We start from the raw sequence: 144,179 nt of genomic DNA, 5'->3' as shown, positions 1-144,179 counted from the left end.
TGCTACTCTACATGAAATGATGTCTAAACTAGAGTTGCAAATATTTTAATCTCATAAAAACATTTAATGAGATTTAATTACATTTTCAAAAAGATACTTCATATTCTACTATATGTAGATAATTTTAATTCAAAATTTATATATTTTATGACTTTATTTGATTTTTAATGTTAATTATTTTGACTAATTTAGAAGGAAATATCCTTTTTTAAAGATTTATTTTACCAGGATATAATAGTTGTACAGGGGATACAATGTGGTATTTACATATGTGTTTACAATATTTCTTAGTTAGATTTACCCTTTCCATTGTTCTCTGTCTTCCTCCCTCTTCTCCTACTTAGAACAGTTTCAACAGATTTCATCCTTCTGTTTTTATATATGAATACAAAATATATCCATCATATTCACCTTCATTCTTTACACACTCCCCCCATTCCCACTTGTCCCCACCCCGGGAGAGATCCAATTTGCCCTCCTGCGCTTCATTGTTTTTGAGTGTATATTGATATCCCAGAAGTTCACCTTGGCACTTCAGGTCTATATATGTTGTGCTTTAATTGAAATACCTCTCCTTTACTTACTCTTTCTCTAACACCATGCTCCCCTAGTATTCAATAGCTTACAGTGCAACACATTATACTATATTCATATATAGATGGGTTTCAATATTTTCCATTCTCTGACATTTTTCTTTCCCTTTCCCCCCTCCTGTGGTACCCTCAGACAGACTATTAATACAATCTTGTTCTCTCTCTCAGTATATTTATGTATGTGTGTGTGTAAATATATACATGATCATATATATTTATATGTACATTTAATTTATAGGTCTAGGTTCCACATATGAAAGAAAATGACCTTTGGCTTTTTGAGCCTGGCTTACCTTGCTTAACATGATTTCCATTCACTTGCCAGCAAATGACAATTTCATTCTTACTTAAGACTGAATAAAACTCTATTGTGTATATATACACCAGATTTCCTTAATTCATGCATCAGTTGTGGGGCATCTTGGCTGTTTCCAAAACTTGAGTATTATGAACAGTGCTGCAATAAACATGGGTGTGCAGGTGGTTCACCTAAGTTTCTGTTCAAACTAATAAAAACAAAGAAACAACATTCTCATCAAATCTATAATATTGAATTGAGCAATGAAGTTTTTTCAAGTTCAACTTTTTTTGTTTTGTTTTGTCTTTTGGAAACAGGGTCGCACTGTATAATCCAGGTTGGCCTCAAATTCAGGATCTTCCTGCCTCAGCTTCCTCAGGGCTAGGGTTATAAGTGTGGGCCCCTACACACAGCTGCAAACTCATTTGCTAATAAAAAAAGAAATAACTCTTGATTAACAAAAGTTATTTATATCATTACCCACAACCGACAAGTCAAGTTCTGATCTGTTCATTAGAAGATGATAAAGTTAAAAGAATGAACTGACAACTTGGGTTAGGAAAATGATTCCTCTGGAGATCCCTGTTTTTACTGGGTGGTGATCCTAGAAAATGGTTGTCAATACCTTCTGATTTCATTATCTGTCTCTAGTAAAATATGACACAGTTTAAACTAGTGACACACTATTCAACACATTTCTCTAAAATGGAGGAAGAAATCAGAGTAATTAGTTAACATACAAAGTGTGTGTTTAAGACTGAATGTTTGTTAATTGCTGCTATGAGTTTAAAATTTTATAATTAATAGTCAAGTTTTTGACCAATAGATCAAAATGGTCAGATTTTCAATAAAAATTTAAAAGACAAAACAACAAAATACAGTTTCATTTGTACACAAAACAGAAGCCACTACTAGAAATATAACAAAGGTTTAATTAAAAAAATGGCTACTGTTTAGTGGAGATAGGTAAATACTGCTGTAGAACATTGGCATGATATGTCTCAAAAGAACAATAAAACATACTTGCCTAAATGCAGCCATGTAAAAAAATGCTTCCCAGTAACCAATAGCACAATATTTGCAGAAGATAAACATGTATTTTCAAGTTCAGTGAAAATGATTTCAAACTGTGATGTTGGAAGAGCCAAACATGTATAATGGGTGAAAAATGATGAAAGAAATTAGTGCTATACAAATTGAAAAATTTAATGAAAGATTATTAAATATGAGTTAAAGTGTGACAGAAAGAAAAATCTTACATGAAAATGTAAAAGCTAAATATTGCTCAATTCAATTAATGTGTCAGGGAAAGAGTCAAATTTAACAAGTAGTATTTATTGTATGTGTTTTTGAGTTTCCAGAATAAGAGAAAGAATTCAAAATTAAACTATTTTATTAGTTTCATGCTTATTAAAACCACATTGTTTTTTGTCTCATACAAAGTATTGAAGGAAAAATAATTTTCCATTTTAGGCAAAGATTGTTTACTACATGATAGAAATTGATTTTATTTTATTTTATCTATCTATCTATTTATTTATTTATTTTGTGGTACTGCCTTTGCACTCAGGGCTTCACACTTGCTAAGCAGGGCTCTACTGCTTAAGCCATGCCTCCAGCTCTTTTTACTCTGGTTATTTTTTAGATAGGGTCTTGATTTTTGCCCATACTAGCCTGGGCTGTGATCTTATTTTAAGCACCCCCACTATCACTGGGAAGATAGGAACATGCCACCACAGCCAACTTTATCTGTTGAAATGGGGTCTCACAAACCATTTTGCTCTGGTTTGCTTAGAACTGCAGTCCTCCTCATCTCAACCTCCTGCATAACTGGCATGACAGGTGTACATTATTGCTCCTAACTGGGGAGCAGTTGGTTGAAATGGGGTCTAATGAACTTTTTTGCCCAGGCTGTCCTTGAACCATGGTCCTACTGATCTCAGTCTCCCAAGTAGCTAGGATGACAGGTGTGACCCACCAGTGCCCAGCTGACATTTTGATAAAGGAAAAGGTCATAATCTGGCCATATATGCTACATAGTTAGACTTTATGATGAGGAGACGTGGTCTTTACCATGTTTATGGTGATAATATTCTTTTCCACAATTTAAAAATTGTATTTGATGTTGTCTGACCACAATATAACCACTCTTGGACGCTGAATAGAAATAGCTGTTATATGCTATGGACATACTTCTATTTGTTTCTAAAATATTTAGATACCTTGTAAGACTGTGATTGGGCTCATATCTGTCTGTTCTCTCTCTCTCTTTCTCTCTTTCTCTTTCTCTCTCTCTCTTTCTCTCTTACACATACACATTTACTCAGAACCCTGAATTTTATTAAATGTTACCAAACTATTTGAAAACATTACCTTATAGATCCCCAAACTTAAAGATGGCTTGTTTTTCACTGTACTATGTTCATCATGTCAGACATTCAGAACATAGTAGGCACTAAATGCATATTCATTTGCACTTGAACAAACTATGTATCCTCATGCCTCAATGATTGCGAATCTTCAAATCTGTACCCTTCTACTAGAAAGTTACTGTCTTTGGTCTTTAGGAGAATTTTTGAAATCTTTCCCTTAACTATTGGGTATTTTTTCTTCACTATTTCCACCATACTTTGGTCATCACCTATTAAACCTGTTAGGCTCTCTGAAATAATGCTAACTTATAAGCATAATATGAATGCTAGCTACTCTTGTTGTTGAAGAATATATAATCCTAATGCTATCCAAAGGATTGTAGTCAATGATAAAAAAAGATGAAATTCATAGAAATACTACTAAATTTTGATTATGTTAACAGAAAATAGAAAATTGGACAAAACACCAATTGTACTTATAAATGGAACTTCAAAACTCTAAATATAGTACTAGCAAATTAATTCCAGTATATTAAAACAAACAGAAATTATTACAATGTATGGTTTCTTTCTTTTTTTTTTTTATTTTAAACTCAGGGCTTCTCACTTGCAAAGTAGGCTCTTTACCACTTAAGTCACACCTCCAGACCAATATAGTTTATTCTAGGAAGGTTGGGAAGGCCTCATATTCACAATTATAATTAAGCTAATCAATGAATTAAAGGAGCACATCCTTATGAATATGTAAGAAATATATAAAAGAATCTGATCAAATTTAGGTTCCATTCTTCATTTTTAAATCTGAAATTGAAAGAAATGAATAAAATGTAAACTAGATTAATTTCATAAAACAATTATTCTAAATAGTGAGACTCTGTTTTCTAAACTTAAGAACAAGACAGGGAATCTTCCTGTTGCTATTATTTTCAGCTCACCTGCAACAATGTCCATTGCTCTCCATATTTTATTTGTATTATTAGCACTTAAAAGTACATGACATCATGTGTATTTTGGTTATTCTTTCTAGTTTCTTATCTGCATCAAATCCTCCAGTATGTACAGGAATTTTTTCATTAATTTTTTTACTAAGATATATTCATCGTATGGGGGGATTCATTGTGACAACTCCAAATAGGCTTATATTGTACATTGTTAAAATCACCCCCACCGTCTCTCCCCCTCAACCCCCTGCTTTCCCCACTTAAAACCATTGTAAGAGGTTTCTTTGTTCTATTACATGTAAGTATATGAAGTCTATCAACCATACTCCTTCACCTTAATTTCCTTCATTCTCTCACATCCCCTCACACAAGCACTCCCCCCACCACATACACTATACCTATTTTCCAGTCCTGTCTTTCATTATTAATAGCTAAGTGGATGTTCAAAAGGGTTTCTCAACATATCCCTGGTGTGAATACATTTTGGTCTGTTCAGCCCCTTCCATTGCTCTCTCACCCCTTCCCTCCCATCCCCCACTTTTCAACAGCTTTTAATACATATACTTCTATCCTCTACCTTCACATATGACATGTTTTATGAATCGTTGATGTTCTAACATTCTCTTTTACTTTCCCTTCTTCCCTGAGTTCCACAGAGTAGTTCCGCTATAATCAACATGCTCTACATATGAGTTTGCATATGATCTGTTTGTTTTTATGTAAATGTTTATCTTTTGAAACTATCTTCCGCACATGACAGAAAGCATGTGTCCTTTGTCCTTCTGAGCTTGGCTTACTTCACTTAACATGAAGGAAAATTGTATCCATTTACCTTCAAACCACATCATTATTCCTTACGGCTGAGTAAAACTCTATTTTGTGTATATATACCATATTTTCTTGATCCATTAATCAGTTGTAGGGCATCTGGGTTGGTTCTATAGCTTGGCTATTAGTGCTGCGATGAACATCGGTATTTAAGTGTCTCTAGTATATCCTAAACTACATATATGTCCAGGATCTGTAGAACTGGATCATGTGACACTTTTATCTTTAGCTTTTTGAGGAATATCTATATTGCTTTCCATAATGATTGTACTAAATTGCATTCCCATTAATACTGTATAAGGGTTTCTGTTTTGCCACATCCTTGCTAGCATTTGTTATTGTTTTTGCTCTTGAATATGGTCATTCTAACTGTGGTGAGATGAAATCTTTTTTAATTTGCATCTCTTTTATAGCCAGGGAACTTGAACACTTCATGTATTTATTGGCCAATGGTACCTCTTCCCTTGAAAATTTCCTATTTAATTCATGAGGCTATTTCTTCATTGGAATGTTGGTTTTTTTAGGGGTTGAGTTTTTTGAGTTCCCTGTAGATTCTGAATATTAGTCCCTTATTGGATGAATAGCTGGCAAAGATTTTCTCCCATTTTATGGACAGTCTCTTAAGTCTAGTGACTGCTTCTTTTGCTGTTCAGAAGCTTTTTAGTTTGATGCAGTTCCATTTGTTCATACTTTTTCTCTTAGATGTTGAGCCTTTTCAGTTCTATTTAGGAAATTGTTCCCTATGCCTATATACTTCAATGTATTTCCTACTACTTCCTGTAGTTGTTTCAAAGTTTCAGGCCTTATATTAAAGTCTTTGATTCACTCTGAGTTGATATTAGTACAAGGTGAGAGAAACTGGGATCTATTTTCAGTCTTCTACATTTGGATATTCAGTTTTCCCAGCAACATCTGCTGAAGAGGCTATCCTTTCTCCGTCATATGTTTTAGGCTCTTTTGTTAAAGATTAGTTGGCTGTAGCTTCATGGGTTTATGTCTTTGTCTTCTATTCTAATCTATTGGTCTTCATGCCTGTTTTTCTGCCAATACCATGTTTTGTTTTTGTTTTTTTTTGTTGTTGTTGTTATGGCTTTATAGTATAATTTGAAGTTGGGAATTGTGACACCTCCAGCATTGGACATTTTGCTCAGAATTGCTTTGGCTATTCAAGGTGTTTTATGTTTTTTAGGATTAATTTTTTTAATCTCTGTGAAGAATATCATTGGGATTTTAATAAGGATTGCAGTGAACATGTAGACTGCTTTTGGTAGTATAGTCAGTCTTTCTGTGTTGATTCTGTCAATCCATGAGCATGGGAGATCTTTCCATCTCTGTAGTCTTCATCAATCTCTTTATTCAGTGGTTTGTAGTTCTCATAGGGGTCATTTACATCCTTTGTTAAGTTTATTCCTAGGTATTTGATTTTTTTTGAGGCTATTGTAAGTGGAAATGTTTTCCTATATTCTTTCTCAATTTGTTCATTGTTGGTGCATAGAAAGGCTACTGATTTTTCTAAGATGATTTTTTATCAACTTACAAAAATGAAATGGTTTCAGTTTTTCCCCATTAAGTATGATCTTGGCTATAGGTTTGTCATATACGGTTTTTATAATGTTGAGGTACTTTCCTTTTATTCCTAGCTTTCTTAGAGCTTTTACAATGAAGTGGTGTTGAATCTTATCAAAGGCTTTTTCTGCATCTATTGAGATGATCAAGTGGTTTTTGTCTTTGCTTCTATTAATGTGCTATATTACATTTATTGTTTTGCATATGCTAAACCATCCCTGCATCCCTGGGATAAAGCTGACTTGGTCTTGGTGAATGATATTTCTGATATGTTGTTGGATTCAGTTTGCCATTATTTTATTGAGGATTTTTGCATCAATATTCATTAAACAGATTGGCTTGTAGTTCTCCTTTTTGGATGTGTCTTTGTCCAAAGGATGAGTATAATGCTGGCTTCATAGAATGAGTTAGGCAGTGTTTCTTCCCTTTCTATTTCATGGAAAAGTTTAAGGAGTGTTGGTATTAGTTCTTCTTTGAAGGTCTAGTAGAATTCAGCTGAGAATCTGTCAGGTCCTGGACTTTTCTTTTTTTGGGAGACTATTACTGCTTCAATTTCATTACATGTTATAAATCTGTTCAGGTGGTTAATATCCTCTTAGTTCTTATTCCTATGGCTCTGTAGTATAGTTTGAAGTCAGGTATTGTGATATCTCCACCATTGCTCTTTTTGTACAGTATTACCTTGGGTATTTGCAGTTTTTTATGTTTCCAAATGAACTTTATGATAGACTTTTTCAATCTCTGTGATGAATAGCATTGGAATTTTGATTGGAATTGCATTGAACATGTAGATTGCTTTTGGTAGTACAGCCATTTTTACTATGTTGATTCTGCCAATCCATGGGCATGGGAGATCTTTCCATCTTCTATAGTCTTTATCAGTATCTTTCTTCAGTGGTTTGTAGTTCTCCTTGTAGAGGTTATTTATGTCCTTCATTAAGTTTACTCCTAGGTATTTGTTTTTTTTGAAGCTATTGTAAATGAAATTGCTCTCTTATATTCTTTCTCAGTTTGTTCATTGTTGGTGTATAGAAAGGCTACTGATTTTTGTAAGTTGATTTTTTATCCTGCTACATTGCTGAAACTGTTTATGATGTCTAGAAGTTCTTGGGTGGAAATTTTGGGATCTTTGAGGTATAGGATCATGTCATCTGCAAATAGACATACTTTGAATATTTCTTTATTTGTATTCCTTTTATTTTTTTTCTTGCCTTATTGCTCTGGCTAGGAATTCCAGGAGAGTGTTGAATAGGGGTGGGGAGAGTGGGCATCCTTGTCTCCTTCCTGAGTTTAGAGGGAATGCTTTCAGGTTTTCCCCATTAAGTACAATGTTGGCTATAGGTTTGTCATATATAGCCTTTATCATGTTGAGGTACATTCCTTCTATTCCTAGTTTTCTTAGAGCTTTTAAAGTGAAGTGGTGCTGAATCTTTTCAAAGGTTTTTTTCTGCATAAAAATAACATGGTATTGGCACAAAAACAGATTTGAAGACCAGTGGAACAGAATAGAGGACCTGGATATGAATCCACACAGCTATGCCCAACTTATTTTTGACAAAGGCACCAAAAACATACAATGGAGGAAAGACAGCCTCTTCAACAAATGTTGCTGGGAAAAGTAGCTATCTACCTGCAGAAAACTGAAACTAGATCCATGCTTGTCACCCTGTACTAGTATTAACTCAATGTGGGTTAAGGACCTTAATATCAGACATGAAATCTTACAGTTAGTACATGAAAGAGCAGGGAATACCCTGGAAACAATAGGTATAGGCAAGGACTTCCTAAGTAGAACTCCAGCAGCTCAGCAACTAAGAGAAAGGATGGACAAGTGAACTACATGAAATTAAAAATCTTCTGCCTAACAAAAGAAATGATCTTTAAATTGAAGAGACTACCACAGAGTGGGAGAAAAATCTTTGCTAGCTAACATAAGACAAAGGACTGATAACCAGACTATGCAGAGAGGTCAAAAACTGAATTACCCCAAAATCAATGGACCAATAAAGAAGTGGGTAACTGAACTAAACAGAACTTTTTCAAAGGAAGAAATCCAAATACCAAAGACACATGAAAAAATGTTCACCGTCCTGCCCATAAAGGAAATGCAAATCAAATATTTTTATTATTTCTCTCCTTCTGCTTGTTTTGAATTTGCTTGTTCATGTTTTTCTATGAGTTTGATATGTAGCATTAGGTCATTTATTTGAGATCTTTCTGTCCTTTTAATATATGCACTCATGCTTATAAACTTTCCTCTTAGGACTGCCTTGGCTGTGTCCATAGGTTCTGGTAGGTCGTGTTTTCATTTTCATTAGCTTCCAGGAACCTTTTGATTTCCTTTCTTATTTCTCTATGACCCACTGATCATTAAGCAATGTCTTATTCAGCCTCCAATTATGCACATATTTTCTGCTGTTGTTTTTGTTGTTGCTTTAATTCAGTCTGATCAGATAGAATGCAGGGGGTTATTTCTATTTTCTTATGTTCACTGAGCTTGCTTTGTGCCCTAAGATATGATCTATTTTGGAGAAAGTTCTATGGGTGGCTGAGAAGAATGCATATTGTGCTGTTCCTGGATGAAATATTCTGTAGACCTCAGTTAGGTCCATTTGATTTATGGTGTCATTTAGTTCTAGGATTTCTTTGTTGATTTTTTTTTGTTTGGATGACCTATCTATTGGTGATAGAGGGGTATTAAAGTTTACCACTATTACTGTAAACTTTGCTGTATGCTTACTATTTACTGTAAACTATTACTGTATGCTTTTAAGTCCATGCAATTCTCTCTCTCTCTTTTTTTTGCATCTTTATTGGGTTTTAGAATGAATGTGATGTTGGCTTCATAAATAAGTTTCTATATTCTGGAAACATTTGAGGAGTACTGGTATTAGCTCTTCTGTAAATGGTAGAATTCAGATGTGGATCCATCAGGTGCTGGGCTTTTCTTTACAGGGAGGATCTTTATTACTGCTTCAATCTCATTGCTTATTTTAAGTCAATTTAGGTGGTTAACATTTCTTCTTTGTTTAGTTTTGGTTGGTTGTATGCATCAAGAAATTTATCCATTTCATTTAGATTTTCCAGTTTACTTGAACAAAAGTTTTCAAAGTATTCTGTAATAATTCTCTGTATCTTGTTAGTATTTGTTGTTATGTCCTTTTTTTCATCTTTGATTTTATTAATTTCAGTCTTTTCCCTCCTCTGTTTTATGTTGGCTAAGAATTTGCTGATCTTGTTAATCTTTTCAAAGAGGCAATATTTTATTTCATTGATTCTTTGTATACTTCTTTTTGGTCTCAATGTCATTGATCTTGGCCCTGATCTTTCTTATTTCTCTTTGTCTGCTAGTTTTGGGTTTGGCTTGTTCTTGTTTTTCTAGAAGCTTAAGGTGAATTATTGGATTGTTTATTTGAGAAGTTCCTGCTTTTTTTCTTTTTAATGTACCACTTGTAGCTATAAACTTTCCCTTTAGCATGGTCTTTGCTGTGTCCCAGATTCTGGTAGGTTGTATTTTCATTTTCATTAGATTCTAGGAAATTTTTTATTTCCTCCCTTATTTCTATGGTCACCCATGGATCATTCAGCAGTGTGTTTTTCAGTCTCCATGTATTTGAGTATTTTCCGTGGTTTCTTTTGGTGTTGAGTTCTAGTTTTATTCTGTTGTGATCTGATATGATACACGGGGTTACTTCAAATTTTTAAAAATTTGTTGAGACTTGCTTTGTGTCCTAAAATGTAATCTACTTTGGAGAAAGAGTATGAAAAATGGGTTGGAAGAGACAAAATTACTTCTTTATTTTGATGACTGCATATATTAAGAAAACCTAAGGACCTGAACTAAGAATAAATAAACACTACTGAGTTAATGAGCAATTTGGCAAGTCATCGGATTCTTTCCCCTAGGTCCTTGAATCCAGAGGCCAATTTTAATCTCCACAGTGGCAGATGCAACTAGAGTGGAGCCACTCTGCTAATAGTGCTCTAAATAGTTGTCCATGGGCCCTTGCCCCTGGTTTTGTGAGTTTTTCTCATTCTTGTTTCTAAATTCTATGAATTCAGCCATGAATTTCCTTTTAATCCAGCTTAATTGAATCTAAATAAACTTTTGTCACTTGATATCAACAGATGATATCCTAGAATAGTAAGTAAAAATGGTTTTTATTCTTCAATTTAAACACCAATAAAATAGATTCATCCCTGGTGAGTGATCCAAAAAGCACAGGGAAAGCACAAAAATAAAACAAAAAATAAAAAAGAGCATGGCTGCAAAAAATAGCTTCTATATTAGTATATAATTGACTGGAATTCTTAGAGCAACAGGTGTTCTGGTTAATTTAATTTTTATAAATTGACAAACAAAAAAGCACCCAACACTTGAGAAAAATCATTATGAAATGTCTTTCATCATTTAATTATTTTAATAAGCAATGCAAGGAGCATAATATAGTGTTTCTTAGTTCATTCCAGCTTTTTGTTTTCATCTTACCACATTCTGACCATCTCTGAATGTTGTTAAAACATTATTCTATTTTTAATCTACATTTTTATGAATTGCCTTTTGTGTTCTTATTACTGAAGTATAGTATTTTTTAAAAAGTCACTTATTACAAGCACTTTATTAAAGTCATTAATTCTCTTGGCAATCTTCCCATTGTTTGTTGTTTGTCTTTTAATTCTCTGTTTTATTTAAATAAGAGTTTTTTTAAAAAATACTTTTGCATAGTCAAATGTGTAGATACATTGTGTGGTGATTTTTTTCATTTCCTTTAATCTTTAAATATTTCTGATTATGCACATAATCTGCCACACCTTTATTCTGGTCTTGAATTTCTTTCATATTTTGACATTAAATTTTGATACATTTAGAATCTATTTGACTTGGGGGGTCAGTTTGTGGTTCTAAATTGATTATTTTAAAATATATGTATACTTTATAGATCAAGTCTTCCATTTATGATACAGAGTATTGTCCTTTTTATACTTTATTTTTTATCATTGTTGTACATTGTGGTATAAAATTTTTTATATCATAGTAGAATTCACCCCCTCCATCATTCTCCTTTATCCCCCACCCTCCCATTCCTGGAATAGTTTCAACAGGTCTCATTTTTCCACTTTGAATACACGTTTATAGAATATTTCCACCATTTTCACTTTCCAGCCCTCTTTCCTTGCATCCTACCCCATCCCACTGGTACCCACCCCCGAGATAAGACCTGTTTTACCTTTGTGTTCTCTGTTTTTGTAAAACAAAATTACATTTTGTTTATTTATGATAGCTATACAGGGGGTTTCATTGTTACATTTCCAAGTACATTAATATTATAACCTTAATTGGTTTGTCTTCTCTATCTTTCTCCTTTCTACCTTAGTTCCCTTCTAATAATGATTTCAACAAGTTTAAAAAGTCTATATTCATACTTGTATAGGAAGTATATCCACCGTATTCATCTTATTAAGGTCATTCTTTTACCCTCCCTGTCCAGAATATGATATCCCCTTAGCATAACCTGCTTTTCATAATATTGTTTGTATTTGCATTGGGTCTATATAGTACATACAAGAGAAAACATGTGACCTTTAGTTTTCTGAGCCTGGCTAACTTCACTTAGGATGATGTTCCATCCATTTACCTACAAAAAAACAAAATTTCATTCTACCTTATGGTTGAATAAAATTCCATTGTATATAATTACCATATTTTCTTAATCCAGTAATCAGTAATGGGATCTTGGCTGTTTCCATAGCTTAACTATTGTGAATAATGCTGTAATAAACATGGATGTGCAGGTGCCTATATTGTAACTTGATTACATTCCTTTGGGTGTATTCCCAGGAGTGGTATTGCCAGATCATATGGCAGTTCTATTTGCAGTTTTTTGAGGAGCCTCCATACTGTTTTCTATAGTGGTTGTACTAATTTACATTCCTACCAACAGTGTATAAGTGTTCCTTTTTCCCCAACATTCTTGCCAACTCTTGTTGTTGTTTGCCTTGTTTTGATAGCCATTTTAACAGGAATGAGGCACATGAAGTAATGCTCACCATCCCTGGCCATAAAGGAAATGGAAGTCAATATCACATTAAAACTCCACCTCACCCTTCTTAGAGTATTGTCTTGATCACGTGTTAAATTAAAGTATCCTGGCTGAAATGCTTATTTATGGTTGCTTGTTCTTTTTCATTGATTTGCCCACATATTCCTGCATCTATAAATCACTGTGTTTTAATCTCTTCTTGTTCATTTACCTTTCCAAATAAAATTTAGCATTGTTTCTGCATGCCTGCTGTCAAAAGTAAATAAGTCACTGTCATGTTTTGGTTAAAATGGAATTGAAATTACCAATTGGAGGAAAGGGGTGGACATTTCATAACATTTACTTTAACATGTATACATCATAAGGTATTCCCAGGTATAAGAAGTTGAATAAAATATAATCCCTGGCACTGAGAAACTCATTGTCAATAAACTTTGCTAATTGTTAAGAGAAAAGCATCCTTTTGGGTACTGAGAAGATAGACTAATAGCTTGGTCTAAATGGGGGTCTTGAAAATCTGGAACAGATGGTGATTGAGTTGACCAGTTACTTAAATGTAAATGTTCCTCAAGTCAATTTTGGGGCTTAAAAACAGAATCAATCTGAAGTAGAATAATTTTAGGTAATGAGTTGAATAACTGATAAATTACAATACTTCAAAATAAAATTAACCTTGGTTTTTAGTATGAAAATAAAAAATGAACATATCACTCAGTCCCTATATATTTAAATACCAGAAAAGGAAGGACAGGCATTATGGCTCACACCTGTAATTCCAGCTACTCAGGAGATTGAGATTGGGTAAGTTAGACCCCATCTCAACAAATAACCCAGGTATGGTGCCACATGCATGTGATTCCAACTACTGGAAGATGTAGGTAGGATGATACTACCTTGTGCAAAACCTTGAGACCCTATCTGAAAAATAATGTAAAGCCAAAAAGGGTTAAGGGATGTGGCTCAAGTAGTAGATTGCATGCCTTCCAAGCTTGAGACTGTGAGTTCAAACACCAGTACTTCCAAATAAATAAGTAAATAAATGCCAGAAAAGGTAGCTTGTAACTTAAACAAAATTGTATATATACACATGCCTTCCCTTCACCATCCTTTAGTGACAATAAAAAATATGAACTTACCTTTTGGGATACAATAGTTTTAGAAAATATAAACACAAAGTAGAAATAAAATCACAATTATGCCACCCAAATGTAAATCTTACAATAGCGTACCACATTAGTGTCTGTGTCTTTTGCATCTCTATCTGTATCTCTATTTATGGCATTATTCAGGTGAAAGTAAATATACTATTTACTAGCTTGATTTCCCACTTGAGAAGTCATCTCCATGTTTTTCTTCAAAATTAAGATTAATACCTACCCAGGATTCAGTTATCCAAATGTGTTATGGAAGTCTTCATATTGAAATTGCTATAATTCTTCATCATTGACTGCTGTCTTACCTTGATCACATTTTACCAGAAAGCCCTGAAAGAAAGTTCAAAATCATTATGAGCAATGTAACATTTCAGGTGGCCATTCTAGCCTCTCCTATAGGCACATATCTGTACAAACAGGTCTACTAGGCCTTGTCATGTGTTATGCCCTGATTTGTACTTTGACGTTTAATTTTTCTTATTTCCATATACAGAGAGATTAATCTACCTTAACTATCATCATTTGGATGTTTCTACCACCCAGTTATTTGTTTGCACAAATGTCTAACTGTCTGTATGTTCACACTTAGCTTCCAATTTCTGATTGGACAATGAACTACCAAAGATGAAAAACTTTGCCTTCCTTAGCATAATTCTCATACAGACATGATTACCTGATTTATGGCAAAGTGTCCACTGAATTTCTGTATGGAAATTATGGTCAACAAGACAAAATGGAAAAGGTATAGGTGATAGGGAATAGTATTTCATTCATCTTCTTCCCTAATTTTTTTTCTTATTATTTGGAAAACCACAAAAATGATGTTTTTGGTGGGGCTGGGATTGTACCCAGGCCTTCATACATGCTAAGCAGGTGTGTTACCTCTGAGCTACATTCCTATTCTCCAGAAAGAGAATTTTATTCCTACTCTTTTCCTCTGCCAGGTATAAAATAGGAAATTAGGACAAAATGAGAGATGAAACTATAACAAATGATTTCAACTTAGAGTAATTGGAGAGACTAATCTTCACCTGTTCTGTATTTTTGAATTCTTCAGGAGTTGTGGTACTCACTGAGAGTGAGCTATAAAGGTATTCTAAGACAGAGTAAAATTCTCAGGGTAAATTAGGTTTTAATTACTAACAGTTACATATTTGTTAAGAAAGATATTCTTAAACTTGTAGGTTATACTTTCTGCCTAATATATTCTCTCATCTCTTCTCCCCACTTCAGGAAAACCTCTCATCTTTTGTTTTGTTTTGAGCCACAGATCATCATAATTCTCTCTCTCTCTCTCTGTTTATCTCCCATTCCTCTTCTTTATCCCCATGAGAACTCACTGTAAAATGTCCAAGAGATGTCTAATTTTTATATATTTATATATTATAAACAAATATATATGAAAAAAAATTAGAAAAAAAAAGATATTCTTACATGTCCCAATAAACACAGTTGTTAATTTTTATTAGTTTCTAGGTTCTACAGTTTCTCAAAGTAGTTGTATTTTGTCTGTAGAATAAAAATCTTTAAAATAAAAAGCTTTAATGTGAAGTTTAGATAATGCATATATCTAACAGAATCATAAAATCAAATGAAGTAAAAATAATTATTGCAATTGATATTGAGACAGTAATATGGCGCCTTTCAAGAACTTTTAAAATGGTTTCCTTGGTACATTATGTGGTATGGAATACAGTAGTGCACATGAAGTTGTATTTTATTCTGGGAGAAACATGCAAAATATGATGACATCCGAAGGAATCCCAGCCAAATATTACTGTCCATTAAAAAAAAAAACCTTACTAGTGCTAGTGTCTCCCTGTGATTTAAAGCCACAAACAACTTTTTGGAAAGTTGACTTTGCATGTAAATCATGCATAGGAAGAAAATGTACTAGTCAAATAGAGAAAAGTATCTGGTGCCTTGGATAATCTAAATTACTCATTGTAAATTACTAAGTTCATGCTGTGGTTCATGAGTTCTAGAAGTATATGGCAGAATATTAGATTCTTTTTAATTAAGTAAACTGATACATCAAAATTCTTAGACTGTAAATATGAAAGATTAGAACCTGGGTTACAATATTGGCTATCTTATTTGGCCCCTTGTTGACCACAGTATGGGCACAGAATAGATAATACATCCCTTAACCCTAATAACATCACCACCAACATCAATATCACCACCAAACTTCATTTTCAAATATTTTCTTGAGAAATAAACATGGTTTTGGTCAAGTTTGCCAGAGTTTTTGTGACAACTAGGCCAGGTGAAACCCTGTTGGAGTTTAGGACATATCAAAAATCTACAAACAGTAAATGCATAAAATTAATTTTTAGCCTTTGCCTTCTTACGACCAATAGCAACAGAAAATATAGTGAAGTTAAATCCCCTCTAATGTCTCTAAGGTATCCCCAGACTTTTGTACCAAGAATAGATACATTAATTATTTCAACCACCACTTAATATATAAAGGGAATTAAGAGAAAAATCAAAGAAAAGCATGTGCCACGCACAGTGACTTACACTTATAACCCCAGTACTTGAGAGGCAGAGTCAGGAGGATCATGATTCCAGGTTAGCCTTTGGGGGAAAAAAGTTACCAAGACCCTATCTATCTCAAAGAACAAGCTGGTTATGATTATAGTGGTTCATGATTGTACACCCAGTTATGTTGAAGGCAAAGATAGTAGGATTGTGGTCCAACACCGGCCAAGGCAAAAGTTCAAGACCTTACCTGAAAATGCAAAAAGGGTTGGGAGTGTGGCTCAAGTTGTTGAATTCTTGCCTAGCAAGCCCAAAGCCCCAGTTAAAAACTCATTACTTCCAAAGTGAACAAGAAAAGGAGCAGAAAAAGTAATAGGAGATGGAACCTAGAGGGTATGATGAAAGGAAGTCATGGAGGAGTAGAGATTTCATGGCACTAGCTAAATTTGGAATACCAGTTGTTTTACATACATTCTCTCATTTCTTTTTCTTTGTGTCTCTATCCATTTGTCTTTCTGTCTCTCTGTCTCTCACACATATATAAACACACTGCAAATTTCACATTTAAGTAAAAAAAAACTATGTGTGAAAGAAATGATATCAAACATTGAAGACCACTGAAGGACAATAGTAGTCGTTCAAACTCAATCACATGTCATTGACTTTGGGAAAGAAAACTAAAATGAAGCAAATGTATAGTAGTGTTAGACTTGAGTTTATGAAAGTAAAACAGTGAATTTATTAACCTTTACACACATAACAGGCTGGAAGAAATTTTTCAAGATAATTGTTAGAACAAATTTATTCTTTGATGGAACTTAGCTCTGTTGGAGGCAAAAAGTGCTGCAGTACACATAACAGATGAATGTACTTTTTTGTAACTTTTTTATGAAATAAGATTGTGAATGTGAAATAAAAGATGACTTATTGAAAAGATAGAGCAATGTCTGTAACAGAATAAGAGGCAAACTAAGGAATTACTTTTTATTTTTTGGCAGTATTGGGGCTTGAACTCAGGGCCTTGTTCTTTCTAGGCAGGTGCTTTACCACTTCAGCTATATCATATCCCCAGCCATTTTCTTTCTTGAATAGGATCTCATGTTTTTTGCCCAGGGTCTCAAACTGCAATCCTCCTTATGCCTCCTTTGCAACTGGGATTATAGGTATGAGCCACTACAGTTGATTTATTTGTTGAGTTGGGGCTCCACTATTTTTAATAGTGGCACAATATCAAACCACAATCTTCCCCATCTCCACCTTCAGAATAGCTGGGATTATGGGTGTGTACCATCATGTCCAGCTTCTTTTCAATTCTTTAACAAACGAATAGCTTAGGTAAGATACCATACTTATGTTTCTTTTTTTATTCTTATATCTAAATAATGTTTATGGTCAATTGAGCTATCTGCTTTTCAGATCCCTGTCTAATATGACCTCTAAAAACTCCTTTCCATGTTTACATCATCTGAATCTTTGTATTCTAAATCCTTGACTCACATGTGCTGATGGGATGCTGTCTACTGTGGTAACTTCATTATTTTTAATAAAATAGGTTAGTTGGACTCTCTCAGTTTAATGAAGTATTAAGTAAAAATACATCCCACCTATATGACACATGTGAAAATCAAATGCACATCTAACACTTATTGAGTGATATTTGCACAGGGACGCTAATGGATGAAGACAGGGCAGAGTGGCAATGGGATACCCAGTTATTATAGTAGTCATTTTTAGCCATTTTCTCAGTAAAAGCAGTGCTCTGTGCTTCCTAAATTAGAAACACATTTTCACGAGTCATCTCAATTTAGTGTTCTATTTCTGTGATTATGTAGATATGTTTCAGGTAGCTGAAGCTTAGAAAGGTTGAGTAACCTGAACAACTTTATGAAAACTAGGCATGCAAAGCTAACATTGGAATAACATCTACTGAACTGAACTAATGAGAAAATAATGAACTATTCTCATATTTATTCCTCAGTTTACATAAAAATTGAGTTCATTTTGAAGACAATAAGAAAAATACATGAAAAAACTGAGGTGAGAAAATTAAAAAGAAAAGTTCACTGGACTCTCAGTCTTTATTCTGGCATCTGATCAAACCAACTCTATGACAGAAGCAATGTATATATTTACCAAACTCTTTATTCTCTGTCTCCTTTGAACAAGTTCAATTATATCCCTAAGTGTCCTCAACTCCCCTCAGTAGATAGGTCCATATGACTAAGTTCCAGTCAGTTCTATGAGAAATTTGAAATGATGTACAATGTTTCTACAATAGTAGAAAACATTGAAAGTTAGAGACCAGATGAAATCAAGAGATAATCAAACTTTAGATTTGTAAAAGAGACACAGAATCTTAACATTGGGTGGTAGGCAACCCGGTAGGGAAGGAGGAGAATCACCATCAGTGGGGCTTTAAACAAAAGAGAAAAGGAAATTCTCAGTGTTTCCAAAGGAACACAATCTGGTACTCTGCAAAAATGTAGTTTAAAATGGAGATCTGCAATTTGTGCAGCAAGCAGACCCCCAGGAAGGGGACACCTGCACTCCCAAATTTGTTCATTGCTGCTACGATAGGGAACCATTTTAAGCCATTAAACTTTTTGGGCAGGAGGAATATAAGCTCCTGCATTTTTGTATCTCCAAACTTCACAGATCTCCTCATTTCATGGCTAAATGAATGAGCACTTTGAGAATCAGTGTTGGTCCAGAAAACTGTTTGTGACTTGGACATGGACACAGAGACACAAGCCTACCTGGTGGGAAGTGCAGGCCATGCTGTAGAGGGTAGAAGAAAGTGCATCCATATGGAAACTGTGGACCAGTCTTAGATGAGGCGTGAGACCAGTTGTGTGTGATTATAAGTCTAGGGGAGTTTAGCACAGAGACAAAGAGATCAACATGGACAGGGCAAGCAAAGTCACTCCATGCTAATGTCTCATCCCCAACCTCAGGACTTTCTACCCTTGGGTTCCCAGAGATATTTGATGAAAATGCATCCACTGCTCAGACATTTCCATACCCAAGTATACACTGGAAGAACCTCTGGTGTGAGGGGACATCCAACTGGAAGTCCTTGGACTCAGCTGGCAGAGGCAGCTTAATGGCATCTCCTAGAATCATGAAGTTACTGGGCCTGCACACAGAGATCATTGGCAGAATTTCAGCTCAGCAGTGGTCATAGCAGCATTCAGCAAAGTGGAAATGGCAGGGTGAGGTTCAGCCTCCAAACAGCCCTTCCTGGTCTGCTTGTTTGAAATGCTGAGGAGAAAATGAGTTGCTACTCCTTCATCACTGCACACCACATAAACAAGACTGGCAAAAAACAAAGTATCCCCACCCCATCATCTCTTTAGCAAGGAAGAAATATTGGCTGGTCTTAATTTTTTTGGTTGTTTTGTTTTATTTTGGTTTTCCTCACAAATATTTCTCACACATTCGTACCATATACTATTCATGTCTTTTGTATCTTGCCTAATTCCTCTTTTTTCCATTCCCTGTCCGTTGTTGTTTATTATGCAATCATTAATAATTTTTTCCTTTACTAATTTTTAAGTTCCTAGATTATGCTATAAATATCATAGATACTTTCTTTTCTGTTTTTATTGGGGGTATAGTTTCCAATTTTAAAACTATAGCTAAATATCTGGTTTGTTGTTGTTGTTATTGCAGTCTGCTGTTTCTCCTCTGTGTGGTGATGAGGATTGAGACTTCAAAAGAAGGTTGCACTAAGAGGACCCCATATAAAAATCACAAAAGATATTCATTCAAGCAGAATGGAACAAATATCAACAAAGAAAAATAAGAAATATGAAAAGGAAAGGCAATGTGATTTCTCCTAAGTTTGTAATTCTTCAATAATCAATTGCAATGATTGACATGCCAGAAAATCCAAAAGTCTAATTTAAAAAATGATCAAATACCTCAGGTAGGAAACAACTAAGCCAGATAACAAAGTAAAGAAGTCAGTTGAAGACGAGGAGAAACCAATGAAATGAAAAGTCTAAAAAAATCATAGAAATCTTGGAAATGAAAAGCTCAATAAATCAAATAAAATGCTCAGTGGAAAGTATCATACACATGTTTAAATCAAGCAGAAGAAAGAATATCATGGATTAAAGACAAGTTTGCAAAGTTTGACATTCATAAATAATGAAAAGGAAATAAGCAATTTTGACTATAACTTTCAAGAAATCTGGTACATGATTAAGAGACCATACATAAGAAACATTAGAAAAACTCTACCTCAAAACTCCTAGACACCATAAACAGCTTCAGCAATGTAGCAGGACACAAAATCAACCTACAAAAATCAGTAGCCTTTCTGTACACCAACAATGAACAAATTGAGAAAGAATATAGGAAAACAATTCCAATTACAATAGCCTCAAAAAACAAAATCAAATACCCAGGAGTAAACTTAACAAAAGATGTGAATGACCTCTAGAAGGAGAATAACAAACCTCTCAAGAAAGAGAATGAGGAAGACTACAGAAGGTGGAAAGATCTCCCATGCTCATGGATTGGTAGAATCAACACAGTAAAAATGGCTATACTACCAAAAGCAGTCTACATGTTTACTGCAATTCCCATCAAAATCCCAATGACATTCATCACAGAGATTGAAAAAATCTACCCTAAAGTTCTTTTGGAAACACAAGAGAACATAAATAGCCAAGGCAATACTCAGCAAAAAAGAGCAATGCTGGAGGTATCACAAGACCCAACTTCAAACTATATTGCAGAGCCATAGCAATAAAAACAGCATGGTACTAGCACAAAAACAGATACAAAGACCAGTGGAACAGAATAGAGGACCCAGATATGCATCCACACAGCTATGCCCACCTTATTTTTGACAAAGGCACCAAAAACATACAATGGAGAAAAGACAGCCTCTTCAACAAATGTTGCTAGGAAAAGTAGCTATCTACCTGCAGAAAACTGAAACTAGATCCATGCTTATCACCCTGTACCAGTATTAATTCAAAGTGAATTAAGGACCTTAATATCAGACCCGAAACTCTGAAGTTAGTAAAGGAAAGATCAGGGAATACTCTGGAAGCAATAGATATAGGGAAAGAATTCTTCAGTAGAACTCCAGCAACCCAGCAACTAAGAAAAAGGATGGACAAATGGGACTACATGAAATTAAAAAGCTTCTGCACAACAAAAGAAATGGTCTCTAAACTGAAGAGACCACCCACACAGTGGGAGAAAATATTCACTGGCTACATATCAGATAAAGGACTGATAACAAGAATATATAGGGAGCTCAAAAACTAAACTCCCCCAAAATCAATGAACCAAAAAAGAAGTGGACAACTAAACTAAACAGAACTTTTTCAAAGGAAGAAATGCAAATGGCCAGAAAACAGGAAAAATGTTCACCATCCCTGACCATAAAGGAAATGCAAATCAAAACTACACTAAGATTCCACCTCACTCCTGTCAGAATTGCTGTCATCAAAAACACCACCAACAACAAATGTTAACAAGGCTGTGGGGAAAAAGGAATCCTCATACACAGCTGGTAGGAATGTAAGCTAGTACAACCACTTTGGAAAGCAATATGGACGATTCTTAAAAATCTAAACACAGATCTGCCATATGATCCAGCAATACCACTCCTAGGGATATACCCAAAGGTATGTGACTCAGGTTATTCCAAATGAACCTGCACATCCATGTTTATTGCAGCACTATTCACAATAGCCAAGTTACAGAAATAGCCAAGATGTCCTGCTACTGACAAATGGATTAAGAAAATGTGGTATTTATATACAATGGAATTTTACTCAGACACAAAGAATGAAATTTTGTCATCCACAAGTAAAAGGATGGAGCTGGAGAACATCATCTTAAGCAAAGTTAGCCAGGCTCAGAAGACCAAAAATCATATGTTCTCCCTCATATACAGATTACAGACCTAAAACAAATGCAGTAATATTATTGGACATAGATCACACACTAAGGGGAGAATGCATATAGTAGGAATAGGGAAAGGAAAGGCAACCTAAAATTTGAAAGTGTTTGATATGCCCACAGCAGAGGAGTTTATAAAGTAATCTTAAACTGGCAGAGGTCACTATGGGAAGGTGACCAGGAAGTAGTGAAGAGGTCTGGTAGAGATAAACCAATGTGGGTTGCAATACACATGTGCATAGAAGCAATGCTAGGAATCTCTCTGTATAGATATCTTTATCTCAAGCTAGGAAAAATGCTATGTCTTTCTTATTATCTCTTGTTTTCTCTTCAACAAAATTGGAGAAGAAGGCAGAACAAGTTCTGCCTGGAAATGAGAAGGTAAGGGGAGTGGAGGAGGGAAGGGGGCCAGTGGGGAGAGATGGCCCCAACAATGTATTCACATATGAATATATGTGTAAACAATTAACAACAACAACAAAAAGAAACATTGGTACGGAAAAAGGAGCTAAAATGTAAACTACAGGTACAGAAAACCTATGCAATGAAATTATAGCAGAAAATATACAATATCTCAAAGAACATATGGAATCCATGCATAGGAGGCATTTAGAACCCCAAATAGACATGACAATAAAAGAAACTGTCTATGACACATTATAGTTAAAGTGTCAAGAATACAGAAGAAAGAATATCAAAAGCTGCAAGTGAGAAGTACCAAGTTCCTTATAAAGGCAAACTCATCAGAATTGCCTCAGACCTCTCAGCAGAAACCCTAAAAGCCAGAATAGCATGGAATGATATATTTCAAACCCTGAGAGTAAATACCTGCTAACCCAGAATACTATAACTGGTAAAGTTATCCTTTAAAATCAAAATAAAGACCTTGCAAGATAAAAACAAACTTACTTAATTAATGACTACTAAGCCAACACTGCAGAAGATACTTAAAGAATCTTACACAGATATGAAAAAGAATGTCAGTCACAATCAAGAGAACTCATGAATAAAAATAAAACATAAGAATCATAGTTAGCCAACAAGAATTATCCAAAAAATTAAACATTATTAGCTCCATAAACCAGCAAACCTTTCAGATTAATAAGTAAGAAAGGAAAGAACAGAGTACAAAAATCAATTAGGAAAACTAAATCAACAAAATTACAGGAATTTGCATATAACTCTCAATAAGAAAATTAAGCATAAATTGTCTTAACTCTTGAATTAAAAGACACAGACTGACTGGATTGAAAAATAAGATCTAAATCTGTTGTCTGCAAGAAACACATCTTATTGGCAAAGACACACAATGACCAAGGTGAAAGTACAGAAAATGATACATAAAGCAAATGAAATCTGAAAGGAAGCATGAATAGCGATATTCATATCTGAGAAAACAGACTTCAAGCCATAATTACTCAGAAGAGATAACATCATGACCTAAGAATAAAGGGAACAATTAATCAAGAAAATATAATGATGGCAATTATATGTACACAAAAGTTTGCTGTACCTTATTTCTTTTTCTTTTCTTTTTTTTTAAGTTTTAACAAGGATTTATTTTATTATACCAGCATAAAGAAGGGAGAAGTTTCAGGGAGGGAAAGAAAGAGAGACAAACATTTCCCGTTCCCCACATGGGAAATGAGAGCAAAGACTTTGGCACATCCTATTTTATAAGACAAATACCCCTGGACATTAAAGGACAGATAGGACTGGATACAATAACAGAAGAAGATTTTAATACCTTACTCTTACCAATTGCTGAATCATCCAGATAAAAAATAACAAACTTGAGAGTTATGCTGAAACATAGATCAAATGCACTTAACAGTTATCTATAGAATTTTCCATTTAACAACTACAGAATATATGCTTCTCAGTGGCCCATGGAATATTCTCCAAAATAGATCACACTTTAGGCCACAAAACAAGTATTGACACACACAAAATGTTGAAACAATTTCTTGCATCTTATCAGTTCATACTGAAATAGAACTAGAAATAAACAGCAACACAAATACTAGAAAACTTATAAACACATGGAGATTCAACAACATGATTTTGCATGATCAGTAGATCATTGAAGATATCAGGGATAAAGTTTAAAAATTTCTAGCATCAAATGAAAATGAAAACACAATCTTTGCTGTGGGATACAGCTAACACAGTTCTGTCAAGAAAGTTTACAGCTCTGAGTACCTAAATTAAAAAAAAAATTGAAGATATATAAAAAAAAATGGCCTAATTGTGTACCTCATGGTCTTAGAAAGACAAGAACAAGTCAAATCCAAAATTAGTAAAAGGAAATAGCAAACCTCAGAGCTGAAATTAATGAATGGAAATCATAAGAATACAAAGGATCAATGAAACAAAGACTTGATTAGAAAAGTGAACAAGATCAATGTACTCTAAGCCAATCTATTCCCCAATAAGAGAGAAGACATAAATAAACAGAATCAGAGGTGAAAAAGGAGATTTTACAACAGATATCCCTAAAATCAGCAAGATCATTAGGAAATATTTTGAAAAATTATACTACCAATAATTTGGAAAATGCAGAAGAAATGGATAAATTTCTAGACACATACAATTTACCAAAATTGAATCAAGACAACATAAAATCCTATTCAGGTAAATAACAAACAATAAGAGTGAAGCAGTAATAAAGATTCTACCAGCAAAACAAATCCTGGAACCAGACAGATTCACTACCCCAACTCAGTGGTAGTGGGAGCCTTTAAAACTCTCCTATCACCAATATATAGGGCATCCAGACAAAAAAAATCAACAAAAGAATTGTACAATTGAATGATACCATAGATTTAATGGTTCTGACTGACCTCTACAGAATATTCCATCTTGCAACAGCACAATATACATTCTTTTCAGAAGCCCATGGAACTTTCTCCAAAATAGACCATATCTTAGGACACAGAGCAAGTCTCAGCAAATATAAGAAAATTGAAATAACCCCCTGCATACTGTCTGACCACAACACAATAAAACTAGAACTCAATAATAAAAGAAGCAGCAGAAAATACTCAAACAATTGGAGGCTTAACCCCACATTGCTCAATGATCATAGAAGAAATAAGAGGGGAAATTAAAGAGTTACGGAATTTAGAAAATGAAAACAAAACCTATTAGAATGTATGGGACACAGCAAAGGAAGTCGTAGAGGGAAGTTTATAGCCATGAGTGCATACATTAAAAACACAGAAAGATCTCGAATAAATAACTTAATTATGCATCTCAAACTTCTGAAAAGGAACAAGCTAAACCCAAAATAAGCAGAAGGAGAGAAATAATAAAAATAAGGGCCAAAGTCAATGAGATAGAGACCAAAAAAAAAAATACAAAGAATCAAAGAAACCAAAAGCTGGCTCTTTGAAAAAATAAACAAGATTGACAAACCCCTAGTAAATCTGACTAAAATGAGAGGCGGGCAAAGACCCAAATTAATTAAATCAGAAAGTGAAAAGGGGGAGATAACTAAAAACATCAAGGAAATACAGGGAATCATCAGGGACTACTTTGAAAACATATATTCAAATAAATTAGAAAATCTGGAAGAAATGGACAAATTTCAAGATACATATGACCATCCAAAATTGAACCAAGAGAGTATAAATCACCTAAACAGATCTATAACAATAAAGAGTCTCCCAAAAAAGAAAAGTCCAGGACCTGACAGATTCTCTGCTGAATTTTACAAGATCTTTAAAGAAGAACTACAGCACTACTTAAACTTTTCCACAAAACAAAAAGGGAAAGAACACTGTCGAACTCATTCTTTGAAGCCAATATTATACTCACCCCAAAACTGGGAAAAGGACACAACAAAAAGAGAGAATTGCAGGCCAATCTTTTTAATGAATATATAGATGCAAAAATCCTGAATAAAATAATGGCAAACTGAATTCAACAGGAAATCAAAAAGATCATATACCATGACCAAGTCGGCTTCACCCCAGGGATGCAGGGATGGTTCAACATTGGCAAATGTAGCATTAGGTCATTTATTTGAGATCTTTCTGTCCTTTTAATATATGCACTCATGGCTATATACTTTCTTCTTAGGACTTCCTTTGCTGTGTCTCATAGGTTCTGGTAGGTCATGTTTTCATTTTCATTAACTTCTAGGAACTTTTTAACTTCCTCTTTTATTTTATTGATGACCCACTGATCATTGTGTTGTTCAGCTTCCAATTATTTGTGTATTTTCTGCTGTTGTTTTTGTTGTTGACTTCTAGTTTTAATGCATTGCAATCAGATAGAATGCAGGGGATTGTTTCTATTTTCTTATATTTGCTGAGGCTTGCTTTGTGTCCTAAGATATGATCAATATTGGAGAAAGTTCCATGGGCTGCTGAGAAGAATGTATATTGTGTGAATGTTGGATGAAATATTCTGTAGACCTCAGTTAGGTCTATTTGATCTATGGTGTGGTATTTTTCTAGAATTTCTATATTGATTTTTTGTTTGGATGCTTTCCCAATCTAGGGGTTCAGGTTGTCAAAGGAGAAGAGAAGGAAAGGAAAAAAAAAATCAACATGGGAAACGAGGGTTTTCCTGGGGCTGAACCCGCCTTGCTGGCTGTACAGTGGGTCACAGCTGCTAGGTGCAATTAAAGAATGGTTTGTGATTCAGTCTTTGAATATTTTCCTGCACCTAGTTTAATGGAAGTTATTATTTTGGCTAGAAGAAGTCAGAAGTACCCAAGTGTGGCTCCAACGTCTCAGGGAGGTTTTGGAGTCAGGGAGCCTAGGCTACCTGCTTCCATACCCTAGTCACCATCTTGGATCTTCTGTCTTATTCTTAAAAGACCAGAGAAACTTGATAAAAAAAACTCCTTAACACCATAAACAGCTTCAGGAATGTAGCAGGATAGAAAATAAATCTATAAAAATTAGTAGCCTTTCTATACACCAACAGTGAACAGATTAAGAAGGAATAGAGCAAAACAATTCCATTTATAATAGCCTCAGAAAATTCAAATACCTAGGAATAAACTTAACAAAGTATGTGAATGACCTCTACAAGGAAAACTGAAACCACTGAAGAAGGAAATTGAAAAAAACTACAGAAGATGGGAAGATCTCCCATGGTCATGTATTGGTAGACTCAACATAGTAAAAGTTGCTGTAATTCCCAAAGCAATCTATATGTTGAATGCAATTCCCAACAAAATCCCAATGGCATTCATCATAGAGACTGAAAAATCAACCCTAAAGTTCATTTGGAAACAGAAAAATGGCAAATAGCCAAGGCAATACTGAGCAAAAAGAGTAATGTTGGAAGTATCACAATATCTGACTTGAAACTATACTACAGAGCCATAGCAATAAACACGTTACTGGCACAAAAACAGATAAGAAGACCAGTGGAACAGAATAAAATAGAAGATCCAAATACAAATTCATGCAGCTATACCCACCTAATTTTTGACAAAGGCACCAAAAACATGAATGTAGAAAAGACAGCCTCTTCAACAAATGTTGCAGGGAAATCTGGATATCTGCCTGCAGTAAACTGAAATTAGATCCATGTTTGTCACTCTGTACAAGTATCAACTTAAAGTGGATTAGGGACCTTAATATCAGGTGTGAAACTTTGAAGCTCATAAAAGAAAGACCTGGGAATGTACTGGACACAATAGGCATAGACAGTGACTTCCTCAGTAGGACTCAATTGGCTCAGCAGCTAAGAGACAGGATATACAAATAAGACTACATGAAATTAAAAATCTTTGGCACAATAAAATAAATGGTTATCAAATTGAAGAGGCTGCCCACAGAATGGGAGAAAAACTTTGTCAGCTATACATCAGACAAGGGACTGATAAGCACAATATACAGGGAGCTCAAAAAACCAAACACCCCAAAATCGGTGTCCCAATGAAGAAATGGGCAAATGAACTGAACAGAGCCTTCCCAAAGGAAGAAGTCCAAATTAGTAAAACACACAGGAAAAAATGCTCACCATTCCTTTCCATAAAGGAAATACAAATCAAAACTAAAATAAGATTCCACCTAATTCCTGTTAAAATATCTACCATTAAGAACACAAACAACAAAAAATGTTGGTGAGGATATGGGGAAAAGGAACCCTCAAACATGCCAGTGGGAATGTAAGCTAGTAGAATCACTGTGGAAACCAGTCTGGAGGCTCCTCAAAAAAACTACAAATAGATCTGTCATACGACCTAGCAATACCACTCATAGGGATATACCTGAAGGAATATGAGCCAGGTTACAACAAAGGCACCTGCACACCCATGTTTACTGCAGCATTATTCAAAATAGCTAAGCTGTTGAAATAGCCAAGATGCCCCACTACTGATGAATGGATTAAGAAAATATGGTGTTTATATACAATGGAATTTTACTCAGTCCAAAGAAGAATGAAATTTTGCCCTTTGCAGATAAATGGATGGAACTGGAGAACATCACCTTAATTGAAGTTAGCCAGGCTTGAAGGCCAAAAATTGCATGTTCTCTCTCACATGTGGAATCTAGACCTAACATTAATGCAGCAATATTATGAAACATGGGTCATATTGACGGGAGGTCACATATGGGAGGGGCAGGTTAAAAGAAGGAATCTAAGTGCTTGACTATGGTTGATATACTCTGTACACAAGAATGAATATAGAAATCTTAAACTGGATGAAATCAGCATAAGAAAAGAACTAAGGTAGACTGAAGAAAATTAGGGAAGATAAAGCAGTTGGGGTTAAGGTACTTATATACAGGGAAATATCACAAATAGACTCCCTGAGTAGCTACTTTTATCTCAAATAATCAAAAATGTCATGTTTTTCTTTTTCTCTTATTTCTTCTACAAAGTCAGAGAACAGGAGGGTAGAATAGGTCCTGTCAAGGGTAGGGAAGGAGAGTTGGTACCAGTGGGAGGAGGGAGGTGGCAGGGAAAGGGGGTAGGATGGTGAATATGGTGCCAAAAATGTATACACATGATATAAATACAAACATGATACCTGTTGAAAATATTTCAGAAATTGGGGTTGGGGGTGGGGATAAAGGAGAGCGATGGAGGGGGTGAATTCAAGTATGATATATTTGATACATTGTAAGAACCTTTGCAAATGTCCCAACAATAAAGGGGAAAAAAATCCTAAAATTCAGATGGAACCACACAAGACTCCAAATAGCCAAAGCAATCATGAGCAGTAACAGTTGTTATCACAATATCTGACATCAAGCTATACTACAGAGCCATAGTATCACAAAGCTTGGTAATGGCACAAAAACAGACACGTAGACCAGTAGAATTGAATAGAGGATCCACAAATAAACCCACTCAGCTACAGTCATCTGATTCTTAACAAAGGTTCCAAAATTACAGCCTGAAAAAAAGAGACGTTTTTAAACAAATGTGCTGGGGAAAGTGCTTATTTACATATAAAAGATACAAACTAGATCCTGTCTCTTACCCTATGCAAAAATCAATTCAAAATGGATTGAAGACCATTTTAAAGTACTAGGGGAAAACTCTTCAAAATCCAGGCACTACAATGCTTTTCTGAATAGGACTCCAATAGTTTGAGAAATAACAGCAATAATTGAAACTTTTTAAGACTTCTGCATAGGAAAAGAAACAATTAATATGGTACAGATACAGATTACAGAATGGAAGAAAATCTTTGTCAGATGTTCATCCAGGAGGGAATTAATATCCAGAATGAAGAGCTCAAAAAATTAAACAACAAAGAAACATTAATCCAATCAGTAAATAGGCAAATGGATCAAACAGGCACTTTTCAAATGAATGAATCTAAATGGCCAATAGACAATGAAAAAATATTTAATATTTCAGCTATCAGTGAAATGCAAATCAAAATTTTTGATGGAAAGATGGAAACATGCTGAGATTCCACTTTATTCCAGTAAAAATGCCTATCATTAATAAAACAGACAAAAAGACAAAACACTCCAAATATTAGTGACAATGTGGGAAAAAGGAGCCCTTATACATTCCATAGTCCAGCCACTATGGAAACCAATATGAACAATCCCCAAATATTAAAAATAGAATTTCCTTATGGTCCATCTATACCACTCCTGTGTAGATGCGCTAAATAATCAAAATCATGTTTAATGCAATTCCCATCAAAATTCCAATGACATTCATTAAAGAGATTGAAAAATCTACTGTGAAATTTATATGGAAACACAAGAGGCCACGAATAGCCAAGGCAATACTCAGTCAAAAGAACAATGCAGGAGGTATCACAATACCTGACTTCAAACTATATTACAAAGCAATAACAATAAAAACAGCATGGTACTGGCACAAAAACAGTCATGAAGACCAGTGGAACAGAATAGAGGACCCAGATATGAAGCCACACAACTATAACCAACTTGTCTTTGACAAAGGAGCTAAAAATATACAATGGAGAAATAGCAGCCTCTTCAACAAAAACTGCTGGGAAAACTGGTTAGCAGTCTGCAAAAAACTGAAACTAGATCCATGTATATCACCCTATACCAATATTAACTCAAAATGAATCAAGGATCTTAATATCAGACCCCAAACCCTAAGGGTGGTACAGGAAAGAGTAGGAAATACTTTGGAATTAATAGGTGTAGGCAAGAACTTTCTCAATGGAACCCCAGCAGCACAGCAACTAAGAGACATCATAGATAAATGGGACCTCATAAAACTAAAAAGCTTTTGCTCAACAAAAGAAATGGTCTCTAAACTGAAGAGACAACCCACAGAGTGGGAGAAAATATTTGCCAGCTACACATCAGACAAAGGACTGATAACCAGAATATATAGGGAATTCAAAAAACTAAATTCTCCCAAAACTAATGAACCAATAAAGAAATGGGCAAGTGAACTAAACAGAACTTTCTCAAAAGAAGAAATTCAAATGGCAAAAAAAACACATGAAAAAATGCTCACCATCTCTAGCAATAAAGGAAATGCAAATTAAAACCACACTAAGATTCCACCTCACCCCTGTTAGAATAGCCATCATTAGCAACACCACCAACAACATGTGTTGGTGAGGATGCGGGGAAAAAGGAACCCTCTTACACTGTTGGTGGGAATGTAAACTAATACAACCACTCTGGAAAAAAATTTGGAGGCTACTTAAAAAGCTAAACATTGATCTACCATATGATCCAGCAATACCATTCTTGAGGATATACCCAAAAGACTGTGACACAGGTTACTCCAGAGGCACCTGCACACCCATGTTTATTGTGGCACAATTCACAAAAGCCAAGTTATGGAAACAGCCAAGATGCCCCACCACTGACAAATGGATTAAGAAAATGTGGTATCTATACACAATGGAATTTTATGCAGCCATGAAGAAGAACGAAATGTTTTCATTCACTGGTAAATGGATGGAACTGGAGAACATCATTCTGAGTGAGGTTAGCCTGGCCCAAAAGACCAAAAATCGTATGATCTGTCTCATATGTGGACATTAGATCAAGGGCAAACACAACAAGGGGATTGGACTTTGAGCACATGATAAAAGCGAGAGCACACAAGGGAGGGGTGAGCATAGGTAAGACACCTAAAAAATTAGCTAGCATTGTTGCCCTTAACTCAGAGAAACTAAAGCAGATACCTTAAAAGCAACTGAAGCCAATAGGAAAAGGGGACCAGGAACTAGAGAAAAGGTGAGATCAAAAAGAATTAACCTAGAAGGTAACACACATGCACAGGAAATTAATGTGAGTCAACTCCCTGTATAGCTATCCTTATCTCAACCAGCAAAAACCCTTGTTCCTTCCTATTATTGCTTATACTCTCTCTTCAACAAAATTAGAGATAAGGGCAAAATAGTTTCTGCTGGGTATTGTGGGGCGGGGGAGAGGAAGGGGGTGGAGTGGGTGGTAAGGGAGGGGGTGGGGGCAGTGAGGAGAAATGACCCAAGCCTTGTATGCACATATGAATAATAAAACAATAAAAAATAAGAAAATGTATTTATACACAATGGAATACTACTCAGCCATGAAGAAGAATGAAATCTTTTCATTTGCAGGTAAATGGATGGAACTGGAGAACATCATCCTGAGCGAGTTTAGCCAGGCCCAGAGGACCAAAAATCATATGTTCTCCCTCATATGCGGACTTTAGATCAAGGGCAAACACAACAAGGGGATTGGACTTTGATCAAATGATGAGGCGAGAGTACACAAGGGAGGTATGAAGATAGGCAAGAAACCCCCAAAAAACAAGATAGCATTTCATGTCCTCAATGCAAAGGAAATAATGCAGACAATTTAAAGCGATAGAGACCAATAGGAGAAAGGGACCGGGAATTAGAGAAAAGGTTAGTTCGAGAAGAATTAATTTAGAATGTAACACATATGTACAGGAAAGCAATGCGAGTAAACTCCCTGTATATCTATCCTTATCTCAACCAGCAAAATCCCTTGGTCCTTCCTATTATTGGTTATAATGTCTCTTCAACAAAATTAGAGATAAGGGCAAAATAGTTTCTGACTGGTAGTAAGGGGGTGGGGGGAGAGGGAGAGGGAGGAGAAAGGGAGGGGGTGAGGGTAAGGGGGGAGAAATGTCCCAAACATTGTATGCACATATGAATAAAAGAAATACAAAAAAAGACTATATAGTCCAAGAAAAGACAGAAAAATTTTCAATGAAAAAAAATAAAATAAATATGTGCTATGTAACTATAATTTCAAATATGGTATAAGATAATGGAAGACATTTTTATGGTTTATTTATTATCTGAGTTTTGAAAAGGGAGCTTTTCTTTCAAAAGAACACACTGATTTTCCAATTTTTATTAAGTGATATATATACTTATATGTTTTTATATACATATTACTGTAAGTTAAAATATGACTTAAGCATAGACTTTGGAGTCATAGGGATTCCTTAAATGGATTCGTGTGAGAAATACTTCATTGAACAATTTAAATAAAGTTCATCCTAAATGCCTATTTGATTGTGTCCTAGGATGATCTGATACATTAATAACCAATTCTAGTCACTTAGAAAGGGTAGGTTGGATAATTTATCCACTAAAAATTAAGGTAAAGGACTTCCAACGTAGATTAAGTAATTTAATACCACATTATTATTTTATTATATTCAAAACACTTCGTGTATTTTTGCTAGATTCATTTTGTTAAGAAATTTGACCTTCACGATTACTAAAACAAATTTCTGCAAATGAGCTAAACTGATTCTCTCAAGTTTCAATCTATATGTGTATTCTTCTAGGCCAAAGGTATTAGCACATATAATTATTAGATTCTAGTTTATATTTCAAGTTGCCACAAATAGAAGCTAAATAAAACCAAAATAATGTCATTATATGATAAAGAAAGAAGCACAATTCATAATGTTTTAATTTTACACTTGTTCAGTGTCTCTAAAATACACTTATTTATTTGGTATTTGGTTAGTTATATTTGTTCTTCACAATTTCCTTTTATATATATTTGTGCCTGTGGAGGAATTTCAAATTACATATGCTCCAAGTTTTGGAGAAGAATGAGATGAAAAATAAAGAACTGAGTTGTGCATAGCATGAAACTCTTAATCTCTTAGTTAACTGCAAACACTTTTTAGCTCAATGATTTTGAAATCCACTTGCAAGATTACTGTGCAATAGTTATATTCATATAGGGTAAATTAGCTACTGCCCATTTTATAGATCCATCAAATACTTGCACAATGCTAGTTACAGCAAGCTCATCTCATAAGGATATGTTTACAATAAGAAATTCAGTTGTAGAGACTCATTTGCTGTTTCAACATTATTTCTTCACAGTGGATATAGTTTTACAATATATTCCTATGTACATGTTGCATAGTATTTTCTACTGGAATGTGTAACTAGATCCCAAGGTATAGCGTTCCAGAAATTTGGATGTATGCCTCAAACATCTGGAGCTATGTGGAACATACAGCTGTGTTTATCTCAATGATTACACATTTACATGCATACAATACACTTAAATGTATAATATTTTATATATGGGAGAATATTCAAACAAATGCATTTGCTTCAGTTACTTGAATATGGATTTGAAAAAGGATTCAAATAAAGACACTCACCACTTTTATTTAAATCTTAGAGCACTTATTTATATACTGTACTTATTAATATACAATCATAACTTTCTTTTCAGACTAAAGTAAAATATTTTAAAAAGATTAAAGAAACCTAATGGGGACCATAAGTCATACAAATCAAGAATGTTTTAAATAGATTTACCCATAGTTAGCAAGCTTTCAGATTTTAGAAATTTAGCAGGACAATAAAATACAATCATTTGCAACTAGAATATGTTTCTTTTATTCCAACAACTTTATCACAATATGGTGGGCACTTTTAACTGAATCTGTAAGCACGTGTCTAGAGGTATTTTTTCTTAGTATTACTGCATAATAAATAAAATAAAAATAAAATAAGAGAAACACTTCTTGGTTTTGGCTTAACAATAAGGGGGGGGGGAGTTTCACTATTTTAAAGCCAGACACACATAAAACCTGGGTAACAGTGTTAATATAATCTCATTTAATACTACCTTTACATCTGGGAGAGGAGCTGAAGACCAGAAAATGATTTAGAAGGACAGAAAATACAATTATAAAAGACAAGGAGTGTAGGTTAAGGGAATAAAATAGAGTGGGTGAGGTTGTTCAAAGTACACAATATGTATTTACGGAATTATCGCAATGAATTCCATTGTACTATTAATGTATGTTAATATAAAATAAAATATTTCTATATAAAAATTACATTTTGGATTCAATTCCTGACCATGACATTCTGAGAGATTTCTGAGAACCTTCTGCTTAGTCTATTTATACTTCTCTCTCTCTTTTTGTTGTTTTCTATTTTCTTATGAGCTTTTTAAAGAAAAAGATATAATGGGCAAGCTAGAGAAAGGTGACTTACACTTCAGCAAGAGAAAAATAGCACTGGAAGTTGAATAATTTCGTGAAGGAGTTTTAAATTCCGTTCGCCACACTAAGAAAATGACTGCAGACACTTAGATTTGTTGAATGATTTAATAAACCTAACCTCGCCTAGTCTGCATTTCATTGTTCACAGCTATGGATCATAATAACATCTCTCAGCGGGTTTTTATCAGGACTATAAAAACATGATGTAGAAAGCATTCAATTGTCAAATGCGTTGCAAATAATAACATCTTTTCTTTCCTGTTTTGTAGATGTGAAAACTAAGTACCCGAAAAAGACTCCAAACCTCAGTTATTGGTCATATATCAAGCAATCACCTTTCCTAAACTGATTATTCTGTAAAAGGTTTTCCTTTTCTTTCTTTTTTCTCTTTTGCTGCTTGAATCTGCAATCAATGCATTTCTTTTTTTAAAGACAGCTCATACTTCTCCCTAGGTCTGTTCACCTGAGATGTGAATTTTGGAGAGTGTTTGTGTGTGTGTGTGTGTGTGTGTGCGCGCGTTAGCTGGGAAAAGTGCAATGACTGAAGTAACTTAAAAAAATTTTTTTTGCGTTTTTTATATTTGTAAAACAAGCCACAGTCCCTACTTGAATTTCCACGGCTGCCTTGTGAAGGTTCAGAGTTCGTTAAATGGAAAATAAGGCAATGCAGGACACGTATATGCGTCCAGCGCCCACGCAGAGGCGGGAGAGAGATCATCCAATCAGAAAACAGACTACGAACTGGTCCCGCCCACATGGTCCTAGCCCCGCCTCCTGCCGTACCGCCCTGTGGAAGTAGGATGTGCTGCTTGCGCGTCCCGCCCCTGCCTCTGAGTGACAGGACCGTGGACAGCAACATTCTTCCGGGACACGAAGTTTGTCGGCCCTAGCCTTGGCTGAGCTGAGGTGTGTGTTTCTGGTGAGGGCGAGGAGGCGGGGGATCCCGTTTCAGAAAGCTCGGGGTCGGGGACTGAAAACTGGCGTACCTCCTTAAGCGAGTCTCAAAGCGTTCAGGAGACTGTCGTTCCACCCCCGCCCCGAAGCGGGACTTGGGCGGGTTGGGCGGAGGGAGGCTCTGCTAGAACAACCCGGCGTTTGGGGAACTTAGTAGGTAGATAATTAGTCACCAAGGACTCCTTCCCAAGGAGAGAGACGCTCCGAATAGGAATTGGGGGGTAGCGGGCGCTGGGCTGTGCGTATGGTGGGCGTGGCCCCACGGTTGCTAAGGAACACGCGGTTCCCGCCCTGCCAGCGTGTCTCGCTCGGGCTCTGGGTCCTGGAAACGTTAGTCCCGCCCACCTCCCAAGGCCTTTCCCTGGGCTGGGGATTTGTTCCCTTGTGCTGTCAGTTAAGCCAGGGCCCTTTATTTCACTGCTCTAGGTTCTGCAGGTCTCACTCAGGCCTCCCTGTGTTTTCCCTTTTCACTCCTTTCTTTTCCCCCTTATTAATAAATCTGCAGATCAACATATTTGCATATAAGAGTGGCTTTATTGATGGTGATGGTGGGGGAGGGCTACTTTTTATTGTGCTTGGTGAATCTTGAACCCACAAGATTTTGGCCGCCAAGTGGATGACTAGGAAAAGGGGGCTCCTAGAGATCTTCCACTTGGAGTCTTTTTCCTTGATGCGGTTAACTTCCTCAGGAAGTTGAGGGAATTCATTACTGAAAGGGATTCAGTATATGATCTTACATGAGCTGCCTTGCAGTAGCTGCTAGGGAGAAGTGTGCTAAAACTTATAAGGCCCTTCTCCCTCTCTCCCTCCCTTCACTCCTTCCCCCCTTCCCTCTCTCCTTCGTTTCCTCCCTCCCTCCTTCCATTCTTCCCTTCCTCTCCTCGCTCACTTTCTCCTTCCTCCTTTCTCAGTCCGCTTTCCCCTCCCTTCCTCCCTCTTTTTTCCTTCCTTCCTTCCATCGCTTAGGTCCATTTCAACTATAAGATGACAAGACAGATAACCATTTCAGATCTTTAATTTGCTCATATCTTTTGGCTCTGTATGATTCAACAGAACAAACATTCCAGAGAAAAAGCACAAAGGAGCTGAAAGTCTGCTTTTACTTCGTGTGCCAGGTTTCCAGTGTTGTGCTCAGGAAGGAAGCTTGTACTGCTAGCACTGAGATTTTGGCCAGTCAGGAAACTGGCAGGGTTAGTTGTCCTTGGGCAAGAACCCTCATAACCCTTTCCCATCTATGAAGTGGGGATACTAGTATGTGCCCCTCCTAATAAAGGAGGAATAATTGATTTGAAAGTATAATTAAAATAGTGATCTGCACAGGTGCAAAGTATTATTGATTGATTTCATTTTTAATCTATTTTTACATGATCTGAATTTGTAAAATTCTTGTGATTTTTCTCTGTTTAGGTGGTTCAGAATCAAGGAAGAAACCCCATTCGTCTATCAAGTATTTATTCTTTGTTGATGCTGCTTAGATAGCTCCTGGAATGTTTTGTGTAATACTTTCCCCCCTTAACATCACTAGCTTTTTTTCAAGTACATGTATAGCCTGAAAGGATTGGGAAACATTAATTTCAAATCCAACGGTTTAGTTTTCATTATTTTCTTTGTTCAGGTTATCAATAGAAGTAGACATCAATTGTACATGTAATATGGTATCATTGGATACTACATTTATAATAAACATAAGAACAAATAGAAATACCTTTTATTTCTTTAGCACTTAAAATTCAATCTAAACTTTTAGTGTATGACTCTTCCTTGCTCAATTCTTCATTTCTGGTAGAGAAACAGGAATAGACAGGATGTATTAGGAGAACATTATAATGGATTTAGAGATTTTAGGGGCTTAAAAATAGATCTTTTCATCCCATCTTGACTTTGTAAACAGGCATTTAGAGTTTACAACATCAGGTTTGTTATTAACAATTATTTGGGGATAGTTCTTTAGATAGGACACCAAAAATGAATAGTAGTACTCTAGTACTTCCTATCCCTTTTCATCTCTCGCTTCCTTTTCCAGAGCTTAGACTTTAATCACCTGAGAGAAAAAGTCAGGCTTTAAAATAGATACATTTACCCATAATTACTGCTTAGTATGGTCTACTGCAACTCTGCTCTTTGGAGTAATATAGATCAGTGGATTTCAGTCACTGATCAGATAATTCTGTGGGAAAGTGTGAATAAGCAGTAGAATCTTAGGACAGGACTAGTAACCTAATACTCTAATTTTCCATTATGAGTGATACTTCTTGGTTATTTGAAATATTTTTGAATTACTATAACTTCTTTAAGTAGCTGCTGTTGGCTTTTGGGACCCTGAAGCTCAGAAATGCTAAATACTGGGTAATGCAGAGATCCACTGGCTTGATGAAAGATTTCTTCTCTCATTCCATTGCCACATTGAGAAAGAATGAGAATTACTGCTCCAATGGAAGGTCCTCCATGAAGAAACATGTAGCGAGGTCATGTTTCTGCCAGTTTTTGTTCATATGTGTTCATGGTTTTGATAGCAATAGATTTGACTTTGTGAAAGTCTTAAGAATACTGCTTACAATAGTTTTAAAATATTTTTTCAGAATAGCTAAGATGATACTAATAGACTGTAGTGATATATATTTTATCATATTTGATGTCCTCAGGTAATTTTGTTAGCTGAGCAGATAAGGATAATATAGTTCTAAAAGTAATTCTTTTTCCTACTTACTACATATATTTTATCTTTCTAATATAGTAGAAATATTAAGTGTTCTTGCAGCAATGGAATATGATGAGTATATATTTTTCTGAAAAAGAATGGTTTCTTACCTCATAATTTTAAATGTTGACAACAATAACCAGATAAATACTCTGCACTCAGAGGTTTAACAAACTTTTGTTAAGTCAGAGGGTAAAGACAATTTCATAAATGTGGGATTCTTGTTAACTGCTTAAAAGCCACCTAACATGAAGAATGGCAGCAGGAATAAAGTAGCTTAGTTTTTCTGTAGAATTATGTAATGCCATAGTTGTAAGAATAGCACACAAATTAGACTGAACTACTTAAAATTTTAACAGAGATAAAGGAAAGATGACAAGAGAAAGAATATTTATCTTAGACTCAAATCTGTTTGTAGGGTTTAGAATAATTAATTATATGGATACCCATGGCAGTGTCTTAATTTTGGATGAAAAGTTTTAGACTTGGCTCCAGACATCCTTTAATGGGTTTTTAAAACATTTCCAATAAATCAAAAGTTCCTTATTTGTAGAAAGGGTTGTGGATTTCAGGTTTTCTACCATTTCTTTGAACAACATACTTGAGCATGTAATATACATTCCCATTATTCACAGTGACTCATTATTAACATGACTTAGTCTATTTGGGCAGGGGCATATAGACTTTTTTGTTTAATGGACGGAACCAGTTTCTAATTCTGTTTGTTCTTGTGTTCCTAGGGGGGTCCAGTCTGTATCTAATTTCCTTTTTTCAACATCTGTCTCTGCTAAACATTTGTGAAAAATATTAGATCTGCAGAAATAATCTATACAGTTTTTAAATGCTAAAATATTCTGGACAAATGTAGCATGTGAAAACAAATCAAGTGGAACCAAACACTCCACAAAATCAAGGCAGGGAAAATTAGATGAAGACTCAGAAGCACCCCTGTGAAAATCTAAAAGGAGTTTTCAGCTGAAGAACATTTTGGATACTAACACATTCCAGAATCCATGGTATCTACAGATAGGAGAATTCCATTTAAAAGGACAGTAGGAAGGTTATAAAACAGATAAAAAAAGATTACAAACTAAGATGAGAAATACTCATTTTTTATATTCTTGCTATAACACATTGCCACAAATTTAGTGGATTAAAAACAACATAATTTTATTATTTAACAATTCTGTGGTTCAGAAGTCTGACGTAGATCATGTTGAGCCAATATCATGTTGTCAGCTGTGTTGCATTCCTTTATGTAGCCCTGAGGAGACAATCTCAGTTTCCTTTTCTAGTTTTTATTTTTTTTTCTTTTATTCATATGTGCATACAATGTTTGGGTCATTTCTCCCTCCTTCCCCCCAGTCCTCTCCCTTACCCTCTGCCCCCTCTCTCTCCACCCCTACACCCTCACTACCAGGCAAAAACTATTTTGCCCTTATCTCTAGTTTTGTTGAAGAGAGAGTATAAGCAAAAATAGGAAGGATCAAGGGTTTTTGCTAGTTGAGATAAAGATAGCTATACAGGGAATTGACTCACATTGCTTTCCTGTACATGTATGTAACCTTCTAAATTAATTCTTCTTGAACTAACCTTTTCTCTAGTTCCTGGTCCCCTTCTCCTATCAGCCTCTGTCGCTTTAAAGTATCTGCATTAGTTTCTCTGCATTGAGGGCAACAAATGCTATCTAGTTTTTTGGGTGTCTTACCTATCCTCATACCTCCCTTTGTGCTCTTGCTTCATCATGTGATCAAAGTCCAGTCCCCTTGTTGTGTTTACCCTTGATCTAATGTCCGCATATGAAGGAGAACATATGATTTTTGGTCTTTTGGGCCAGGCTAACCTCACTCAGAATGATGTTCTCCAATTCCATCCATTTACCAGCGAATGGTAAGATTTCATTCTTCTTTGTGGCTGCATAAAATTCCATTGTGTATAAATACCACATTTTCTTAATCCATTCGTCAGTAGTGGGGCATCTTGGCTGTTTCCATATCTTGGCTATTGTGAATAGTGCTGCAATAAACATGGTTGTGTCTTTGCTTCTGTTAATGTGGTGTATTACATTTATTGAATTTTGTATGTTGAACCACACCTGCATTCTTGGGATGAAGCCTACTTGGTCATGGTGAATGATCTTTTTCATGTGTTGTCAAATTTGGTTTGCCATTATTTTATTGAGGATTTTTGCATCAATGTTCATTAAGGAGATTGACCAGTAGTTCTCCTTTTTGGAGGTATCTTTGCCTGGTTTTGGGATAAGTGTAATATTGGCTTCATAAAATGTGTTAGGCAGTTTTCCTTCCCTTTCTTTTTCGTGGAACAATTTAAGGAGGGTTGGTGTTAGTTCTTCTTTAAAGGTCTGATAGAATTCAGCAGAGAATCCATCAGGTCCTGGACTTTTCTTTTTTGGGAGACTCTTGATTGCTGCTTTAATTTCATTTTGTATTATAAATCTATTCAGGTGATTAATGTCCTCTTGGTTCAGTTTTGGATAATCATATGTATCTAGAAATCTGTCCATTTCTTCAAGATTTTCAAATTTATTTGAATATAGGTTCTCAAAGTAGTCTCTGATGATTTCCTGGACTTCCATGGTGTTTGTTGTTATCTCCCATTTTGCATTCCTGATTTTACTGATTTGGGTTTTTTCTCTCCTCATTTTAGTCAGGTTTGCCAGGGGTCTATCGATCTTGTTTATTTTTTCAAAGAACCAACTTTTTGTTTCATTAATTCTTTGTATGGTTTTTTTGGTTTCTATTTCATTGATTTCAGCTCTTATTTTTATTATTTCTCTCCTTCTATATTTGTTTTAGGATTTTCTTGTTCTTGTTTTTCTAGGAGTTTGAGATGTATCATTAGGTCATTGATTTGAGATCTTTCAGTCTTTTTAATATATGCACTCATGGCTATAAACTTTCATCTCAGGACTGCCTTTGCTGTGTCCCATAAGTTCCGGTAGGTTGTGTTTTCATTTTCATTGACTTCCAGGAACCTTTTAATTTCCTCAATGACCCATTGTTCATTAAGCAATGAGTTATTCAGTTTCCAGCTGTTTGCATGTTTTTTTTCTTTATTTTTGTTGTTGAGTTCTAGTTTTATTGAATTGTGATCAGATAGAATGCATGGTATAATTTCTGTTTTCTTATATTTGCTGAGGCTTGCTTTGTGCCCTAGGATATGATCTATTTTGGAGAAGGTTCCGTGGGCTGCTGAGAAGAATGTATATTGTGTAGAAGTTGGATGAAATGTTCCGTAGACATCAACTAGGTCCATTTGATCTAAGGTAAGTTTTAGATCTAGGTTTTCTTTATTGATTTTTTGTTTGGATGACCTATCTATTGATGATAGTGGGGTGTTAAAGTCTCCCACAACCACTGTGTTGGAGTTAATATGTGGTTTTAGGTCCTTCAGGGTATGTTTGATGAAATTGGGTGCATTGACATTGGGTGCATATAGGTTGATAATTGTTATTTCCTTTTGGTCTATTTCCCCTTTTATTAGTATGGAATGTCCTTCTTTATCTCGTTTGATCAATGTAGGTTTGAAGTCTACTTTGTCCGAGATAAGTATTGCTACTCCTGCCTGTTTTCGGGGGCCATTGGCTTGGCAAATCTTCTTCCAGCCTTTCATCCTAAGCCTATGCTTATTTCTATTGATGAGATAGGTCACCTGTAAGCAACAAATTGTTGGATCTTCCTTTGTAATCCAGTTCGTCAAATGGTGCCTTTTGATGGGGGGAATTAAGTCCATTAACATTAAGTATTAGTACTGATAGGTATGTGGTGATTTCTGCCATTTAGTTGTCTTAGTTGTTTGAGGGTTTGATTGTGTGTACCTAAATCGATGTCACTCTCTACATTCTTGCCTTTTCTTTTCCTGTAGTTTGGTACTGTCTGCCTTTTCATGGTTATTTTGGGTTTCACTTTCTGTGTGCAGAATCCCTTGAAGAAGCTTTGGTAGTGGTGGCTTTGTGGTCATGTATTGTTTTAGTTTCTGCTTATCATGGAAGACTTTTATTGCTGCATCTATTTTGAATGATAGTTTTGCTGGGTAAAGTATCCTAGGGTTGAATTTATTTTCATTCAGTGCCTGGAAGACCTCACCTCAAGCTCTTCTTGCTTTTAATGTTTCTGTTGAGAAGTCTGCGGTGATTTTTGATAGGTTTACCTTTGTATGTTATTGGTTTTTTCTCTCTTACAGCCTTCAATATTCTTTTTCTAGTCTCTGTACTTGTTGTTTTAATGATGATATGTTGTGGGGTAGTTCTATTTTGGTCAGGTCTGTTTGGAGTTCTTGAGGCTTCCTGTACCTGTATGGGCATAATTTTCTCCAGATTTGGGAAATTTTTGTTATTATTTTATTGGCTATATTACGCATTCTCTTTGCTTGCACCTCTTCTCCTTCTTCGATGCCAATGATTCTCATGTTTCGTCTTTTGATGGAGTCGGTTAGTTCCTGCATTTTCTTTTCACAGGTCTTGAGTTTTTAATAGTTCTTTGGTTTTTCCTTTAATTACCATTTCATCTTTGAGTTCTCAGATTCTGTCTTCTCCTTATTCTAGTCTGCTGGATAGGCCTTCCATTTTGTTTTGCATTTCTGTTTCATTCTTTTTTCTGAGGTTTTCCATATCCTGAGTCGTTTCCTCTTTAATATTGTTTGTTTTCATCCTGAGTTCATTTATCTTTATTTATTGTGTTCTTTGTTTTGCTTTGGTGTTTATACAGTGGTTCTATGGTTTCTTTTATTTGTTCTTGTGCTTTCTCAAATTCTCTATTTTTGTTGTCTTGGAATTTCTTGAGTGTCTCCTGTACATTTTGGTTGACCATATCCAGTATCCTCTCTATAAAATTCTCATTGATTACTTGTAGGATTGCTTCTTTCAGTGTGTTCTTGTGGGTTTCATTGAGTTCTTTGGCATAGTTTATCTTTGTTTTGTTGGAGTCTGGATGTGGGTATCTGTTTTCTTCATTTCCCTCTGGTTCATACTAATTTAGTATTGGGGGGAAAATGGTTTCCCTCTTTTTTCCATTTTCCCATCATTGTCCTTGCTGTTGTTAGTGTCCCTGTACTGTGTGTAATTCAGTATTGTCCAGCTTGTAATAATAACTATGGTGATATCTAGAATGGAAGGGTGAGAGGAGAGTGAAAGCAAAGAACGTAAAGAAAAGGGAAACAAAACCAACAACCAAACAAAACCAAAAAAAAACAACAACAAAAAAACAGAGCCAAAGAAATAAACCAGGAGAGGAGAGATAGTGTACTAATCAACGGTAAGCTAACCAGGCATTAGAGAGACAGAGAGGATAAAAAAAAAAACCCAAGTTCAAATTCAATGAAGTTTCATTCTTAATAATTTTGGTGTTAGTCCTTCAGTCTCCAGTCCTGGTGTTGTGTCTGAGAAGTAGTTCTGTAGTTGTCTCATCAAAGGGGAAAAAACAAAACAAAACAAAAATATCCCAAGTTCAAATGCAATACAGTTTCAGGTAGTCATTCAGCATCCAGTCCTAGTTCTGTCGTTGTCTCATCAAAGGAAGAGAAAAAAAAAAGAGTCTGGAGGTAGCTTTGTGAATGTCTCTCTGAGGCTGTGGCTCACCTGCCACCTACTGTCAGCCAGCTGCTGCTGCAGACTTTATTTATCGCAGATCTCAGGAATGAGCTTTACACCCACCTAGCCCCCGCAGTCTTTGTTTATTTAGAGTTCTCCTGGATGCATGCCCCTTTTGTTTTCTCCAGTATACAGCCCTACCTGCCTGTTGCAATTGCAGTCTTTTTTTATTTAGTTTGCATGGGTAGTGCCCCTCCCCCAGTCTCCGGTGGAGTGTGCCACACTTTAGTCACTGTTACAAGCTTTCCCCTCTCCAAGCACACTGGGGGAGGTGGCACCACTCCCACCTTCTCTGGCCAGCTTGTTTATTTACAGTTCACTTGAGGGAGTGCCCTCCCCCACTCTCCACAGCTCAGGGCACCCCACTCTCTTTGCTATGTGTTTTTTTTTTTTCCAGCTGCTTGTTTATTATTCAGTTTTTTTCTCTTTTTTCCCTGGGTGGGGGTCAGTCTGTCCAGGGGGCTATGCTGATTTGTTCCAGGGTTGTCTGTGGGAGTACTGTGTGCTGCTTAGCTTACCTGGTGGTCTGCTTTTCCCAAGCAGGTTAGGAGCTGGTGTCTGGTGGCCCAGGAACCCTCCTGGTTTCTCCGTTTAATGTGGAGTGGGGATGCTATGCATGGGTTTGGGGTGTGGAGGTGTCGGATTTTTCCTCTTCTTGGTGGTTTTTACTGCAAGGTGTATCTCCAGCATCTCTCCAAGATTTTACTTTAGGAAGCATGCTTTCTGCTTCCTCCCTCTAGTCGCCATCTTGGTATCTCCCCTTTTCTAGTTTTTAGAGGCTGCCCACATTCCTTGGTTTATGGACTGCTTTTTCCATCTTCTATGCAGATATATTACATCTCTCTGTTCTTTTGTAGTCTCATCTCCTTTTGATCACAGTGGAGAAAGGTCATCCATTTTTAAAGACACATTCAGATCATCTAGGTTACTCTTCCTGTTTTGAGGTACTTTTTAAAGCATGCACCCAGGTCCCTTTGCTCACAGTGTACTTACTTATAGGTTCCAAGAATTGTACATCTTAGGGTCAGGAGAGTATTACTCTATCTACCATGATAACATTAAAATATTCGTATGTGAGACAGTAAAAAACAGAATTGGTATTGTTGTAGAAATAAGTGTGTAGTTCAAGTGGTAGAACAAAGCCTAGCAAACTCAAGTTTCTGAGTTCCAACCTCAGTACCATCCAAAAAAAAAAAAAAAAAAGAATGAAGTCCACTATATAGATATTTAGACTTTCTGAAGATGAGACAAATACATAGATATCTTTTCCTGGAAAAGAGAGTAGTACATCTGACATCTGAAAGACAAATAATAAGCAAAAAGATAATAGGAAATAAAACTTTTCTCAAGCTAAAAAAGACACATGAATGTGGGAAGAACTTGTTTTATTTAAGCATGATAACTTGAAGAAACAAAATATCACAAAACTTTCAAATTTTAATGATAAAGACAAAATTATTTCACATGGAAAGAAAAAAAGAAAGCCTGGTATTGTCAGGAAGTAAAAGTTAGGCTTGTTTCAGACTTGTTTTCCATATTATCAAATGCTAGAAGGCAACAGAGAAACATTTTTGAAATTTAAAAATTATTCCCATGCATTTTTCATTTCAGGTGTGTGGGCAACAGAAAATCACTTTGACTTATTTAAGGAACTCTAAACTGCCTTCTGTTTTCTTTTGGGGAAATAAACACTAAGGTAGCAGTTCATAATGTAACCATTATAAATCACTCTCGATCCCTTCTGCCTCCATCCCTTTAAGCCACCAGTAATCTGTTTTCTGTCTTTATTGATCTTTTTCCATTGAAGGCATTCATATAAAGAGAGCAATAGGCATGCCTATGATCCCAGCTGTTTGGGAGGTGGAAGTAGGAGGGTTGTGAGTTTGAGGCCAACCTTGATAAAGTTAGTGAAACCCAATCTGAAAAGCAAAATACAAACAAAAGCTTTGAGTGGGTCAAGTGGCAGAGTGCTTTATTAGCATATGGAAGGCCCTGAGTTCAATATCAAGTGGCAGAGTGAGAGAGAGGAGGGAGGGAGAGAAAAAGGAAGAGAGAGACAGAGAGAGAGAGAGGAAGAGGGAAGGAGAGGGAGAGGGAGAAACAAACAATAGGAATGATGCATTCAGATGGATGTGATGACTGGCATAATGTTTTCTAGGATCATTCATGTTGTAATGTCAACATTTCATTCTATTCTATGTCTGAATAGTATTCCATTATATGAGTATACCAAATCCTGTTTATCTGTGTGGATATTTTCATTTCTCTTGGGTATATACTTAGGATTAGGGTTGCTGACCATATGATTAACTCTAGGTTTGGCTTTTTGGGGAACTGGTAAATCATTTTCCCAGATATGACTGTACCATCTATTTTCTCATCAGCAATGTATGAAGGTTCCTCATTTCCACATGGTCTTGTTTGCCTTTTGGTATAGTTACCCTGATGGAAGTACAAGTGATTGCTCATTGTAGTTTTTGTTTTAATTTCCTTCAAATGACTAATGATCTTGAGCATCTTTTCTGGACTTCTTGGCAATTTATTTATCTTCTTTGGAAAAATGTCTGTTCCAATACACTGCTCATTTAAAGTTGAATTTTTTTTATTGTTGATTCATGAGAGTTCTTCATATATTCTGGGTATAAGCCTCTTATTATGTTTGTGATTTATAAGTATTTCACCATTATGTTCTTTGAAGCATAATTTTTTTTTTATTTAATGAAATTTAATTTATGTATTTTGTATTTTATTGCTTGTGTTTTTGGTGTTGGACCTAAGAAACTTATGTAAATCAAAATCACAAAATTTTAATCTTAGATATTTTTCTTAGTGTTCTGTAGTTTTAGCTTTTACATTTAGGTCTTTGATTCATTTTGGGTTAATTTTTGCTTGTGGTGTGAACTAAGGGTGAAACTTTATTATTTTGAAGCACTATTTGTCTAAAAAAACTGTATTTTTTACAGTATAACTTTTTCATGATACAGGGGTTTGAACTTAAGAACTCACACTTGCTAAGCAGGTGCTCTACCACTTGAGCCACAACCATAGTCCTTTTTGGTCTGGTTATTTTTGAGATAGAGTCTCACTTTTTGCCTTACTGGTCTGGACCACAATCTTCCTACTTAAGCCTCCCACCTAGCTGGAATGACGGGTGTGTGCCACCACATCAGCTTTTATTAGTTGAGATGGGGGTCTTAAGAACTTTTTGCCCAGGCTGGCATCATATGGCAATCCTCCTGATTTCCACCTCCTGAGAAGTTAGGATAATAGGCTTGAGCCAACCTACCTGGCCTCACATTATGATTTTTAACTTAGATTATTGTCAGTATTTAGGAATGACTGAAAACGGGTGATATGGTGGTACATAACTGTAATCCTAAATTTTTGGGAGGTGGAGGCAGGAAGAAAATGAGTTTGAGGCCTGCCCAGGCAAAGTTAGTGAGACCCTATCTCAAAAGAGAAAAAGAAGAGAGAGAGAGAGAGAGAGAGAGAGAGAGAGAGAGAGAGAGAGAGAGAGAGAGAGAGAGAGAGAAGAAAAGAAGAGGAAGAAGAAGAAGAAGGAGGAGGAGGGAGAGGGGGGAGGGAGAAGAGGAGGAAGAGGAGACAGAGGAAGTGTCCTAAAAATTGCAAGCTATTTTTAATCATCTTATTAGAATTAGCAAAATTGTTATTCTCAAATATTTGGTGTAAAATTTTGAGTTGGTATATTATTAGCAATTTGGAAGCATTTAAATTTGGTATTTTTATCCTTGTGAGGGCAAGTGCAGTATAAAAGTAGAGATAATTCAGTGTTTGCCACATAATAGGTATGTGGTAAACATTCATTGAATGAAAATAAATAAATCAGGTTTTACTTGATTATTGCTCCTTGTTAATTTTAATGAGTATTCAGAAAGTCATGTATACTTAAGAGTTTATGATTGAATAAATGCAATTTTTTAATAAGCCAATCCTATACAAATTGAAATATCAGAAAATAATTTGAAATTAGTCTCTTTACATTCACTTGACTCTAGAATACAGTGGAAGCATCTCCAATACTTTTCAGATAATCTTTTGGAACATTAAAGGTAAATTTCTTTGATAGAGTTTTTCTATAAAAGAAATTCTTGGAGCCCTTATTATGAAATTTTGCCTTGTGAAAATGAGACATAAAATACAATATTTTTGAAGTATTATCTGGTAATAGAACCTTTAAAAAAATTTTTTAGATTAATAGGTAACAGAGCTAGCAAACCAAGAACCTTTGTAAATGCTTACTGTGATTCCATTTTGTAGACAATTAGGGAACTGGAGACCATCCATTTACTGTTTCCATGTGCTTTTAATTACAGTAAAGTGACCAAGAATATTATTTTTTTGGTGTCTGGAATTGAATTTACCAGGAATGGAAGTACAGCTCACTCAGTAAAGACCTTGATTTTGAAAACATCTCACCCCTGGCAGCTCTCCAGAGTCAAACTTGGCAGCATCAAGGACACAACACAAGGTGCGTTTATTTGACTTAACATTTGGCAAGTGGTGTTTTGATTTGTGGTTTGTTTCCTTTCAGTTTGTTTTTCATGTTTTGAGTTCTTTGCTTCTGGCAATGAACCTTAGTTTTGAACATAGTTCTTTCGTAGGGAAGGCACTATTACGATGAGGAAATGTTTTTACTTGTATTTATTTTGTGGTATTTGGGCAATCGAAGTAAACCAAGCAAAATTCGTAGAGCTGTAAAGTATTTATCTGATCTTTTTGTTAAATCATTTTGCGTTATCATCTACTGATTTGTTGTTATTTTATACTTAGTCTCTTGATATTTGGTACATTATTATACTTTGCTACATTTCAGTATTTTGGTAATTACATTTTGGCTTTATCAGTGTTACTGCATAGTAATTAGTGAACAAAAAAATCAGTTTGTCAGCATTTTTAATATTTCTTAAGTGATACATCCACGCTCCACATGTATTGTGAAGAGACGAAATATGACATAAACAGAAAGATTATGGGCTCCTGTTATTTTTCTGATCTCATATTCTACTATCCTTTCTCACTCTCCACTATACTTTGAACACTTCAGTGGCTCTCCATTTCACTCAAGGTAAAAGCTAAAGCACTTAAGCTGACCTTCATGTCTCTACAGGACCTGCCCTCTTGTTTTCTCTCTAATTTCACATCTATTCTCATCATCATTTACTTATTGCAGGAACACTGACTCCCTTGTTTTTCTTTGAACATGCCTGCCATTTTCTCATTTCAGTGTTTTTATACTTGCTATTCCCTCCCTTGAATTGCTCTTTCCCTTGACATCTGCTTTTCTGATTTCCTTATTTTCCTTTCCATCTGTATTAAAAGAATGTTTGTCCCCTTTTAAATGGCCCACCCTCCAATATTCAATAGTTCTTTCCCTGCTTTGAGCATTTATTATTATTCAATAAGCAATGTGTTTTATACTTGTTTTTCTTGGATATTGTCATTATTTCTCACAAGAATATAGCATGTGAGGGCAGCGACTTTTGTTTGCTGTGTTTTCATTCTATCTCTACCAACTAGAGTAGTCTCTGGATCTTGATGAATGAAATGTAAGAATGAACAATTAATTCAATAAGCATTTTGAAAGCACTTATAATGAGTTAGATACTACACAGTTCCTTCAGGAGTACAATGTAATATGAGAAACATAATTACTAGCCATTTACTATAGTAAAATTATTATTTTTAAATAATAAGAGTATTACTAGAATGTTATAATCATTGATTTAAATCGTACTGTATTGTGCTCATGAAAGGTTTTGTGAAAAAAATAATCCTCTGTATCAGGTAGAATAGTTTAGGTTATGCTATAGGAAGAAAAAACCCTCTAATTTTGATGTCATGAAGCAACAAATGTTTATTTCTTAGTTAGGCTGTATGCCTAAAGGGATTGGTAGGAATGCTCAGGGGCCCAAGATATCAAAAACATTGTCAAAATGTACTTCTTTAATGCAGCAGTGGGGAAGAAGACTAGCTTATTATCTACTGGCATTTAGAATTTTCCTGGTCAGTGTAAATTGGACTTTGAAGTACAATACTGTCTTCTACCCAGTGAGGGAGGAAAATTGGAAGATTTGAATCAAATTAATAACTTTCATATATTTCTATTGTTTTAAAAGAAGAGTATTAGAGACCCAGGTAAAGAAGCTTAAAAGCATTTTCCCAAAAAAATGAACAACTTGAGCAAGGATAGTAAGCTGCTATGTAGTATTATAATTTCAGGGAACTGCGTTTCATTCAAAATAGTTGGAACACTTCTGTGTGGGGGATAAAGATAGGTAGAAAGATTGCGGACAAAACATGAGTCAGATTATGCCAAACTGTGGAGTAAGAACTTCATCCTAAATGACATAGGCAAACATGAATGTTATAACCTATTTTAGTGGAATTTCTTGACTAAGTTTTAAGTGTGAGAGATTATTCTAGAAGAGGTGTGAGGATGGATTTGAGGCAAGGAACACTGGAGACAGTGAAATAAATTATGATGCTAATTCAGTAATGGGATCAAGGCCCCAGGTGGAGGCATTGACAGGGAAGATAGAAAGGAGGGGTAACAAAAAATAGAACGATGTGTAATTTGGGCACAATGGAAACCTTGACAGGAGGGAGCATGCTTCTTACCCTGAGATCAAAGTAGAGGTACTGTTGTAGATAGTGTTTGTGTCTGAGGATGTATATATAGATTTGTGTGTATTGGTGTGGAAGAATGAGCTAGAGAAAGCTTGCAGAGTGAGTGATTTTTATCCAATTTTTACCCATATTTTCTTTGCGACTTGGGAAAAAACCCATGTGCCCAGATTAGAACTAAGATAGATGGGGGATTTGAGAACTGTGCAAGTTGGAATGTCTTCAGAATAAATCTGAAGGTACTGCAGGCTTTGCTCATAGGTTTTGCTTGGCAGTTTTTAGGTGCTTATATAAAAAAAAAAACTCCAATCATACATTTTGCTAAAAAATTGCTTTGAGAAACTCAGGGCTTTTTTTCTTTAGATTGTTTGGAATTCAGCAATAATTTGAGGATACATCCTTACCAGAATTTTGTGTACACTGTTTCCATTAGAGGGGTTCATGATCTATGCCTAACCCTTGTACAAGAATCTTGGTTAATGTGATAATAATATCCCATCCATTTCATAATAGAGGAAATTTTTCTGAAACTTGTTAAGTAATTATTCAGTGCTTTTATTGAATCATTTTTATAATAGCCTTTTATTATTTATTTATTTATTTATTATTTCTTTTATTCATATGTGCATACAATGTTTGGGACACTTCTCCCCCCTTCCCCCCACCCTCTCCTTCTCCCTCTCCCTCTCCCTCTCCTTCTTCCCCCCTACCCCCTTGCTACCAGGCAGAAACTATTTTGCCCTTATCTCTAGTTTTGTTGAAGAGAGAGTATAAGCAATAATAGGAAGGACCAAGGGTTTTTGCTAGTTGAGATAAAGATAGCTATACAGGGAGTTGACTCGCATTGATTTCCTGTACATGTGTGTTACCTTCTATATTAATTCTTCTCAAACTAACCTTTTCTCTAGTTCCTGGTCCCCTTCTCCTATTGCTTTTATTGAAAGTTTTTAAAGAAGTTGTAGGTTCATAGAAAAATGGAGTATAGAGATTTCCTTTATACCTTCTGCCATTACCACCATCTCCACCAGAGTAATAAATTTGTTACAACTAATGAATCTACATTGATATGTTATCACCAAAATTTATAGCTTACTTTCAGGTTCACTGTTGGCATTGTATATTCTGTGTGTTTGGACCATGTATAAAGATATGTATCCACCATTCTATTATCATATAGAACATTTCCACAGCTCTCTAAGTCTTCTGTGTTCTGTCTGTTTCTCTCTCCCCTGCTTCCCTGCTGTTTTTACTCTCCCCATAGTTTTGCTTTTTACAGAATGTTGTATAATTGGACTTATACAGTGTGTAGCCTTTTTAGACTGGCTTGTTTCACTTAGTAACTATATTTTTAAGTTTCTGCCATGTTATTATTGATTTGCTAGCACTTTTTTTTAGCATGGAATTATATTCCATTATCTGTATGTACCATTACCTGTTTATCCATTCACTTATTGAATAATATCTTGCTTGATTTCAAGTTTTGGCAATTATGAATAAAGTTGCTATAAATATCTATGTACAGGTTTTTGTGTGGACATAAATTTTCACCTCCTTTGGGTAAATACCAAAGAAAATGATTGGTGGTTCATAATATAAGAATATAATTGGTTTTATTAGGAACTGTAAAACTATCTTCCAAAATGGCTATATGGTTTTGTATTCCTGCCAGCAATAAATGAGAGTTCCTATTGCTTCACATCCTTGCCAGCATTTGTTGTTGTCAGTGTTCTGTTATAAAAGCATGAAGTAATAGCTCATTATTGTTTTAATTCGCATTTCCCTGATGGAATTGTGATGTGCAACATGTTTTCATGTTATTTGCTATCTGTATGTATTAATAGCTGCCAAAATTGTTGCTATTTTCTATTTCTTGCTCTTGTTCTTTGTTCCTATTTTTGTCTCATTGTTTTGCCTTTTATGACTTTAGTTGAGCATTTTGATTTTGCTTTCTTTTTCAGCAAATGGTTTACTTCTTTTTTTACTTTTTCTACTAATGCCCTAGAATTTATACACATTTGCAACTAATTCAAGACCTCTGTCAAATAATACACCATTTCATAGATAGTATGGTTCCCTTATAATAACAAAATAATCCTAATATTTCCCCTTTATCTGTGCTATCATTTATTTCTCATCCATATGCATATTTATAAACATATAATATATGTAATAAGATGCATAATTGTATACATTATTGTTGGTAGTTTTTGAACAAACTCTTATTGGTTATACCAATTAAGAGTAAGAAAAATAGGGGTTTTTATTTTATCCACTCCTTTTTTAATGTTCTTTTTAAAGTAGATCCAAGCCTCTTTTCAAGTAGATCTAGAAATTTTAAGAAATATAAGAAAGTTTAACATTTCTTGCAAGGTAGAACTATTGTTAACAAATTCTTTCAATTTTTATTTTTGTAAGAAAGTATTTTTTCTTCACTTTTGAAGATTAATTTTTCAGAATACAGAACTCTAGGATTTTTTCTCTCAGTACTTAAGCATTTCATGCTACTCTCTTCCTATATGCATAGCTTCTGAGATGTCAGATATAATTCTTACTTTGTTCCTCTGATAAAGTAAGATTTAAAAATTCTTCTAAAATCTTTGATTTTTTTATAATGTGCAAATGATATGCCTAGGATATATATTATGTTTTTTTCCTACACATACATACATACCTCTAATAAAGTTTAATTTACAAATTAGGCACCCTAAGTGATTAATAACAATAACCAATAATAAAATAGAAGTTATAACAACATACTGTAATAAAAGTTATATGAATGTGGTGTCTATCTCTTTCAAAGTATCTTTTACTTTCACCTTATCACTTAAAGGAAGCACTTTGTAAAGTCTCTTTGAACTACCTGAACCCCCAGCATAACTATTTTTTTTCTTTGGAGTCATTTTTAAACAAAATAAGGATTATCTGAACACAAGCACAGTGATATTGTGACAGTTGATCTGATAATCATGATAGCCACTAAGAGACTAACAGAAGGTGGCATATACAATATGGATGTATGGACAAAGGGATGATTCATGCCCTGGGCAGAATAGAGTGGGACAGTGTAAGATTTCATCACACTACACAAAGCAATGGGCAATTTAATACTTATAAATTGCTTATTTCTGGAATTTCCCATTTAATATTTTCAGAAGATGGTTGACTATGGGTAACTGAAACTTCAAAAAGTAAAACTGGATAACTTGATGGTAAGGTGTAGGAGGAGGAAAAACATTCTGTAGTCCTGCGATTACATTTCATTTTCTTAGTGAGTTTACACCCTGGGACTAAGAACTTCATAAGTGTTTCTCAGTTTTTTTCCTTTCCTCTTTTATGAAACAGGATGCGTATTTGAGGTTTGGAGTTGGGTATTTCCCTGCTGCAAGTTGTATAGGCTCTGGTGAAGTAGATTCTCATGACTGCACAACTTAAGAGATATGGCATATTTCAAAATGGCTCTTTTTTACCCTCCCTCGATGAAGCACATGAGGATTTTTCCCTAGTATTTTCTGCAAGAACCTAATCAGTTTCCCTGAGAGAAATCTTGACAAAAGCATGGGATCCTCCCATAAATGACAGTCCTTGTAGAGTTTTTAACTCTCAGGCCAGTCTGCACTGAACATCCAGCAATTTGTCAATTACAGTTCAAATTTCCTATCCTGACAATTGATTTCTTTGGGAGTTTCCACTCATGAGTCTCTGCCCTGGTGAGCTGCTACTCCATGTATTCACCTGTCTCTCCATTCTTGGGTGTAGCAGTTGCCCTTGTGTTCTCACCTTTCTCATGTGAAGAAGAGTTGTTGATTTTTCAATCACTTCAACTTTTTTACTTGCTATGAGAATAGAAGGTGACTTTCAGGTTCTTGATATGCAGAAATGGAAATAAAAAATCTATGATAGACTTTCAGTAAGGTCTAGTAAGTAAGTACTGCTATAGTAAAATTAAAATTTCAAATACAAAAGAGAATATTTATATTTTTCTTGAGGCTTTTAGAAAATATTTATAATGTACTATGATTTAGGGAATATTCTGAAATTATTTTTCTCATTGTCATTATGTGTGAGGCCCAGGATTATTTTAAACATCAATATGCGACACATTTATTATTGCAGATTAAAGGTCTCAAACTTTTAATTTTCCTCTGGCAGCACTAATTCTCTCTAAAGTCAGGCTCCTGCTCTAATAGAAGAAACTGCCAATGCATGTGTTGAATATGTTAGAGAAACTATGACTTACAGACTTAGTAACAATAACATCAAGAGTTTACAACTCCTGAAGAGGAAATAAAGAAGAATCAGCAGAATAGTTTACCTGAGAAGATTCTTTTCTTAGAAAGAAGGATAATTTGGGATTTTGCACAACAATTAGGGGTAAACTTGTCAACTTTAAAAATGGGGACTAGTGTGTAAGTCCTGTTTTGTTCGGAAGTATTTGACTTTAAGTACACATACTGTAAGCATGAAAGTGATCAATTTAGAACTTTCAACATTTATTACTAATAAGAGAGCATACATAATTTGGTATCTTGAAAGTTATCCAGACATACTTTGATTGAGGTCACTTAGCTGGTGGTAAATGCCCTGAAGATCAAGTAATAGCAGAAACTGTAAAATCACAATTGTTATAGGGTTAGTATATTCTGAGATCATTATATCCTAAGAATCATATGTATAATGCAGCTCACTTATTTTTAATGACCATGAGGCAAGCTCAGGGGGCTTATTTTATTTTATTGGACTATGTGATGCCTCAATAGTAACCTTTAAAGTCTGCATGATGTATTGATATTAATAACATTTATTAGGTACTTACTATGTGAGAAGTACCATATTAAGTTCTTTTATATGAGTTATCTATTTAATTTAACCATTAAACACAGCTATATAAGAGAGGTATTGTTACCATACTTATTTTCAAAATAGAAAGTGAGCTTACTTGGTCAAAAGCTAAAAAGTGACAGAATCAGAAAGGGAACAAGTTAAATTAGAGAAGAGTTAACCTGTTATCAAGCTCATATTCTTATGAAAGATAGAGAGCTTGTATAAGTATTTTGAAATTCAAATCATTGAAATAAATTTCCTAATAATTAAATATCAAATATGGATGCTTTAAGTTAACATAATTGCTAGAAAATATTTACTCAAACATGTGTTGAGTAACTACTGTGTGCCAGACTTTGTCCTTATTGTTTGAGATTCTTTTATGTACAAAAGATTCTGGTTGTTTTTATACTCTATTCTAATCAAGGGAAGTCAGAAAATCAAGAGGCTAAATTTAATGTGAAAAAATCATTTTAATATTTTAAAACCTGTGGTTGATAGGTCTCAAGTAAAATAACTTTCCTGATTCAACACTGATAAGCTAATTGTTCATGCCATTTAATAGTGTCTGTATCAAATCATAAATATGAAATATTGAATGCTACGAAATGGTTATTTATTTTAAATAGTTAATTTAAAATTAAATAATGTTCACTGTTAATATAGAGAAATCTTTTCTTCTCCTCTTTTCCTACACACTGAAGATGCAGTATTCCAAGGAATCAATTAAATGTCATTTGCCATTTGTAAAAGAACTTTGTTTTCTATAATTACAGACCTAGGTGGTCCATGGCTAAAACAGAATGAAAGTGAATTTTGAAAGGTCCTAGTATATATTTTTCCAATGAAGGATGCATTTAAGTGCAGTCTTAGTACCTTAGAATAACTACAGAAGCTCATGATTAAAGATTCAATTTTTTTGTTTGCAATATATGGGTGTCTCTGTGTGAGGAAGAAAAAGGAGAGAATGAATATGAAGGTGAGGATGAATTATGTTGGGGCTCCCTAGGTGCCTTTGTTTCAGTCAGGAGCTTTTCGGAATCCTACCACTGTAATTCAGGGAATCGACTAAATATTTACATATATTATTAGAATAGAGGATGCCATTTTTATCTCTGTGTTTCTTCTACTTTTTCTCAAGCAATCCCAGCATTCCTATGCTACATATGCCTTTACATAAGCATTCTGCTATACTACTTGGAACCCTCTATTTGGTAGAACATTTTGTATTAGTTCTTTCTTGTTAGTGTTTTAAGGAATTAAATAATGATAAATATGGACTTCATTACTGAAATAGTAATGATATGACACAGTAAAAAATTAACCTGTTTATTCACAAGGTATTAACAAAGAATGAAGAAAGGGCAAATAAGAAAGGTGTTCAGACAAAATCTAACTGAACTGGAATATAAAAAGAGCACTGTGTTGAGAGAGGCCTAGGCAGCTTTTTGCAGAAGATAGAATCTGTATTAAAAGAATATGGTTGAGGAACTTTCTATATATATATGAAGATGGAGCACTGAAACCTGTCAAAGTCATTTAAAGAAAGGACATGGGAGAAGAGGGAGAATAATGGGACAGGGGTAAGAGGATGAACCAAACCTGGTACAATATATGTATGTAAGAAAATGTCACAACAAAATTCCCTGTGTAATTATCATATACTAATAAAAACATTTTTAAAATAAGCAATAAAATAAAAATAAAAACGAAGAAACAGATGCATTAATAAAAATAAAAGAAAGGTTTAGTTCTGTTGGTAACTAGGTTTTTGTACTAGACTAGGTAACATGAAAGTATTTGGAGCAGGCTCTAAAAAAGTTTTGGAAAAAGTAGATGTAACAAAAGTAACCCATGTAGTTAAAAACTAAAACACTGGGAGTACGACCCATGAGGAACTTGATTACCCAACCAGAGAGGGTCATTATGGCCAATTATGTGAAAAACTTGAAAACAGCATTTTCTTTTTTCTTATTAATTACTTTAGGTTAGTTTCTTCAACTAGTTGCTCACTTACACAAAAAATCCCATTTTCTGATCTGAGCTAAACAAGACAAGTGTAAAGGCTAGGACTTAGAATAATTAATAGCCTTTTTTTCATTATTTTCATTTTTAAATGTCTTGTTTGAAAGGAATGCCTGGCTTATGATTTTCATATATATTTTTTTCTTTTTAGAAAGAGGCAGATGGTATGAAAACTGGACTCCCTTATTTAAAGGGAATGTTGATATTTATAACCAAGCTTATCTCCAGCAAGATTTGTTTTTTGCAGCTGTTCCAGGTTGGAAAAAAATACTATATTAAAGCCCTGGCTTGCTTTCTTTCCATATTTAGGGGGGAAATCTTAAAAATGTGAAAAAGTGATGTTTGATTTTAAACATGAATGCAATGTAAACTGTGATTTTTTCTGCCTATATGTGAATTTTCTGTTTGTATGCTGTGATGATATTACTTTTTTTGTTTCACTGATCTATTTCCTCGATATATCACACTTGAGAAATAATTTACTCATCGTTTTCTGTGTACCATCAAAGTATTCTATGGAATGTAGACTTTTGTTAAGAACTAGCTCACATTATCAAATAAACCACTTTCTAATTTTCTATTTTGATATTTTAGGAATTTTTCTTTCTGCTCAAAGTACTTTTTTTCCCCATTGGGAAATTAACCTGTTTGTCCTGATATTATTTATTGTAAGGCATAGTTTTCTCTTTTTGGGCCTATTCTTTGCTTCTATTTTTAATTATAAATACTGCTCTTTATCTCTGGACATATTTTACATCCCTTCTTTTATAATTTGAGAATTAGGTATATTTTATGCCCTAAATAATACATGGAACTATCTCTTTGGACACATGTTAATACTAAAGAATGAATATCCATGCCTGTATATGCATAGAAGCTTTGCACAGGTGTACATCTATATTTGCATTCATGCATACTTAATATTCCATAAAGAAGAGTGTTTTGTAACTAAAATATAGTGAATAAATGTATTGATTATTGGTTATGTGGAGATAGCAAAAAGTATGCTTGTCAAATTAAAGCCAGCTTCACTATTTATGTAGGGATTATCTTCTTAAATATGAAACGTTTTACAATTGTGGCTATGTCAGATTTATATATTTTTCCTTTTTAATTTTGAAGCCCAAACTTCACTTAAAAGTTTCTGTTGTCTATCAGTACTCACAATTTCAACATTTACTTTGACATCATGAAGATCATCATATTGCTTAAATCCATGAAACCAGTCATTGCTAGTGGCAGTTACCTCCAAAGAGACTTCCTGCTATTTTATCAATAAATCTTTTAAACTTTAATCTTCAGCTCACAAAATAATCATTCTTTCTCCCTTTAGACACTAAGTACATGACTACATTAGTAGTAAATTTTATCAGTTTAGTCTACCCATATCTTCTTTTGTATCTTTATAATGATATTCACAGAGGAGTAAAGTGAAGAGCACAGAAACTCTTTGTTGTTTGTCACCTCTTTCTTTTTATAAGGTGTGCTTTTATGCTATCATAATATTCTTTGCACAAGCGTCATTCTTTCCTTGCATGAGTGTTGCTTTATATGAGTGTAGAAAATTTAAATGGAATTTTCAAAATTGAGAAGCAAATTACAAGGAACAATTAGTTGAAGCTTCTAGCATCCCATTCCTGTATATATTCATCATGCAATAAAACAAGTTATTCTGTAGAAGGTATAGAACTCTGTAAATAAAATTGTTGCATATATCTTATTCCTGGATTTGTTGTTATTTCTGTGTATGTTTCTAATGAATGCTTATATGAGCAACTGTTTAAGGACTGTGTGATGAGTTGTCTATGTTGATTTTTTACTTTTAGCCCAGAGGATCCAAAGTGTACGTTTCTCAAATTCTTTGAGGTAAAAAAGATGAAAGAATTTTTTTTAATCAGTGTCTTGTTTATCTAAATGATTCATAAGTTCAGGTAGGAAGAGCTATGGTAGGAAATAAAACACATTATTTTATTTTATGACATGTTTTGTCACATAGATATGACATTATCAGTTTATTAAAGAATGTGAAATAAAATATATTTATAAACTAATAATATAATTGTGTTCTTTAATTCTGAAAGAATTTATGAATTTCCTGTACTTGCATCTTTTTGTTAAGAACATTTAGTGATTTTTATTGTGTTTGTTGATGATTGCTCTCTTTTAGGTTTATTTTATGATTTTATTAGCATATAATAGTTGTATGGGGGATACATTGTGATATTTACATATGTGCTTACAATATATCTTAGTTGCCTTCTCCATCATTCTCCTTTTTCCCCTTTCCCCCCATTCTTAGAACAATTTCAGCAGGTTTCATTCTTCTATTTTCATATATGGATACAAAACACATCCACTATATACACCCTCATTCCCCCTTTCTTTGTGCCCACCCCTCCCACTGGTGCCCACCGCCAGAGAAGATTTATTTTTCCCTTCTGACCTTCACTTTTTAAAATAATTTTATATTGATAGTCCCGAGGGGTTTCACCTTGGTACTTCAGGTCTGTATATATTGTGCTTTTATCAAATTACCCACTTCCCTTTCTTACTTGTTCTCTATCATGATGTGCTCCTAATATTCAACAGCTTATTGTAGAGTGCATTATATTATATTCATATATAGAAGGGGTGTTTCAATATTTTTCAATCTCTAACATTTTCTTTCTCTCTCTCCCACTCCTGTAACCCCCTCAGACAGACTCACTAATACAATGTTCTCTCTGTCACTACATATATATATATATATATATATATATATATATATATATATACACACATATCTATTTGTATATATATACACATATCTATTTATATATATCTATGTGTATATATATATATATATATATACACATATCTATTTATATATATCTATGTGTATATATATATATATTTCTATATAGACATTTAACTTATAAGTCTAGCTTCCATATATGTGGGAAAACATGGGACCTTTGAATTTTTGAACTTGACTTGCTTCACTTAACATGAAGTTCTCTAGTTTCATTCATTTACCTGCAAACAACATAATTTCATTATTCTTTATGGCTGAATAAAACTACATTGTGTATATGTACCACATTTTCTTAAACCATTCATTAGTCGTGGGGCATATGGGCTACCCCAAATCTTAGCTATTGTGCTGCATTAAACATGGATGTGCAAGTGGCTCTATTATATCCTGGAGCACATTCTTTCAGATATATGCCCAAGAGTGGTATCACTGGATCATATAGTAGTTTTACTTTTAGTTTTTTTGAGGGACCTCCATATTGCACTAATTTACATTCCCACCAATAGTGTAGAAGTGTTCCTTTTCCCCCACATCCTCCCCAGCATTTGCTGTTGTTTGTGATATTGATGATAGTCATTCTGACTAGGGTGAAGTGGAATCTCAATGTACTTTTGATCTGCATTTCCTTTATGGCCATGGATGTTGAGCATTTCTTCATAGATTTATTGGCCATGTGTACTTCTTCTTTGGAGAATTGTCTGTTCAGTTCATTTGCTCATTTATTTAGTGAGCTGTTGATCTTTTTGGGATGTTAGTTTTTTGAGTGTCCTATATATTCTTGTCAGATGTACAGCTGTGAGATTTATAGCTGGCAAAGATTTTTCTGCCATTCAGTAGGCTGTCTCTTCAGTCTGGTGACTATTTCCTTTGCTGTGCAGAAGGAAATTCATGTAGTCCCAGAATGTGTTAATACTTTCTCTTAATTGCTGAGCCTTTGGCATTCCATTCTTAAAGTTGCTACCTGTGCCTATGTGGTCCAATGTATTCCTTATTTTTTTCTTGGATTAATTTCACTGTTTCAGATCTGACATTATTGATGGCTTTATAAGGTGAGAGACAGGGTTCAAGTTTCAATCTTCTGCAGGTGGAAATCCAGTTTTTCCAGCACCATTTGTTGAAGAGTCTGTCTTTTCTCCAGCACATATTTTGGGAACCTTTGTCAAAGATCATATGGCTGTAATTGCATGGGTTTGTGTCAGGGTCTTTTATTCTATTCCATTGTTCTTTGTGTCTGTTTTTGTGCCAGTACCATGCTGTTGTATTACTATGGCTCTGTAGTGTAATTTGAAGTCAGATATTGTGATAACTCCAACATTGCTGTTTTGGCTCAGGATTGCTTTGCCTATTCAAGATCTTTTGTGCTTCCATATGAACTTTAAGATCAACTCTTCTATCTCAGTGAAGAATGTCATTAGAATTTTGATAGGGATTGCCTTGAACATATAGACTGCTTTTGGTAATATGGCCATTTTCACAATATTGATTCTTCTAATCCATGAGTATAAGATGTCCTTCCATGTTCTGATATCTTTATTGATTTCTTTCTTTAGTGACTTGTATTATATAGGTTGGTTACCTCCTAACTATTTCCTCTAAAGTCAGGAATGAGGCAAGGTATTTACTTTACCCACTCTTACTCAATATAGTGCTGGAATTCCTAGCCAAAGCAAGAAGATAGGAGAATGGAATACAAAGGATTCAAGTGGGGAAGGAAGAAGTCAAATTGTCTCTATTTGTGGATGATATAATCCTATACCTGAAAGACCCAAAAACTCTTAGATCTCATAAATGCTTAGCAAATTACTAGGGTACAAAATCAGTACACAAAAATCAGTAGGATTTCTGTATACAAAGAATGAACAAGCTGAAAAAGAAATCAGGAAAGCAATAACATTCACAATAGCTTCAAAAAAATTAACATTCCTATTATTGCTCTCTTTTGGAGATATTCTTCTATAGAGCACAATTCAGAGGCAAAACACTAGCTTTTCTGAGGGAGGATTTAATCAACACTGACCCCAGCTAGCCGTGGACTTCTCATAGGTCAAACCCTTTTCACTTAGAATTTTTCTGACACAGCTCTGACTTTGAGTTTGAGACCAAATTTTAAAGTGTTAATTTGAGTGTATCAATCCCACTTGGCTAATACCCATGGAAACCCTTTTGTTACTAATGTAATATAACCACAGACTCATCATAGTCATAGGTTCTATCTACATGCGAAGTGAAGAGATAATTATAAAAGAGAATAATTTGGGGTCATCTTAGAATTCTGCTTGCTACATTTAATATAGTTAAAACTTATCAATTACTACACAAGCTCCTATAGAAAAAGTAATTAAAGCATAAAAGGCCTGAGGGCATGGCTCTAGTGGTAGAGTACCTGCTTAGCGAGTGCAAGACCAAAAGGAAGAAAGATCTTGTGGATACCTTGCTTTTCAAATGTGAGCATTCAACCAGGTCACTATTGCTTACTGGTGTAGGCAAAAACCAGTTGTCTGGTTGGAACACAGAATTTTCCCACAATTACTGTAGCAGCAAAATTGAGATAAACATTTACGTATCTTCTTAGAGAACAAACTTTTTATTTATTATCATTATTATTTTTTTGGTGGTACTGGGGTGTGAACTCAGAGTCTCATGCTTGTTAGACAAGGCACTCTATCACTTGAAGCATTCCACCATCCCTTAGAGAAAGATCTTGTTATTTGTTTTGTTATCAGCAATGTCTGGGCAGGGTTGAAATAAGATTCTTTGATAAGGCTTGTTGTACTGGCCAAGATATAAAGATTAAAAACAAATGGATTTATTAATCTCTGAGGTTCCTTCTAATTTTCTGATTGTATCATCTTAAATAAATCTATTTTATTGACCATTTACATTAAGGTCCTTCTTTTTATATCTCTAAGGTAAGTTCCATTGCTTTTTTTTATGACTCTCATTCCAGATTTAGGTGTATTCATATCTCTTAAATTTAGCTAAGTTCCATGGTTTTTATCATGCTTAAATGGTCCCAGATTTTCTTCCTTCAAACTAGATGTTGATCTCTGGGACTTTATTTTAATTGCCTTTTGAAAAAATCTTAATTATGAAGAAAAATAGTAGCTGTCTAAATACTGTGGTTGATTAAATGAGTAAATTAAACACATTTATATATGATCAAATAAATTTGTATCAAATCAATTGTATGTGGATAAGCATATAAACTGTTTAATAATGAAACATTTAATTTTCAAAAGTCATGCCTGGTGTGGTGGCACCTGTTTGTAATCCCAACACTTGGAAGGCTAAGACAGGAAAACCATAAATTCAAGGCCAGCCTGAGCTACATAGTGAGTCCCTATCTCAAATAAACAAAACAAGCAAATAGACAACCAAAAAAGAGATGTGATCTTTGTCTGACTTCCAAAATTAAACAATAAAATTACAAATACAAATTAATATTCCTTCTTCTATCATAATGGAGTTACTAGGGCAAGACTGTGCCTACTGTAAAAAGCTAACAATGACAAATTATGTAGAATATATTGAACAAACACATACACGTAGGTGTTCTTAAACCTTGGACAACACACAACATAGAATTGTGGTTCCTGAGATAAGATGAGCAAATAAGGTAAGCCCCGCAATCTCCCTGGCTTTCTTCTTGGAATTACATAGAGAGGAGGATCCCAAACAGAGCCCAAAAGCCTTGCTGAATGTAGGTGATAGAGGTTGGAGTTTGGGAAAACTGAGGGGTTGTATATTGTAGAGCAGAACTCTGGAGGGAACCTTGAAATCCCAGAACATCAGAATCTGCATTTTTGAGTCTTTGTTCCATACTAAAACCTGGATTTGTGGTATAAAATGCTCTATGGCAGGCAATAGCATGGATATGTAGTTTTATATGGAATGACTCTGTGGGCTCACATAGGGTAAGGAGATATTAAGGTTTGCACCAGTCAGGATGTTGTGTCCTCAAGATCAGCCATGACATTTAGTTGAGACTCAGTGGGAATAATGCTTCAGGATAATGCTTTAGAAGTGGGGTTGTTCTTTCCCTGGAGTGAACCTAGACAAACAAATAAAACCTGATCAAAGTGATCTTAACTGTCTTCTCTTCCTCCCAACAAGAAGTCCAAAGTATTTCAAAGAAGTAAAATAAATTTAAATATTTAACAATGTAAAGTTGCAGTCTTTATATTATCCCATAAAAGTAGTAGACATGATACAAAGCAGAGAAATGTGATCCCTAGCCAGTAGAAAAACCTGTCAATAGAAACAGATATGTTAGTGACAGATTTGATGGAACATCCATTAGGAAATTTGACCAGAAAAAAAAGAAATTTGACCAGGTATAAGTAGTTTTAAATAAGTAAAGGAAAAATTAACATAGAAAATGGAAGGTGTTAGAATCAAGGAACTTCTAATGATGAAAAATACAATTTCTGAATTAAAAATTTCATTGGATGTTGTGCGTAGCAGTTTAGACACCACAGAAAACAAGATTGCTATACGTGAAGATACTGCAAAAAATTTAAGACAAAATGAAAGACACAGAGAAAATGATTACCCCCCTCAAATAGACTTATTAGATAATGTCAGTGACTCACATATGTGTGTTAAAAGTCCTAGAATGGTGTAGGGGGGAAATACTTGAAGAAATCATAGGAAATTTTTTTTCTAAATTTGATGAAAACTACAAAACCATAGATCTAAGAAGTGCAGGCAACTCCAACCAGGCAAAACAAACACCAAAGCACATCAAAACAATAATGAAAAAAAAAAAATAAAACTAATGAGAGCAAAGGGGGACTATGAACTGGAAATAAATTTAAAATAAATGGTGATGGGTATGCTGATGTGATTGTGATAATCATTACACACTATATATATATTATATATATAATTACACAGACATCTCTCTCTCTATATATATAGATATATGTATATCTGTATATGGGTATATATATATATGTCTCAGATCACTTTTGAACCTTGAATATTTCCTTTCTTTCTCAACAAAATATTTTAGCATAAAATGTATAATCTTAAAGTTTGAAGGCTTATAAAACTATCCCAGTCAGAAGATGAAGGAGTATCTCTTTCAAGTACCCTGGGATAATAGTTGTGATCCTAGATTTCTGTACCCAGGAAGAATATTCATAGTATTTATATACTCTATAGACTTTGTTGTTACAGTAAATTATGATTTTTTTTCTGATTGTTTCAGAGATAAGATCTTGATAACTGCTTGCCTGGGATGGCCTTGAACTGTGATCTTCCAGATCTGAGCCTCCCAAGCAGCTATGATTACAGGTGTGATCCACTGGCACCCAATTATGATTTTTTTGTATTTGAACTTTATATGGAATAAACTTTCTGAGCTCTTACAATAGTTTTGTATAACTTCTAATAATGTGCTTGTGGTTTCTCACCTTACCTGAATATAAGTCATTTTATTTTGAATTAAGTCACAAGTCATTTTATTTTGAATTAAGTGTTCAGTTTTTTCTCTCAGTCCCAATGTTCTTTCCCTGCTTATTTTACTATGCTACCTAGATTTCTCAGTACAATGACCATCTTTGACTTGTTTATGATTCTGAAAGGAAGGCTTTTTTTTTTCTATTAAGGACGTTTGTATGTTTGCCTACCTGTCAACAGAGTAAAATATTCTTTTCTGTTACTACAAATTTCTTTGCTCCTTCCTTACTGTTTTTTGCCTCCCGTCCTTCTTTCCTCCACTTGTTCATTTCTCCTCTCTCCCTTTAAGAATGAATGGGTATTAAGTGTAACATTTTTATAGAGTTGTTGAGGTCTTAGTTTTTCCACTTTCAATTAGGTAGCATAGAGAATATTATTAATATATTATTTAATGTTGTTATCTTTGCATTTCTTAAAATTAGCTCAACTTGATCAGAGCAAATTTGTGATTATGATCATATATAATGAATTTGGTTTTCTACTATAATTTCAGGATTGTCATATCTTTGTTCATGAATAAGATTTGCTTGTAAGGGCATTCTTATATTGTCCTTGTTTGTTCTCATTTAAAAATTCATTTAACAGCTGGAGGTGTGATTCAAATGGTAGAGCATCTGCCTAGCAAGTGTGAGGCCCTGAGTTCAAACTCCAGTACCACACACACACACACACACACACACACACACACACACACACACACAGATCTGTTAGCTTCATGAAGTGGATAGCTTAGTGCTGTGCCTATTTGTAGGCTTCAAAATAGCTTATTATTTTATATGTGATGTAGCTTGTCATAGGGATCATCTATTCCTTGAACACTTAATAGAACGTACCTGTATAACCACCTAGTCTTGCCAGTTAGGGTTTTTTTTTTTTGTGCTCATATATCTTTTTAAAGGTAAATATTAAAATATTAACTGTGTAATTTTTTTCTTTTTCATTTACATGATCAGAGAATAGGAGGGTGGAACAGGTCCTGCTCAGGGGTGGGGTTGTACCAGTGTGGGGGGGTGGGAGGTAGCAGGGAAAAGGAGTAGGAGAGGGAACATGTTGTAAAAACTGTGTGCACATGTATGTAAATGCAAAAATGATACCTGTTGAAACTATTCCAGGAATGGAAGGGGGGATAAAGGAGAGCAATGGATGGGGCAAATTCAAGTATGATATGTTTGATACATTGTTAGAATTTTATTAAATGCCACAATGTACCTCCACACAGCACAGCAATAAAAAAATAAAGGTAGAGGGTAAATAAACATCTGCCTTCTGAATATGTAGGTTCCTAGCCCCTGCATTTTGACCCCGGAGAGTTAGGTAGACTAGCTCCTCTACTAGGGGGAGAAGAGGAGGTTTTTCTCTGAGGAAACAAAGTTATCACAGAGTCCTTCTCTGACCAATCTATTTAAAATTAGAATCTGTCTTCTTCCTGCTGATATTTCCTATTACCTTTGTATTATTTCCATAGATCTTATGACATAATAAATGCTAAGTTTATATATTGTCTGTCTCTTGACACTGTAATATAAATTCCATGAGATTTTTTTTCTTTCTTTGCTCACTGCTATACCCCTCTACATTAGAACACTGACTAAATAGAGAGGAGAAAAAAAGTAGATACAAAGAACTAAGAAGCTGAGTCTAGGGCCGCATACCTGTCATCCCACTATACAGGAAGTAGACATCAGAGTATCACAGTTCAAGGCCAACACTGGCAAAAAGTTTACAAGACCCCCCCCCACAACCAACCCATTACAACATTGCCAGTGCACAGGTATAGGTATAGGTATAGGTAGGAGCATCACAGTCTGAGGGCTCCGAGGCTGGCTGGGTGCCTGGACAAAAAGCACAAGAACCTATTTTAAAAAACCCAAAAAACAAAACATCTAAAGCAAAAAGGACTGGGGTGTGACTAAAGTGGTGAGTATTTGCCTCACAAGTGCAAAATACCAAGTTCTTACTCCAGTACTGCAAAAAATAAAAAGCAGACCTAATAATCTACATTAATAAACTTAAACTTAAATGAGAAGGAATGGAAGTGAATAAAAGTAAATGTGTATCATTATTCCTATCAGTGACTCACTACATACCATCATAAGAAATAGGAATCTTAATATATTTCACAAAGGTATAGAATAAGCAGGAAAATAATCACAAATGCTAAGATTATCAGTTAGAAAACACAGAAAATGTAAATAGAAGCTGTAACAAAACTATTCTTTTGGGTAATATACATGATAACTTTCATACTACATTTTAGTTAAAAACATTCAGATTTAAATAGTGTATAAAATGTGATAGCATTACTGTTTTTGTAATTATATATATATATGCTTATAGATGCAAAGAATGTTTTTCTAAATACATACAGGTAATTGATAATAGATGGTCCTTCTGTGTAAAAATCTATAGTCACTTAAATTAGTACCATTGGCATGTGTTCCAACATGCATGGGTTAGCTTTCTAAAACTTTTTAAGTCAATGAAAACTCATTTTGCCTTTTGGACTAGTCCCTTTCATTTATGACAATGTTCTTTCTCTTTGCTGATTCCTCTTCCTGGCAGTCCTTTCTCTGACAATTTACTGGACTGTAGGACTCAAGAATCCCTTACATTAGTTCTTTCACAGTTACATTATTTCATTCTTGTCAATGAAAAGGATTGTTTCCCTCAGTATACCATGAGTTTGTTAAGGGTGGAAATGTGTCCATTTTGTGATTTCCCTATGACACATAGCTTTATCTATATTGGCTTACCACATTATACCATCCCTCTAAACCAGATGCCAAATAAATGATCTGTTACTTGAATGTATGAGCATTTTAGGGTGTTTCTAAATTAATGTTCCCAATTGTCCTCCTAAGTTTTCCCATTCTTTATTGTTATCATAATTCCTTTATAATCTATAAGAGTCAAGTTTATCTTTTTGATGTATAAAAGATGAAATATTGTTCCTTTTAATACTTATCATTCTATTCAATTTCACTCAACCTGTGCCATTTTCTGCTGCTATTGATGTATGCTTTTTAAGAAATATGTGTTTTACTTTTCAAATTTATTGACAAAGAGTTTTTCATGGAGTCCTCCTGTTAAATAATGTTAATTTCTGTATAACATTTATTCATGTTTCCTTTTTCATTCCTAATACTGTTTGTAGATTTTTCTTATTCTATTATAATAAAACCTTGTTTCATGTTATTATTAGCCTGTGTTGATCATTTCTTTGGAATCTCTGTTTTCTATTTCATTATTTATTAGTTTTAGTTCATTGTATTAGTCCTTATAAGGTGAGGGGCTTTATACTTCCTTTCCTTGTGCTTTCATTCTAGCTGATTATTTTTTGATCTTTTGTCTTTTCTAATTTAGGTTTACTCCAAGCATTACTTTGGTTTCATTCATTTTTTCATACTTTTTATTGACATATAATACATACAGCAACATGTATAAAACATATTGGTATAGAAAGAGGGTTTTTACAAACTGAGCAGCACTTATGTAACCACAGTTCTGATTACTTTATTTTAGCCATAGTTTGTAGAAAATTTGCAGTTAAAGTCATTCAATCTTTGTTGTCTATAACCTTGGTGGAAGTTGGAGTGTTACTCTTTTGAACAATTTATTTCAAATCTGCATTTTCTGTACTTTTCATTTGCTAGTTTCTTTATTTCTTCCTTTGCATGTAAATTAAAAAGGTCAACTGTCATTAGCAAGCAGCACTTTCACATCTTTTTTAATGAAATGTCTTATGAACAGCATGGCACATTTGATAAAGTAGTACTTTGGGAAGAGGGAATGGAAGATAGAAAATGTGGTACAAAGTACATTTTTTCTTTTCTCATTTGTATTTTGGTTCATATCTGAAAAATTCTCTATCAATTGCTTGTAACAGAAATATTTAATTAATTGTGCTTTTTAGTTTTATACTTTTTGTTTTTCTCTATTTTTCTATAGTCGAGTTATATTAATTATAACTCAGTGCTTCTTTTCATTAACCTTGTCCACATTGTTTTCTCAATTTTGTAAGCTCAGTACTCATTATTGTAGTTTTCTAGTAGCATAATTTGGTTGCTTTATAAGCATGTAATTCACATTATAGTTTGTAAATATGTTTTAATACCACAATTTGTTTGAAAACTACCAGTTTGAGAGATTTTTATACTGCTGAAGTGGTAATGATAAAATCACATGAGACTTCAATATAATGAGTCTTTTAATGTAACTTCTATATAATTGAATATATGCTAGTTTTATATGTTTCACATATTCTTACCAATAAAGTAGTTTTAAAATAAGTGACGCAAAATTATGAAACTACTAGAAACAAAATAAGCATAAAGGGCATTGTGATGGTTTCCTTGAGGTGTTTGTTTTCCCCTATATACTTAGATTAAGCGTACTTCAGCGAATTTATCTTTCATTGCACTTAAAAGATAGATGTTTAAAAATTACATAGTATTATATATTAAGGCTATCTTAATATGCAAAGATATATTTCTAGGCAAGAAAATAACTACTTTCTACCAAGTACATATGCTCATATATACTAGGTTTTTAAAGTAGAAAGGAGTTCAGGAATTGTTTGAGAAGGGAAGCTGTGTGACTTTGTTAAGTTCCAGGGTTATTTATTTTGTACAAAATTATCCTAGCCTTTAGAAACTTTTTTAAAGAGGAGTTTACATGAAAAATAGAAATAGACTTTATTTAACAGATAGTGTAATTTGTGTGATTAATACATTTTTAATTTGATAGCTGTAAGTTCACAGTAGGTATCATGGACCAATCCTAGCTCAACTAACACATCTCTTTTGCAAATACAATACAAGCAATTAACTGAAGTGCATTTCCTGTTTGCTGAAGTAAAACCTTGGTGAATTGTAATGATCATTTCCTACTTGAGGAAATGGTCACTTATTATTAAAAATTCTATCCCTTTAGTGTCCTCTCAGATTTGAAGTGCCTTCTCCTTTTATATTTGTGAAAAGTTCAGAATTTACAATGTAATTCCATGGGATCCAGCTAATGCAGCACCCACCTCCTCCAGTGATGAGTGTTGTTGATGGTACATGCAAGGCAGCTTTTTGTCTATTCTGGGTAGTATAAATTTAATGTGTTGTTTTCAAGTATGTCATGTGTCCAGATGCCATAACAATCTGTGCATTAAAAAGGCATTAAAATAAAAGTAAGTAAAATATTTGTGGATAGTATTTGGCAGGGGCTGAGCGATGTGTGATACAATTATGTTTGAATCAACGAATTGTTAGGTTTTAGGAAAAATAAGTGCATAGTTTTCTTATGGCAGTTATAAACATTTTATCGTGTAGATTTTTAACACTCCCTCACCTCACCACCTACTCTATACCTCCTTCTATGTTACCTATTTCTGTTAATGACGTTACCATCTGTGTAGCCCAATATTTTGCCAAGTAATACCCACAACCACCTGAGTTTGAAAACTCGCAGGAAACGGTGCTTGTTGAAAATGCTGCATCCTTGGCCTTTCCCCAGAGAGTGAGGCTTTGGACTTCATATTTTTGTTTTTTGGTTATATTTTTGCTTAGGTGTTCTACCAGTTGAGCCATACTTCAAACCTTTTTGCTTTTGTTTATTTTTCAGAAAAGGTCTCACATTTTTACCTGGGTCTGGCCTAGGACTGCGATCTACTTATCTATGCCTCCCTCATAGTTCCTCATAGCTGGGATTATAGGTATGGAACACCATGCCTGGACTGTTTGTTGAGATAGGTTCTTGATAATTTTTTGATCTATATGGCCTTTAATGACAATGGCTGTGATTTCTGCTTCCTGAGTAGTTGGGATTATAAGTGTGAGCCACTGCAACTGACCGATGGATTTTTGTGTTTTAATTAGTTATCATTTAAGTTGAAAAGTAGTTTTTCCTCTGCTTCATGCTACTATTTAGGTTGTTTCCAAATTCTAGAAAGTCCAAATGATACCAGGTCTTACTTTTTTCCTACTTGCTGTGTTGCTCTCTAGTGTCTTTTGGAACTTAGCTAGTTTTTTTTCTTCTCCTTTTCTAGTCTATTAAGTATCTCAGAACTTCTCAAGTTTTCTAATCTTAATTAAAAGTATCTGATTTAATTACCTTCCTGCAAGAAACCATTTGATTGCTTCCTGTTGCTTTCATTAAAAAGCCTATCAAAAATAAATCAAGTCAGTTGGTCATTAAAACTTCCAGTTTGTCATGTTGCCCTAGCCAGGCTTAGCCATCCTCCACAGAGGCAGGAGAATCTCATGGTCCCTGCTCTAGCCTCACATCTACTTTCAATGATGTTTCACAAATGTTGGCATTCAAACTACTGTGAGCTTGTTTAAAAGGAACAGCACAGTTCTCAAATTTAATGGTTGTAACAATTGTCTGGGAAATCTGTGGATCTCAGTCACTAAGACTCTGGTTCTCTAGCACAGTGATGGGGTCCAGGCATTTTCACTTTAATGAGAACTCCAGAAGACTGATGCTGGGTGATGAATGGTCATATTTTGACAAATGCTAGCTAAAGCTTCTAGTTGCCCTAGTGAATAGGTTTGCCTAACCAAACTCTTGAGATCTGAGGCTTTCCTCTGAAGTGCTGAATTCCAGCCAGCTGTCCTTTCCCACAGTGACAGCGATTTCCACATTTGAACAGGCCACTGCTGATTATTGAGAGGCTCTAGCATTAAATGTAGTTTTGAGATAAAGCTAGTTCAAGATATTATACTTTCCTGTTTTCATTACTGACTTTCCAATATCACCAGTTTGGTCATATGTTTTCCTGTGAACACTTATGCCCCATATTATGCTATGACTTGTTTTTAATAGAACAGTCTCCTGATATTTCCTTTCCTCCCTATATTTTTTATATACTCATGAACTCCATCCATCCTCAAGCACTTCATTTTTACCTTTTAAGTTTTACTTGATTCTTCTAATAGATTTCATTGCCCTGAAGCCTTTTTAAACAGAGACTGTTTTTTCTTTAACTTGATTCACACACCTGTGAATCAAGAGATTGGTTATTATTTGGATCATTTACCTTTCCATTCATATAAATACAAGCAAGACAAGTCAAACAAACAAACAAACAAAAAACCTAGCTCCTTAGTGGTTCACTCCATTTGACATTAGTGCTGTCTACATATCTCTTTACTGCATGGACATCCAGGTCTATCCTCATTCTTCCTAATTCATAGTCTCTTTTGGTGCCTAAATCCAAATCCTGCCACCCTTGTGGCACCTTCACTATTTATATATAATCCAAGTATTATCCTGATCTCTTAGTTCCTTAATTCATTTGCCATACTGTTTTTCTTCTCCTTTAGTCACCTGGGACCAAAACCTGCTCCATCTCAATAATAATTACATTAATCTCCTCATACTCTCTATTAAAAGTCTTTAGTTCATCTTAGTAAAAGAACCTTTTGTTCTTTTATGCCCAATATTTTATTATGTTTTTCTCCAAAGTTCAGTTGTTTGGCCTCATTAGAACTTTTAAATCAAGATGGGTCTTTTTGATTAGCTCTAAACCTCTGCTATCTTTACTTCCTTCTCTAGCTTTAGCTACCATGGTGTATCACTTCACTCTTTTTACTATCCTAAACTTTTTGTTTTGGATTTCTCTTCTTCTATATGCTCACCTGGAAAAACCTAAACTTTGCTTTATCTAACTATCTTTCTCTACTCCAGCACTTGAGTAGCTGAACTCTCAGAAAGAAATACATTATTTGCAATTATGTAGTCCAGTACTCTCATAGATTCATGGTTACTAAATCCATTTGATATCTTAGTAGTTCTCATCAAGCTTGTTTTCTTTATATAACTGTTCATAGTCCTCCACCACATCAGTTTCAGTCTCTGCTCTGAAATCTCCAAACTTTCTACCTTCCTTTTCACAATAAGAAGATAATCTTGCCTCTTTTTTTCCTTTTATTCATATGTGCATACAATGTTTGGGTCATTTCTTCCCCTTACCCCCCACCCCATCCATTTCCCCCCCCCCTCGCTACCAGGCAGAAACTATTTTGCCCTTATCTCTAATTTTGTTGAAGAGACAGTATAAGCAATAATAGGAAGGACCAAGGGTTTTTGCTAGTTGAGATAAGGATAGCTATACAGGGAGTTTACTTGCATTGCTTTCCTGTACATGTGTGTTACCTTCTAAATTAATTCTTCTCAAACTAACCTTTTCTCTAGTTCCCGGTCCCCTTCTCCTATTGGTCTCTGTCACTTTAAAGTTTCTGCATTAGTTCCTTTGCATTGATTGCCTCTTACTTCATAGTAAAAGAAGAGCTGCCAAAACTCTCTCTACTTTTGTTTAGTTTCAAGCCTGTGTATGTGTGTGTGTTTAAACCATTGTTTTTTTCCTTTTCCTATTAAAGTTGGCAATGATTATTCTGTCCCTTCCTATTTACTTGGTAATGTCATTTTTACTTTTTTTCCTGTTATCATTATCCCTTCACTTTCTACCAGCTCCTTTTAGTTGTTATTTAGACTGACTCAAATTTCTGTCTTTATTCAGAACCAAGCCAAGTCTCAAGAAAACAAATAATAATAATAACAAAAAGCCTCTTTGAACCCCATTTCCTCTCTTTCCATATATTTATTTTGTAATAGAATTGTCTACATTTCCCATCTCTACTTTCTCAACTCTTACCTATTCTTTAGCCCAGAGGAAATAAGAATTTTAAGGTGTATGTGCCAGATATCACCCTTGTCAAATGATGCTACCAGGGCAAATGAAACTGATGAGTGCCAAATTAATTTGGGTTCAAAAAAGCCATCACTTCTTCCAGTCAGCATAATATTTTTTTGAGGTTTATCTCCACTTCTATACATTATCATTTGTTTTCATCTGTTTTGTTTTTCCTGTGTAGTTACCCAGTATGAATAAACCACAGTCTGTCCATTCTTCTGTTGATCTACATTGGGGCTGTTTCCAACCTTTGGATATTGTGAATAAACTACTGTGATCATTCTTGTACAAAATGTTTTTGTGGCCATATGTGTTTATGCCCCTAGATTAGGAGTTAATTTGGTAAAGAGCTGCCAAATAATATTCTGAAGTGGTTGTATGGTTTTATTCTCCAACCAGCAGTTTCACTTGCTGCATATCCTCTCCAATATCTTGTGTATGAAATCTTTTTTATTTGAAGCATTCCAGTGGGTGTATATCTTTGTTCTGATTTTAATTAGCATTTTGGTGCAATTGGTGTTAAGAACTTTTAAAATGTACTTACTTGTCATTTGTGTATTGTCTGGTGACGTTTCTATTCAAACTTTTTCTACCCTTTATGAAAAACTTGGTTTGTATATCTTGTATTTTTTACATTCTATATGTATTCTGTATGACAGATGTATTATGAATGCTCCCTGTCTGTAACACACCTAGTTTTTACTAGTATCTTTGATGGGCCAAAAGTAATTTGGACATAGTGCATTTCATCCTTTTTTTCTTTTTATGGTTCATGTCATTTGTGATTTTCTAATAATTATTCACATCTCCACAGTTAAAAATAGAATCTTTTGCTCTAGTAGAGTTATCATTTTAACTTTTTTTGTTAACATCTGTGATCGTCTTCAATTGTGTGTGGTGTAAGATTGGGATTGAGTTCTTTTTTGTTGTTGTCTTATGTTGTTTTTTGTGAGAAAATAGTGTAGTTATAGTAATATTTATTTTATTTATTTTAGGTTCATTGTTTAACTGATGTGTCCCCAAACTAAGATATCTTTCCTAGAGCATGATCTTTTGAGCTCACAGAAATAGCTATTCTGTAGTTAATTATGAGGGTTTTTTTTTTTTTGCAGTACTACGACTTGAACTCAGGGCCTATTCCTTGAGCCACTCCACCAGACCTTTTTATGTTAGGTATTTTTGAGACAGGGTCCTGTGAACTATTTGCCCAGATAGGCTTGGAAATGCAATCCTTCTGATCTCTGCCTCCTGAGTAGCTAGGATTACAGATGTGAGCCCCAGTGCCTGGCTAATTACAAGTTTTATATTAATGTTTTCAAAGGATTTGGAAAGTCATCTTTTCACATATTCAAGTTTTTAGACATATTTTACAGCTATAAATGAAATTAAGTTGACAAATTTAAGGTGAAATGGTCATTCTGACCTTTGAAAAGTTTAGAAATCACTGCTTAGCTGTCTAGTTTTCTACAAGAATTTGTTCTTTCTTGGCTTTTTTTTGTGGTATGGGCTTGAGCTCAGGGCCTCACTCTTTCTAGGCAGGCGCTCCACCATCTTGAGCTACTCCACCAGCCCATAGAGTATTTTCAAGATAGGGTCTTGTGCATTGTTTGCCAGAGGCTGGCTTTGAACCACCATCCTTCTGATCTCTGCCTTCTGAGTAGCTAGGATTATAGGAATGAGCCACAGGTGCTAGACATATTCCTTCCTGTAATGACTTGTCTCAATGTAATAAGCCCACTGTATACAAGGGGTCCATATCCAGAGTTTGCACATCTCGATTCAAACAACCACACATACAAAATATTCAAAAAAAGAAATTGTGTCTGTTCTGAACATTTATAGATTTTTCCTGTCATTATTCCCTTAACAATAAAGCACAACAATTTTCATGACATTTATATTGTTTTAGTGATTATAAGAAATCTAGAGATCATTTCATAGTATACTTAGTTTATATGCAAAAATTATACCATTTTTTAAGAGACTTGAGCATCAGGGGACTTTGGCCTTGCAGGGGGTCGGTCACGGAAGCAATTCTTCATGCATACTGAGGGATGATCTGTTATATTTACTTATTATGTTATCAATTAATCGTAATAAATAAAATTACCAGATGTGGTGGCCCACACCTGTAATCCCAGTTACTTGGGAAATGGAGATAGGGAGGATCACAGTTCAAGGCCAGCCCAGGCAAAAAGTTAGCATTACCTTATCTCAACAAACAAGTGGGCATGATGACACACTCTGTAATACCATGCAGGCTATAAGCATAGGTAAAAGGATCACAGTCCAGGCTGGGTCCTAGGAGAGACCCTGTCAGAAAAATAATTAAAGCACAAAAGTCTGGAGGTGTGGCTCTAGTGTCAGAGCACCTGCCTACCAAGCATGAGATCCTTGGTTCAAACCCCAGTACTGGCAAATACATACATACATACACAAATATATCTAATAAAATCAATTAATTTGTTGGAATAATTAGCATTATAATGTGAATTTCTGTATCATAATAATGAAGATTTTTCTACTTTACCCTAGTAGCCTTTTAAATTATCTATCTTTTTCATTAACCTAAGTGAAAAATTAACTGTGTAGTAATGAATTATTCCTCTTCAGCAAGGTCTAAGTTGGAGATGACCCTGGCATGCTTTATTAAAATGTAAGGAGGGATTGATAGGATTTAAAGCAAACTGAAAAGCATGAGTAAGTTCATGAACAATAGAATGAGATTGCTGGTATCATGGACTAAAAACAAAATTTGATAGTACAGTGGAACGTGAAGAGAGAACACATGAAAAACTCAGATCATTAATGGTTCTTTATGATAAGGACTTTTCCTTTAGGAAAGGTGTCATCATTTGGATGGTCCAAGTGTGCTAATTGCATGAACAATTTTGATTTTGAATACTTGGGAAACAGAGAATGTGTCATAAGGTCAGGAACAAATGTCTTCTTTGTTCACTAATCCATCCTGAGCATCCAGCAGAAGGTTTCATTTTTGTGATTGTTTCTGTTTTGATTTTATCATACCAAAAATTGTTCTTAATTCTCACTCGACGTTTAAGAATTTTCTTAGGTGAGGGTCTTTCTTTCAGTCTTAAGAATTGAGACAAATTATTTTTTCTGTGGTCATGGGTTAAATCTTTTAATAACCTACGTTTTGATATGTATTTAAATGTCACAATCTGGGTTTAATGATTTTTCTGGAAGCAGAGACGTATGTGAAGGCTTTGGGTTTCTTATTTCTTGTTCTTTCTGGAGTTCATATAAAAGCTATAAATGAAAAATAAAATAACTTAGTTCAAAGGTGATTGAATAAAATACTACCGTTTTTTAAAGTTTACATACGATGTGTAAAAGTGCATGTGGCAAAGTTACTGTTTTGATTCAGGTTAGGAAAGCATACTAAAAATAAAAATATCTTTAATCTTAAAAGTTCTAGAGTGTAAAGTTTTAATTAACTAAAAAATTAACTGTGAATTATTTTAAATATGCAATTTAGGTTTTAAATGGAATTAGCATTCTTTCTTCCTTAAATATGTGTTAACAAGTTTCAAGATTGTTAAACTTCTCTGATGATTTAATCTGAAACCATTCCTACAGCAAAATTCATAAATAATAAATACTATCTTATTAATCCATATTTTAGTTTAGCTGGGTCTCAGCAAGTTAGTTCCTTGGGGAATGCAGTGTTCTTTATAAAAGAAAGTGATGAGACATAATCTCTAAGGAATTAAATTGTGAAAACAGTCTTGATATTGTACATGCTAATATAAATCCATTATTCCCTTTCTACATCTATCACAACACATTTTAAATTGTGGCTGATCTTGTATGCAAATAGCTATCTTATTAGAAATTGTGGCTGTATGTGCTAATGTCTCCCTGGATTTCTTGGGAATTTGATATCTAACCATCAAAGCAATAGAAATGAAATGATTACCACAAGGCTTTGAAGAACAAAGAAAAGTCAAAATGTTTTAGAGGTTCTAGATGACTGAAGCACTGACAGTTTCCATCCTACAGATGAATGGACATCTCTTTAGATAACTTAAAATAGCCTCAGGTGCTTTATTGAAAAGTAAAGGGTTTTTCACCTTCTTGTGTTTGTTGCAACTAACCAAATGTAAGTCATTTTCATACTTTGTTCTCTATAGGAATTTTTTTTAATTTTATCATTTGGTAATTTTATTTTGCTTAAAGAATATATCAATTTCAAAGACAAGAATAAAGTTGAATTTTTGAAATTTCAATTAATATTAGAAATTGCTAAAATAATTAGGAACAAAAATTGAAAACCAGTCTCTCATATCTCTAATTGAAAATCGTTTAATATTTTATATTCACACATTATTAATACATATAAAATATTTCTGTTTATATAGTATAAGCCCTCACAAAAGTTTAGGTTCTTTAGCTTTTTTGTTATAATTTTGTTATGTAAAGCACATTTATAAATAAGTAAAATTTAATTTCCTTTAGTGAAAAGATATGCTTAATGAATCCCTTACTTTTTTATTTTCCATAGGTAATGAGTGAATAAAATTCTGGCCTCTACAACGTTGTCTGGATTGGAATATTGGTGTAATGATCATGAAGTAAACAGGAAACACAGTGATTAACCATTTTGTCAGACATCTGTAGTAACTTTTTTTTCCTTATAAATTTAAGCATATTTTATAAAAGCAAATAACAAAACTTAATTGAGAGGCAATATTATTTTGTCTTTTTATTAATTGAAACATCTCCTAAAATGAAGTGATACCTGTTCTATCCCCACACAATTAAGATTAAAATAATGACTGTACTTTATAATTAATAAATGCAAACACTATGCAAATGGAATTGCTATATGAATAAATTATAATATATCTATTGACATTATGATACTTGATAGCATCATTTTTAATGTTCTGAATTATAACAAGTTGAACTATAGAATCAGGTGATATCTTGGTTTCATTTATGAAATTTTAAGGTTATGTTGTATTAGATATAACAACATTGTTTATTATACATGAAGACTTTGACTTTCTGTTGTCTGTATATATTTTACATTCCTCCCTATCACTATAATACTATAAATGTGATTATTATAATTTAAAAATAGTGTTTTACCAGAACTTGTACTTTTCTTACACCTGAGAAGAAATCACTAAGTTGGAGATGGCCTTTACTGTGTTGGATGGGATCATGGTTAACTATCTCTGGTAGAATATATTACAGATAAACAATGTAGTTTGATCTCAAAACTAGTTAGCATTTGAGACTCTTATTAATCCTCATAAGGAAAATTGCAGTTTGATAATTGCATCAGTTTATATGGAGACAAGAGTAAAAAATGTATAGTGGTTCAAATGCTGCAGGTTTATTTTTTGTTATCACAGTAGAAAGAAAATGAAAAACAGGTTAGTTGGATATCTTTCTTACTTGCACTCATTCAAGATCTAGGCTGTCATTGGGTCTGTAATCTTTTATCACATCATTTCCTATGTTAACCTAGATGTCATCTCCATTTCATGGAGAGTACAACAGTCTCTACAGGTCAGTTCTGAAAGCTGCACACATTAATTCACTTACATTCATTGGATGCTCACAACTGGCATCAAAGGAGGGTGGGAAAAAGTATTCAGGTCTGCCCAGTGAAGAAAAGAAAAACATGTTTTAGTGAGCAGTCAACAGTGTTTGCTAGTATTCTCCTTTTAGGCCCTAAAATAGCCATATATACCCTTTTCCTGCCTCCCCAGAAATGAGAACGTAATAGAGTTGCTCATTTCCCACATCTGGTTCAAAACCAAGGATTTAAAACCAATGCACAGTCCTATCATTCAAGTTAGATTGTGTGTCACTGAGGTTTACAGTCTATGAAATTTACCTGCCCTTTTCCAGCCTCACCTATAAAACTTCTTGCTTAGATCCTAATTATACTCTGTAAAGGAACTCCTTTGTCTATTAGTCTCAATGGTTCTACCCTTTGGATGGTTCTTCCTTCTTGGTCACATATAAGGTAGATATTAACTATATAGAGTTTGCCTTCCTTGAGAGTTATCTGTTGGTTTAAGTGTAGAGGTCCTAGACTTGGTTTTCATTCACAGAGTTTTTTTACACAAAGTTTCTGCTTTCTTGGAATATGTAGTTCTCTCTGTTTTTACTAATTTTCTTACCATTTCTACTGAGTTCTGTGTGCCAGTAATAGCAGTGTAATTTTTTTCCTTTATATAATTCTCATATCTGCTTTCTTTCTTGCTTCAGGACCCCATTGCTTCTCTCCTTTTATTTAATGATATCTATTTTGAGGTAATATGAAATAATATGCTTAGGTGAGAGAGTAGCACCCTTAATCTGTTCTTTGTCTCCCTTCTTAGCTGAGAAATTTAATGTGCTTTTGTACTTTTTGCCCTTTCAAAATTGGGCTTTTCCAGCCTCATTAGTCCCTTATAATTAGGATTTACTGTTCTCTTATATTTTTGTTTGTGAACTCATCACTTTTGCCTGACTTTATCCCTTTATTATAGCATGTCATTAAAAACAATGAGAACTTCCAGACACCAGTGTTTTTATTGCTTTAGCAAACACTGATGTATATATATAATAAGTACACCCCACAAGTACATATACCTTATTTATAATATAATTTTATTCCTTTCTCATAATAAGGGACTAGGGTGGTAAATAAGTTAGTGAGAATACTGTCTTCCCAACCTGACCATGTTTCTGTGTATCTACAAATGTTCTTTCAAGGTTTGTCTGGGGCTTTTCTCATTCTATCCAGTTAGAATGGGAAAAGAGAATAAAGGATTACTTATGGGAGGTTTTTCTTAGATTATGTTGATTGTACAAAATAATGGGTTTCATATGTATATGAAGTTTTTATATACATAAATAATGTGTACTTTATCATATTCACCTTCCATACTACCTTTTTGTCCACCTCCCCACTAGCACTGGTCTCTAACGTCTTCTCAGTAATTCTCCTTCAACTTTCATGCTTTTTTTTTAAATATAGAGAGAAAACAGGCAGCATTTGTCTTTTGTAAGTTGGAATTATTTTATTTAACATGATGACCTCTGATTCCACCCATTTTCCTACAAATGACATAATTTTTTTCTTCCTTGTGACTGAATGGCACTCTGTTTCATCTCATTCTGTAGGCTGTCTCTTCTCTCTGATAATTGTTTTCTGTGCAGAACTATTTTAATTTGATGCTATTGTTTCCTGAACTGTGAGTCCTACTCAGAACATTATTGTATGTGCTTATATCTCTAGTAGTTTAAAGATTCATGTCTTACATTAAAGCCATTAATACAGTTTGAAATGCTTTTTGTACAGAGTGAGAGATATGAATCCAGTTTTCTACATGTGGATACCCATTTTTCCCAACACCGTCTGTTGAAGGAAGCTGTATTTTTTTGGCACCTTTGTTGCAAATCAGATGGCTGTAGCTCTATGGGCTTATTTCTGGGTTCTCTATTCCATTCCATTGAGCTGCATGCCTGTTTTGGTGCCAGTACCATATTTTTTTTCAGTGTTTGTTTGTTTTACTGTGACTTTAGTATAATTTGAAGTTAGTTATTGGGATGTGTCCATTATTATTATTATTTTTTTTTTTTACTCAGGGTTGCATTGGCTATTCATAGTGTTTTGTGCTTCCATATGAATTTGGGGATTGTTTTTCTGTTTCTGTGAAGTATGTCACTGGAATATTGATTAGGATTTCATTGAATTTGTAAATTGATTTTAATAACAGAGGCATTTTCACAATACTAATTTTGCTGATCAATGAATATGAGTAGTCTTTTCATTTTATTGTGTCTTCAGTATCTTCAGTGTTTGATAATTTTAATTGTAGAGGTCTTTTGCTTTTTAGTTTCATTCCTAGGATCTTCTTTTTTGTTTGTTTGTTTGTTTGAGGCAATTGTAAATGAATTGTTTTCCTGCTTTCTCTTTTTCTCAACATGCTCATTGTTGTTTTATAGAAAAATCTACTGATTTTCATATGTTGACTTGTATCCTGCTACTTTTCTGAAAGTGTTTATCAGATCTAAGGATTTTCCAGTAGAATCTTACAGTGTTTTAATTATGAGATCTTATCTGCAAATGGTGATAATTTGACTTCTTCCTTTCTTGTTTGTATCCCTTTTATTTCTTTCTCATGCCTTACTGTTCTTGCCAAGAATTCAAGCACTAAATTAAGAGAGTACACACTATTTTGTCTTGCTCCTGGCTTTAGAGGAAATGGTTTCATTTTCTTCCCATTTAATATGATATTGGCAGTAGACTTGTCATACATGGCCTTTATTATGTTGAGGTATAGTCCTTCTATTGTCTGTTGTCACAGACATTTTCTGTGTGAGTTGAGATAATCATGTGATTTTTTTGACCTTCATTTTATTTATGTGCTGCTTTACACTTACTGATTTGCATATGTTGAAGTACCTTTGAATCCCAGGAAAGAAAGTGACTTGGTCATGGTGCTTGGTCTTTTAAATATGTTGTTGAATTTAGGTTGCAAGTATTTTATTGAGAATTTTTGCATCTAGGTTCACCAGTGAAACTGGTCTATAATGTTCTTTTTTTGTTATGTCCTTATCTGGTTTGTCCTTACCTGGTATCTACTTGCTTAGTAGAATAAGTTTGGCAGCAGTCTGTTTAGATTGTTTATATTCTCTTGGTTCAATTTTGGTAGGTCGTATATGTCCAGATATTTATCCATTTCTTCTAGATTTTCTCACTTATTGGGATTTAAGTTTTCAAAATATTAGCCATGATACTCCAAATTTCAGTGGTATTTTTGTAATATCCTTCTTTTCATTCCTAATTTTATGAATTTCTCTCTTTTCTCTCTTTCTTTTGGTTAGTTAGGCTAAAGGTTGGTCAATCTTATTTTATCTTTTCAAAAAAGCAACTTTCATTGATTCTGTGTATTAGTCTTTTAATCTCTATTAGTTTCTGTCAAAAAATTTTTCCCCTACTTATTTTGTGTTTGGCTTGTTCTTGATTTTTTGAGAACTTACAGTACATTATTACATTATTTATCTGAGATATCTCTGATTTTTATATGTGGACATCCATGGCTATAAGCTTCCCTCTTGGAACCAACTGCCTTGACTGTATTCCAAAGGTTCTGGTGAGTTGTGTTTTAATTTTAATTCAATTTTAGGAATTTTTAAATTCCACCCCTCCTGATTTCTTAAATGACATATCAATCACTTAAAAATGTGTTGTTAAATTTCCATATTTTTATATAGTTCTTCTTGCTATTGAATTCTACTTTTATTTGGTTATGCTCTGAAAAGGTACAATAAATTATTACTTTTGAAAATATTTGTTAAGACTTGCTTATGGTCTAAAATATATTCTCTTTTGTAGAAAGTTCGATGAGCTACTGAGTATAATGCATATTTCATCCAGTTGGATGGAATATTCTGTAGGTGTCAACATGTTAAGTCCATTTTATTTATGATGCAGTTTTATTCTTGGTTGATCTTTTTTTTTTTTGTCTAGATGATCGATCTATCTATTGTCAAAAGTAGGTAATGAAGTCACACACTATCCTTATATCATGACTGATCTATCTCTTTATGTCCAGTAGTGTTTGTTTTTACAAATTGGGTGTACCAATAGTTGGTAAATATATATTTAAAATGTGGATACCTTTTTTATCTCTTCTGATTAATTTCGGCTTGAAGTCTATACTCATGTATGAGTATACTTACTTCAGCTTACTGTCAGATTCCACTTGCTTGTTACATCATTTTCCATTCTTTCACTTTCAGACTATGTGTTTGTCTTTGCCAGAGAGTTGTGTTTCTTGCAGTCAACATATAGTTGGATTTTGCTATTTAATCCAGTCAGATAGGCTGCATCTTTTAATTTGAGAGTTAAGACCATTTGAATTTAAGGTTATTATTGAAAAATATTTTTGATGATTACTGTAATTTTTTGGGTTTTTTTTTTCTGGTTGATTTGAGCACTCTGTTCTTTTCTTTCTCCCTTATTCATGTTAGAAATTTTCTGGTTGAATGAGTTGAACTTATTTGAGTCTTTCCTCATTCACATTTGTTAACTTGTTCCTCTTATGAAATTTATTCTTTCATGAGCTCTCAAGTTTATGAATGTTTCCCTCAGTCTGTGTATTATTCCTTTAAATATCTTCTGCAATGTGATGAGTGGTCATGAATTGCTTTAGTTTGTACTTGTCTTGGAAGGTGTTATTTTGCCTTTGATTTTAAAGGCAAATGTTGCTGGCTATAGTAATCTTAGTTGTCAGGTATTTATTCTCAGGGCTTGAAATATGTTTTTTCATGATTTCCTGGCAATTAGGTTTTTGCTAATAGGTTTAATGTAATTCTGGTGAACTTGCCTTTGTAAATTAGTTTTTTTTTCTCTTATAGCTTTCAGTAGTTTTTCTTTGTCTGTATTCTTGGGATTTAATAGTAAAGTGACATGGAAAGGATATTTTCTTATCTATTTAGCATCTGTTTTTATCTAGGTCTTGAATTAACTTTCTGTACTTCATTTATCTGATGGTTTGAATCCTCTATGAGGTCACTGATCATTTTTAAAGCTAGACTTTTGCATTCTTTATCCTACAACCATTTCACTATATTTGGATTCAGTTATTGAGGAGTTACAAGCTTTTAGAGGAGTCATTGTGCCTTGTTTTCTTCATATTTCCTATGTTTACCTTATGATTTTCACAACTGTTTGTATGGCTGTCTTTCAGTTTTTATGGAGGTCTTCTTAGTTGCCAGCCTGGTCTTGGGGTCAAGAACCCCATATTGCTCAGAGGAGAGAAAGTAGACGGCAGTATCAAAAATAACAATTCAAAAACCAACCAGATATTTAAGTGTAGCAAAAAAATTGGAAGCATCAACTACAAAAAGATAGAAACCAGGATACATATTGAATAAGCTAGTACTTCAAAATTATGAAAGCTAAAGGTACTAATATTTAGGTAATCAAAAGAAAGGGGGATGCAGAAAGAAAAACAAAAGAGAAGAAGCAAGGTAACAGAGAGCAAAAATATATAGGCTTAAGGTATAAAAATAATAGGGACAATATAATAAAACAAATACAGTTAAAAACAAAACATTAAAAAAAGAAAAGAAAAGAAGCAACAAAAACCCACCTGGAAATGTTTCTTCCTTGCTGAGAAGAGGATGAAAGTGCTTCTTCCACCCTCTGCCAGTCTTATCTTTTCACTGTACTTGTTATGGGCCATTTTACTATCTGAAATCCATATAAGTTAGGCTAGTAAGCATCGTTAGCAGGGTGAGCCTCATCCTGCCTTTTCTGCTGAGCTGAACTCCTGTCATTGGTTTTCTGTATGCAGGCCTGCTTATGCAGGAAGAACAGAAGCTGCTTCAAAGTGCTCCTCCAGCTGAGCCTGAGGACCCCCCAGTTGGACATTCCTTCATACCATAAGTTCTCTGCCTATCCAAGTTAATGAGAATCTCCTGAGCAGCATCTGCTTCATCACAAAATTCTCCAGCCTCTGGGAGTGAACAAAGCAATCAGACTAAAGCATTCTATGGCAGTGGGACAAGACAGTGCTCTGAATGGTCCTCTGTACCCTGACTACTCAGTTCTCTGTCCTTATTCTCTCTACTCATCTTCACACTCTGCTAGTCTCTCTCACCAGAACTGGGGCTGCAACTCCCACATGTATTCACCCTCAGCCTCTTTCTGCAGTGGAGCTTGCACTTCCTACCCAAGTAAATCTCTCTCTGCAAATCTGAGTCTAATCAGTTGTTCTCTTAGCCAGGGGAGAAAGGTTTGGAGACACTGAAATGCAGGGTCTTCTGCTCTCCTGGCTGAGTTTGACTGCAAGACATTTCTTAAGATGATTTCCCTCCATGGCACCGTGAGAACCCTAGGAAGTGCATGGGTCCTTTTCTTCTGTGGCATGTACTTGCTGTGCTGGATGCAGATCTCCTGTATTGAACTATATTTCTGTCCCTTTTTGTGCCTTTGGAGCTCCCCAAGGCTTTCCTTTTCTCTTTTGCTGATACCCCCTTTGGGGCGATTTTCTCCTTTCTTTACCATTTTGCTCAGTGCTTATGTTAGTTTCTTTTATAAATCTAAAGTTTAATATTTCTGGATTTCACCTAGTCTCTAAATGCCTACTGTTGAGTATTGCTCTCGCTTGCCTTTCCACACCACTCACCTCTTCTTGTAACCATACAACTGATATTTAATTGAGATTCCTGCAGACACAGGCATCTGCTGGGTGTCTCTACACCACCATCTTCAGGTCCAGTACTTTGTCTCTCTGCTCCCATTCACTATTTGGTTCCTTGGGAGTAATTTCTGAACTAAATTCCTCCACAAGAATTATTTCAGGGATGGTCACTTATGGCTTCCCAAATGCAAAATCCAGTGGGCACCGTGTAACCCTCGGCAAAAATGAATTCTCCACAGCACTTCACACAGCTAACTGTTATCTCCAGCTTCACTTTCTGTAGCACTGTTCTTCTTGGCTTAACTTCCTCTTTCAATGTTTTTTCTCACTACTTCTTTATGGGTGCCTCTTAGTAGTTTAGCCACCAAAAACATTATTTTCCAGATCTCTGTCCATGTTTTTCATGGTTCTGTTAACTGGCTGGATCTGAAAATCAAATAAATGGACTTGAGAAAGCCTGTCATATTTCTGGCTTGGTTAATAGTGAGTGCTACCACTTTTTCTGGGTATCACCTGATCTCTAGCTGTCTACACTTTACTGTTGTCTTCCTTTGCCTTTCCAAGCCATTGCAACCACTTCTCCCTGCAGCCATATACTTGATCTTTTGTTTCAGATTTGTGTAGACACAGGAAAGTACTGGGATGTCTCTTCCCATTCTGGCAGATTTTTTTGTTTGTGCTTGAAAGTGATGCATCATTTCCATTCATTTTTCCTTTGAGAAGAACTCAATTATATATTTGAATTAAAGCTAAGAAATATAGCCTGTGCAAGTAATAAAATGAGAATATAGATTTTGTGAGCGGATTATAGTCTGTGCTGAAATATTTATATTCAGAATAATTAGATTTGAAAGATATGTTGAGTATTAAAGAAAATGGAATATAATGTAATAAGCATGAAAACAGTAATAAATGGTAGCATTTTTTACTGTTTACATTAAGAGGGGTGGAACTAGAACCAAAATCTACTCACTTTGGCTGCATATATCATACTTTAAAAAATAAAGTTCAAGTTATCTGAGACTAAAACGTTAGCTTTTCTTTTTTTGTGCAAAATGATAGGTAATTGGAAAGAGGCATGCTACCCAGAACATGCCTACAGCCCTAACCTCTGTCCATGCTTTCACCTTTGCTAATAATATTCCCTAGCAGTGTGGTTTAATTGAGTGTTGATAGTTCTCCTGTCACAAGCGCTTATTTGTTCAATTGAGTACAGAGAGACAGTACTCAGGAGACTTTTATTTCAGAGAACAGGGATTTTATTCAAACAAATTCACACGGCACTTTCCTATGGACCATAATGCCTGACTACCCTAGCCAGCCAGGAATTACTCAGGCCTTCCCCCAAGTCTCGCTCATCGTGCGACGTCTTCTCAGCTGATGAGGGTGTCGTATCTGCATCCCAGGGAATCCTCACAGCCGCCTTTGGTGCAGGTCCAGTTTCACGGTTCGCTGGCAACACCCAGGGTCATGCTCACAAGCGGCAGCTACCTCCACGTCAGGGCCTCGGGATGGATTCTGACCGTGTGGTCTCCGGTGGGCGAGGAGACGAGCGAGGTTTTGGGTTCTGGCCTGAGCTTATATACCCTGTGGTGACCTCACCACCCCGATTATCTGCACTGTCACCTTAGGGTTAGCTTGTTTGCATATCAGCCACCACCTTAGGTTTGGCTTATTAGCATGTCAGCCTGTCATACTTCGGCTGGTTTCTAAGTCCTAACAGACACTAGCTAATACTTATTTCAACAATTTTTCATACTTTAACACGATACAATCCGTCAATACAACAACAGTCTTATATGTGTTCACCACATCTCCATAAGATGAATGTAACTGAACAAATGATTGAGGAATTTAATTGCTAGAAATTGTATACTTGATAATTTTTTGAGGAAATTTTGTTTTTTTGTGGCTATCTAATGGGAATAAGTCAAAGGCATTTTTACCCATTGCTTTAAACATGAACTTGAGGAATAAATTAGTCTTGATATTTGCAGATAGTCTTTTTAAAGGATTTCATTATAATTGTTTTCTTTCTTTTCAGCAGGCATTTTGGAGATCAAAGATGGGTAGAAAAGATGCTTCCACTATAAAACTTCCTGTTGATCAGTACAGAAAGCAAATTGGTAAGCAATGAATTCCTTTGATATACTCTTGTGAATTAAGATCAAGAAAAAGGCAATTATGTATTATATTAAGAAATACATTTTCTCTAATGCATATGAAATATATGAATAAAAAGGACTTTATAGTTTCTTTAGGAGTAAAAAGGAAATGCAGCCTTGCTTACCAGTAAAGAGGTGCACTTCAAGTACTTGTGAATTTTCAGTGTTTTTATAATTTTATTAATTCAGTAAAGCCAAAATAAGTTTTATTATTCTTTAGGTAAGATGCTTTGCTAGATGCTTTGCTACAGTTAATATGTCATGTATTAAATCACTCTTTTTTACACATGTAAATCTATTAATTCTATTGGCTCATAATGGCAATACTTTGATTATCTCATAATTCTCCACTAAAATATTCTGAATAAAGTTCTAACTAATGCTATCTTCTATGTAGAACTGAGCTTAAAAAGAAGTAAGGGAGCTTTTCAGGGGTCATAATTGAGGGCTCACGGGAAACCAGATACAAGACTTTGGAGATGAAATTAGGACTCCCCTGTGTACACTGAATGCTTGAAGAGAGAGTTCCTTGGAGAAATGGTGGCCAGAAAAGCTCTCTAACCAGCACCGAAAGATGATAGGAAGTTCATCTGCTTTACTTTGCACTCTAGGTGCATGTTTTCTTTTTTATAAGTACGTATGGGGTATTTATAAAAAGGTTATTCACATGCTGGAACATAAGGAAAGACTCAAATTTTAGAGGGTGAGTGTCCAACAACCATATGCTTTGATGAAAATGTAATGAATTTGAAACCAGTTAGAAGCAAAAAGGCAACTTTCTCTCTACCAACAACCACTTTGTTTGCATACTCCCTCTCACCTCTACCCACTTTTTTCCTTTAGAAATGAAAGAATAAAAAATTCATTTAAAAAACCTCTCTAAGAAATTGAAGAATAAAGAATTACAATACAAGTCAGAAAATAAAAATGTTGGCCATTTTTATCTTTAGAATAATATGTATTCTGATCCATTGTCCACTTCAAAAAATTAGTTCTGTTGAGTTTTGTGAGTTCTTATATATATTGTACTAACTTTCCCAGAATATGGTTTATAAATGTTTTATCCCATTCCATAGCTTGCCTTTTCATTATTTTTGTATGCTTTGTGGAAGCTTTTTAGTTTAAGATACTTATGTTATTTTTGCTTTTGTTGCTTGTGCTTTAGTGTCATAAAAATGCAACTTTTTAGTGTATACAAATGCAACTGTAACTGATTTTTATGAGTTGATTTTGTATCCCTGCCACTTTACTGACTACATTTACTACTAACATCTTTGGGGTGGAGTCTTCAGTGGTGTCTATATAAAAGATAGTGTCATTTTAAAAGACATTCTTTTACCTCCTTTCCAATTTAAATGCCTTTTATATTTTACTAGCCATAATATATTAAATTGGTGAGAGTGGCCATCCTTGCTTTGTTCAAGATGATAGAGCAAAAACAGTGTTTCCAATACTGACTACAATGTCAGCTTTTGGTTTGTCATATATGGCCTTTATTTTGTTGAAATATGTTTTCTTTATACCTAATTTGTTGAGAATTTTTCTTGGACAAGGGTGTTTTCTATATTTGTTGAGATGATTATGTGATTTCTATTAGCATATTGTGTCACACTGACTACTTTCCACATGTTGAACTATCCTTGTATTCTAGGAATGAATTCTATTTAATGTTGTGTTGAATTCAGTTTCTTAAAATTTTGCTGTTTAGGATCTTTGTAATCATTTTTATCAGTAATATTGGCCAGTAGTTTTCTTCTTCCTTTTTTTGTGGTAATTTTGTCTGGCTTGGAATCTAAGTTATGCTGGCTTCATAAAATGAATCTGAAAGTGTCCCCTCTTCTATTATTTGCAAGAGTTTAAGAAGGATCAATTTTATTCTCTTTTAAGTGTTTGTGGGATTCACCTTTAAAGGCATCTAGTATGGGGATCATTGCATTGGAAGTTTTCAAATTACTGATTCAGTCCCTTTACTGTTACTTGTCTCCTTGAGTTTTCTACTTATTCTTGACTCATTCTTGTTAAGTTACATGTTTCTAGAAATATTACCATTTCTTCTAGGTTAACCTGCTTGTTGGCATCTAATTGTTCATAATAGTCTGTCGTGCTCTTTTTCATTTCTGTAGCGTGAGTTATGTTTCCTCTTTCATTTATGACTTCATTTATTTCAGTTTTCCTTCTTCTTCCTTAGTCTTGGTAAGGGTCTGTCAATTTTGTTTATCTTTCAACAGACCCACTCCCAGTTTTGTTATTTTTTTATTCTCTTTTTAATTGACTTCTTACCAGTCTTTATTATATCCTTTCTTCTGCTAACTTTGAGTTTATTATGCTTTTACTATGTTCTTTTACAAGTCCTTAAGGTATAAAACTAGGCTATTTAAGCAGTTTTTCTTTTTTTTTTTAATGTGTTTGTCACTATTGATTTCTCTCTTAGCACTACTGTCTCAGCCCATTTTCTGTTATAACAAAAACACCTGAGATTTGAGACCTGTTAATCTGTAAACAGAGTTTTCTGTTGTCATTGGATTTTGTGTGTGTTGTTGTTGTTTTTAGCTCATGGCTCCGAGGGCTTGGAAGCCTCAGAATATGGTGCTGGTATCTCACAGGATGCATTATAACATGGTAGAGGGCATCACATGGCAAGACAGTCTACAGATTTGTAGATCAATATGGAAAGAATGTTATAAAGCCAAGCCTTCTAATACATTAACATAGTTTATCTATATAGCACTTTTCAGTTTCTCTCAGTAATGCTCATTGTTTAATGTACAGGGGCCTTGCTTATCATTTGTTACATTCGTTCATAGATCTTTTATATTTCATGCTATAATCAATGCTATTTTTAATAAATTTTATTTTGAGATTTGTTTCTGATATATAACACTGTATGGAGTTTTTTAAATTTCCCATTGTGTGATCTGTAGCTTTGTTTAGATATGCTATGTTGATAACTACATAATTGATACACAGTTTTATCTACTGTCCTTCCAAATTATAATTCCTTACATTGAATTTTATTGTCTTCATTAAGGCTGTGACCTTCACTGGCTGTGATTGACTTGAAGTGATAATGGTTAGCAGTTTCAGAGAGGAGACATGAAAACATTTTGTCAAGTGTAATGTTGCATGTGGCTGAATTTTGTTTGCTAATAGTTTATATAGAATTTTTAAATCTAGGTTCAAGAATGAGAAAATCCTGTAACTCTCATATTTTTTTGTAATGTCCTTGTGAGGCTTTGGTTTCAAAGTTCTGCTAGATTCTTAAAGAAAGTTGGAGTGTTTCCTTTTTACTTTTGAGAGAGTCTGTGGAAGACTAATATTATTTTATTTTTTTATTAGTTTTTGTTATGTTATTGTTGTACTGGGGGTACATTGTGATATTTACAAAAGTTCTCACAATATATCACAGTTGAATTTACTCCCTCAATCATTCTCCTTTATCCCCTTCTCCTCCCATTCCTGTAATAGTTTCAACATGTCTCATTTTTCCATCTTCATACATGAGATAAATATATAATATTTCCACTCTCATGTATGAAAATGGAAAAATGAGACATGTTGAAGCTATTCTTTTTTCTCTTTGGAGGTACTGTGGACTGAACTCAGAGCCTTACACTTGCTAGGCAAGGGCTCTACCACTTGAGGTACACCACAGACCTTTTGTTTTTCATTTTTCTGATAGCATCATACACTTTTGCATGGGTCATCCTCAGACTGTTATCCTACTATCTTTACCTCCTGAGTAGCTGGGATTACTGGAATGCACTTCTACACTTGGCCCCGATATTCCTTTTATTGTAAAGCCACCAGTTCTATCATGAGGACTTCACTCACATTACCCAGTATAATCCCAATTTCCTTGCTATGCCCCACCTGCAAATATCATCAATGTATGAATTAGGGGATTATGTTCCAGCAAGAATTTTTGAAGGGACATTCAAACTATGAAAATACTTTTGCCATATCCTTACATTTTACATATTGAGTTTTCATTTTCATTTGTCTCAAAATGTTTTCTGACTTTGCTTTTGAGCTTTCCTTTGATTCAGCAGTTTAATCATTGTTTAATTTCCACATACTTAATGAATTTTCCCATTTTACTTCATTATTGATAGCTGGTTTCATTCCCTTGTAGTCAGAAAAGATATTTTGAGTGATTCCATTCTTCTTAAATTTGTTAAAACTTATTTTGCAGCCTAACATGTGATCCATTCTGGATAGTATTAGTGTGTACTAGAAAACATTGTGTACTCTGTTGCTGCTGGGTGGAATGTTCCATATACAATTATTAGGTGCACTTTGTCTATAGTGTTACTCCAATCTTCTGTTTCCATCTTCATTTCTGGCTGGGTGATCTATCCATGAATGCAGTTTCTTACTGTTATTGCATTGCTTTCTGTTTCTCCAGCCCCATGAATTTCTATATATAAATTAAGTATGTTTTGCAATGTTGGGTAAATATACAGTTGACCCTCTGTACCGATATGTATGGCTTCAACCAGGCACACTTCTAAAATACTTCAAGAAATTTGCATCTGTACCAAGCATGTACAGACTTCTTGTCATTATTCTCTAAAGTATAGTATAACAACAACTACGCACAAAGTGTTTACATTGTACTAGTTACTACAAATAGTCTAGAGACAATTTAAAAGTATGAAGGAGGCTGTGTGTAGGTTATATGGAAACACCATGTTATTTTATATAATGGACTTGACCATCCATGGATTTTGACATCCATGGATTTTTGACCAGGGGTCCTGGAACAAATCCCCTGCAAATACTAAGGAACAGCTGTCTATCTTTGTAATTGTTATATCTTTCTGCTGAGTTGACTCATTTATCATTATCTGACTTTTTTCTCTTGTGACAGTTTTTGAAAAATCTGTTTTTGTCAGATATAAGTGTAGCTACTCCTGCTCTAATTTGCACGAGTATCCTTTTTCTTTTCTTTCTTTCTTTTTTTTTTTTTTGTTGTGCTAGGCAAGGGTTCATTATGGCATTTACAAATGTTCTTACAATATATCAAATACATCATAGTTGAATTTACCCCCTCCACTATTCTCCTTTACTCCTCTCTCCCACCTTTCCTGGAATAGTTTCAACAGGTATCATTTTTTCCATTTACATTCATTGTGCACAGTATTTGCACCCTCCTATGCCCTTTCCTCATTACTTCCCCGACACTGGTACCAACACCCCAGGCAGGACCTTTTCCAGCCTCCTATTCTCCAATTCTATATAAGAAAAAAAAGAAATAAAAAAGTGACATTTTTACTTGTTTAAGATAGCTACAAACCGAGTTTCCTTGTGACATTTCCATGTATATATATACTGTAACCTGAATTGGTTCACAATTTTTCACTTTCAGCCCATGAAATCTCTTAGTAATAATAAGTGAATCTCTTATTGAAAACATATAATTAGATAGTTTTAAAAATCCATTCAGCCATGCTATCCTTTGATTGGTTAGTTTCATCTATTTATAGGTGAAATAATTATCAATAGAAAAGGAATTACTATTGTCATTTTGCTAATTGATTTCTATGTACTTTGTAGGTATGGTCTTGTCTTCTGTTGTTATTTTCTTTTACAATGTGATGTGTATTTGCAGTGCTACATTTAGATTCTATATTTGTTTTCTGTCTATTCTTGATTTTTTTCTTTGTGATTGGCATGAGGCTTACATAAAGTATAGAAGTATAATTTAAGGTAATAGCAACTTAGCTTCAATCCTATACAAAAAATATTCCCTTTTTTTCCCCCTCACTTGATTTTTAACATTGTTTTTTGTTCAGAGAATGTTTTCTGTATATTAGTATTTTCTCTATTAAACTTTTCTCTATGTCTTGGTGTGAAATCAGTTTTGGTAACATTCCCTCTGTGCTTGAAAAGAATAGGTATTTTCTAATATTTGGATACAATATTACTTAGTTAACTGTGGTTTTCAAATTTGTTTTGTTATTTAGTTATATTTGAGTTGCCATTTTGTAGGAAAAGAGAATTAAAATATACTAAATCTATCAAGATTTCAAGTCTAGTAATTCTGTTTTATCCATTTTTGTCTCTTATAGCCTTTGTAAATTGGCTATAATTTTACTATATATAAATTGGCCCTCTTTTTACTATAATGACTTCTTTATGAAGTACTTAAATGTTTTCTAGAGACTTTTTTTTCTTTTATACTAATATTGGTAACTCACCTTTCCTTTGCTTGGTATCATGTTATTTTTTCTATCCTTTTATTTTCATCTATAGTTTATCATTATATTTTCATGTTTTTGATATAGCCTAAGAATCTTTATTATTAAGAAAGCAAAATTTAATTCTAAAATGTTTACTATACATGAAAAATATTGATTTTCCCAATTTCATTTTGTGGATTTTTTTTTTTTTTTGCAGTGCAAGTTTCTACCCTAACCATCTTACTGAAAATTTTGGATCCTGAATTTCCATTCATTTCTTCGCTCTTATATTGGTTCTTCTTTCCTCTTTGCCATTTATAATTTTGTTTCTGTTAAATTTAAATATTCATTAAGGCAGTAGCTCATTATAATTTTAAGTATTTTTTGCATCTTTTGTGACAATCAGAAAATTCTTGATTAGTATTTACTTAAATATCAATAAAATAACTTCCTTAATTTTCAGGTACTTAAAATTTTACATAACTTTTGTTTAACTTATGTGTTTATGTTAATATCAACTTCCTATCATTTCTCTTAAATAATAGTGTTTTAACCTGAAAACTTACTGACATACATTTTAATGTAGTTTGTCTGAAGTTTTTATTTTTTCTTTCCTGTCATTCTTTTTGAAGCTTTCCTTTGATTTTGCTTCTTCTCATCCCCAAGTGTACCTAGCTTATTGCAACTTCTTAAATGATTATACTTTATTGTTGTTGTTGTTTTGGGTTTTTATCTTTTTTTTGGAATGTATGAACTAATGTTTGATATACTTTATACTCTCTTATATTTAACCATATTTCTACTTCATGTAAAACTTGTTGCTTGGTTAGCATTTTAATATGGCTTTCGTGGAAATTAGTTGATAGAGCAGGAGCAGCTTGTTGTTTAATGTTTTAGTAACACAAAACGTAGTTCTTGATTTCTAATGATGATGTACATTTTATAGTGTATGATCAGTTCCATGTGATTCTATCCCCTCATTGAAAACTTATCATCTGCTTGAATGTCCTTTTTAACCTCATTAAAATAAAGTTTTATGAGATTTTCATTTTTGGTGATTAATTTATTGCTCTCTATAGTAAGATACCTTTAAATAATTTTGAGAAAAATAGTTTTTGGGAAACTCACTTTCATAGATAATCTGTCTCTTTCAAATGGAGACATACGGTATCATTTTGTATGATTGGCTGCATATAAAAGTATACTATGCTGGTGGTAATGTCCTGGATCAGTTTCTATTGTGTTTCTGGTTTTATGATCAGTATTTTTTTAAATCAATTTGAAAGATTTTCTTGTATTTATATTTTATTAACCTTGAAGATAGAAAAATGTAGGCCATTTGTTTATTGACATAGCTACTGGAGTTTGAAATGAGGTAACCTATAGGAGACTTTGACTTTGATTTTGTTTTTTTGGTTTTTTTCTCTGTCTCCTGAGTAGCTAGCATTGCAGGTGTGAGCCACTGTTGCCCATTTTCTACTTTTGTGGGTATATATCTTTTTTTAAAAAAATTATTCATATGTGCATACAATGCTTGGGTCATTTCTCCCCCCTGCCCCCACCCCACCCTTACCACCCACCCTGCCCCCTCCCTCTCCCCTCCACCCCCTCAATACCTGGCAGAAGCTATTTTGCCCTTATCTCTAATTTTGTTGAAGAGAGAGTATAAGCAATAATAGGAAGGAACAAGGGTTTTTGCTAGTTGAGATAAGGACAGCTATACAGGGAGTTGACTCACATTAATTTCTTGTGCATGTGTGTTACCTTCTAGGTTAATTCTTCTTGATCTAACCTTTTCTCTAGTTCCTGGTCCCCTTCTCCTATTGGCCTCAGTTGCTTTTAAGGTATCTGCTTTAGTTTCTCTGCATTGAGGGCAACAAATGCTAACTAATTTTTTAGGCGTCTTACCTATCCTCATATCTCCCTTGTGTGCTCTTGCTTTTATCTTGTGATCAAAGTTGAATCACCTTGTTGTGTTTGCCCTTGATCTAATGTCCACATATGAGGGAGAACATATGATTTTTGGTCTTTTGGGCCAGGCTAACCTCACTCAGAATGATGTTCTCCAATTCCATCCATTTATCAGGGAATGATAACATTTCATTCTTCTTCATGGCTGCATAAATTCCATTGTGTATAGATACCACATTTTCTTGATCCACTCATCAGTAGTAGGGCATCTTGGCTGTTTCCCTAACTTGGCTATTGTGAATAGTGCCGCAATAAACATGGGTGTGCAGGTGCCTCTGGAGTAACCTGTGTCACAGTCTTTTGGGTATATCCCCAAGAATGGTATTGCTGGATCAAATGGTAGATCAATGTTTAGCTTTTTAAGTAGCCTCCAAATTTTTTTCCAGAGTGGTTGTACTAGTTTACATTCCCACCAACAGTGTAAGAGATTTCCTTTTTCCCCGTATCCTTGCCAACACCTGTTGTTAGTGGTGTTACTAATGATGGCTATTCTAACAGAGGTGAGGTGAAATCTTAGTGTGGTTTTAATTTGCATTTCCTTTATTGCTAGAGATGATGAGCATTTTTTTCATGTGTTTTTTGGCCATTTGAATTTCTTCTTTTGAGAAAGTTCTGTTTAGTTCACTTGCCCATTTCTTTATTGGTTCATTAGTTTTGGGAGAATTTAGTTTTTTAAGTTCCCTATATATTCTGGTTATCAGTCCTTTGATGTGTAGCTGGCAAATATTTTCTCCCACTCTTTGGGTGTTCTCTTCAGTTTAGAGACCATTTCTTTTGTTGTGCAGAAGCTTTTTAGTTTTATGAAGTCCCATTTATCTATGCTATCTCTTAGTTGCTGTGCTGCTGGGGTACCATTGAGAATGTTCTTACCTACTAATTCCAGAGTATTTCCTACTCTTTCCTGTATCAACTTTAGTTTGTGGTCTGATATTAAGATCCTTGATCTATTTTGAGTTAATCTTGGTATAGAATGATATACATGGATCTAGTTTCAGTTTTTTGCAGACTGCTAACCAGTTTTTCCCAGCAGTTTTTGTTCAAGAGGCTGCTTTTTTTCCATCGTATATTTTTAGCGCCTTTGTCAAAGACAAGTTGGTTATAGTTGTGTGGCTTCATATCTGGGTCCTCTATTCTGTTCCACTGGTCTTCATGTCTGTTTTTGTGCCAGTACCGAGACTTTGACTTTATAATGAGTCTTCTACAGTTACAGTAAGTTGATAATACAGTAACTAAAAACTGTGTTCTATGCCAGTTAGGAAGTTACTTTTTATAACAAGTTGTATTGCTCTTCTCTATATAATTCTGGTAATATGAGAAAAGTGAGGCTTCAAGTAGTGTTTTGGCTTTTGAGGAAGTGGGAGGGATTTGAAGCAGTTGATGAGAAATTATTCTAAAAATGTTGAAGGCAATATAAAAGTCTTTACTGTGATTAGCAAATATTATTTGTCAGTATTTTTGGCATGCTGTAAATAACTCATCTTCAATAATTCATTTGAGTAATTAAATTTAGATTGCAAACTTTTCAAATATTTTGACTCTTATCTTTCTGCTTTTCTATTGTATCTTAATTGGTGTGGTCTATATAAATGGACAATAAATTATATATCTTTGTTATAGAGATCAGACAGTGAATAGAACTTGGTATTCATCCCAGACACAATTATGATTGAATGTATTTGCAAGATTAAAGCACTGAATTTACTTTTTTCTAATTAAAGGCAATTAAAGATTTCCAGACACAAATATAAGACAATGAATTGAGGAATAAGTGTAGGAGCAAGTCCATTTGCAGGTGAAAAGATGTGCCTTTGAAGCAGAACCAGCTGTATTTTCATTGAAAGAATAACAGTTTAGGAAGCTTTTCTGCGTGTGCTTGCTTGATAGCATAATGTACTCCTAAGCAGCTTATGCAGTATTCAGAAAATAACAGTGCATTAATTTTTAAAGCAGCAAAGGCAGAGAAAGAGCAGTACTGCCACATGATGATAATGAATGTGGCCAGTGTAAAGTCGACTGTGGAGAAAGAAAGAAACAGTGAGCTTCTGAAAAATGAACATTTATAAAACAATAACCAGATATTCACATGATAATGAGCTTGGGCAGCAGTATCAACCAAGGGCAAAGATGCAGCCTTGTTTCTGGCCAAGGGTAGAGAATTGAATAGGAAAGGGCCAAAGCAGTTTAGTAATCTATTTTTTTTTTAAACTAAGGAAACTCCCATGGAAAACCATGTAATAGTTAAATTTGACTAGTGCTTTAAATATGAAATAATTTCTGACAGATTTTATATTGAATTGGGTACAGCACATAAATTATATCTTGTCTTAAAATATAATTTATTGCTGTCAATTATGTACCATGAGTTTTCAAATATATATTTATAATCTATATTTAATCGGAGAAAGCAGAGATAGACTTTGGTTTGTTAAAGTTGCTTGAATTGAGAGTCAAAATAATAAAATTATTAAACGAATATTAGTCTACTATAAATGAAAGAAACCTGATTACCTGGTAGGAAATCTTTTAGTGCATGATAAAAATGATTTAAATGATCCCAAGGAAAGTGTGCATGTCCGTCTCACTTTGGTCTTTATAAATTGTATGCCAGGGGTTGAAAAAGTCATGAATCTAGCGAAAAACTAGAAATAAAAACTAGTAGTTTAAAAAAAGTCTTTGTAGTCAAAATTCCAAATTATGTCAAACCCCCTCCCCAAATTCTTAGTCTTTCTTTATTGACTAGTTTAAACCATCAATCAATCAATCCTATCTGTCTCTTCCCTTCCCTTTCCTCCCCTTTCTTTCCCCTCCCTTTCCTTCTCTTCTTTTCCTTTCCCTCTGCTTCCCTCCCCTCCCTTCCTTTCTCTCCTTTCCCTTCCTCTTTTTCCTCTCTGCCCCCTTTCATTATTCCAAGTTGGATTTCTGTCACTCAAAGTGAAAATAACTATACAGGAACATATCCTGACCCTTCTGTTTTCTAAGAGATCATTAAATGCCATTTAGGATCTTAAGTGACATTTTGGTTTTTGTTTGTTTCTTTGTTTTTTGTTTCATTCTGATCCAGCCGAAAGGAAGAGAAATAAATATTTAAAAAATCTTGATATTAGTGAATTTACAGAGAAATTGATTATGTAAAAAGAATAGGTATTATATTCTAGATGCAAAGGAATACAGGTTCAGGTGACCATTTTTCAGTTTTTTAGTTAGTCATTTAATTTATCACCTTCTCCCAATATTCATTCTAGATCTTCTTATCTTTAACCATCATCTTCATTTGCCTTTAGAAGGCATCCTAGTCTTTATTTCTGAAAATGCTAAGCTGTTGATGATTCTGCAAGTTATAAAGGTACATAGAAATACTAAATTTTAAGAGTCTCATGGTAGTTACCATAGATCTTCCCTCACATCTTCCCATACTCCTCTTGGCATTCACTGTGTATTGAAAAAAACATTTTATTCTTGAAAACAATCATATTGCTATAGTGAACACTCTGATTTTGCCCATTTGTCTATAAAAATAAAAAATCCAAACCAAGTAGACAGCGGGGTTAGCTTTTAATACAGGACATTGACTTAATATTGTGTCTTTTCTTAGGTTATCTCTCTTTCGAGGAAGATTACACAGCAAAGTATACCACTCAAACTTTGACCACTGAGAAGATTTCTGTTTATATGTCAAGCAATATATTGTTTTGTTTTGTCAGCTTATATGAATGAAATTTGTATAAATGAAATCATGTTGCATATATTATTTAATTTTATTCTACTAATCATCGTATTTTAGAGTTTTATTCTTATTGATGAATGTTGACATAGTTCATTTATTTTGTATGCTGTATAGCATCCAGTTGTTTGGATATATTGGTATTTTTTTCACTACTGTGAGTTATGCTGATATGAATAATTTTAGATACTTTCCTATCAGTTCATGCAGAATCATTTCTTTACAATATATACCAAGTAGAAGAATGTTAGATCATAAGTATGGATGGAATTATCAAGTAATTCCAGTGTTTACTTTTTTTAGAATGTTTCTTTTTTCTTTTTTAATTAATTGTACAAAGAGTTTTCATTGTGATATTTCCATACAAGCATATAATGTACTTTGATGAAATTTATCTCTTTCTTTGCTCTTTCATAACCCACTTTTTCTCTTCCCATTTCATTATTCCATTTTCACACATATATAATGTATTTTGATGATATTCACCCCCTATCATCCTCTCTTTCCCCCTTCCCCTTTTTGCTGGTTCCTCCCTCCAGTCTACCTCTACATTATCTCCTCCTCTTGCTCCTGTTCCTGCTCCCGCTTCTCCTCCTCCTCCTTCTTTTTCTTCAAGTCTAGGTTCTGCATATAATTAAAAACATATAATGTTTGTCTTTATGAGCTTGGTTTATATCGTTTAACATGATGCTCTCCAGTTCCATCCATTTTCCTGCAAATGACATAATTTCATCCTTCTTTATGGCTGATTAATACTCCATTGTGTATCCATTAACTGATTGTTGAACACCTAAGTTGATTCCATTGCCTGGCTATTGTTAGCAATGCTGCAATCAACATGTATGTGTAAGTAGCTCTATTTTATGTTGACGTACATTCCTTTTGGATATATGCCCAAGAGTAGTATAACAGGATCATTTAGTAGTCCTATTTTTAGATTTTTGATTTTATAGTTTTCATTGTATACTATTTCGTCTTCTTAGTTCCTAAGTATTTTTTGAGACTATTGTGAATGGGATTATTTCCCTGAATTCTTTCTTGGCCCATTTATTGTTGGTACTGAGTTTGTATATTGATTTTTTTTAGCCTGCTACCTTGTAACAGTATTTATTCCACCTAAGGTTTTTTTTTTTCTCATGGAATCTTTAAGGTCCCTTAAGTATAGGATCATATCATTTGTAAATAGAGATAATTTGACTACTTTCTTTCCTATTTGTATCCTTTTTGTTCCTTCCTCTTGTCTTATTGCCCTAGCTAAGAGTTCAAGCACTATATTGAGTAAGAGCATAGAGAGTGGACACATTTGTCTTACTCCTGACTTTAGAGGAAATGGTTTCAATTTTTCCCATTAATATAATGATGGCTTGGCTCTAAGTTTGTTGTATTTAGCCCTTATTATATTGAGGTAAGTTCCTTCTATTCCTAGTTTCTTTGAACTTTCATCAAGAAAGGATGTTGGATTTTGTTACAGAATGCTTTCCTGGATCTGCCTTCATTCTGATTATGTGCAGCAGTATGTTGATTGGTTTACATAAGTTGAACTATCCTTGTATCCCTGGAATGAAGCCAACTTGACTATGTTGTATGATCTTTTTAAGGTATTCTTGATTTCAGCTTGTAACTGTTTTATTGAGAACTTTTGTCTATGTTCATCAAAGAAATTGCTGTATAATTTTCTTTTTTGTGAGTGTGTACTTATCTCGTTTTGGTATCAGTGTTCCTTCCCTTAATTATTTTATAAAATAGTTTGAAGAACATTGGTGTACATTCTTTTTTTAAAGATCTGGCAGAATTCAACAGTTAAACCATCCAGTGTTCAGCTTTTCTTGGTGGGAGAGTCTTTATTACTACTTAAATCTCATTGCTAATTATAGATCTTTTTAAGTGGTTGATAGCCTCTTATATCAATTTAGGTAGGTCACATGTGTCTAGAAATTTACCCATTTCCTCTAGCTATTCCTGTTTATTTAAATTTAAGCTTTTGAGGTATTCCCTAATAAACCTCTGAATTTCATTGGTGTTTTTATTGTGCTAGCCCCTTTTCCACCTCTAGGTATATTAATTTTTGTCTTCTCTCCATCTCTTTTGTTCGTTTTGTCACAGGTTTGTGAGTCTTGCTTATCTTTTCGAAGAATCAACTTTTTGTTTAATTGATTATTTGTATTCTATATTTCATCTCCATTTTATTAATTTTTGTCCTGATGTTTATTTCTTTCTACTTACTAATTTGGTGTTTCACTAGTTCTTATTTTTCTAAGACCTTGAGGTACATCACTATGTTATTTATATGAGATCAATATAGGTATACATTGTTATAAATTTTTCTCTTAGCACTGCCTTTGTTGTGTTCTACAAGTTATGGCAAGTTATGTTTTCAGTATCACTTGAATCTACAAGTTTTTGTTTTATTTTCTCCTCATTTCTTTGAACACATAGATTATTCAGCAATGTATTGTTCGTTCTTCATATACTTGAATATTTTCTGGAGTTTCTTTTGTTGTTGATTTCTAGTTTTATTCCATTGTGCTCTGATATAAGAAAGGAGGTATTTCCATTTTCTTATATTCATTAAGACTCACCTCATGTTCTAAAATGTCTATTTAGAGAAAGTTCCATTAGCTACTGGGAAGAATATGTATTCTGCAGCTATAGGGTGGAGTATTCTGTAGATATCTATTATGTCTATTTGATGTATAGTTTTGTTTAATGCTGACATTTCTTTGTTGTTTCTTGGTCTAAATGACCATCTGCTCTTGAGAGTGGGGATATTGAAGTCATCCACTATTATTGTGTTGATGTTTGTGCTTTTATGTCTGTTAGTGCTTATTTTATGAAATTTGGTGTGCCCACATTTGTTACATATATGTTTGCAATTGTTATCTCCTCTTGATAGATTGTTCCCTTTATTAATATAACATGACCTTCTGTATCTCTTCTGAATAATTATGGTTTGAAGTCTGCTTTGTTGAATGTAAGTATAGCTTCTCCTGCTTGTTTTAGGCTCCATTTGCTTAGAATATCTTTTTGCATCCTTTCACTAAAAGTTTGTATTGTATTTGCCAGTGAGGTGAATTTCTTGTAGACATTAAATGGTTGTGTCTTATTTTTAATCCCAATTATCATTTTCTGTCTTTTGATTGAATAGTTGAGTCCTAATATTTGAAATTATTAAAGGTATGTACTTATCCCTGCCATTTTATTCTTTTTGTAATATTTGATTCACTCCCTAACCTCATTTGCTATCTACTTGTCTAGTGAGATTTAGTCTTTCCCATATTTTTATTGCTGTATGTATCTTCCTCTTCTGTAGCTAGAATTTCTAAAAGTAACTTCAGCAGTGCTTGCTTAGTGGCCATGAATTCCTTTAGTTTTTGTTTATATTGGAAGGCTTTATTTATCCTTTAATTATGAACACTGGCTTTGCTAAACATATTAATCTGAGGTGGTAGTTACTTTCCTTCAGGGCTTGAAATATACTGTTCCATGCCTTCCTTTCTTCTGGAGTTTCTGTTGAGAAATTTGCTGTTACTCTGATGAGTTTACCTTTTTATGTGACTTAACATTTCTCTCTTAGAGCTTTCAATGTTCTTTCCTTGCTCTACTTGCCTAACATTTTAACTATAATGTGACGTGGGGAAATTCTTGTCTGGTCTTGTCTTTTTAGTTTTCTAAAAGCTTCTTGTGCCTGGATGACCATCTCTTTCTTGGAATTTGGGATTTTTCTGCTATTATTTTATTGACTGTGATTTTTATGCCTTTAGCTTGTACCTCTTCTCCTTCTTCAATGCTCATGATTCATTGGCTTGGTCTCTTAATAGTGTCCCAGAGGTCTTGCTTATTCTATTTGTATTTTCATCATAGTTTTTCTTTATCTCAATATTCCAGTTCTTCTGTCTTCCCTTCATGCCTTGATATTCTGCCTTAACCTTTGTCCAGACTATTATCTAGATTTTCAACTGAGTTTTTATTTTAGTTACTGAGTTTTTCATTTTCAGAAATTTGATTTTTTTTTTTCAGGATTTCTCTGTCTTTATTGAATTCCCCTTTCATATCCTGCATTGTTTTTATTTTATTCAGTCATTTATCTTGATTAACTTTGAATTCATTCATGTGTTTTATCTGTCTCCTCTGTAGTTTCATTGTATATTCTTATTGTTCATTGAGCTCATTGTTTGAAATTTCATCCACTTTACTATCATTCAAGTCCTTTTTATGGAATTACTGACTTTTGGAGGAGTCTTGCTGCCTTGTGTTTTCATAGTTTTGATGTTTCAGCATTCAGATTTTGCATCTGAGGTCAAGTTAATTGACCTGTTGTCTTTCAGTTGAATTATTCTCAATGTTCTCACAGGATTGAGTAGTAATAGGGTTAGTGTGCCATTTCTCATCACTGGATAGGAAGTATAGCTCAGAAATAACTAATTCACTAATTCAAACCAGATACTTCAATGAAGTAAAAAACAATTGGGCACATCATTTATACCCCTGAAGTGGTTATATACCAATGGAACTAGGAACCTTATCAGGTGCATTAGGGGTTAAAAACATATTATAGGTGTAGGATTTAAAAATTAAGTAGTAAAAATAAGAGGGATATGAGAGAAGGAAAAAGGAAGAAGGAATATGGGGGAGGAAAAGTGAAGCATATGCAATGAATAGTGTCTAAGAATACAATTTAATGATTATGGAGAAGGAAGTATAGTTGGAGAATGACAAAGAATAGAAAAAATTAACAATAAAAGAGGGCATAGAATAAAATAAAAATAGAAAAGCTAAAAGTAACTTCTTTAGGAAGAGGGTGAATACAAGTTGGGCTCCAACGCTGCATTAGTTGTTCTTCTCCAATCTCTGGCCCTAAGCATTCTGTCTTTGGTTATCCTGTTGTATTTTCTGATGGATCCCATCTGAGCCCTGGATTGTTTGTGATTCTCCTATGGGTGCCAGGGGTAGCAGCTGGAGGGCAGAGGAACAGATTCTATTGAGTAGCAGAAATTCCAAGAGGTAGAGTTTCTTTAGGATGATGGTACCTATGGCCTGTTGCAGGGGTTCTGGTGGGGATAAGGAGGTTCTAGGCATGTGTGGCAGTGGCTGGACTGGAGCCATGGAGTGCCCTCTATGCACAGGTAGTGGATCAGGATGTAATCTGCCAAGTGTGCCCAGTCTGTCTATACCTTACCCTGCATAGGGAATCTAGTTCCAGCTCCCTTTCTTTCACAGAGAGCTTTGCTGTGTTCTGCCCTCCATGTGGCTGTGTTCTAGCCCTGCATGTTGCTTTGTTTTCAGAGGTGTGTGCAGGTAGTTCTTGTAACACAAATATGTTGGGAAGTGAATCTAGGAATGTAACAGGTTAGAGAGATCTCCACTGGGTTTGTTTGCCCCTTCACCTGCCCTTTGCCCTGGGCAGGGAACTCAGGTAGTGGTTGGCTTCTACACAATAGGATCCAGGCTTGCTGGCTTCTGCTTAGCATGCTTTGCAGAGTGGGTCAAGGGTAGCTCTTTGCACAGAAATATGCTGTGCAGTGGGTCTAGCATATAGATGGGTCTAGCATATAGATAGTTAGTGCAGACTCTGCCAGATTTGCTTGCTCCCATGCCTATCCTTTGTCCTGGACTCAGTTGGCTCCTGTCCAGCTAGAATAAAGCTTCTTGGCATTTTCTTAGTCCTCCAGGTTTTTGTTTCATTTTCACTGGATGCCTGGTAGCTCTTGCCACAAATAAGGCCAGATGGTTGGTGTAGGGATGGAGAAGATCAGCTCTTGCATTCATGGGACTGTTCTGGGCTCTTTGCTTCTTTTGTAGACTTAAAGTTTGATATTTTTGATATTCTGTAATCAGTAACTGTCTATTCTTTTACTGGTGCCATCCCCTGACTTTCTGAATTGCTTGCCTTTCCTTGTAGCCCCATACCTGAGGTTTTATATCTGATTCTTGGAGATGCAGGAATTTGGTGGGTGTCTGCAATGTGCCATTTTCCTCATTTCCTGTCTTCTTCTCAGGTTTTTCTTTAGAGGTTGTATCAGTGCTCCTTTCTTAATGGTTAATAGAGTGCAGAGTGTGGCAAGTTAACCTTTAGTGCTGGGAGACAGTCTTGACATATTTTAAATCAGTGGATCTCCATGAATCAGATTTAGGTGGTAAGTCTTTCAAACAGAATGCTCATTCTTTTCCCTTTTATACATTTATTTGAAGAGGCTTCTAATTTACATTCAGTATCTTCTCCAAAGCTGATACCATATCATTGTCATTGTGATATATGTTAGGGTGGTGGATCAGATTGAATGTTAAAATGTGGAGTTGATCCACTTCTGCAATAAGAGTGTAAATATACTTCTGAGCCTTCCACTGAAGACAGCCAGCCTCTTGTAGTAATTGTGATTATAACTTAGAAAATATATTAGTTGCTAATTGTGACCATGTACTAAGGACATTATTATTCTGCTACAGTAAGAAAATTTTACCAAAAGTTCAAGTTTTAGAAGTACATGGCTGGTTTTCATGGCCAAATAGTCATAGTGAGGAAAGAAACAGGTTTGTGAAAATAATCAATGTAATTACATATTGAAAGTTTTTGTTGATATAGTTAATTGCTGAAATTTCTCCAAAAGTGTGATTGTATTTTACTTACCATTTTGGTAAGAAGTGGAAATAATATTGATATTTTACCTTTATTATCAAAATAGCTCTTAAATCACATAGCAGGGAGCCAAATTGGATATTCTGCTTATTTCCAAGGCTGTCATTTGAGCCTGTATACTCAGAATCTGAGAAACAAACATTGGGTGTGTTCTGGACACTGAATCTACCATTAGGAATTGAGATTTCTCTTTCCCTCTAGGACTTAGTATCTTTTAAATCATTGCATTTGTATGGTTTCAATACTTTGAATTTCTTCTATCAGATAACCTGTGACTTGCTCTCTAATGTCATTCAAGTGTCTGATCAAACAACATCTTGTGAAAGTGGACTCCCCTGACTACCCTATCTGAGACAATAGTCTCTCCCTTTATGGTCTACCCCTTATATCTGCAAAATGCTAACTGTATTTTTCTTTTTAATGCTTTTCATCACTTGACAAATTGGATGATTGCCATTTATTATCACTTTTTTTTTTTTTTACAAAATTTGGGATAATAAGAACTTAATCTGTTTTGTTCACATATCATTTATCAACATGAATGTTCTACTTATTTCTGTGTTTTGTTTTTATTTCACAATATCAAGAAAATTATATTGATACAAATACAAATTTAAATTTTTAATTATTGTTTTAATAATGCAAATCTAGCAATTTCAGGGTACCCATCAATTAAATTGACCACAAAATTTGAGGGACGAATAGTAGGAAATTTTATTCTACAACTGAAGCACAAACTAAGGATAGCTTAGAGTTTGTATTATGAATATGAAATTTAAGCAAGCAATGAATAATTACCCCCTAATTATGCATGTACCTTTCATATTTTAAAATTTTTACTTAATCTACATTTAAGTGATGCATGTAAAAATAATAATTGTACATGTTTATGGGGTACCATGTGAGATTTCATTACATGTATACATTATGTGATGTTTAAATCATGTTAAACATATCTATTTCCTCATTTAGTATTTTGTTCTGGTGAAAGCATTCGAAATCATTTCTTCTAGCTTGATGCATTATGTTAACATTATCTGTATATCTTTCACATTTCATTTTAAAACTATTAGATTACAATAATAATACACATCAAGCAGGGACACCAATGTCTTGTTTGGCACTTAATTAAACAAAATATACCTGTGCTATAGTTATCTGTTCACTTGTATAATTCTTTGCATGCAACCATCTAAAGGCCTGAATTATTAAAAGTCTACTGTCTAGATAAACTTCCTTATTCAATGGCTCATGTCTGAGAAGTTCAAATGTAAGCACAGAATGTAAAAAGATACAAGTAACAATGAGCAAAATTATTACTACAAAGCAACACACTGCTTGTTTCCATTATATTAAAATGTGAAATATGTTGTATATGTCAATATTTTAAAATAATTTGAAATATATTAAAAATATGAAATTGAATTAAAATGCTTTCAATTTGATTCTGAAAAGTTAACATATATTCTGTGGTCTCTAGGTCAACCATTAAAACATTATTCTATGAGATATAGACAAAATCACAATACATTATTTAAATGGAGTATTAAAAAATGTTCAAGTAATCCAAAAAAGAAGGAAAAGAGAAAAAGGAAGAAAATCAAATGGTACAAAAAGAAACAAATAATAAAATGGTGGACTTCATTAAAGCATACCAATCATTTTACTAGATGTAAATGATCTGAAACATGCTAATTAAATAACATATTTTCAACTTGAAATTTTATAAAATGATCTGAATATAATCTGCATAAGAAATTCACTTCAAATATAATCTATAAAGTGATTCAAGTATAGGCTGATTGCAAGATTCACCTCAAATATAATGATATTTAAAGTACAAGACATACTTCTTGAATAGAAAATAAAAACCTCTGAAAATCTCCTATGTAAAAGCAAACAAAATAATAGCAAACATTGTTGAAATCAATGTTTTCAGAACTCAGACAGCTAAAGTCTTACAATAGTCCAAGGAGTGTTTATTCAAAAAAAGCAGCTGAATCTCAGCAAGAACCACAAGCTTTGTGGTATTTTAACTTGCCTTAATTCCAACTCCCTTTCATCAGCTGTGCTACTACCATAGTTGTGAGAAACATCAGCCTAGAATTCAGGAAAGAAGGCAAGGAGGGTTTGGAGCTATCTTAAAACCTCATACTTCATATTTGACCTATCTAATAGCTCACTGAAGAACCTCTTTTTCAGAAATTGTCTTTATTTGAGCTGACTTATACTTTACTCAGTATGAAGAGCCTTTTCCCCATGGTATTTGAGAAAAGCAATTGGTGATAAGTGTTTAGAGCTGCCTGAAGCAGCATTATTAGTTGGAGCTAATCTTCAGGCTAAGCAAGAAACTGTTTTTTTTTTTTTAAAAAAAAGACTAGCCTTGTATGCACATATGAATAATAAAAGAAAAATGAAAAAAAAAATAAAGCTCCAATCCCTACCCTTAAAAAAAAAAAAAGACTAATTAGATGCCCAGGGGGTCTTTATAAAATTCCTACATAGATCCCTGGGAATCTAGAAGACCATTTGTATATGGAGTGCTGTCATGTCCAGTAATGATGTGCGAAGGCTGTAATCTCTCACATATTACTGACCTTCAGGTTGTACACAAGCAGAAGTGAAAGTTCAGGAACATCTTAAAACACACACACACACACACACACACACACACACACACACACACACACACACTGTTAGCAAAACTGAAAACCTTACCAGTTTAAGGCACTTAAGGAAATATGTATTCAATCACAGATGGTCAGTAAGTAGTGTTAAATATGTCTGATTTTCTACCAGACACACAAAGAACCAGTGTATTGTAGTTTATTACACAGAAAAAAGCAATAAAAATTGTTTCTTGGGAAGCTGAGACATTGAACTTACAGGAAAAAGACTTTACTTCAGCCACTTAAAATATAATTCAAAAACAGATGTAAGCTATTTCTAAACAAAGTGTGAGGATAATAGCTTACCAAAAAGTGAATATTATTAGAGAGCTATAAATTTATATATACAGTTGTCCTTCAGTAGCCATAGGAAATAGTTTACAGGATCCAATATGGATACCAAAATCTGCAGATGCACAAGTTCTTTATATAAAATTGAATAGTATTTGCATATAACCTATGCACATTTTCCCATGTATTTCAAATCATATCTAGATTACTTTTAATGCCTAATACAATATAAATGCTATGTAAATAGTTTTCCACTATATTGTTTATGGAATAATGACAAGGGAAAAGTCTGTATGTGTTCCATATGGATTCAGCTGTTTTTCAAATATTTTTATCTTCCATTGTTCAGAGGTCTAATTTTATATATACATACACACACATATGGTAGAAAATCTGTTATTGCTAAAATCACTGATATAAACATCTTAGAAGGAATTCAAAGGCAATTTCAACTGGCAAAAAAAACTCAAGGAACATAGGTCAATTGAGATTATGGAGTTTGAGAAATATGAACAAAGAATGGCATAAAATGAAGGAAGACACAGAAACCTATAGTACACTATAAAGCGTACTACCACAGACGTAATGAAAATTCCAGAAGAAGAGAAAAAGGAGAAGGAACAAATTTGAGAATTAAGACATGTTTAGATAAACTAAAGCTGAGATAATTTGTCAGTAGAATCCTTACTTCATAAGAAATACTAAAAGTACTTTATGCTGAAATGAAAATACTGTAGGCAGTAACTTGAATCCTTACACACAAAAAATAAATTAACTCCAGTAGAAGTAAATTGGTGTGAGTAAATGCATAGATAAACATGAAATAAGTGTACATGTCTTTTTGTGTGTATTTTTATCCTGTTTTTAAAGATAATTACTGTACAATAATTATAAAACTGTACAAGTGGAACAATACCCATTTATATATAATTTGTGTGACAGTAATAATACTCCTAAGGGGGAAGGAATGAAGCAGTGTTTTTGTGTACTATTGAAATTAAGTTAGTAGTAATTTTTCCTAGATTATTTTAAGGTTGTCAGTTGTCATTTCCAAGGGTAACACTTAGAAAGTAACTCAAAAAAAGCAGTAAAACAAGAATTAAAATAGTATATTATAAAAATAACTACTTAACATGAGTTGAGATACTATGAGAGGAATAAAGGAACAAAAGAACACATGTTGTACAGAAAACAAAAAAATATCAAACATAAATAGCTTGCCATTAATTACATTAACTGTAAATGGACTAATCATTTTACAAAAATGGCAGAGGATGGTAGAATAGACAGAAAATACTATAGTCTTGTTAAGAAACACATTTTGCATTCAAATCCAAAGTACCATGAAAATAGAAATGTAAGGAAAGATATGCTAAGAAAACAGTATCCAAAAAAAAGCTTTAAGATAAAATTTGTTAGTAGAGATGAAGGACATTTTATAATGATAAAAGGTTCAATTCTTCTGGAAGATATAACAATTATATACACATTTAACAAAGTGCTCCAAATACATGGAGCAAGCCTCAACAGAATTGGAGAGAGAAATAAATAAGTAATAATAATTGGAGACTTAAATATTACATTTTCAACAATAGGTAGAACAATTAGGTAGAGAACCAGAAAATAAACAAAAGATGTAAGCAACTAACTAGATCTGTACAACACTCTATCCAACAGCAGCATTGTATATACTCTTCTCAGTTGTGCATGGAACATTCTCCAGGATAGACCATATGTTGGACCATCAAACAATCCTCAACTAATTTGAAAGAACTGAAAGCATATATAATTTATTCTTTAAAACAATATAATGAAATTAGAAATTGCTAACATAAGAAATTTGTATAATAAAACATTGAAAATGAGTATGTTAACTAGTACTCTTCTAAATAACTCAGATATTCAAGAAATCACATGGTAAATAAATACCTTGCATAAGTGAAAACAAACCGTAACACTTCATAAAGCAAATGAGGTGCAGCTGAAGCAAGAGCTTTACTGTCAATAACAATAATAACCCAATGTTTTACCTACACCTACTAGAAAATGAAGACCACATTTAAACTCAAGGCAAGTAGAAGAAAGGAAAGAATAAATATTAAAGTAGAAATAAATAAAAGAAAGAAAAACAATAGAAAAAATCAACAAAATCAGAAATTTATTATTAAGAATCAACAATGTTGTAAAACCTTTAGTTAGACTATGAGAGGAGAAAGAGACTCAAATTACTAACACTAGGAGTGACACTGTAGAAATAAAAGTATTACAAGAGAATACAATGAAAAAGGTATGCTAAAAATTAAAAATCTAGGTTAGACAGTACCAAGTGCTAGTAATATTACTCAAACTCTTACATATTGCTAATTGGGATGCAAAATGATACAAGCATTTTGGCAAGCAGTTTTTCACAGTTAAACATATATTTATCATATGACACAAGTGTCCCATCCCTGGATAATGGAAAACTATGTTCACACAAAAATCTATACACCTGCTCTAGTCATAGTTTCCAAATACTGAAAGTAACACAAATACACTTCAATGAGGAAATTGATAAGAAAACTCTGATACTTTCATAGAAGGGACTACAACTCAGCAGTGAAGAAGAATGTACTGCTGATGTATAAAACTTGGGTAAATCTTACACTTTATTCTAAAAGAACGAAACTATTGTCACTTCATTGCAACATTTTGAAAAGGCAATGCTATAAAACTGGACAGTAGATCCGTGGTTGTTAGGCATTATTAGTGAGGGGAGTGGTGACTAAAGAGAAGTAGCATGTGGATTTTTTGGGGGGTCCTGCCTTTATTCTGTATCCTACTTGTAGTGGTAGTTACACAATCTATCATGCATTAAAATTCATAGTACTGTATACCAGGAGAAAAAAAGTATATTTATCTGCATGATACTTTTAAAATAAAGTAATACAGAGTTACACTGGAAGGAGGGCACATAACTTAGTTGATGAGGAACATGGAGATGAAGAGGAAAGAGTTTGTGACCTAAACTATATCATAGGAAATACAAATAAAAAATTATATGGCATGCTGCATTACTCAGACCTTTCATTACTGTGACAAAATACCCAAATGCCTGATAGAAATTAAAGAGGGGAATTATTTATTTTGGCTCATAGTTTCAGAGATTTCAGTCCATAGTCCTTGGCTTTTTTGATTCTGGGTCGATAGTGAGTCACAATATCATGATAGAAGGAGCATATGACAGATGCTACTCACCTCCATCAGACAGGAAGTAGGGGAAGGGGAGAGACTAGAGAGGGGTAAGTATAAGCTTCAAAGGCACACCTTAAATTGACCTACTCCTCCAACTAGGCCCTATCTCCTAACGTTTCCTCCACCTCCTAAAATAGTGCCACCAGGTGGGGTTAAAGCCTTCAATACTTGAGCCTCTTGGGGGAACACTTCATATCCATACCATAACAGGTGGTTTCATTGAAAATAGAGAAACTAAGTTATTGAGGCCCCAGACTGGCTTCATAGACTGGAATTATCAGCTTTTTCTCTCTACAGGAAATTTAATAAGCAACTATCAAACACATACTTTTTATTGCTTTAGTTTTTGGTGCTGAGGATTGAAAACAGGACCTTGTGCATGCTAAGCATATGCTCTACCACTGAGCTACAATTCTGCCCCATTGCACTGTGCATTAATCAAAGGCAGACCTAGTTGTCTTCAAGAAATGGTTTATATTAATTTTGGGTGAATTTAGTTTTTTAAGTTCCCTATATATTCTGGTTATCAGTCATTTGTCTGATGTGTAGCTGGCAAATATTTTCTCCCACTCTGTGGGTGGTCTCTTCAGTTTAGAGACCATTTCTTTTCTTGAGCAGAAGCTTTTTAGTTTCATGAAGTCCCATTTATCTATGATGTCTCTTAGTTGCTGTGCTGCTGGGGTTCCATTGAGAAAGTTCTTGCCTATACCTATTAATTACAAAGTATTTCCTACTCTTTCCTGTACCAACTTTAGGGTTTGGGGTCTGATATTAAGATCCTTGATCCATTTTGAATTAATATTAGTATAGGGTTATATACATGGATCTAGTTCCAGTTTTCCCAGCAGTTTTTGTTGAAGAGGCTGTCTTTTCTCCATCGTATATTTTTAGCTCCTTTGTCAAAGACAAGTTGGTTATAGTTGTGTGGCTTCATATCCAGGTCCTCTGTTCTGTTCCACTGTTCTTCATGTCTGTTTTTGTGCCAGTACCATGCTGTTTTTATTGTTATTGCTTTGTAATACTATGAACCAATAAAGAAATGGGCAAGTGAACTAAACAGAACTTTCTCAAAAGAAGAAATTCAAATGGCCAAAAAACACGAAGAAATGCTCACCATCTCTAGCAATAAAGGAAATGCAAATTAAAACCACACTAAGATTCCACCTCACCCCTGTTAGAATAGCCATCATTAGCAACACCACCAACAACAGGTGTTGGTGAGGATGCAGGGAAAAAGGAACCCTCTTACACTGCTGGTGGGAATGTAAACTAGTACAACCACCCTGGAAAAAAATTTGGAGGCTACTTAAAAAGCTTAACATTGATCTACCGTATGATCCAGCAATACCACTCTTGGGGATATACTCAAAAGAATGTGACACAGGTTACTCCAGAGGCACCTGCACACCCATGTTTATTGCAGCACTATTCACAATAGCCAAGTTATGGAAACAGCCAAGATGCCCCACCACCAATGAATGGATTAAGAAAATGTGGCATTTATACACAATAGAATTTTATGCAGCCCTGAAGAAGAATGAAATATTATCATTCACAGGTAAGTGGATGGAATTGGAGAACATCATTCTGAGTGAGGTTAGCCTGGCCCAAAAGACCAAAAATCGTATGTTCTCCCTCATATGCGAACATTAGATCGAGGGCAAACATAACAAGGGGATTGGACTTTGATCATATGATAAAGTGAGAGCACACAAGAGAGGTATGCAGATAGGTAAAACACCTAAAAAACTAGATAGCATTTGTTGCCCTCAATGCAGAGAAACTAAAGCAGATACTTTAAAGCAACTGAGGCCAATAGGAGAAGGGGACCAGAAATGAGAGAAAAGGTTAGTTCAAGAAGAATTAACTTAGAAGGTAACACACATGCACAGGAAATCATTGTGAGTCAACTCCATGTATAGCTATCTTTACCTCAACTAGCAAAAACCCTTGTTCCTTCCTATTATTGCTTATACTCTCTCTTCAACAAAATTACAGATAAGGGCAAAATAGTTTCTGCCAGGTAGCAAGGGGTAAGGGGGGACAAGAGAGAGAATGGTGGGGACAAGGGAGGGAGCGGGGGGAAGGGGGGAGAAATGACCCAAACATTGTATGCACATATAAATAAAATAAAATGAAATAAAGAAATGGTTTACATATAAATGGTTACGTTATCTACTGTCATTCTTTTTTTCTTTTCTAGATGCAAGTATTCAGGAGGTCGGGACTTTTGTATTTTGTATCTTTTACAATCATGTGGGCACAGATATCTGTTTTAAAGCCATAAAAATTCACGTGTTGGAAACTTCTTGAGATGCAAGGGAAAAATCTGCTTTTAGTTGTAAAGAACTTAACAGATGCCCCTGTAAATGTTTTCACTTAGAAGATGGAAACACATTTTGCAATATATACTTTTAGGTATCATAGTCAGCAAGGAGAATGTTAAATTTATAACAGGTCCACTTTTTTTGGAAAAGTATTAGGTGTACAATAATTTTAATAGCATTACAATAAATGCAGTTTTGAATGTTCATATCAACTGTAATATAAATCTATAAGCATATTTTCTAAGAAGATACATGAACTGAATTGAAGTAGAATATATTACTTAATCAATGGCTATATGGCAGTAGAAGTAGAGTGATAGATTTCCACATTGACATTGGTTCTTTTAGGTATTTTCAAACCTGTTTTATGACAGACATGTTATCCAAATAATACATGTTTTTATGAAACACATTGTCGTTAAGTTAATCCTTTTATATGTTTATTTTTTTCTTCATTGCACTTAAAGATTTCTATAGGACATATACAGAATAAAACAAGAATTTTTTTTGCTTCATATCTGTAATCTTCAAAATTCTTTTTAGACTTTCATTAGAAAATTGCTTTGTGACCCACATGAAAGCATTTGATATGTCACCATTTCATCATTCTAAACTGTTTATATCTCAGCAGGAATAATGACATGAATAATTTCGCTGTTGAGATATGAAATCAGAGTGAATACTTGTCAAGGTTTTTTTCAGCAAAATTAAGTGTTACTAATTTAAAATAGGTCACAGTTACATTTTTTTTGCATACAGTTTATTCTATGATTTAAATTTATATCATTTGGTATACATTTTTACAATTGGCTCATTCTGAGTCATTAAACCCCATCAACAAATAATATTTATTAAGCTTCTGCTATAAATTCAGAAAGATGGCTGTATAACAGTGGTTAAGGAAAGACCAATATTCCTTCCTTTAAAAAAAAGTACCTAACTCTTTAGCCAGACAAATACTTTTATGTTTCTAATAAACACAGCTATCACATTTCTACATCACTTCCATCCATTTGACTCATTTCTCTTTGCATTTCTAATTCTAAAAGTCTATATGAAAATTTAAAGGTACTTTTGAATTATTAGTAGGCATATTAAGAAACAGATTTATTTCACATTAAATTTTTATGGTACAATTTACTTTAGATCGACTGCTTTCAGATTGATTTCATTGTAAGGAAGATATGGATAAAGTTAGTTGTATTTTTTTAGATAAGGGAAATGTGTGGGTAAATTGAGTCTTGGAAAGGAACTGATCTTTGAAAGGAAAGGAAATAAGGCGGGAATAAGAAGGCAAAATAAGAATATAAAATAGCCCAAGAGATTATATTGTGATGCTAACTTCTACTCAGAGTAACACACCATTATATTTAAGTATCTTCTGATTCAATTCCTAGTTAAGAATTTAGTTAACAAAATACATATTATTGATGCTTACTACTTTGTCATTGTTAAATATATTTTGTCTCAGGCTGCCTAATATCTCTTTTGTAAATCATTGGTGGAGTCACCAGATGTATACCAAGAAATGAAATTTTGTGACCCTAACTTAATTGAGCCCATTTTTGGCTATGAAAAGTGGTAGAAATGATTGACTCCTGTATCTAAATTAGCTGTCCTTCCTATGTCTTAATTTTGGACTGTCCTGTAGTTAGAGGAAATAAAAGTAAATAGGTATTTTTCTAATGAATTCAGGAGACTGAAAGTTAATTATTTATAGATTTCTCCTAGTCTCTTAGAGAAAACTAGGGAATATTTCTCAAACTATTTGATTATTCAGTGTATCCATAATCAAATGAATTTTTGGTGAGCTCTTACTGTGTAATTTTTAAGGCAAAGTTAACTTATTTACCTATTGGTAGGATCTTATATATACTCATTTATTTATGCCTTTATTTCCAAATGCTTCTAAAAGCTTTACTCTCCATGCATTAAATTTCTCATTCTCTAAAAAAAATTTATAATCTTGTTTTGACATTCATTGCATATCAAATCAAACATGTCTGTGAGAATCTTCTTGCTGAAAAGTAAGTCAGGTTTATAGTAATCACAACTGGGAACTACTTTGCAACTTTGTATTCCTGTATTATTCTATTTAAACATTCTTTGACATTGCATAGATGACTGTTAAGCTTGAATTATATATAACTCATTGTCTGAAACTATTTCTTTTTAGGTAAACAGGATTATAAAAAAACCAAACCTATTTTACGAGCAACCAAATTAAAAGCAGAAGCAAGGAAAGCAGCAATAGGCATAAAGGTAGACGTCTATTTGATAACTTTATAAGTCGATATGTATATGCCATTTCATTTTCTAAAACTGGGTTGCATAAGTATTGAATTGTAATGCTTCATGACATTTCTAAATTTAAATAGAATGCCAAAATTGAAAGTTTTTGTAAAGAATTTACTCAATTGAAAACTTCTTCCCTATCTTGAGATTTTGAGGGTCCTTAAAATAAAATACAATGTTACTTAAGAAAGCAAGTTACACTTAAACTTGTAATTTTCTTTCTTAGCTACTGGATATTGTTCAAGCTTTTCAGTGATATATATGTGGCCTTAATAAAAAATTCTTTCATTTTCAATAAATTTCACTTCCTAGTTTAAATTATAGTTGACATCATCTCTATTTACTATTAATACATGTAGTTTTACTCTCTATCTTGTTATTGTTGCTAGTACTCTCTGTGATGAAATTCTAATGACATTTTCAAACTTGTCCTTTAAAAAAAACAGTGTTTATCTGCTTAAGAGGGATAAGTGCAACTGAGAATGATGCTAACGAACATTAATTCAATGTGCTCGCACAATAAAGTTTAACAAAATTACATTTACATTATTTCCCAGGTCACTTTTTGCCAAATATTTAGAATTGAAGTAAACTAAGCAGAAAAACTAATTTGGCAGCCCTATTACCAAAGGTGTAAAATAAAAAAGGCTAATATATATATATTTTTTTTTTAATTTAAATATTAAACTGTTAAAAAGAGATTTTGGGTTTTATCTGGCAGATGAAAAATCAATTTTTCTAAGTTATAGCTCATAGCAAATGCCAAGGTATTACTACCAAGCTGTAACAGCTGTTGACTGCCAGATGATGTATTTGGTTGTATTCCAGAATTTGCTATTATGATCATGAAACACTGCCTTCTTTTAGCTTCTGATTGCTGATTTTGATCAAGCATTGCTGTGTGATGTGGTATGTTTTCACAACACAATCTCCTCAGTGCTGTATGTCAGTTTTCAATGAAAAAAATTATCTTTCTGTGTGAAAGATTAATCTTTTGAAGATGTTTTTCTAATTTCATTCATCTTTAAAACATATTTCAGTTACCTGACTTTTGTAAAAGCAATCCTATGGGTTTACTTTATTTTACTTGGTGATTGCCTTTTATAGTGAAAGCATTTTTATCATTGTCCTCCTAAGCAATATATAACTTACTTTTATCTTTTGCAATACAGTGAGGTTTTTTGGTTTCTTTTTGAGAGAAATATTGGGGTAACAAACTCACTTTTGGTACAATTAAATGAACACTTAACATGTTAAGATTTGAGTGGTAGTGCAGCCATTCATTTATTTTCATATCACCTTTACATACACATCTCTTATTTCATTTGATGTTATCATTTTTATTTTAAGGAAATAACTGTATCCCAGTATGATATAAAAATCTACCTTGCAGTACAATTAGCTGCTGTCTTTTTATAAACCAATGTATAGTTTATCTTTTTATGAAAATTTTTTTCTCAGATTTCATCTACAATTTAAGATATGTACAGAAGAGTTTCTAACTGATATCAGAACACAACTCTATACAATAAGCTAGTATGTCATTTTGCTTAGTAAACCTGTGGGAGACAAAGACTTTAACTTAAACATTGTTTGCTTTGCTTGAAAATTTATGTTAAGAGCACATTAAGATGATAGGAAACTTTTCAGAGTCAGAACCACCAAGGTGTTTTACATTTCAAATCTGGTACACTAATTAGTTTGCCCTGTCAAACTTTGATTGCCTTGTCATTTTGGCATAGGATTTTAAATAACGAAGTTTCTTTCAGCAATTGCCATTTAATGCTCTTTAATTTCCCTAGTGAGTGATTTTTATCCATATTGATAATGTCAGAGAAGCAACTAAGGACTAATGAACATCAAACACGTTTGACTCTTACCTAGGTGATACAGAATGACCACAACACAGTATTATTTTATCACTTTACTACTTATTCTGTTGAATGAATCATAGTTTTGCTCTTTGAAAAATTTACATCTATGGAAAATATAAACAGGTGCATGGAAGAGAAAAGCAACACTGAGCATGTGATGAGAAGGCTTAGTATCATACCATTTTCAGCCTTTATTGTTACCATGATATAGCTAAGTCTAAGCAGACACATTTGTAAAATGGAAATTATGCCATTTACCTCATGATGTTGTCAGGAGAGACAAATAACATAGTGGAAACACTGAGCCTTGAACTCGGCAGATCGAACTCACTTACAAGTAGTTACCAGGTCGAGAAGATGTTTGTTAGAGTTAGCCGTTTCTAGTTCATATAAATAATACTTCCTTCAAATGTTTGTCACTGGCCTTCTCTTCAACTATTTCTGCATTGTGTGGCTACATTATGTATTACAAAACATTCTCACATTTTCTGTGAAGATAGTATTATGGATGTTAGTGTTATAAAAAATTTAAAGCATTACATAATTTTAACACTCTGTAAAGATCACATAAATATTAATCCATTATTTATTTAGAAATCACTATAAGTATTACAATATTGTAGAACCTATAGAAAGAAAGATAAGACTTGATTGTCGTGGAAGAACTTAGGCAAGAAATCACTTCCAGTTTAATTACCATACAAAATCAATAGTACTGATTGAGAAACCAAGAATTATACAATAGGGCCTTTACCCTCAAAGGTTTCTAGTGCTTTTTTAAAATATAAATTTATGTTTAGTAATAGAAACTTGTCAGAACAGTTAATGATTTAGCATACAAATCTATTTGTATTAAAATATAGGATGAATTTGTAATTGAGAAGCTATTTCTGTTTCTTTTTCCTTAGAAGTATAAGTAAACTGTTCTAATTTGTGATATAGTAATGCAGTGAATGCTACCTAAAAATAAGTCCCCAGCTAAGTTTGCTATTTGGTTGTTGTTCATTTAAAACATTGATTTTTAGGAATTATAGCATCAACAAGTTTTTTAGAATGAAAATACCTGTGTTTCCTGCCATTTAAAAGGAAAAGGATATACATTTGTTAAGAATTAATTTGTTTTTAAAGATTTATTTGAGAGGAATAACTAAAATTTAAAAATATACATAAAAAATTTAGTTCTATATTACATAAATAAAACACTTAGTGTTAACTAGATCCTGACAACAACCCCTTGGGATGAAAAGCTTGAAATGTTGTTTGTTCCATTTATTTATTTCTAGCTTAAAGCTAGAAATAGCCAAGAGACAGGAGAGTCATAAATGCTTACAGGGTCTCTAAGTTATGGTCAGTTGTCACCAGCATCCTGAAAGTGTTATTTTCAAATTTTGTCATTGTTTGAAACCTTAAGCAATCAGCCTCTACAGTGCTTGTTTTCCCAATAAAGAAGGGACATTTTGAAGAAAATTAATGTTATACCTCTCCATCTAATGCTTCTTAAGCCATCCTCATGGCATATATTGACCAGACATAATTGAATTAATGAACCCTCTGAAATTGTATTCTATAAACATTCTCTGCTTTCTACCCTTAAAATTCTATTTCAGGCCTCTGGATATTATAGAAGCGTACAGTGAAGACATACAGTGTTGCTTAAGGACAATGAGGAGCTCCTCATTTTAAATGAGTAGTTAAAGTGATCATCAGTAACAGAGAAGCATGGCCTCCAATCAAGAATAAAAACTTTATTTTGCACTAAGCTTAGGTGAATGGTGACTGCTGTTGATCAGTTTTCTTGTCCACCATATAGAACAGATGGAGTTTGCAGTTGTATGTCACTTGTTTATTACATCCTCTTAAAATTAGTAGCTGTGTAACCAGATGGGTCTGAGAGCACAGCTGTGGATATAAGAAAATAAATGAAACCTGTCTGATGCTGCCATGCCCTTTTGAGATGCCAAAGTGTTCCAACTGTAACAAAGAAAAATTCACTTTCACTTGACATTATATTGATATATTAGATCTTAAAAATCAAGTCTTACAAAAAATGTTGACACTGAGCTTTTCAACCCCAGGTATTTTATTCATATTTTCATAGTTTGGGTATCTAGATAAATTTAGTTTTGAAGCTAAAAATCTGTGTAAACTATCTCTGTAATTTCAACATTCAGGTAAAATTCCATGCTGATTATAAATTGAATTCATTGTGATGTTTTTAAACCTTATTTGGTGGTGTATGTTGAATTATTTATTTTGCTTTCTTATGAAATATAATAAGTATTTGCACAAATATAAGTGAATTGTATCCCCATAACATAATAACAGGTAAGGGGTCTGATCCACAAGTCAGTATCAAAAGAGAATATTAGGTCCTTTAGGATACTGAATTTGCATGCTTTCTTGTTTTTTATCTATTTAGCCAAATGACAGGTTAATATTGAAAAAGTTCTGTTATGGTGCACACTCACATGCACATATATTTTTTGAAGAATAGCATGATTTTAATCATAATATATGTAGTAAATTTTGGTCACTATTTTAATAATTTTGATTACCAAATGAAATATATAGTACCATCCTTTATAGTGGTGATAAACTGTACTGTAACATGCTTTATGACCTGAGCACTAAGTTTTGTTGCCCCAGTATATATGCTATAGGATTTAGAATTTAAACATTAGAGTTTGAACAAAGTAATATTTAATAAGGATATAATACAGATACATAATCTAGAAGCCAATTATAAAAGCTATTTGTTCTCAATAGGAATGGAATGATAAATATCTGAAAAATCTTTGTGCAAATGCTATCACTAATAACAAATGTATTATTGAAATGTCAAGTAAAGTTAGAATGCTCAAGTAGAGAACAGACAAAACTGTGTAAGCAAAACTACATTACCAGATTCCAGCATTTTGATATCCAAACTATAAAAATCTAGTATAATAATAAATTTTAATTTTACTATTAGAAAAAACTTACCTAACTAAAAGTAATAATAAAAATGACTCACCCACTAATGTACTTCATATTAGAATAAGTGTTGTCATGTGCAGAGTTTACTTATTGACAAAAATGTTAAATGCAATTAGGTACAAATTATTCATTCATAATTCTATGAATTATTTTTATTCATAAAGTAATAGCTATTTTATCTAATGATGCAGATCACATTAACTCTTCTCTCTTCATCAATTTCAAGTCTACTGTTTTTCTTTCACAGGAAGTTGGCCTTGTACTTGCAGCTATATTGGCCCTCCTACTGGCTTTCTATGCTTTCTTTTATCTCAGACTGTCCCCGGATGTTGACCATGATCTGGACCCTGATGAAGATTAGATGAACAGCAATCAATATGTGAAAATGAAATTTATAAAAGCACCTTTTGGGACGAATATTTTCTGGAGAACTGAAACTAGAGCATCTAGAATATTTTCTTCTGGGACTCTAGTTTTCAGAAATATCTTTTCAAATAATTACATAAGATATCAAGGAAAGAACCTTACCTACCAGTGTAGTGTAATATAAGCTACTGACCACTTTTATAAATATATCTGCTTTGACAAACACCCTGTCTATGGCACATTTAGAAAAAAATTGGTTAACAGATCATTAATTTTTCAAAAGTCTTATCCAACTTATGTGTATAACTCCAACAGTTACAAATACTAAGTGTGTTTTTGTTCTATGCCTATCAAAAATAAAAGTATATTTTCTCATTTTCAGAAACAATACTCAAATCACATTCAGAGACTTAAGAAGGAACAAAAAGTCATGGGAAATTTTTATTTTATAAAGAAGTCCCTTTCTTTCCAGACATAGTTTATATCATTAGAGAGACTATCTGCACATATATCTACAGTAATCTTTTTCCTTCCTTGCCAACTGTTCAGTGCACATGTGCTCCATCAGAAATGGCACCTGGATGACAGAAGCTCAAAGAGTCACATATGTCTTTAAAATAGAATTCTTTTCCTCTTGGGCTGCTTGAACTGGTGTAAATAGAAAGTTCAGTTGATCTCAATTTTAATTAACTTATTACTCTATTAATATAAACTTGGAATTCTATTTTAATTATGTTGTTCTGGCTGCCTGCAGTATCAGTTTGCCCCTTTTATTAGGGAAGTATGTAACAATCTGTTATTTAATTGTGCAGTATTTTTCACACCCCAGAATTAGCAGAAGTCCTACCTACTCAGAATCATTTTCTTGGGTTGTCTTCTAAATTGGAACAATACAAAGTTGTTTTACAAAATTACATTTTGTCTCTTGAGAGTTAATTAGAACTCTAGTGAAAAATAAATAACAGGAGAAAATGTATACCTCATATTACTCTCCTGTGTGCTCCTCTGATTACGTTTTCAGTGTATTTTGCATTTCTCAGAGCATAGTGACTAGTATAAGCAAATCTTATTGGCAATCATAATTTTGTATGTTTTAAAACATGTGAATCCATAAAGCTCACAAAACTGGAAAATACCTATCCACAGAAGAATTGTACTTACTACCTTAAATAAAAATGCCTTGAAAAATTGATAGTTTGAAATATGTGCACAAAATTTTTATAGTGAATACATTGGGTTTATAAAAAATAAATACACTATTAAAATTATCTCTGTATTTGCCAAAAGATAAAAACGTTGATAAATACCCTGGGAGCATATATGGCTTTATAAGCATAGTTTCTAAAAGAGCAGATATTCTTTGGTACTTTTGCAAAAAAGTTTAATATGACAGTATAATGTTATGTTCTGTAGAATTATTTAAAGTTGCATAATTTATTTCATCAGTGTGGAAATAGCCAAAGGTTCCAATATCCTCACAGATTATTTATGCCAAACATCTGAGGGCAAAATTTAGCCAGTGTTATTTGCTAGATTCTTCCTCTTGAACTCACAAACTCAAAAAACAGAACAAGAGTTCTTATATACTCACCACAGTGGACCAATCCAAGTGGCATTTTTAGGAAAGGTTGCAGCATTTTATGCCATGTGGTATGTCTGTTCGCAAAGTGGGAGGCAAGGGAATATCCAAGCTGGCATTTTGGAGATGATGGGCCTTTTACTTTCCTGAGTGACATGCCACATGTCACGAAATACTGCCTTCCTCCACTTCCATCACATTTACGAACAATTTTCATTTACTTATTTCCATCCCATATGGTGTTAAAAACAGCTATATTAAATAAAGATTATTTCTGATTTTCAGTGGTAATTTAAATGAAAGGATAAGTAATAATTGTTTATTAGATGCCTATCCAAGTAGGATATTGACAAAGTGCACAGTATTTTGAATAGATTACTATACCTTTGGAAATGTTTGAAAATTTGTCATTTTTGAGATAAACTTTACCATTTTGCTATACTCATGAAGTATTCTTTTGGGGAAAAACATTGTTTCTGGTACTAATAATAGTCTAAATTTAGCACAATTATAGGTAAGTTTCACTGTCTAGTTTTTATTGATATCTTGAGACCACATGTATAGCTGATTGATGTATGATGGTCCCAGAAAACCATTAAGTCCGAAGGCTAAAAGCTTTTCAGTAAATAGCAGGTAAAGTGAGACAATATATGTTTACACAATACTGTTTTCATGAAATGCAAATTTCACCAATTCACATTAACTGGGAAGCAGCCAATCCCTTGAAGAGAAATCACAGATTGAAAGCCTGGTTTGAATCTTTGAAGATAGAAAGGTGATACCTTCCTGCAGGTTCAGGGGATTACACTTCTGAATAGTGAGTGGTGTTGGCATAAATCTGAGACTGGCATCAGACACCAAGTTTTGATATGGCTCTTTCCCCTATAATAATTTACTGTTGAGAGTAATTCAGAAGGCAAAAATGGAAAAAATTATAGTGACTTTTCAGAATGTTAAAATCTGTTTGCTAACATATTCTGCAGAATCAATTTCCAACTAATGCAAGAGACTTAAAATATAACCTATGAAATACTATGAATAAAGGGTTCCTTGTTCTTATTTTGTAAGTTTAGACTAAAGAATGAATAAATTTATTGGAGAGGAGCTATTGCAAAAATATAATTTCATATAATATTTCTTTTCAAACAAATAAGAAACTTAACTTCAGTACATACTTAGGTTTGGTGATTGTTTCAAGGGTGCAAAATACATCAAGTGTTTCTCTTTTCAATTTTTCATGAAGGCAAAGGAAATACTCTCATTCCAATCAACAATTGAAAAATCATGACACTGCTCTTACTTACTTTCATCATTCTACTAATGTAGTAATTTGCACATAAGTTTAAAATTCATGTTAAAATTTAAATTACTGTATTTTAGTCCTCTCAGAGTCCGGCACAAATTTTTGTGCATAGTAGATGATTAAAAATTGTTTGAATTTAATAAGTAAGTCCTAAACATCACAATATCGATCACCTCTTAGCATTTAGCATTTAATAGTTATTGGATGTTTGGGGATTTTTTATATGTATATGTATATGTATATACTTATATATTATGTATACTTAGAAACACTGCTTTTTCTAGGAAGTCAATTATGAAAATTTAGTAAAAACCCATACTCAGAGTTTGAATACATCATTACCCCAAAGGAAAACTAAATTTTTCCTATAATTTTTATATAAATAGCTAAAGCATTCTGTTTTCCAGGTTCTGCAAGTATATAGTGAATGGTAATTCAATGGAGTGAATTATACTTCAGATAAGCTCCATAAATTAACTTTTAGAAATTAAACTTACTCCTTTTTAATATATTTCATCCATAGCATAAGATTGTTTACCTAGAGACAATCTATGATAGTTCTATATTCTCTCTTTTACAACGATTAGACTTCTTTACACTTACCGAGGCTTCTCTGAGGAAATTCCTACTTCTCCCACAAGCAGCACTGCCTTCTATTAGAATTGCTCCAGTGCCGCCTGGGTAAATGGTGTTTGCTAGACTTTGTTCCACCCGACACCATGTCTAGCATCGGTACAACCCCCACTAAAAAATTGTAGCAGATGAATTCAGTACATGCAGATACATTCTTAACATTTTGCTCAGATTTTAACTGTATGGGTAAGTAAAGAGGGAACATGGAGAGTCATGTAGGAAACTATACACTATGGAAATAGCCATAGTGGATCAGTAATTCATTTAAAACAATTGAACTGCAGCCCTATTTCACATAATACCTCCTTGTTGCACAATTTTTTTATCTGTAGCAACAGATACAAGATCCTTATTTCAAGAAAAATAAGATATTTTTACATGCCAGAAGATTTTTTGATGACAGTACCCCCTCCTATTTTTCATTTTTTTAAAAACTACAACCAAATTGGTGGAGAGGCAGCCAAAATTTGAGGTACCAGTGCTTCTCGAACAGATGTCGCACCATTATTTTTTAGCTCGTTTAGATGAATAAACATGTTAAACTGTGAAGTATTACATTTTAGATTTTTTCATTAAAAAAAAGAGACAATCTGTTTACTGTCCTAATTGAGACAACAATCCTTGTGGTTGCCAGTTTTGGCAGTCATAACAATGAACTATAAATATTTGGACCAATCAAGTGAATGGTGACTGTAAAGGCTATAGCATGTGTAAAGTTCTGTTTCCACGGGCACACGTCTTAGTACAGCATTTTTTTTTTTCTGACTTCAAATACAATTGTTTGCGTGAAACTGAACTTTCATGGTAAGTCTTAAAGAAATTGATTTCAATATCTAATTCCTTTCTAGTTTATCATCTTTTTTAGTGTTCAACTATCCATCTGCTTGTAACAAATTGCTTCTGCAGTTGCTCTATTGAATGTGACAAGGCAGGTCCTCCTTGCTTTGCCTTCTCTGTATCCTAGGATAGCACAAAATAAATTAAAAAAAAAAAACTTTTGTATTTATAAAATTAGATTAAAGACATGTTAAGTGTCTTAAATTGTAACAATTAGTTTTTTAATACAAGATGTTATGGTAGACAGTGGTGAATATAATGCTTGCTGTAATGGCCATGAGAAGGAAGTCATAATCTTAGCCCCTATCAGGGTGCTAAGAGTTAGTAAACTAAAGAGAAATATTATTGATGATTCTAGTTCCAAGCATTTGTGCTCCAGATAGGATGTGTTTATCTAGGCATCTTGTTTAAATGTTTTACCTCCTTCAACCCTTTATCTTCTACCCCATCTATCCTATTCTTAGTTCCTGTAATCTCTTAACATTCTGTCTCTGTTTTTTTGAACCCAATTCTACTTTAATGGGTTAGTGTATTCTCATGCTTCACTCTGTACTTACTGTATTAACTGCCTCTGTTCTCCCTTTGACTCCTCGCCTGTTTTCCTATCTCTTACTGCTTATCTGTTTTTATTTTATTGCTAGTCATGTATTACACAAAAGTAGTGAGAATAATATAATGAATTTGCCCATCAATTATTTTCAACAATTACAGTAGATCCTTTCATGGGTATATGATTCCAAGAACACTTCCATTAAGGAAAAGCCATAGAGTTCACTGCTCTGAAATTACTCAAATTTACCTGTAATATGGTACACACAGTAGGTCTGAACATCCATAAGTTGAAACCGCATGGAGTGGGCTTCATTACTGTCACAAAACTTACTGTTGTATAGATTAATACTGCTCACCAAAAACTAGATCTTTATTTGGAATGCTGCAAATGCTTGATCCATTTTTCCGCCACCCAACTTCCATTAAAGACATGTTACCTTTCAGCAAATGTAAAATTTTCACTTTATCACTTCAACTAAGAACAGTAACTTTCACCTTGCTTTTGGGTTGCCATTAGCTTTTGGGGAGGCATATTTTCACAAAATTATGGGCAGGGAAGCACTCAGCAGATCACACAATGAACTAAACACAACTGACAATGTAGATGGATGGAGAACTCCACATCAACTCAACTGTGTAAATGCAGGCATTTAAAATTTTTGTTTTTAAAACTTCTTTTGATTTTTTTATTTAATTTTATGTATGTGGTCAAAACCACATGTAATAATCCATGAATATGGTAGGTTTACTAAAGATATGCTTTGCCACTTTTAGTAAATTTCCCCTTATTTTTTGTAAACTGAAATATTTTAAAGTAAACTAGTGGCATTTTACTTCTAAATAATCATGTTTAACTGACAATATTGACTTTTTTCTGTTTGATAATATATTACCAGTATGCCTTTATTATAGCAAATAAAATTAATATTTCTCAATATTGTCTAATAACCAAGTCAATATTCAGCATGTCCCTAATTGTCTCTAAGATGTCTATTTGACATTCAAAACAGATTTTGAATCAGGTCCATACTGCCCTTGGTTGAGTGTTTCTTAACTTTCTTTTATTTCATGCCATTGATTTACTGGTCCTTTTGAGCATCCAGTGTTACAGATTTCATGTTTTTCATTGTTAATTTCAATCATCTATATTCAATTTTTCTGTAAACTGGTAGATCTTAGGCTACATTAAGTCCATACAGGTTTTTTGTTGTCATTGTTGTTCATTTGCTTGTTTTTAAGCCAAGAGTATTTCATTGCTTAATGATGAACATTTCATGTAGTTTTCTCACTTGTATTGTGATTGATTCGCATGTTCATGTTCAAGTAACATGAGTCCCTCCAAAATAAGGTTGTCCGTTAATTTTTCATCTATAGCTCTTAGCATACATTCATAATTGTTTCTTAGTTCTATTATCTTTTTAGACAATGCAAAATGGCAACTTTCATTCCTTTAGTATTTAAGTGGAATTATTATTGAGGCAATGTATGTCTTTATGAGATACAATATGATAATGTGAAAATATTTAGTCTGAAATTATGGGTGAAAGGCACTTTCATCTTAAACACTCATCATTTCTGTGTGTTGGTACCATTAGAACTCTTCCAGTTATTTTGAAATATAACATAGACCATCATAACCAACAGTTACTGTATTGTGACAGAAAACCAGAACTGATTCCTTCTCTTTGTGTTTTGGTAACCCTTACATAATTTCTTTTTGTCCTCCCTCTTCCCTGTCCTTCTCAGTCTCTAGTAACCATTATTCCATTCATATGGACTTATTTTGAAAAAGAATTTTCATTTATCAATTATTTGGTTACCCTAAAATGTAGCTCATACAGGAAAGGAAAGATAAATACTTGAGTGTTTCCATTTATTAAATTTCAGAGTTAGGGATTACCACTTATCTGTGGCTATTGTTGTTTCATTGTTATTATAAGTCATAGGTTTTATATACTGGATGTGTTTAGCCCATTGCAATCTTCATTAGTACCAGAATGAAAATTCTATCATGTTTGACATTAGAAGTGTTCTTATTACAACTATGAACCTTAAATGTTTTTACATTATTTTACTTTCCTGAAAAGTGATAGTGCAATAAGATTTTTAAGTCTAACAAAATTTTTTTCATATGCCATTAAAATTTTATTAGTCTTTTTTTTATTCACTTATTCACATGTGCATATATTGTTTGGGTCATTTTGCCCCCCTCCTCCCCCTCCCCCCTTCCCTCCTCAGTTCCAGGCAGGTCCTGTTCTGCCTTTATCATTAATTTTGTTGAAGAAAAGAGACAAGCATAATAAGGAAGAAAAAGTGTTTTTGCTAGATGAGTTAAGGATAGCTATACATGTTTTCATGTTTTGGGTTTTCTACCTGTTCCTATATCACCCATATGTGCTCTCCCCTTGTCACGTGATCCCAGTCCAACCACATTGCTGCATTTGCCCTTGATCTAAAGTCCACATATGAGGGAGAACATATGATTTTTGGTCTTCTGAACCTGGCTGACCTCGCTCAGAATGATGTTCTCTAGTTCCATCCATTTACCTGAAAATGATAAGATTTCATTCTTCTTCATGGCTGAGTAAAATTCCATTGTGTACAAGTACCACATTTTCTTGATCCATTCATCAATAGTGGGGCATCTTGGCTGTTTCCATAACTTGGCTATTGTGAACAGCACTTCAATAAACATGGGTGTGCAGGTGCCTCTGGAGTAACCCGTGTTGCATTCCTTTGGGTATATCCCCAGGAGTGGGATTGCTAGATCGTATGGCAGGTCTATGTTTAGATTTTTAAGAAGTCTTCAAATTTTTTTCCAGAGTGGTTGCACCAGCTTGCACTCCCGCCAACAGTGTACCAGGGTTCCTTTTTCCCCACGTCTTTGCCAACACCTGTTGTTGGTGTTTTTGGTAATGGCTATTGTAACAGAGATGAGGTGGAATCTTAGTGTGGTTTTGATTTGCATTTCCTTTATGGCTGGAGATGGTGAGAATTTGTACATGTGCTTTTTTGCCATTTGAATTTCTTCTTTTGAGAAAGTTTTGTTAAGTTCAGTTGCCCATTTTTTAATTGGTTCATTGATTTTAGGAATGTTTAGTTTTTTAAGTTCCCTGTATATTCTGGTTATCAGTGCCTTGTCTGATGTATAGCTGGCGAACATTTTCTCCCACTCTGTGGGTGGTCTTTTAAGATTAGAGACCATTTCTTTTGTTGTGCAGAAGCTTTTTAATTTTATGAAGTCCCATTTGTCCATCCTTTCTCTTAGTTGTTGGGCTGCTGGGATTCTATTAAGGATGTCCTTGCATATACCTATTAGTTCCAGAGTGTTTCCTGCTCCTTCCTGTAATAACTTCAGTGTTTCAGGTCTGATATTTAGGACCTTGATCCATTTTGAGTTGATACTAGTACAGGGTGATAGATATGGATCTAGTTTCAGTTTCTTGCAGACAGGTAACCACTTTTCCCAGCAACATTTGTTGAAGAGGCTGTCTTTTTTCCATCATATGTTTTTGGCACCTTTGTCAAAATGAAGTGGTTATAGTTGTGTGGATTCATATCTGTATCTTCTATTCTGTTCCACTGGTCTTCATGTCTGTTTTTGTCCAAGTACCATGCTGTTTTTATTGCTATTGCTTTGTAATATAGTTTGAAGTCAGGTATTGGGATACCTCCAGCATTGCTTTTTTTGCCGAGTATTGCCTTGGGTATTCAGTCTCTTGTGTTTCCAAACGAACTTTAGGGTAGATTTTTCAATCTCTGTGATGAAAGTCATTGGGATTTTGATGGGAATTGCATTAAGCATGTAGATTGCTTTTAGTAGTATAACCATTTTTACTATGTTTATTCTACCAATCCATGAGCACGGGAGATCTTTCCATCTTCTGTAGTCTTCCTTGATCTCTTTCTTCAGGAGTTTGTAATTCTCCTTGTAGAGGTCATTCACATCCTTTGTTAAATTTACTCCTAGGTATTTGATTTTTTTTGAGGCTATTGTGAATGGAATTGATTCCATATATTCCTTCTCAATTTGTTCATTGTTGGTGTATAGAAAAGCTAATGATTTTTGTAGGTTGATTTTGTATCCTGCCACCTTACTGTAGCTGTTTATTGTGTCTGAGAGTTTTTGGGTAGAGTTTTTTGGGTCTTTAAGGTATAGGATCATGTCATCTGCAAATAAGGATATTTTGACAGTTTCTTTACCTATTTGTATTCCTTTTATTTCTCCTTCTTGCCTAATTGCTCTGGCTAGAAGTTCTAGTACTATGTTGAATAAGAGTGGGGATAGTGGGCACCCTTGTCTCATTCCTGATTTTAGGGGGAATAGTTTCAGTTTTTCACCATTAAGTATGATGTTGGCTGTAGGTTTGTCATATATAGCCTTTACAATGTTGAGGTACATTCCTTTTATTCCTAGTTTTCTTAGAGCTTTTATCATGAAATGGTGTTGGGTCTTGTCAAAGGCTTTTTCTGCATCTATTGAGATGATCAAGTGGTTTTTGTCTTTGCTTCTTCTATTGCTGTGCTGTATTACATTTATAGATTTGCATATGTTGAGCCATCCCTGCATCCCTGGGATGAAGTCGACTTGGTCATGGTGTATGATCTTTCAGATGTGTTGTTGGATTCAGTTTGCCATTATTTTATTAAGAATTTTTGCATCAATACTCATTAAGGAAGCTGGCCTATAGTTCTCCTTTTTGGAGTTGTCTTTGTCCGGTTTTGGGATGAGAGTAATATTGGCGTCATAAAAATGAGTTAGGCAGTGTTCCTTCCCTTTCTATTTTGTGCAACAGTTTAAGGAGAGTTGTTATTAGTTCTTCTTTAAAGATGTTATAGAATTCAGCAGTGAATCCATCAGGTCCTGAACTTTTCTCTTTTGGGAGACTCTTGATTGCTGCTTCAATTTCTTTTTGTGTTTTAGATCTATTCAGGTGATTAATATCTTCTTGGTTCAGTTTTGGGTGGTCATAAGTATCTAGAAATCTGTCCATTTCTTAAAGATTTTCAAATTTATTAGAGTATAGGCTCTGAAAGTAGTCTCTGATGATTTCCTGGATTTCTGTGGTGTTTGCTGTTATCTCCCATTTTGCATTTCTAATTTTACTGATTTGGGTTTTTTCTCTCCTCATTTTAGTCAGATTTGCCAGGGGTCTCTCAATCTTATTTATTTTTTCAAAGAACAAGCTTTTTGTTTCATTGACTCTTTGTATGGATTTTTTTGTTTCTATTTCATTGATTTCAGCCCTTATTTTAATTATTTCTTTCCTTATGCTTGTTTTGGGATTTGCTTGTTCTTGTTTTTCTAGGAGTTTGAGCTGTAGTATAAGGTCACTGATTTGAGATCTTTCCATCCTTTTAATATATGTCCTCATGGCTATAAACTTTCCTTTTAGGGCTGCCTTTGCTGTGTCCCATAGGTTCTGGTAGGTCATGTTTTCATTTTCATTAACTTCCAGGAACCTTTTAATTTCCTTTTTATTTTATCAATGACCAATTCGTCATTGAGCAATGTGTTGTTCACTTTCCAATTGTTTGCATGTTTTTTACTGCTGTTTTTGTTGTTGAGTTCTAGTTTTAATGCATTGTGGTCAGATAGAATGCATGGGATTATTTCTATTTTCTCATATTTGTAAGGCTTGCTTTGTGCCCTAAGATATGATCAATTTTGGAGAAGGTTCCATGGCCTGCTGAGAAGAATGTATATTGTGCAGAAGTTCAACGAAATATTCTGTAGACATCAGCTAAGCCCATTTGATCTGTGGTGTGATTTAGTTCTAGGATTTCTGTATTGATTTTTTGTTTGGATGACCTATCTATTGGTGATAGGGGAGTATTAAGGTCTCCCACTATCACTGTGTTGGAATTTATATATGTTTTTAGGTCCTTCAGAGTATGTTTGATGAAATTGGGTGCATATAGGTTGATAATTGTTATTTCTTTTTTGTGTATTTCCCCTTTTATTAGTATGGAGTGTCCTTTATCACATTTAATCAATGTAGGTTTGAAGTCTACTTTGTCCTACATTAATATTGCTACCCCTGCCTGTTTTCAGTTACCATTGGCTTGGTAAATCTTCTTCCAGCCTTTCACTTTCAGCCAGTGCTTATTTCTGTAAATGAGGTGGGTCTGTAGGCAGCTGATTGTTGGATCTTACTTTTTAATCCAGTTTGCCAGTTGGTGTCTTTTGATGGGGGAATTTAGTCCATTAAAATTCAGTGTCAGTATTGATAAGTATGTGGTGATCCTTGTCATGTTGTTGTCTTTGTTGACTAAGGGTTTGATTATGTGTAGCAGATTCAATGTTACTCTTTACTTTCTTGCCTTTTCTTCTCCTGTTGTTTGGTACTGCCTGCCCTTTCATGGTTTTGTTTGTTTTCATTTTTTGTGTGCAGAATACCTTGGAGAATCTTTTGTAGTGTTGGCTTGGTGGTCATATATTGTTTTAATTTCTGCTTATCATGGAAGACTTTTATTGTTCCATCTATTTTGAATGATAGTTTTGCTGGGTAAAGTATCCTAGGATTGAAGTTGTTTTCATACTGTGCTTGAAAGATCTCACTCCATTTCCTTCTTGCTTTTAATGTTTCTGTTGAGAAGTCTGCTGTGACTTTGATTGGTTTACCTTTGTTATGTTGTTTGGTTTTTCTTTCTTACAGCCTTCAATACTCTTTCTCTAGTCTCTGTACTTAATGTTTTAATGATAATATGTCATGGGGTAGTTCTATTTTGGTCAGGTCTGTTTGGTGTTCTGGAGGTTTCCTGTGCCTGAATGGGCATAGTTTTCTCTAGATTTGGAAAATTTTCTATTATTATTTTGTTGAATATATTACGCATTCCTTTTGCTAGCACCTCTTCTTCTTTTTTTTTATTATTCATATGTGCATACAAGGCTTGGGCCCTTTCTCCCCCCTGTTCCCATCCCCTCCCTTACCACCCACTCCGCCCCCTCCCTCTCCCCCCCCTCAATACCCAGCAGAAACTATTTTGCCCTTATTTCTAATTTTGTTGTAGAGAGAGTATAAGCAATAATATGAAGGAACAAGGGTTTTTGCTGGTTGAGAAAAGGATAGCTATACAGGGCACTGACTCACATTGATTTCCTGTGCGTGTGTGTTACCTTCTAGGTTAATTCTTTTTGATCTAACCTTTTCTCTAGTTCCTGTTCCCCTTTTCCTATTGGCCTTAGTTGCTTTTAAGGTATCTGCTTTAGTTTCTTTGCGTTAAGGGCAACAAATGCTAGCTAGTTTTTTAGGTGTCTTACCTATCCTCACCCCTCCCTTGTGTGCTCTCACTTTTATCATGTGCTCAAAGTGCAATCCCATTGTTGTCTTTGCCCTTGATCTAATGTCCACATATGAGGGAGAACATACAATTTTTGGTCTTTTGGGCCAGGCTAACATCACTCAGAATGATGTTCTCCAATTCCATCCATTTACCAGCAAATGATAACATTTCGTTTCTCTTCATGGCTGCATAGAATTCCATTGTGTATAGATACCACATTTTCTTAATCCATTCGTCAGTGGTGGGGCATCTTGGCTGTTTCCATAACTTGGCTATTGTGAATAGTGCCGCAATAAACATGGGTGTGCAGGTGCCTCTGGAGTAACCTGTGTCACAGTCTTTTGGGTATATCCCCAAGAGTGGTATTGTTGGATCAAATGGTAGATCAATGTCCAGCTTTTTAAGTAGCATCCAAACTTTTTTCCAGAGTGGTTGTACTAGTTTACATTCTCACCAACAGTGTAAGAGGGTTCCTTTTTCCCCACATCCTTGCCAACACCTTTCGTTGGTGGTGTTGCTGATGATGGCTATTCTAACAGGGTGAGGTAGAATCTTAGTGTGGTTTTAATTTGCATTTCCTTTATTGCTAGAGATGGTGAGCATTTTTTCATGTGTTTTTTGGCCATTTGAATTTCTTCTTTTGAGAAAGTTCTGTTTAATTCACTTGCCCATTTCTTTATTGGTTCATTAGTTTTGGGAGAATTAGTTTTTTAAGTTCCCTATATATTCTGGTTATCAGTCCTTTGTCTGATGTATAGCTGCAAATATTTTCTCCCACTCTGTGGGTGTTCTCTTCAGTTTAGAGACCATTTCTTTTGATGAACAGAAGCTTTTTAGCTTTATGAGGTCCCATTTATCTATGCTATCCCTTAGTTGCTGTACTGCTGGGGTTTTGTTGAGAAAGTTCTTACCTATACCTACTAACTCCAGAGTATTTCCTACTCTTTCCTGTATCAACTTGAGAGTTTGGGGTCTGATATTAAGATCCTTGATCCATTTTGAGTTAATCTTGGTATAGGGTGATATACATGGATCTAGTTTCAGTTTTTTGCAGACTGCTAACCAGTTTTTCCCAGCAGTTTTTGTTGAAGAGGCTGCTATTTCTCCATCGTATATTTATAGCTCCTTTGTCAAAAACAAGTTGGTTATAGTTGTGTGGCTTCATATCCGGTCCTCTATTCTGTTCCACTGGTCTTCATGTCTGTTTTTGTGCCAGTACCATGCTGTTTTTATTATTATTGCTTTGTAATATAGTTTGAAGTCAGGTATTGTGATACCTCCTGCATTGTTCTTTTGACTGAGTATTGCCTTGGTTATTCGTGGCCTCTTGTGTTTCCATATAAATTTCACAGTAGATTTTTCAATCTCTTTAATGAATGTCATTGGAATTTTGATGGGAATTGCATTAAACATGTAGATTACTTTTGGGAGTATAGACATTTTTACTATGTTGATTCTACCAATCCATGAGCATGGGAGATGTCTCCACTTTCTATAGTCCTCCTCAATCTCTTTCTTCAGAAGTGTATAGTTTTCCTTGTAGAGGTCTTTCACATCTTTTGTTAGGCTTACACCTAAGTATTTGATTTTTTTTGAGGCTATTGTAAATGGAATTGTTTTCATACATTCTTTTTCCGTTTGCTCATTGTTAGTGTATAGAAATGCTAATGATTTTTCTATGTTGATTTTATATCCTGCTACCTTGCTATAGCTATTGATGATGTCTAGAAGCTTCTGAGTAGAGTTTTTTGGGTCTTTAAGGTATAGGATCATGTCATCTGCAAATAGGGATATTTTAACAGTTTCTTTACCTATTTGTATTCCTTTTATTCCTTTTTCTTGCCTAATTGCTCTGGCTAGGAATTCCAGTACTTTGTTGAATAGGAGTGGAGATAGTGGGCATCCTTGTGTGGTTCCTGATTTTAGAGGGAATGGTTTCAGTTTTTCTCCACTAAGTATAATGCTGGCTGTAGGTTTGTCATATATAGCTTTTATAATGTTGAGGTACTTTCCTGCTATTCCTAGTTTTCTTAGAGCTTTTATCATGAAATGATGTTGGATCTTATCAAAGGCTTTTTTTTGCATCTATTGAGATGATCAAGTGGTTTTTGTCTTTGCTTCTGTTAATGTGGTTTATTACATTTATTGATTTTCATATGTTGAACCACCCCTGCATCCCTAGGATGAAGCCTACTTGGTTGTGGTGAATAATCTTTTTGATGTGTTGTTGAATTCAGTTTCCCATTATTTTGTTGAGGATTTTTGCATCAATGTTCCTTAAGGAGATTGGCCTATAGTTCTCCTTTTTGGAGGTGTCTTTGCCTGGTTTTAGGATAAGTGTAATACTGGCTTCATAAAATGTGTTTGGCAGTTTTCCTTCCCTTTCTATTTCATGGAACAGTTTAAGGAGGGTTGGTATCAGTTCTTCTCTAAAGGTCTGGTAGAATTCAGCAGAGAATCCATCAGGTCCTGGACTTTTCTTTTTGGGGATACTCTTGATTGCTGCTTCAATTTCATTTTGTGTTATAGATCTATTCAGGTGATTAATTTCCTCTTGGTTCAGTTTTGGATGATCGTATGTATCTAGAAATCTGTCCATTTCTTCAAGATTTTCAAATTTATTTGAATATGGGTTCTCAAAGTAGTCTCTGATGATTTCCTGGACTTCCATGGTGTTTGTTGTTATCTCCCCTTTTGCATTCCTGATTCTACTAAATTGGGTTTTTTCTCTCCTCATTTTAGTCAGGTTTGCCAGGGGTCTATCGATCTTGTTTATTTTTTCAAAGAACCAACTTTTTGTTTCATTCATTCTTTGTATGGTTTTTTTGGTTTCTATTTCATTGATTTCAGCTCTTATTTTTATTATGTCTCTCCTTCTATTTGTTTTGGGATTTGCTTGTTCTTGTTTTTCTAGAAGTTTGAGATGTATCATTAGGTCATTGATTTGGGATCTTTCAGACTTTTTAGTGTATGCACTCATGGCTATAAACTTTCCTCTCAGGACTGCCTTAGCTGTGTCCCATAGGTTCCGGTAGGTTGTGTTTTCATTTTCATTGACTTCCAGCAACTTTTTAATTTCCTCTTTTATTTCATCGATGATCCATTCTTCATTAAGTAATGAGTTGTTTAGTTTCCAGCTGTTTGCATGTTTTTTTTGTCTTTACTTTTGTTGTTGAGTTCTACTTTTACTGCATTGTGATCAGATAGTATACATGGTATAATTTCTATTGTCTTATATTTGCTGAGACTTGCTTTGTGCCCTAGGATATGATCTATTTTGGAGAAGGTTCCATGGGCTGCTGAGAAGAATGTATATTGTGTAGAGGTTGGATGAAATGTTCTGTAGACATCTACTAGGTCTATTTGATCTATTGCATATTTTAGATCTTGGATTTCTTTATTGATTTTTTGTTTGGATGACCTATCTATTCATGATAATAGGGTGTTAAAGTGTCCCACAACCACTGTGTTGGCGTTTATGTATGCTTTTAGGTCTTTCAGGGTATGTTTGATGAAATTGGGTGCATTGCCATTGGGTGCATACAGATTGATGATTATTATTTCCTTTTGGTCTATTTCCCCTTTTATTAGTATGGAATGTCCTTCTTTATCTCGTTTGATCAATGTAGGTTTGAAGTCTAGTTTGTCAGAGATAAGTATTGCTACTCCTGCCTGTTTTCGGGGGCCATTGGCTTGGTAAATCTTCTTCCAGCCTTTCATCCTAAGCCTATGCTTATTTCTGTCAGTGAGATGGGTCTCCTGTAAGCAACAAATTGTTGAATCTTCCTTTTTAATCCATTTTGTCAAGCAGTGCCTTTTGGTGGGTGAATTAAGTCCGTTAACATTAAGTGTTAGTACTGATAGGTATGTGGTGATTTCTGCCATTTAGTTGTCTTAGTTGTTTGAAGGTTTGATTGTGTGTACCTAAGTTGAGGTTACTCTCTACTTTCTTGCTTTTCCTTTTCCTGTGGTTTGGTGCTGCCTGTCTTTTCATGGTTAAGTTGGGTTTCACTTTCTGTGTGCAGAATCCCTTGCAGAATCTTTTGTAGTGGTGGCTTTGTGGTCACATATTGTTTTAGTTTCTGCTTATCATGGAAGACTTTTATTGCTCCGTCTATTTTGAATGATAGTTTTGCTGGGTAGAGTATCCTGGGGTTGAAGTTATTTTCATTCAGTGCCCGGAAGATCTCACCCCATGCTCTTCTTGCTTTTATGTTTCTGTTGAGAAGTCTGCTGTGATTTTGATGGGTTTACATTTGTATGTTACTTGTTTTTTCTCTCTTACAGCCTTCAATATTCTTTCCTTAGTTTCTGAACTTCTTGTTTTAATGATGATATGTTGTTTTTTGTTGAATAGATTACACATTCCCTTCACTTGCACCTCTTCTTCTTCGATGCCCATGATTCTCAAGTTTGGTCTTTTGATGGAGTCAGTGAGTTCTTGCATTTTCTTTTCACAGGTCTTGAGTTGTTTAATTAATAGTTCTTCAGTTTTTCCTTTAATTACCATTTCATCTTCAAGTTCTGAGATTCTGTCTTCTGTTTGTTCTATTCTGCTGGATTGGCCTTCTGTTTTGTTTTGCAGTTCTGTTTCGTTCTTTTTTCTGAGGTTTTCCATATCCTGGCTGTTTTCCTCTTTAATATTGTCTATTTTTGTCCTGAGTTCATTTATCTGTTTATTCATCGTGTTCTCTCTTTCACTTTGGTGTTTATACAGTGCTTCTATGGTTTCCTTTATTTCTTCTTTTGCTTTTTCAAATTCTCTATTTTTGTTGTCTTGGAATTTCTTGAGTGTCACCTGTACATTTTGGTTGACCCTAGCCAGTATCATCTCTATAAAATTCTCATTGAGTACTTGTAGTATGTCTTCTTTTAAATTATTCTTGTGGGCTTCTTCGGGTCCTTTGGCATAGTTTATCTTCATTTTGTTGGAGTCTGTATCTGAGTTTCTGTTTTCTTCATTTCCCTCTGGTTCCTGTACTAATTTTTTGCTGTGGGGAAACTGGTTTCCCTGTTTTTTCTGTCTTTCCGTCATTGTCTTTGGTGTTGTTACTGTCCCTGTACTGTGTGCAGTCAAGTATTTTCTAGCTTGTAATAATAACAATGGTAATATTTAGAATGGGAGGGTGAGCTGAGATGGAAAGCAAGAAGTTAAAGAAAAGGGGAAAACAAATACACAGACAAGAGGGAGAAAGAAGAACAAGGTTTTAGACAAGAAAGTTTCAAAGTTATAAACAGGGAGCGTTAGTGTACTAATTGACAGTAAGCTGAACAGACATTAGAGGGACAGAGATAGGATTGAAAATCAAAAATAAAAAAATTAAGATAGGAATAAAAAGAAAAAATAAGTAAATGAAAGAAATATCTACATATTAAAAATGAATTAAAATAAAATGGAAAATAGAAAATTAAAAAAAAAAAAACCTCCAAGTTCAAATGCAATGCAGTGTCAGTCTTAATAATTTGGGTGTCTTTTTCAGTCTCCAATCCTGGAGATGGTGCCTCAGATGTTGTTCTGTAGTCTCATCAAAGGGGACGCATAAAGTAGAACCAAATTGCACACACACACACACACAAAACAAAACAAAACAAAAACCCACCTAGTGTCCCAAGTTCAAATGCAATACAGTTTCAGTAAGTTTTTCCACTTGCAGGTGTAATTCGGTTGTTCTCTCATCAAAGGTAGGGAGAAAAAGAAAAAAAAGAGTCTGGAGACAGTTCTGAGAATGGAATCTGCAGCTGTGGCTTGCCTGCCCACTACCGTCAGCCTGCTGTTGCTGGAGGCGTTGTTTATGCAGATCTCTGGGGTGAGCTTAGCACTCACCTGGTCCCGCAGGCTTTGTTTGTTCAGAGTTCTACTGTGCGGGAGCCTCTGCTACAGGCTTTCCCCTTTCCAAGCACTGGGAAAGGTGACACTGCACCTGTGTTGTCTGGCCTGCGTGTTTATTTACAGTTCATGTGGGAGGTGGGTCTTCCCCCCTCTCCTGTGAAGTTTTCCTCCCACCTCCGCTTTCACAAGCTTTCCCGCTCCTGATTACTGGGTGGTGCTGCTGCTCCTGCCAGCTGCCATGTTTGTTTACAGTTCATGTGGGAAGTGGGTCTTCCCTCCTCTCCTGTGGTGTTTTCCTCCCTCCGCCACTCTCACCAGCTTCCCCGCTCCTGGTTGCTGGGCACACACCCTGCCCCCGCTCCCGCCAGAGCCTGTCCGGCCCGCCCGGCTTGTTTATTTACAGTCCCGGGAAGGATTCCCTTCCCCCTATCTTCGGCGCTCAGGGTGCCCACCCTCTTTCCAGTGTGTCTTTATTGTTGTTATTGCTTATTACTCAGTTTCTCTTTTTTCCCCGGGTGGAGGTCAGTCTGTCCAGGGGGCTATGCTGCTCTGGCCCAGGCTTGTCTGTGGGAGTACTGTGGTACCGTGAAGCTCACCTGGTCCGTGTCTTCCTAAGCTGTCTGGGCACCGGCGACTGGTGGCCCTGGGGCCCTCCTTGTTTTCCGTTTAATGTGATGTGGAGATTCTCTGCGCTGGCTGGAGGTGTGGAGGGGTCAAAGTTATGCCTTTTCTCAGTGATTATGCCTGCAAAGTGTGTCTCTGGTGTCTCTCCAAGATTTCACTATAGGAGGCTCGCTTTCTGCTTCCTCCCTCTAGCCACCATCTTGGAATCTCTCTTCTCCTTCTTCAACGCCCACGATTCTCAGGTTTGGTCTTTTGATGGAGTCAGTGAGTTCTTGCATTTTCTTTTCACAAGTCTTGAGTTGTTTAACTAATAGTTCTTCAGTTTTTTCTTTAATTGCCATTTCATCTTCAAGTTCTGAGATTCTGTCTTTTGTTTGTTCTATTCTGCTGGAATGGCCTTCCATTTTGTTTTGTATTTCTGTTTCATTCTTTTTTTCTGAGGTTTTCCATATGGTGGGTTACTTCCTCTTTAATATTGTCAGTTTTTGCCCTTAATTCATTTATCTCTATGTTTATGGTGATCTTTGTTTCAGTTTGGTATTTATTTAGGGCTCCTATGATTTCATTTATTTGTTTCTGTGGCTTCTCATATTCTTTAGTTTTGTTGTCTTAGAATGTCTTGAGTGCCTCCTGTACATTTTGGTTGAGCATGTCTAGTAGTATCTCTTTGAATTCTCATTAATTACTTGTAGAATTTCTTCTTTCAGGGCGTTCTTTTGGTCTTCATTGGGTTTCCTGGTATAGTTTATCTTTGTTTTGTTGGAATCTGAATCTGGGTATCCATTTTCTTCATTTCGCTCCAAATCCTGTGCTACTTTATTTCAGGGGGAAAAATGGTTTCCATCCCTTTTTCTTCTTCCCATATTTCCACTGGGTACTGTTTCTGTCCCTGAACTATGTGTAATTTAGTATTAGCTGGGTTACAATATTAATACTAACAAAATCATGAGAGATGGATATAAAAGAGAAAGAGAAGGAAAGATAAAAGGAATAGAGAAGAGAGGAAAAAAGAAAAAAAAAATGGGAGAGATGGTGGGTGATCAAACAGCAAACCAGGCAGCCAAACCCTTAAAGAAGGGAGAAAAAGAAAAACAAACAAAAAAAAAAACACCAGTTCTGGAACAGTAGAATTGCAGGCTTAGTTTTTGTTACTCCTTTAGTCTCCAGTCCAGTCTGTGTGTGTCTCTTAGGCATGCTTGGATTCCTCTAGTTGTGCCAAAGCAGAAGCCTGGTGGAGTGGTTATCTGGAAAGCCTGTAGAGCTGGGGCCAGCTCCACCTGAGGGGTGGGGTTCCTGGTAGGCTGGTGGGTGCAGCTGTGTCACGCCAGGCTGGTGCCTGTCCCAGTGGGGTGGGGCTCCAGTTGTTCCACATGGAGCTGGAGCCCAGCAAGGCCTGAGGGCTGGGGAGTCCAATGGGTGGAGGTCTGGTAGTCCCACGCATAGCTGGGGCTCAGAAGGGCCTGAAGGGCGGTGGGCTCCAGGGGCGGGTATCCCGGTGTGCTGTTGGACCGGCTGGGGTCTGTGGCGAAGGGATCCCTGAGGTCATAGATCTGGCATGGGGCTGTGGCACAGCATGCCTGGTGGTGGGTATCCCAATGTGGTGTGGGTCCAGCTGGGGCCTGGGGTCCGGCATGGCTGAGGGGCAGTTATCCCAGTGGTGTGTGGATCCGGCATGGCCCAAGAGGTGGGGATCCCGCCATGCGTGGTTCCACTGCAGGGCTGTGGTCTGGCGCAGCCTGAGGGTCAGAGAGCCGGGCAGAATGGAGCAGCAGCTCTGCAGGCCTATGGGGTGGGGATTTGGCAGTCCGGCGGTTC

The 144,179-nt window shown here is 34.4% G+C and overlaps 1 protein-coding gene across 8 annotated transcripts; it reads left to right on the top strand.

Annotated features, from left to right (window-relative positions):
• Positions 1 to 35,921: 35,921 nt before the first annotated feature.
• Triqk (triple QxxK/R motif containing) lies at positions 35,922 to 124,911 on the top strand. Of its 8 annotated transcripts, none has more exons than XR_012446355.1 (7): positions 35,922 to 36,047; positions 41,971 to 42,079; positions 48,736 to 48,890; positions 86,166 to 86,394; positions 89,062 to 89,140; positions 118,385 to 118,470; positions 123,669 to 124,911. XR_012446355.1 is itself a non-coding variant. In XM_074068833.1 (7 exons), exons 4-7 carry the CDS (start codon positions 86,392 to 86,394, stop codon positions 123,712 to 123,714), a joined length of 282 nt encoding a protein of 93 aa, XP_073924934.1. In that variant the 5' UTR covers positions 35,922 to 36,047; positions 41,971 to 42,079; positions 48,736 to 48,890; positions 86,166 to 86,391; the 3' UTR covers positions 123,715 to 124,911. The 8 variants fall into 8 exon arrangements, 7 of the variants coding, with proteins under 7 accessions (XP_073924934.1, XP_073924933.1, XP_073924936.1 ...); XM_074068833.1 differs by having other exon boundaries at positions 123,601 to 124,911; XM_074068832.1 differs by having other exon boundaries at positions 89,059 to 89,140; positions 123,601 to 124,911.
• Positions 124,912 to 144,179: the final 19,268 nt, after the last annotated feature.

The sequence above is a fragment of the Castor canadensis genome, chromosome 3, assembly GCF_047511655.1.
Source record: "Castor canadensis chromosome 3, mCasCan1.hap1v2, whole genome shotgun sequence".
Taxonomy (NCBI): domain Eukaryota; kingdom Metazoa; phylum Chordata; class Mammalia; order Rodentia; family Castoridae; genus Castor; species Castor canadensis.
The sequence above is the reverse complement of the archived record's forward strand: the minus strand, read 5'-3'. Positions and strand labels throughout refer to the sequence as shown.

Excerpts from the sequence above, each read along its gene's own strand:
- Triqk (XM_074068832.1), top strand. Across the intron at positions 89,141-118,384 it reads TCAGTACAGAAAGCAAATTG|GTAAACAGGATTATAAAAAA; the intron begins GTAAGCAATGAA and ends ATTTCTTTTTAG. Across the intron at positions 118,471-123,600 it reads AAGCAGCAATAGGCATAAAG|GAAGTTGGCCTTGTACTTGC; the intron begins GTAGACGTCTAT and ends TTTCTTTCACAG.